Here is a 144,179-nt window from a genome sequence, read left to right as displayed (position 1 = left end):
GACAGAGGCCGCAGTCTTTGAAGATGCTTTTCAAGGAGTTTAGTGAGTTGCTGCAGTGCACATAGCTCTCCCTGTTTATTGGTGAAGGGAGTGAATGTATAGGTTGGTGAATGGGGGTGCTGATCAAGCAGGTTGCTACATCCTATCTGGTGTTATGTTTCGTGGGCATGTACTGGGAGACTGGAAGTGAGTTACTTAGTGAAGAATTTTCAGACTCTGACCTGTCTTTGTTGACATAACGTTGTATAGCTGATCCGGTTCAGTTTCAGGTCGAGGTTAACTCCATTGCTTTAATCGTGAGGGAATCAGTAATGATAATACCACTTAATATCAAAAAGATTGCAAGAGATTGTCATTGCTTGGTATGTATGGTGTGCATACCAATCATACTGCCATGATACTGGAGTCACATATGCTACACTACTTGTGGGCAGAAGATTTCGTTCTTCAAAGACCATCCATGAATTAGTTGAGCTTTTATGGCTGCTTAACATCTTTGTGGACACTTTTACTGACACCAACTCTTTATTTCCAGACTTTTTTTTAAAGTAGCCTTTAAAATTTTGAGCATAAACAATGTCCAGTTGAAATAAATACTCTCCAAATTGAAAATGACAAGCATGTAGGGGCATTAAAGTTATAAAATATCAAGAAGAATTTGCTGTTTAACAAAATCATAAATCCTGATCATTCTCTTTGTGGTTTAGTTGCTAATTCAGCAGTGGTGAAAATGTGTGATCCCCTTGGGCAGATTTACCCAAGTTTGTCTGTAAATTAGAGCATCATTACACCATGTGTAGGGAGCCGTGGTTTAACAAATAATTTGAAACTCTTGTCAAGAGGAAGAAAAGGCTTATGTTAGGAAGGGATGTGAAACTCAGTTAGGACACTTTGAGTTACAAGTTAACCAAGAAAGACCTAAAGAGAGAGCTAAGAAGAGCCAGGAGGAGACTTGAGATGTCTTTGCCAGATAGGATCAAGGAAAACCATAAAGCTTTCTACAGATATATCAGGACTAACAGAATGACTAGATAAAGTTTAGGGCCAATCAAGGATAGTTTTGGGAAGTTGATTGTGGAATCGGAGGAGACGGGGAAGCACCAATTTTTTTTTGTCAGCATTTACACTGGAAAAAAAGCAGTGAGACAGGATTGAGGTTCATGAGGATGTGTTAGCAATTCTGGAAAGAGTGAAATTATATAAGACCTCACAGCCAGATGGGATTAATCTTGGGATTCTCTGGGAAGCCAGGGAGGACATTGCAGAACCTTTGGCTTTGATCTGTATATCGTCATTGTCTACAGGAACAGTAGCAGAAGTATTGAGGAGAGCAAATGTTGATTCGTTGTTCAACAAGGGGAGTAGAGACAACCCTGTTCATTATAGACCAGTGAGCCTTACATGGTTTGTGGGAAAAGTGTTTGAAAAGCTTATAAGAGATAGGATTTATAATCATCCAGAAAGGAATAAGTTGATGAGTAATAGTCAACACAGTTTTGTGAAGGTTAGGTCATGCCTCACAAACCTTATTGAGTGTTTTTGAGAAAGTGACCAAACAGATGGATGAAGTTAAAGCATTTGATGTAGTTACTGTGGATTTCAGTAAGGCATTTGATAAGCAGACCCACGGGAGAATATTCCACAAAATCCGGAGGCATAGGATTCTGGGGGATTTAGTGGTTTGGATCGGTAATTGGCTAGCTGAAAGAAGACACAGGCTGGTGGCTGATGAGAAATGTTCATGTAACGAGTGAGGTACCGGAAGGGTCTGGTTTGGGTCCACTGCTGTTTAACATTTTTATAAATGACCCAAATTAGGGCATCGAAGGGTGAGTAAATTTACAGGTGACATTAAAGTTGATGAAGTCGTGGAGAGTAGTGAAAGACGTTGTAGGTTACAGAGGGATCTAGATAAGCTGCAGAGCTGGGCTGAGATGTGGCAAACAGAGCTTAATGCAGAAAGGCGAGAGGTAATTCACTTAGGAAGGAGAAACATGAATAAAGAATGCTGGGAAAATGGTAAGATCCTTGGCAATATAGATGAGCAGAGAGATCTCGGTGTCCATGTACATAGAGCTCTTAATGTTGCCACCTAGGTTGCGAGGGTTATTAAGAAGGTATACGGTGTGTTGTCTTTTTTATTGGTAGAGGGATTGAGTTTCGGAGCCATGGGGTCATGTTGCATCTGTAGAAAAGTTTCGTGGGGCCGTACCTGGGGTATTGGGTACAGTTCTGGTTACTGCATTATACAAAGGATGTAGAAGCTTTAGAAATGGTGCAGAGGAGATTTTCTAGGATGTAAACTGGTATGGAGAGAAGGTCTTACGAGGAAAGGCTGAGGGACTTGAGGCTGCTTTCATTGGAGAGAAGAAGGTTGAGAGGTGACTTAATTGAGACGTATAAAAAAGTCGGGTTAGATTGGGTGGACAGAGAGAGCATTTCTGCTCAGATGAAGATGGCTGGCATGAGGACACATAGCTTTAAATTGAGGGTTGATAGATATAGGACAGATGTCAGAGGTAGTTTCTTTACACGGAGTTGAAGAGGTATGGAATGCACTGCCTGTAACAGTAGTGGACTCACCAATTCTAAGGGCATTTAAATGGTCATTGGATAAACATATGGTTGATAATGGAATAATGGAGGTTAGATGGGCTTTTTATTATTTTCACAGGTCGGCGCAACATCGAGGGCCTAAGGGCCTGTGCAGGGCTTAATGTTCTATGTAAGTAGAGTTAATGTTCAAAGGAGATTGAGCTTACATTATATATTTAATTAGATTTCCTTATACTTCAAAAGCGTTCTGTTAAAGTTCTGTTAATCCATGCTTGCTATCGGCAAAGCTTTCAGTCTCCATTGTCATTAAAATATACATTTTTTTTAGTATTTTACAAAAAAATACGGGTTTTATAATGATCTGATGTTAACACATTCCAAGCGTATATTTTACTCCTCAATTTCTGTGTTATCCATTGTTTTTTTTTTCCTGAATACTGTAAGAGATTTAATTCTTCACTCTGGTTAGTTGTAGGTTAAATTAGTAGTTAGTTGAGTTTTGTTTTTTTCTCTCGGCGTTTCATTTTTCTGTTTGATAGATGTTGGTTATTATTTATTTAAGATTTAATTGTATATCAATGTTTATACATTTTTTTTAAACTTATAAAAACATGTTCAATTTTCAATAAAAATATCTATATAAGATTGGTTTGTCTGCTAATGAGAAACATCGACTTAAAACTCAATACTTTTATTAAGTTGATAATATGTGCACGTTTATTTATGGAGAGGTCAAATCTCTGTAACCTAAACCTGTATATTGAGGAATAACTGCTGCTGCTGAAAATACCATCATTTGTATTCATAGTTATTGCGTTTTATTCTGCATTCTGTAGAAATGACAGCACAAGACATTGAGCTGAATGTATCTGTTCTTCTGTTTTTTCGCTGCCTGTATTCTGGCTCCTACCTGTTATCAGCATATCCTACAAAGGAGTCAAAACATCTTTGCACTTGATCATGTGCATAGGAATGGGACTCGGTTGTTGACCCACTCATCTGTTTGCCTTTAGCAATAATACTTATTTTATAGTAATAATAATAATTTTATAATTGATCGACATCTCCCTGCTTGGTCTGTTTCCCTGAATAATCATTCCCAAAAAAACAAAAAATAATCAGTCTCAAATTTGAACTTTTCAATTTATTCAAAGCCTAATTTTTTTAAATGGGCCAAAGCAGGGAGGGATAAGAAAGGGTAAATATTAGGATTCGCACAGCCCTACGTATGAAAGACCTTTCCTGAATGGTTTGGAATTGGTTTTAAAATTATGACCCCTTGTTTTGGTCTCCCACACCAGAAAACCTCTCACTGCGACTGCTCTCCAAATAGTGCAGTGTGTTTCTTATCCAAATCAGTTTTGATTTACCCCCATTGCCCCGGTATAACAGTCTCAGAATTGAAATGCAATGTAAAAATGTTCAAGAGTGCTAATCTTGATTTGCATTTCAGTGGTTATGATACGAAAATTGAGTTCCATGCAAATGCTGCAGCAATTGTTGTTCCTGGTGGGACTATCAGCGTTACATCATTCTGTAAGCTTTTTTTATCCTCCGAAGAGGATTGTATAAACAATAGAGGATGCAAACAGGCCTTATTAATGCAGCACCATGCTCAATGGTCTCAAAGTGCAAAGAACCCGACACCCTGCCTCACAGTGCCAGGAACCCAGGTTCGATTCCACCTTCAGGCGCCTGTCTGTGTGGGGTTTGTACATACTCTTCATGTCTGCATTGGGTTCCTGCCTCAGTCTACAAATGTGCAGGTTAGTTTAATAGGCAATGCTAAATTGCCCATAGTGCCTAGGGATGTGCAGTCTACGTGAAATAGCCATGGGAAATGCAGGGTTACAGGAAAAGCGTAGGGGAGTCAGTCTGGTTGGGATGCTGTACGAAGGCTTATTGTAGACTCAATGGGCTAAATGGCCTGTTCAAACACTGTAGGGATTCTTTGATTTGTTCCAATCAGTTCACATCAGTGTTACTGCACCACTCGTGTCTCCTGTCACCTTTGCTCATCTATTACTTTAACCCTCTATTCCTCTATGCCTCTTATCTTGTCTATCTTCCCCTTAAACGTATGAGATTGGACTCAAACATTCCCTGTGCTTCATTTTTGTAATCCTATTCTGCAGAACTTCCATATCTCCCGAAATAAAAACAAATTACTGAAGATGTTGGAATCTGAAAACAATAAAGAGAAAATGCTGGAAAATCTCAGCAAGTCTGGCAGTATCTACAAGGAGAGAAAACAGCTAGGGTTTCGAGTCTAACTGACCGCGTTGACAAAGGGTCAGTTAGATTCGAAACGTCTACTCTTTTCTCTCCTTACAGATGCTGCCAGACTTGCTGAGATTTTCCGGCATTTTCTCTTTTTTGGTTCCATATCTCCCTGTTGGACTTCTTGGTGACGACTTTGTGACCACAAGGTATGCTGTTCCATTTGAAAAGAAACATTCTGCTGTATCCAGTCTGTTAAATCCTCTCATCATTTTAAAGAACTCTATCACGTCTCTTTTTGGCGTCCTTTCAGAGAAGAGCGACGCAGCCTGTCAACCCTTTGCTGACATGTAAACTCACACATTTCTGTGACCACCTTGTCAATCTTTTCTTTGTGCCCGTTTCTGTTCCTTTTTTCTATTGACTGTATGGTGATCTGCCAGCACACAGTATCCAAGTGTGGTTTAAGCAAGGTTTGATTCAGGTTTAGCATATTTAATACATAATTAGATGGGGATTATGTGCTACACTACTGGTGCTTTTTTTCTGATCTAATTAATTTAGATAAATGTGAGGTACTGCATTTTGGTAAGGCAGCTTAGGCAAGACTCAATGGTAAGGTCCTGGTCAGTGTTGCCGAAGAAAGAGACCTTGGGGTTCAGGTTCGTAGTTCCTTGAAAGTGGAGTTTCAATCAGACAGGGTGGTGAGGAAGCCGTTTGGTATGCTTGCCTTTATTGGTCAGTGCATTGAGTGTAGGAGTTGGGATGTCATGTAGTGGCTGTGCAGGATATTGTTCAGGTCACTTTTGGAAGAATGCATTCAGTGCTGGTTTGTTGTGAAACTTGAAAGGGTTCGGAAAAGTTTTACAAAAAATTTACTAGAGTTGAAGGCTTTGAGCTATTGAGAGAGGCTGAAAGATATTCTTCAAAGTCTATAAAATAGTAAGGGGCATGGATAGGGTGAATAGCCAAGGTCTTTTCCGCAGAATAGGGGAGTCGAAAACTAGATAGCATAGGTGAGAGTGGAAAGATTTAAAAGAGACCTAAGAGGCAACTTTTTCACGCAAGTATGGAATGAGCTTATTCCATGCCAAGTATGGAGGCATGTAGAATTACAACATTACAACATTACAACATTAAACGAGCATCTGGATGGGAATATAAATAGGAAGGTTTGAAAGGGATATGGGCCAAATGCTGGCAAATGAGACTAGATTAGTTTAGAATATCTGGTCAGCATTGATATATTGGACCAAAGGGCCTGTCTCCAATTTGTATATCTGAGTCTAAATGACCATCTGTGTTTTGAGAATCACCATTTTGTTTCATTGTTGGTTGATGCTCCGAACCCTTGCTTGGTGAAACCCCTTTTTTCTCTCCCATGTTGTTGCACGTGCTGTAATAAAGGTTAGTTAGCTAGGTTGGCTGGATTGCAAGTTAGCAATGCTGTGATGTCAACAGCGCAGGCTCAAATTTCTGCATCGGCTAAGGTTATCCTGAAAGCTCCACCTTTTCAAACTTGTCCCTCACCTGAGGTGCGGTGACCCTCAGGTTAAACCATCACTTTTTCTGTTATGACAGAGCAGCCCTACTGCCTTCCAGGGCAATGGTGACTTTACTTTTACTCAGTAATAAGTGATTAGAAATTTTATATTCTTTATTGTTTGGTGTATTTCCTTTTGGTGACTTTTGATATGAGACCTAAGGGCAGGGAAGGAAAATGTCTGATCATTAAAAGTGGGGATAAAGTAGGCTTACAGGGAGGAGAAACTAAGGACTGCACATGCTGGAGATCAGAGTCAAGAGTGTAATGCTGGAAAACACAGCAGGTCAGGCAGAATCCAAGGAGCAGGAGAATTGACGTTTCGGGCATTAGCCCTTCACCAGGAATGAGGCTTGTGTGTCGGGGCTGAGACATAAATGGGAGGGGGTGAGGTTTGGGGGAAGGTAGCTGGGAAAGCAACAGGTCGATGAAAGTAAGGGAGAAGGTGATCAGTCAGAGTGGGGAGTGAGGGACGGGTCTGAAGGGCGGTGCCGAGTTGCCAGGGCAGGAAGTGCAAAACATGCACCCACACCACTCCCCTCACCGCTGTCCAAGGCCCCAGTGAATCCTTCCACTTCCGTCAGAAATTTACCTGCACCTCTATCAATGTCATTTATTGCATCTGTTGCACCCGGTGTGGTCTCCTCTACATCGGATAGACGGGACGCCTTCTTGCGAATCGTTTCAGAGAACGTCTCTGAGTCACCCGCACCCAGCAACCCCACCGCCCCGTGGGTGAACACTTCAACACCCCCATCTAATCCTTCCAGGACATGCAGGTTCCTGCGCCTCATCCACCTCCAAACCGTTGCCAACCGACGCCTGTAGGAGGAACACCTTATATTTTCTGCCTTGAGATCCTGCCACCACAGGGGATAAATGTAGATTTCAACAGCTTCCTTATTTCCCCTTACCCCACATTATCCCAGTCCCAAGCCTCCAACTTGGCTCTTCCCTCCAGACCTGTCCATCACTCCCCCTCTGACTGATCACCTTCTCCCCAACTTTCAACCACCTATCGCATTCCCAGCTACCTTACTCCAACCCCACCTCTCCCATTTATCTCTCAGCCCCCCGACCCACAAGCTCCATTCCTGATGAAGGGCTTATACCTAAAACATCAATTCTCCTGCTCCTTGGATGCTGCCTGACCTGCTGTGCTTTTCCAGCATTACACTCTCGACACTTGCCTTCACTTGCCTTAACCTGTTTTAAATATTATTTTTGCTAGAACGCTGCACTTAACTTAACACTTATTCATTAATTAATCATGAGGGGGAAACAGCTTTGTCATTTTGCAGCAATGTAATGGAATTTCATGACAATCCAATTTAATTGAAGACCTCTTTGTCTTATACAACGTGATGTGAAAGTTTCGATATAATGGCCTTGATTATATGGTAGACTGTAAAACATTTCTGAATAAAATTTAGCCGAATTACTGGAATTATTGAAAAATCATGCAGAATTTTAAATATAAATTATATTTGTTGTGTGAATGTTGTAATACTGGAAAACTAATAGAAACTAGCACCCTCTCCCAGGGTGAATTAAATATCACTGGAACTTTGTAATAATTGTGTTCATGTAAAACTTTAAAGAGGCTGTTCAAAATTCCTTTGTGATCTAGATAAGCAATTGACAGGTTTTAGAAATATTTGACTTTTTTTCCTGTTAGAAGCATAAAAAGCAAGTGTTGTAGTAAGCCACTTGAGCCTGCTTTGTCATTCAATATGATCATGGCTGATCATCCAAATGCAAACCTTGTTCAAAGTTTCTCCACATATCATTTGATCTCTTTAGCCCTAAGAACCCTAAGAAGCCCTAAGAGTGCGAGCAGCAGCTAAGGTAGGACTGTTTGTTTTAAAAGTACTTACCGGTAGCGGGCAGCGGTGTTTTTTTTCACTCTCTCTTCACAGAAAGAGTGGGAGCAGCAGGGGGAAGTGACGACGACCAGAGAGGCAGCCGAGACCCGGAAGCAGGTAGAGCGTAAGCTTACCTGGGTAGGTTTGTTTCCCCTTTAAAAGCGCGCAGCTGAAGAACCCGAGGCACAACGGAGGGAGTGCCTCCCACCCGCCCTCCTCCTCTAACCTAATAATAAGATCCGTTGTGGTAAGTAGGTAAGTGCTGAATTTTGCTTGTTGTATTCTTTAGACCCAGTTTTGTTTTAAAATAAAAGTTAGCTTTAGAGGGATGGCAGTGAAGGCAATGCAATGTTCCTCCTGCAACATGTATGAGGTGAGGGATGCCATGGACGTCCCTGCTGATTACACTTGCAGGAAGTGCACCCATCTCCAGCTCCTCCAAGACCGTGTTAGGGAACTGGAGCTGGAGTTGGATGAACTTCGGATCATTCGGGAGGCAGAGGGGGTCATAGATCGGAGCTATAGGGAAGTAGTAACTCCAAAGATGGCAGATAGATGGGTGACAGTGAGGGGGACTGGGAGGAAGCAGCCAGTGCAGGGACCCCCTGTGGTCGTTCCCCTCAAGAACAAGTATACCGTTTTGGATACTTGTGGGGGGGACGACTTACCAGGGGTAAGTAACGGGGCTCAAGCCTCTGGCACGTAGCCTGTCCCCGCTACTCAGAAGGGAAGGGTGGAGAAGAGCAGAGCAATAATAATTGGGGACTCGATAGTTCGGGGCACAGATAGGCGGTTTTGTGGGAACGAGAGAGACTCACGTTTGGTATGTTGCCTCCCAGGTGGAAGGGTACGTGATGTCTCTGATCGTGTTTTCCGGGTCCTGAAAGGGGAGGGGGAGCAGCCTGAAGTCGTGGTCCATATTGGCACCAATGACATAGGTAGGAGGAGGGCTGAGGATGTTAGACAGGCTTTTAGGGAGCTAGGTTGGAAGCTCAGAGTTAGAACGAACAGAGTTGTTGTCTCTGGTTTGTTACGCGTGCCACGTGATAGAGGGTCGAGGAATAGGGAGAGAGAACAGTTAAATGCGTGGCTACAGGGATGGTGCAGGAGGGAGGGATTTCGGTACTTGGATAACTGGGGTTCTTTCTGGGGAAGGTGGGACCTCTATAAACAGGATGGTCTGCACCTGAACCTGAGGGGCACCAGTATCCTTGGGGGGAGGTTTGCTAGTGCTCTTGGGGGGGGGGTGGTTAAACTAACTCTGCAGGGGCATGGGAACCGAGACTGTAGCTTTAGGGTGCAGGACCTGGAGTGTAGGGAGGATAGGAATATGGCATCAATCTTAAAGGAGGGTGCCTGTAAACAGAAGAGTGGCTTGAAGTGTGTATACTTTAATGCCAGAAGTATACGAAATAAGGTAGGTGAACTCGCAGCGTGGGTTGGTACCTGGGACTTCGATGTTGTGGCTATTACGGAGACGTGGCTAGATCAGGGACAGGATTGGCTGTTGCAGGTTCCAGGGTTTAAATGTTTTAGTAGGGTCAGAGGTGGGGGTAAAAGAGGGGGTGTGTGTGGCTTTGCTTGTCAAAGATAGTATTACAGCGGTGGAAAGGAAGATGGACGAAGATTTGCCATCTGAGGTAGTTTGGGTTGAGGTTAGGAATAGAAGAGGTGAGGTCACCCTGTTAGGAGTCTTTTACAGGCCTCCTAATAGTCTTCGAATCGTTGAAGAAAGGATTGCGAAGATGATTCAGGAGAAGAGTGACAGTAATAGGGTGATTGTTATGGGAGACTTTAACTTTCCTGATATTGATTGGGAAAGCTATAGCTCAAGTTCGTTAGATGGGTCAGTGTTTGTGCAATGTGTGCAGGAGAGTTTCCTGACACAATATGTAGATAAGCCAACAAGAGGTGAGGCCATACTGGATTTGGTTCTGGGTAACGAACCAGGCCAGGTATTAGAACTAGAGGGAGGTGAGCACTTTGGGGACAGTGACCACAATTCGGTGATTTTTACTCTAGTGATGGAGAGGGATAAGTGTGTACTACAGGGAAAGAGTTATAGCTGGGGGCAGGGAAATTATGATGCGTTGAGGCATGACTTAGGATGTGTGGATTGGAAAAGTAGATTCCAAGGCAAGAACGTAATTGAAATGTGGAACTTGTTCAAGGAGCAACTATTGAGTGTCCTTGATAAGTACGTACCTATCACGCAGGGAGGAAAGGGTCGTGTGAGGGAGACGTGGTTTAATAAGGAGTTGGAATCCCTTGTTAAATGGAAGAGGGCGGCCTTTGTAAAGATGAGGCGTGAAGGTTCAATAGGGGCGATTGAGAGGTATAAGGTAGCCCGGAAGGACCTGAAGAGAGAGCTAAGAGCAGCAAGGAGGGGACATGAAAGGTCCTTAGTTGGTAGGATTAGGGAAAACCATAAGGCTTTCTATAGGTATGTTAGGAATAAAAGAATGACTAGGGTAGGAATAGGTCCAATCAAGGATAGTAATGGGAAGTTGCGTGTGGAGGCTGAAGAGATTGGGGAGGCACTGAATGAATACTTTTCGTCAGTATTCACTCAGGAACAGGACATTGTTGTCGATATGAATACTGAGGCACGAATAAGTAGAATGGATGGCTTTGAGGTATGTAGAGAAGAGGTGTTGGAAATTCTGGCAAGGGTGAAAATAGATAAGTCCCCTGGGCCTGATGGCATTTATTCTAGGATTCTCTGGGAAGCAAGGGAGGAGATTGCAGAGCCATTGGCCTTGATTTTTGTGTCCTCTGTGTCTACAGGAGTAGTGCCAGAGGACTGGAGGCTAGCAAACGTGGTTCCCTTGTTCAAGAAGGGGAGTAGGGATAATCATAGTAACTATAGGCCAGTGAGTCTCACTTCTGTTGTGGGCAAAGTCTTGGAGAGAATTGTAAGGGATAGGATTTATGCACATCTGGATAAGAATGATGTGATCAAGGATAGTCAGCATGGTTTTGTGAAGGGCAGGTCGTGCCTCACAAACCTTATTGAATTCTTTGAGAAGGTGACTAAGGAGGTAGATGAGGGGAAAGCGGTAGATGTGGTATATATGGATTTTAGTAAGGCGTTTGATAAGGTCCCCCATGGTAGGCTACTGCAGAAAATACAGAGATATGGCATTGAGGGTGAGTTGGAGGTTTGGATTAGGAATTGGCTGGCTGGAAGAAGACAGAGGGTAGTAGTTGATGGCAAAGGTTCATCTTGGAGTGCCGTCACTAGCAGTGTTCCGCAAGGATCTGTTTTGGGACCATTGCTGTTTGTCATTTTTATAAATGACCTGGAGGATGGGTCAAAGGTTGGGTGAGCAAGTTTGCGGATGATACGAAAGTCGGAGGAGTTGTAGACAGTGAGGAAGGATATGGCAGGTTACAGCGGGATATAGAGAAGCTGCAGAGCTGGGCAGAAAGGTGGCAAATGGAGTTCAATGTAGCTAAGTGTGAGGTGATTCACTTTGGTAAGAGTAATAAAAAGATGGATTACTGGGCTAATGGCAGACTACTTGGTAGTGTGGAAGAGCAGAGGGATCTTGGTGTCCATGTACACAGATCTCTGAAAGTTGCCACCCAGGTAAATAGTGCAGTGAAGAAGGCATATGGCGTACTGGCTTTTATTGGTAGAGGAATTGAGTTCCGGAGTCCTGAGGTCATGCTGCAGTTGTATAAGACTCTGGTGCGGCCGCATCTGGAATATTGTGTGCAGTTTTGGTCGCCATACTATAGGAAGGATGTGGAGGCACTGGAACGGGTGCAGAGGAGGTTTAGCAGGATGTTGCCTGGTATGGTAGGAAGATCCTATGAGGAAAGGCTGCGGCACTTGGGGTTGTTTTCATTGGAGAAAAGAAGGTTTAGGGGTGACTTGATAGAGGTGTACAAGATGATTGGGGGTTAGATAGGGTTGACAGTGAGAACCTTTTTCCACGTATGGAGTCAGCTATTACAAGAGGGCATAGCTTTAAATTAAGGGGGGGGTAGATATAGGACTGACGTTAGGGGTAGGTTCTTCACTCAGCGAGTCGTAAGTTCATGGAATGCCCTGCCAGTAGCAGTAGTGGACTCTCCCTCTTTATGGGTATTTAAGCGGGCATTGGATAGGTATATGGAGGATAGTGGGTTATTGTAGGTTAGGTGGGCTTTGATCGGCGCAACATCGAGGGCCGAAGGGCCTGTACTGCGCTGTATTCTTCTATGTTCTATGTTCTATGTTCTAACTATACCTATCTCTTAAAAATATTCAATATTTTTTCCGGAAATACGTTTTATGGCAGACAGTTTTGTTAGTTCACCACTATTTGGATGAAAAAAATATTTCCTCATTTCACTTCTGAATAGCCGAATCCTATGTCCTTTCGACTATGATCACTGGTTCTGGCCTATCCCACTATGAAGGCCAACATACCATTTACCTTCATTGCCTGCTGCACTTGCATGCTTACTCTCAGTGACTGGTGGTCAAAGACACCTTTAGTTGCACCTCCAACGTTCCCATTCTATTCAGATAATTTCTCTTTCTGTTTTTGCAAACAAATATATGACATGTATCCAAATATTATTTCATCTGTCATGCATTTTCCCTATCACTCAACTTATTCAAATCACACTGAAGCATCCCTGTATAGTCCTCACAGTCCATCCTTCTCTCAGTTCACCCTTCCACTCAGCTTTGTGTCACCCACAAACCTAGAAATAGTAATAGATCCTTCATAAAAATCATCTATATATATTGTGAATAACTGGTCTCTGTAGTACCTCACTGGTCACTGGCTGCCACTCAGAAAATTACCTGTTTGTTCCAGCTCTTTGTTTTCTGTCTGTCAACTGGCTGTCTGTCTATGCAAATACACAACTCCCAATCTCACATGTTATTTGCTAATTTCTTCTGTGGGACCTTATCAAAAACCTTCTGAAGTCATCGGAACACTCACTGGTTTCACTTTATAAATGCTACTAGTTATATCCTCAAACTTTCAGTAGATTTGCTCAGTATTATTCCCTCTCTTAAACACATGCGGCTCTGTCCAATCCATCCTCATGACACAAGAGGCCCAGCAATCACTTCCCGAGCTTCCCACAGGGTTTTAGGGTACACCTGATCGGGCCCTGGGGATTTACAAAGCTTTATGTGTTTCAAGACACCAGTATCACCACCTCGTCAGGATGGACATGTTCAAGATGTCACCATCTATTTCTCCACATTCTATGTCTAAAATGCTCCTTACATAAAACACTGCAGCATACATACACAATTCGACTTTTATGGGCCTTGAGCAGTGATACAGAACAAAGCGACCTAGGGGTTCAGATTTCTGAGATTTGCTGCAAATTTCGACAGGGTGGTTAAAAAGGTGTTTAGCATGCTTGCCTTGATTGCTCAGACCTTTGGGTACGGGAGTTGGGACGTTATGTTGAGGTTGTACAGGATGTTGGAGAGGCCTCCTCTGGAATACTGTGCTCAGTTCTGCTTGTGCTGTCATAGGTTAGCACTGCTGTCTCACAGCGCCAGAGACCTGGGTTCATTTCCCGCCTCAGGCGACTGACTGTGTGGAGTTTGCACGTTCTCCCCGTGTCTGCGTGGGTTTCCTCCGGGTGCTCCGGTTTCCTCCCACAGTCCAAAAATGTGCAGGTTAGGTGAATTGGCCATGCTAAATTGCCCGTAGTGTTAGATGTACGGGTAAATGTAGGGGAATGGGTATGGGTGGGTGCGCTTCGGCGGGTCGGTGTGGACTTGTTGGGCCGAAGGGCCTGTTTCCACACTGTAAGTAATCTAAAAAGTAATCTAATCTAAAGGAAAGATATCATTAAATTGGAGTGGATTCAGAAGGTATTTACGAGGATGTTGATGGGAATGTATGGTTTCAATTATAAGTAGAGGCTGGATAGAGAGGGACATTTTTCACTGGAATGTCGGAGTTTGAGGGGTGACCTTGGTAGAGCAATATAAAACCTCAAGAGAAAAGATAATGTGAATGGCAGGTGCCCTTGCCAGGAAGGCGGTGTATTTTAAGACTAAAGGTGTTGTGGTGTGGGTGGGGGAAGTTGACAGGGAAAGTTCTGGGGTGGGGAGGGGAATGGTGAAAGGGAAGGCGCTTTGGTGGGGAAGGGGGATGTTGAGAGGGAAGGCGGTGGGGTGGGAAGGGAGTTGTTGAGAGGAAAGGTGCTTGGGTGAGGAGCGAGCTATTGCGAGGGAAACGTCTGAGGTGGGGAGGGGGATGATGAGAGGGAAGGTTCTGGGTTGGGGAGGGGCATGATGAGAGGGAAGGTGCTGGGGTGGGGGAGGGGTATAGTGAGAGGGAAGGCGATGGGGTGGGAAAGCAGGATATTGCGAGGGAAGTTGCTGGGGTTGGGAAGGGGGATGTGGAGAGAGAAGATGCTGGGGTGGGGATCGGATTGTTGAGAGGGAAGGTTCTGGGGTGGGGAAGGTGTATGTTGTGAGGGAAGGCGGTGGGTGGTTAGCAGATTGTTGAGGGAAAATGCTGGGGTGGTGGAAGGGGATTCTGCGAGGGAAGGTTCTGTGGTGCGGAGGGGAATGGTGAGAGGGAAGGCGCTGGGGTGGGGAAGGGGAATGTTGAGAGGGAAGGTGCTGGGGTGGGAGATGGGGATGTGGAGAGAGAAGGCGTTGGGGTGGGGGAGGGGTGTGTGGAGAGAGAAAGTGTTGGGGTGGGCGAGGGGGACGTGGAGAGAAAAGGTGTTGGGGTGAGGGAGGGGGTGTTGAGAGGGAAGATGGTGTTGGGAGGAGGTGGATGTGGAGAGGGAATGTGCTGGGGTCAGGGAGGGGGATGTGGAGAGATAAGATGCTGGTGTGGGGAGGGGGTTGTTGAGAGGGAAGGTGCTGGTGTTTGCTGGGGAATGTTGAGAGGGATGGGGCAGTGGTGGGGAGGGGGATGTTGAGAGGGAAGGTCCTGGTGTGGGGAGTGGGCCAGTGTGACCAAGAAAGTGGACAATGGAGGTGAGTGGAATATGGCTGATGGTGGCATTTTGGAGTCGACTGAAATGCCGGCCGATGATCTATATTCTCCATCTAAACAGAGATCCTGAGCTTCCAGTTACCTGCCACTTTAACACAACACCCTGTTCGCTGACCAACATCTGTCTCACGCTTTCTGCAGTCTTCCAGCAAAGAACAGCATCAATTGGGAGAACAACGCCTCATTTTCCATTTGGAACCGTGCTACCCTCCAGATTCATTACCAAGTTCAGTAGTTTTACAGCCTGAACTCGCCCACGCCCTAGCCCACACTACCTATGGTTAACTATCAAGTCTCCATTAACAGCGATTCACCCTCGTAACAACATTCTTTATACAACTCTTTTTCTCACTCTATCCCTACCTATCCTTTACTTCTTACTTCCTCCCGCAACCTTTCCTTCAGCATATAAACCAACATTTTCTGACTATCAGCTCTGAGGAAGGGTGACCAGATCCGAAATGCTAACTCTGAAATCACTTTGCAGATGGTGCCAGACCTGCTGAACTTGTCCAACACCTTCTGGTTGTTGTTTCTGATTTACATCATCCGCCGTTCTTTTGATTTTACTTCACTGGGAGTTTCTAATTCAGGTCTAGCAGCCTACACTGTTTATAAACCCTGCCAGTCCACACTAACTCCATTTCTCTCTCAGTCTCAGCTGTCTCTCCCACTCCCTTCACACTCACTGACCACACCCCCATGGCTTCACAGTGACACTGCGCCACAGCTCATGGACAGGTGACACCTTGCTGGCCATGCCGTCATTCAGTCCCATTGGATGCAGAACCGTCCAAGTCTCCTCCTATTGGTGCGAACCTGGAGTCAACAGTTCATGGTCACATGTAATTCTGCTGGATCCACCCCGATTTTCTCTCCAATTGGCTGCAGCACCACACTCCTATTGGTCTGCAGCTGCCATCAATCATCCAGGCCCAATTGTGAGGTGAGTGCTGGGATCCTTCCTCTGTCTGCCCTGGGATGAGCTTCATCATTCACAGTGAATGGTGCAGTATCACGGAGCACAGGGGCTGAGAGCTATCCAGCCCATTGCGACTGTGCTCTCTCCCTCTGGAGTTGTTGCAAATCTGTCCCAACCCCCCTCTCATTTGTACACAACTCTCCAAATCTTCCCTCAAAAAGTTGTACCAAATCTGTTTGAAAATAACAACTGAATCAGCATCCACCTGGCATTCCGACTGTTCCAGATGCTCAGAAATTACTGAGTAAAACAATCTTCACACTTTCACCTGCATTATTTGCCAATGAAAGAAGTTACTAAAAATTGTGATAAAGTTTATAATTTCTCTCTGTCTCTCTGTAAATTAAATGTTCCTGAAAATTACCTGCTTCTGGTCGAAATTACTGCTTAACATTCTCAGCTCCAAGGAGAATTATCTGAAATTGTTCTACATCTCCATAAAAGAGAAAACTATCTTAGTTTTAATTTATTAGTGTCTTAGAGATGTACAACACAGAAACAAACCCTACGCTCCAATACATGCATGCCAACCAGGAATCCAGGATTCCCATTTGCCTGGAGCTGGCTCATATCCCTCGAAGCCCTTCCCCTTCATGTACCCAATCAGATGCCTTTTAAATGTTGTAATTGTACTACTGTCCACCCCTTCCTCAGGCTGCTCATTCCATACAAGCACCACCCTCGACGTGAAGAAGTTGCCCCTCAGATCCCTTTTAATCTTTTCCCTCTCACCTTAAGCATGTGCCCTCCAGTTTTGGACCAACCACACATGGGAAAATGATTCTACCTCTTCACCTTATGCTCATCATGATTTTATAAATCTTGAGAAGATCACCTCTCAGTCTGTAACTGTAAGAAACGGGGAAGTGTGTTGTTTTTTACAGAAATAGAAAAGGAAGGGAGTGTATGCGTAGAAATGGGGTCTAAGCAAGTATTAGGGAAATGTATCTTTACTTTCAATACATAATTATGGATAATTAAGTACTAACTTTAATGTAGAATTATTAAAGAAAATAATTCCTTTCATCATAACGTTTAAAACAACAGTCTCAGCAAAAAAAGCTAAGATTGCTGAAACACATAAACGAGGCAAGAAAAGATACATTGTCAATACGTATGTTCAGGAATGGAATGTACCTATGAACAATGGAAGATGTTGCAAGCAAAGTAAAACAACACCAAGATACAAGTTTAACGTTATGTCAGCACTGACAGAGGGAAAGGTTGCCAACTTGGACAGGGGGAAAAACAATAAAGGCGGAACACAGAGGGGTCGTGGTAGAAAATAATAAGAAAGATTGGGTAATATAGGAACCGGGAGAGATGACCTCACGCAACTCAAAGGTATAATTGTGTAGTAATTTGAATTTTCATCGCTTCAATTGCTCTCTGCAATTGGGGTCCTTTCTTGCAAGATCGTAGAATAAATTGTCTTGTTTCCAATTTTGGTGGTCCCGTCTGAATTTTATTGATTTTGTTTCTAACAGATTTGGGTGCTCGTCCTGGGAACCCAAGCTCTGGTCGCACGATAATTGTTGGGAAAATGAAGAAGGTGCACCTCGCTGATTTCGGCAGTCTTTAGTTTCCCTCTTTGCCGCAGTGGCTCGGGCAAGCGAGATCCGGACTGAGAGACTGTGGAAACAAGACGGGTGAGACCCGGGGGGTTCGGTAGGGTAACTCTTGTGCACAGGACCCGGGTAAGAAAAAGGTATTAAATAAGTATTATCCGGGTGACCGGGGTAGGCATCGGTATTTGCTGCCATCACCACGGGCCAGAGCGCGCTGACACGCGGCAGGTTTGCTCGGGTAAATCTTTTATACACAAAACCCGGGTAAGATATTGATCTGTATATCATCGAGCGGCCGGGGCAGGCAACGGTTGATACTGCCATTGCCGTGGGACAGAGCACGCTGACACACCGGGGCTTTGGTCAGGACAATCTTATGTATACAAGACATGTGTATCCGGGCGGCCGGGATAGGTAGCGATTATTGTCTGGGTAAGTAACGGGATGGTTGCTGCCAGGTATTGCCGCGAGACGAGGCGCATTCGACCAGGCAACTCTGACGCACAGACCAAGGTATGAAAATGGACCATTAAGTATTGCCTTGGTGGTCGGGCATGTACAAGAAGTACTTTGAATTCGCAACACATTAATTAAGGTAGTTAATTGGCTAAATTAATCGGATGAGTGAGGTGCCTACCTGATTCGACCACCCAGCCATTGAGCGGTTGTTAAGAGTGAAAATCCCCCACGTGAAGGTCAGGACTCTAAAGTGGGTGCTGAAGAAGGTGACACTGAACCTCAGTAAGGTTAATTAAGTTACATCAAGAAACGGCCGAGTATTGAAATGGGAAATAATACTAGTGATTTAAGTGTAGAAGGACAGCCCTTCAGGAAAAATGTTATGAGAGAGGTATAACCATCGGATGCGAGGAAAGGATTAAAAAAATTTTTAAAGTTTTGTTATTTTGTCTGGACAAAGGAAAGCATTAAAACCCCAAGTATATTTTGGCCGAAATATGGTTCATACGAAGATTGGCTATGTCAAGAATTAAATGTCTATGTAAATAAAAAATGGTACTCCCGTAAATAATCTGACTATGCCACTTGTTGGATAGGGAGCCCGAGAATCTTTGTTTTGAAAAATTCAGAAAAAAGATGATGAGGAATCAAATATTTCCCATTGGGATCCTTTGCCAAATCTAACCCCCCACCTTACAACAACGACAATAATGGTCTGTCGACGTCTTTCTCCTCTCCCACAGCGCCCTCTCCAGTGAAAGAATGTGAAAATGGTCCAGGGGAAGAACCTCCCCTGAGTCCGATTAAAACTGGATCAGCAATGAAAAAGAGGGAAAAGGGCGACATAGGTGGCGCAACGGCACAACTATAGACCGTTAGAGAAGTACCCATAGGTAATGGTGAAATTGGATATGTCAATGCACCACTGACTAGCAGCGAAGTCAGATCTTTTAAAAAGGAAATGAAAAGTTTAATTGAGGACTCTACAGGATTGGCAGAACAGTTGGATCAGTTCTTGGGGCCGAATTATATACATGGGCTGAATTGATAAGCAGTCTGGGGACATTATTTTCAGGAGACGAAAGGGGTCTGATTAGAAGAACTGCCCTGAAGGAATGGGAAAAGAGACATCCGGTTGCTGAAAGAGTACTGCCGGCTGAAAATAAATTCCCCACTGTGGACCCTCATTGGGAGGGCATGGATGAACATGGTAGTGGAGAAATGAGGGACTTTCGAGAAATTGTTATTTTGGGTATGAGAGAAGCAGCACCCAGATCTCAGAATTTCTTTAAAGCATTTGAAGTGAGGCAGGAGAAAGATGAAGCCCCGTCAGCCTTTTTGCAAAGACTAAGAAAGGCCACTGGAAAATATTCGGGAATGGATCCCGATGATCCAGTATCTCAGGGACTCTTAAAGGTCCAGTTTGTTACTAACTCACGGCCAGACTTATAAAAAAAATTTACAGAAATTAGAGGGATGGAGTGAAAAACAGATGGAAGAATTGTTGCATGAAGCACATAAAGTATATGTGAAAAGAGAAGACAAAAAGCAAAAACAGAAGGTTAGGATATTGGTTGCAGTGGTCGAGAAAAATATGAATAGAAAATTAGGACAAGAAAGAAAAGCAATGGATAGTAAGGGGAGAAGGCAGCAGGCAGGATATTATTATGGTGGAAAACAGGAAATTTTAGAAGGGAATGTGCAAAGTTAGGACAACAAATTGAAGCTATTTCATTGATGACTTTTGATGAAGAATAGGGGAGTCAGGGATTCCTTCCTCCCGAGACCCACCGGCAACCCCTAATAAATTTGAAAGTGGGACCTAAAGGGGAGGAGGCAGTGTTTTTGGTGGATACAGGAGCGACACGGTCATCTCTAAGTTTTAGACCTCGCGGTGTTAAATTAACTAATAATACTTTCAGAGTTTCTGGTGTAAAGGGCAAAGGATTCTTAGTACCCATTTTCCAGCCGACCCTTATAAAGGAAATAATGAAGAAGTGACAGGGCAACTATTATATATTCCTGATGTTGGAAGCACTGTTTTGGGTAGAGATTTAATAATTTTGTTAAACTTAAAGATTGGAGTAGAGAATAGTTCAATAACTGTAACAATAAATAAACTGAAAGTTAGTGATGAAGAACAGATAAATCCTAACGTGTGGGCGAGACCCGGCAACATGGGTCGTTTAAACATCAATCCCAACGTAATTAGACTGTCCCAAGAGAATAAAGCAGTCAGGCTTAAAAAATATCCGGTTTCATTAGAGGGGCGCAAGTGTTTACAACCAGTAATAGATTCTCTAGTAAAAGAACTACTACTGGAAACATGCATTTCTCCTTTAATACCCGAATACTACCAGTCCAGAAGCGAGATGGGACTTACCGACTGGCACAAGATCTCAGATCAGTGAACCGTCTGGTCCGGACATGGTACCCAGTGGTGCCCAAACCATACACCCATTTTAGTAGAATACCGTGTAACCACCGCTGGTTTTGTGTAATAGATTTAAAGGATGCATTCTGGGCTTGTCCTTTAGCCCCAGAGAGCCGCAACATGTTCACTTTTGAATGGGAAAACCTATACACTGGCAGAAAACAATAATTCCGATGGACTGTACTCCCCCAGAATCACCTAACTTATTCGGGCAAGTGCTAGAGGAAGTCCTGGAACAATAAAAAATGCCTCGGCAAACGTCACTGTTACAATATGTGGATGATCTACTAGTGTCAGGACAAAAGAGAAACGATGTAAGTTCAGCCACCAATGGATTGTTGAATTTCATACAGCAATAATGTTTAAGGTTATCCAAAAATAAATTGCAATATGTAAAACAAGAAGTAAAATACTTAGGACACCTTATTAGTGAGGGAATTAGACGCATTAACCCCGAAAGAATTCAAGGGATAGTAGAACTGCCCCTTCCAAACACCAACGAGAATTAACAAAGTTCCTGGGGCTGATGGGTTATTGCAGATTATTGATAGAAACCTATGCCCAGTAAGCGAAAGTGTTATATTACAAAGTGACAGAATCAGAACACGAAAAACTGTACTGGACAGAAGAGGAAAAGGAAGGGTTACTTTAATTGAAGAGTAGTTTAACACAAGCTCCAGTATTGGCCCTCCTTTCACTAGAGAAACTATTTCACCTTTTTGTGACAGTAATCGATGGACCAGCTTTAGGTGTGTTCACCCAGATGGGGGGAGGGAAGAAACAGCCCATAGCCTTCCTGTCCAAAATCCTGGAACCTGATTCAAGGGGATAGCCTAATGTCTGCAGGCAGTTGTAGCAACTGCCACATTGGTAGAAGAAGGCTGGAAACTCACTTGTGGAGGAGCGCTAGTAGTTAGTGCCCCCCATCAATTCAGAAATGTGATAAACCAAAAGGCAGGGAAATGGTTAACAGATTCGCCATTTTTTTAAATATGAGAACATCCTGATGGAAATAGATGACCTGGTGTTAGCAACAGACACCTGTCTAAGCCCAGCTACCTTCTTATGGGAGGAAAACCCCGAGACAAACGAGAACTAGAACATGACTGTTTAGATATCATAGAGTATCAAACCAAAATTAGACAGGACCTGAGAGATCTACGTTTATATGACGGGGATAGATTGTTTATAGATGTATCATCGAGAGTAGTGGAATGAAAAATACACAATGGATAGCCCAAACCTGTGGATTGTACGCATTAAATCAAGCTTTAAAACACTTAGTGAATCGGGATGGAACAATTTACATTGACTCTAAATATGCTTACGGAGTAGTCCATAAGTTTGGAAAGATATGGCAAGAACGGAAACTAATCAATAGTCGGGGAAAGGAGTTAGTAAATGAAGAATTATTAGGAAAAGTATTAAAAAGATGGAATTACTCCGATAAATAGCTATAGTCCCTATACCTGGACATCAGAAGGGGAGTACTGTAGAAGCAAAGGGAAACAGACTCGCAGACGAAATAGCCAGACAGGCAGCTATGAACCGTCCAGTAACAAGGATACAGGTTCTTATACCCCTAATTGAATCTTTTGCCGTGAACTCCGTATACACGGAAGAGGAGGAGAAAGAGTTCCAAGAAATAGGGGCAACGAAGGCAACTGAAGGGAAATGGATTCTCCCTGATGGGAGGGAATTGCTGAGTAAATCAGTCATGAGAAATATTTTGGCCACCTTACACCAAGGCAGCCATTGAGGCTCACAAGCCATGTGTGACAGAGTATTGAGGAAATATGGATGTAAGGAAATATATACGTTGGTAAAACAGATATGTACAGGATGCATAACTTGTTAAAAGATCAATAAGAAAATAATAAAGGAAGGGATCAAAGGAGGAAGGAGCCCAGGAGTGAGACCTTTCCAAAGTATGCAGGTGGATTACACGACACTACCCCCAGTGGGAAAACAGAAGTCCCTGCTGACTTTAGTAGACCGCTTAACCGGGTGGGCGGAGGCTTTCCCAATGTCATCAGCCACCTCAAAAGGAGTGGTAAAAACCCTCCTTGAACATATCATCCCACAATATAGAATAGTGGGAAGTATATATTCAGATCAAGGTAGCCATTTTACTCCCAAGATTCTACAAGAAGTAATGGCAAGATTATAGATATGTTGGGAATTTCACACCCCGTGGCACCCACCCTCCTCTGGACGGGTGGAACGAATGAATCAGACCTTAAAGAAACAATTATCTAAGCTAGTGCTAGAAAATCGATTACCATGGACCAAACGTTTGCCTATTGTGCTATTACGTGTTCGGACTGCCCCAAGACATGATATCTGGCTTTCTCCTTATGAAATGATGTTTGGATTACAATTTCTAGGAGGGAAAGGAGAGGTGCCTAAAGCTGAGCTTAATGACAAGTTTATGAAAAACTATATTGTGGCACTTGGCTCTTCATTATCTTATCTTAGGAACAAAGGCCTGCTGGTGCAGACACCGCCACTCGAGTTTGCAGCACATCAGATAAGACCGGGTGATTGGGTCCGGATCAAGACCTGGAAAAATACCAAACTACACCCGAGCTTGGAGAGAGCATTCCTAACCCTCCTGACTACTGAGATAGCCATCCAAACTGCTGAGAAAGGGTGGAATCATCACACTCGCTTCAAAGGTCCTGTGAAAGCCCCATTGGCGGAGTGGCATGCTCATCCTGCAGACAACCCTCTGAACGTTAAGCTGAGAAAGAAGGAATGAACTAAGATAAAATACTCTTTTAATATTTGATGATATATATTGTATTGATTGTAAGGGTTGTGTGGACTCACCTCTCCCTGGCACCTAAAAGATTAAGATAGGGTAATAGTCAGGGTTCAGAGTTGGGTGGGAACTGGTACAGTAGTATAACGTTAGTAGCACTAACTGTTCAAGGAAACGGGAAAAATCACTTTAATCCTCTGTGCCAAAATTATGCCAAACAAGAGGGACATGCCGACTATTGGGTCTGTGCAGAAATTTCACACCATGGTGAATCAGGAATCCCCACCTGGGGTAATACCATTCACTAAAGAGGAATTGTACGATGTACAACAATTTGACTCGGGCTCAAAAAATACAAAGTGGGAATCTAAAAAGAGCATCTCTAAGTTGGCGGGATGGTTCCCACGACCGGCCCCAAAAACTCAGGGTGATATCAATAGCTTCAGAATTTTCCCACTGAAAGGAGCGGTGAACACAAACTGTTTCTGTAATCAAAATGACATCGCACCCTTCCAATTAGGAAAATCATCTTGCGTCTACACCAACCAAGCCACTGCCACGAACACTCCCAAGTATTGAACGGGACAGATTGGGTATGTGGTCTGAAGGCCTATCCATTTATTCCCGGGGAAAAATACGTTCCTGTGACCGAATGTGTGGAAATAAATGCATGTTATTAAATTGATGAAGCGTTGCCTCAAAACAAGAAACGCTGGAGTGGTTGCTGTTACCTTGCTTATATAGTCCCTCACCTCTGAATAGAAAACATGAGCCCAACCTGAGAAAGGAGAGGGAGATAAGGCGTAAGACCCGAGAAGTCCCTGAAGGAGACCGTTTGCTGTGGACACTACTCCCAAACTACGACACTACAAGGGCAGGGGTGGAAATACAGAAACTGGCGGCTGCCCTTGAAAATTTAAATAATTTTCAATGGGAGAAACTCAATCCCAGATATCAGCCATAGGCACTGAAATGATCGCAACAAGATGAACAGCTTTACAGAATCGAATGGCTTTAGACTATCTCTTGGCTGAAAAAAGGGCAACCTGTGCGCTGATTGATAAGGAATGCTGCATCTTCATCCCAGACATCTTTTCCATAGTGGAAGAAAAGGCAGAAACAGTAAAGATGAAGATAATCAATATAAGAGAAATTGCGGATGAACTCCGAAAAGATGAAAGATGGGAATGGGGTGACTGGGGAAAATAGTTTGCTAATTTATGTTTTCATGTATTACTAATAATTGTAAGTTTACCTATAGGATTTAATGTGTTAAAATGGATAATGACTAAGCTGGTAATGTCTTTGGGAGGACAACAATCAATGATGGTCATGACCATAGCTCAAGCACAAGAAAGAGAGTGTGGTAGATTTCTCCTCGAGTTTGAGAAAAGTCAAACTTAGAAGGGCAGAAATGACGAGATTGTGAACCTCTACATCCTAGGGTTAAAAGAGGGCAGAAAATAAAAATTGCAAAAACAACAAATGATAAAAGAAAAGAAATGGGATGGTTGTTAGAAATGGGGAAAAGTGTTGTTTTTGCAGATATAGAAAAAGCATACAGAAAAGGGGTACAGGAAAGAAATTATTAACTCTGTCGGTATTGAGGGAAACTAATCTAAAATAATGGTCAATTAAATACTAACTTTGGTGTGAAATTATTGAAGGTTTCAAATAAGTTCAATAAGTTCTGTTTAAAAATTATGTTTTCAGCAAAAAGCTGAGATAACCGAAATGCTTGGTCAAGACAAAACGATAAAAGTTAATGAAATGTCCGAGGATGGAATGGACCAGCAGAATTGATACAACATGTTAGAACAGATCTTCATGCCCCTATGGATAATGGAAAAGTGAAAAAGGAACATCAAGATACAAGTTTAGCCTTGTGTCAGCATTTACAGAGGGGAAAATTGCCAACTTGGAAAGAAGAGGGCAATGGGCATGGAGCATAGATGAGAAGAGGCGAAATTAATTGGAAAGATTGGGTAATATAGGAGTCGGGAGAGATGACCTCACGCAACCCAAAGTTATAACTGTTGTAATTTGAATTTTTCTTCACTTCAATTGCTCCCTGCAATTGGGGTCATTTCTTGCAATATCGTAGAATAAATTGTCTTGTTTCCAGCTTTGGTGGTCTCGTCTAAATTTTATTGAAACTTGTTTTTAACACCTGTGTGAGAAATAGAAAAGTATGTTGGTTTTGCAGAAAATTAACAGTGCTGGCAGGCTAAGTATTGCAATAATTAAAGCTCAATTATTAAGCTACTAGACATATAAGAATATGTGCCGTGGGAAAAGAGGAATAAAAAGCCCAGGCATAGAGACATCTACAAGGAGATGGTAAGGGTAGCGAACCCTTATCCCGTGGGAAAAGAGGAACAAGGTGAAACCACAAACGTAACATGTAATAGGGGTTTTTGCAAGATGGTCAAAGAAGTATGTCGTATGCCCAAGAAATTGGAAATCAAGTTTAATTTATATATAAGGGAAGTCATGTAGCGACAGGTAAAAGATGATTGGATGTTAAGGGGGTGGGAGAGGTGACCTCATGCAGCTCAAAGGTATAATTGTACAAGTATCCAAATGCTAATTTGCTCATTCGCTTGACAAGCTCATTTGCTTGGCAAAGCTTATGCAGCCCGTACTTGCATGTTCGTAAATAAATTCTCTTGTTTCCTGACTTTTTGGTGATCTCGGTTAATTTTGATAATTGTGTTTCTCACAGATTTGGGGGCTCGTCCGACATCCTAAGCTCCTGTCGCTCGGAATTCTTGGAGTGACAGAGAAGGTGCACCTCGCAGATTTCAGCGATCTCTGTTTTCCCCTTGTTGCCGCAGCGGCTTTGGGCGAGCGTGATCGGGACGGAGAGACCCTGGAAACAAGACGAGAAGGGAGACTCGGCTGTTTCTGTCGGGTGACTCTTGTGTGCACAAGACCCGGGTCTTAAAAAGTCTTAAGGTCTGAAACGAAGACGTATCCGGGCGACTAAGAGGTTTCCAGCGACCTTTAAGGCTGAGGGTTTCCAGCGACCTTTGAGGCTGAGGGTTTCCAGCGACCTTTGAGGCTGAGAGTTGGCCCCGCAGGTTTCCAGCGACCTTGAGGGCCGGAGCCGTCACAACCAGGTAACTCTATGCACAGACCAACGGTAAGAAGAGAGGCCTTTAAGTACTACCTTGGTGGTCGAGGACTACTTTAAGTGGTCGGGGACGCACTTACGTGGACGGGAATTGGCAAAGTAAAATTAAGAGTGAATAATTGGGCAAGTTGATCAGACGAGTAAGGTATCTACCTGATTCGAGCACCCAGCCTTAGACTGGTTGTTAAGAGGGAAAGCCCCCCCCCCCCCCCCGACCCCACGCGAAGGTCAGGACCCTGATGTGGGTGTGGGAGAAGGTGACACTAGACCTCTGAAAGATCAATTTTAAATTAGTAGAAATGGGAGGCAAAGGAAGTTGACTGAGTAAGAATCGATCAATAAAAAGCGCTCAACTCGAGTATATACCACCAGACACTCCCCTGGGGAGAACGTTGCTAAATTGTGAAAATAATCCCCAGAGGCCGGGAAAGGATAGAACTGTGATGACAAATTATTGTTGTTTTGTTTGGACCCGTGAGAGTATAAATTTACCAAATGATTTTTGGCCTAAATAAGGGTCTGATGAAAATTGACTGTGTCAAGACTTAAATATATATGTTCATAGAAAACAAAATCAAGGCCAGGGGAAGTCTGATGATGCGGCCTGTCCTGGTAGCGGCAGTAGAAGAGATAACAAAGAGATGGCAGAAATATGAGAATGACAGGAAGGAAGGGGAGAAGTACGGACAATAAGAGCCAGCCATTAGGAAAAGGCAGCAACAGGCAGGATGCTATTATTGCGGTAAAAATGGGGCATTTCAAACGAGAGTGCCCGAATTACCGAAGAGAAAAGAAAATTGTTTCCCTGAAGACCTTTGAGGGAAATAAGGAGGGTTTGGAAGTAAGTTTGAGGCAAATGAGATCAATGGTGAAACAGAAAGAGTAGGGCTGTGATAAGACCACCGTCCAACTAGTTCCCTCGAGGGAAGTCTCTGTAGGTGACGGTAAAATTGAATTTGTTAATACACCACGAATTAGTAGTGAAGTAAGAACTTTTAAGAAAGAGATGAAAAGTTCGATAGCGGATCTGGCGGGACTGGCTGAGCAGTTAGATCAATTTCTAGAACCTAACTTATATACAGCAAGAGAACTGATGGCAATTTTCGGAACGTTATTCTCAGGAAAGGAAAGAGGTATGTTTAGGCGGACACTCTTAAAGGTCCGGTTTGAAACCAAATCGTGGCCAGTCATGCAAAAGAAACGACAAAAATTAGAAGGATGGGAACAGACTCAAGAATTCTAAGTTATGAAATCATCCTTATGGAGAGAGACGACCTGGTGTTAACAACAGACACCTGTTTGAACCCATTTACCTTTATGTGGAGGCGAGAGCCCCTAGACACAAGAGAAGTAGAATATTAGACCAGAACAAGAGCCGACATACAGGATATTCCTTTACATGAAGGAAATCAGCCGTTTATAGACAGGTCGTCTAGAGTAGTACAATGAAAGAAAAGTCCAGAAAAATGTTGAAAAGCTAGAGGACTTGTTGCGGGAAACTCAAAGTGTTTGTGAAACATGGTGTGTGTGTGTGTGTGTGTGTGTGTGTGTGTGTGTGTGTGTGTGTGTGTGTGTGTGTGTGTGTGTGAGAGAGAGGGGGGGCGACAGAAAGAGAGAGAAGCTGTACAGCTAGGAGAATGCTTTGTGATTCGGTTTGAATGTACATTTGTTTGCTGGTTATTAAATGTTTGTGCTTTGTTCACTGGAGTTTCAGATCCGGGACTGTTTTGAATCTGATTTCTATTGTGGAAATTTTAACATGATTTCTTTTAAGTTTAAGTATTTTACAGATTATGAAGTAAAAGTGAACACCTCTTCTTTTTACAGGACATGACTACCTTACTTTCAGTTTCTAACTAACCTCTTTTATCCTTACATAGAAGCGATTTATGGAGGACGGGGCTGCCTTGAAAGGGATTTGGCTATTCGAGTTGAAACTTTGGCTTGTATGGGCGGGCCTCTTTGTAAGGCAGCCCTGGTTATTTCACGACGTATAGCATTGTGATCGAGCAATAATTGACCGGGAATACTTGGGAGGACTATATTTGGATTTGAATCGGGAGACATAGTAAAAATAAAAGAAGAGATGGGGAGGAGATGTTAAGGGATCTGGTAGACAGGAACAAGGATAAAAGTGGAAAAAAAGACAGGTGGGATGTTATTTCTGTGGAAATAACAGTTACTTTAAGAGAAAGTGTCCAGATTTGAAAAAGGAAGTAAAGGCAATGCCGTGTATGAACCTAGATGAAAATAGGAGTGTCAGGAGTTCCTGCCCCCAGGTACCCACCAGGAACCCTTAATAAAATTAAAGGGGGGACCTTACAAAGAAAAGGTAGTTTTCCTAGTCGATAAGAGTACAGCAAGATCATCCTTCAATTTTAAGCCCAAGGGAGTGGGAACAAAAAGGTTAATTGGATTATGACAGCAGTTTTGTGATGAGAGGTACGAATATCAGTTTTGCACTCATGACAAGATGTTGTAACTAAATTGGGGATCAAATTAACTACAAATAGTGCTATGGAATCTGTTGGGGTTTTTAAAATGAATGTGCTCTAGCAAAACAAATACAGAAACAGAATGAGAAGTCACAGGTGACTGGTAAACAAACAGAACTGCGCGATTACAGCTGTTGGAATGTTTTGGTCACTTGTTGCGTTTTCCAACAGGAATTATACAATAATTAATAACTGGTGTCGGTTCGGGCTGGCACAATTGATTCTTTATAGATTTAATCATTTGGTATTTGTGGTTGATCGATTGTGTTGACCTGAATTAGTATTGTCAGGATGCCTTCACACATTTTGGGTGATCTGTCATATTGATTCATGATTAATTTAAAACCTGACTGCGTGCATTACTGGCCAGAATGTATGCGGGCAGTGACAGTAACAGTCTGATGGTGGAGGAGAGTAGGAAACTACTTATGGGGAGCTTTACTAGTTAGCACCTCACATCAGGTATGGACCATATTAAATTAGAAAGCAGGACGATGGCTCACAGACTAAAGGATTTTGAAATATGAGACAATCCTAATAAAGCAGAATGACATTGTGTTAGTCACGGACATTTGCTTGAATCCAGCTGCATTTCTGTGACGGGGAGAGGGGAAGTACCTACAGCCAAATTTATTGATATGTTTCTGAAAAACTATATTGTACCTCTTGGTTCTTCATTGTCTTTTCTTAGGAATAAAGGTCTATTGGCATAGGCACCACCTTTAGAGTTCGCAGCACACCAGATAAAGCAAGGAGACTGGGTTCTGATAAAGACTTGGAAAGATACCAAACTACATCCAAATTGGGAAGGGTCGTTCCTCACTCTCCTGACTACCGAGACAGCAGTACGGGTACAGAAAAAGGGTGTAGCCATCAAACCCGCGTTAAGGGTCCGGTAGACGCACCTACTCCCTCAGCAGAGTGGCAAGTTCATCCTACAGAGGACCCTCTGAGAATCAAGTTTAGCAGAAAGATTGAATTGAAATAAGAGACTTTTAAAATTTGCTGCTATTGATTTAAAACTGCTGTTATTAATTGTAAGAGCTGTGTGGACTCATTTCTCCCAGACACCTGAAAAAGACGATAAATAAGAGAAGTAAACAGAATAACGGGATGAGTATGGATAAGAGGACTATCATAAAATGGGTAGCATGTCTAGAATTGCTAACTTCATCCTCTTAATATTGAGACTTTACGAAATAAGGTTGACATGTTTAGTACTATTAAAAGTTCCTGAATCTGAATACCCGCAAGTAATAAAAAGTGATGTTTGCAGCCTAGTAGATTGCGGAGATGTAAAGAAACAGACAAAATACAGTTCCTTTGCAATTAATCTCCAGAACCAAATGCAGTCAAAATTTGGTATGACAGGGCCACCACCCGGCATCACAAGTCATAGAGATCCCTTTCGTCCATCCCTAGAATGCACTGATAAGAAATGCAACCCGATATATCTCACTATTAAAAATACCTCCTCTGAAGAATCCTTTCCTACTAGTTAAAATGCGAATTGGCCCCTTAGTAACAACCTTAGGATTTTAATGGAAGACCCAGGGGACGCTCTGAGGATATGCAAGAGTACGATGATTAGAAGGTACCCTGGGAAGTGTTTTATTGGATGCTGTCTCCGAATAATGGTAGAGAAGGGAAAACAAAAAGAACAAAAACCTTTTATCCCTAATGGTGACCCGAAATTAGTAAAAGGTATAGAAGTTAAAGACTTAAGACAAACCATTGAAATAGAAACTGGATACAGGGAGACAAATGTCAAGGTAGAATGGGTGTTGATATACGGCAAAAAAAGTCTAAATAAAAGCAATTGCTATGCATGTGCTTCGGGAAGATCGATGACTCGAGTAGGTCCCTTTCCGCTCGGGTGGAAGCGAGATAAGACTGGTAAGTTATGCATGATAGCCCTGTACCAGAATGAGACGGCATGGGGAAACTCTACTTGTCGAACATTGATGTCGATGTTTCCTCTCTTAAAGAAGGGGGAATTGAGAAAATCTCCAACATTTGCGAATGTGGTTTGGAATGATACCTCTTCTGTAAAGAGGAATGGGACTGGTCAGTCACGATTTCTAGGAGACTTAAAGCTATGCGTGGAAGTTGAATCAGTCTCCGAGACAGAGTGGGGAAGTAATCATTCAGCCTAAAATATTCCCCGAGCGGATTTGTGGTGGTACTGGGGTGGAAAGGACCCACCATGCCCTCTAACTGGCGAGGCACTTGTGCAATTGTACAATTGGCAATTCCATTTACCTTGGCATTTGAGAAAAAGGAGGAGGCAGCAAAGAAGGATGAACGAAGTGAGAAATCGTTATTGGGTACTTCCTTTGATGACAGGATTTATCTAGTCACCATAGGGGTTCCCAGAAGGGTGCCTGACGAGCTTTAGGCTCGCAACCAGAGTGCAGCAGGTTTTGAATCATCCCTATTTTGTTGAATAACGATGAATAAAAATTTGGAATGGATATACTACATTTTTATAACCAACAAAGATTTATTAAATATGCTAGAGATGCAGTCAAGGGAGTTGCAGAACAGCTTAATGCCATTAGCTGTATGTCTTGAGAAACCAGACTGGCCCTAGACATGATCCTAATCGAAAAAGGTGGTGTATGTGCAATGTTAAAAGAAAGCTGGTGTACCTTTATTCCGAATAATACAGCACCTGATGGGACAATCACTCGTGCATTGCAATGATCAACCATCCTATCAGAAGAATTCATTAAAACTTCGGTCACGGGTGGGCCAGAATCAGGGTACAAGGAGTGGAAGGAGGTGATAGCTACTGTTCTCACCACCTTGAGGGTTGCAGCACAGTTGGCTGTTGTATTATACCTTGCATACAAGGCTTAACCCAACGAATAAGGAACTCCATCTCTGGAATAACAAAGAGAGGGACAATCTGGAGGAGATAGCTGTAATAAATGAGGATTTAGAAAACAGACAGCGAAGGGAAAGTCAGAGGCTGCTAAATGAATTTGAAACCAGACTGTGAACCTCCGCTCCTTAACGGGAAAAAAAGAGGACAGAAAAATGCAAAAACAACAAATTGTGAAAGAAAAGAAATGGGGGAGTTGTGAGAAATAGAAAGGTATGTTGTTTTTGCAGAAAATTAATAATGCTGGCAAGCTAAGTATTGCAATAATTAAAGAATTAAAGCTCAATTGTTAAGCTACAAGACATATAAGAATATGTGCCACGGGAAAAGAGGAGCGATAAGCCCAGGCATAGAGCCAGCTGCAAGGAGGTGGGAAGTGTAGCGATCCCTTATCCCTTGGGAAAAAAAGGAATAAGGTGAAACCACAAGCGTAACATGTGATGGGGTTTTGCAAGATGGTCAAAGAAGTATGCCGTTTGCCCAAGAAAATAGAAATCAAGTTTAATTTAGATAAAAGGGAAGGCACGTAGCGACAGCTAAAAGATGATTGGATGTTACCGGGTTGGGAGAGGTGACCTCATGCAGCTGAAAGGTATAATTGTACATGTATCCAAATGCTAATTTGCTCATTCGCTTGACAATCTCACTTGATTGGCAAAGCTTATGCAGCCCGTACTTGCAAGTTCGTAAATAAATCGTCTTGCTTCCAGACTTTTTGGTAGTCTCAGTAAATTTTGATAATTGTGTTTCTAACAACCTGTAACCCCCTGTGGGATAAGGATGGACAAACCAGCGCTACCCTCAGTCTGTTAGCATAGCGACAGGCTGCTCCATCACTGAAACACTGAACTGAAATGAGAAAATCTCGGATGGATTGATTAATGAAGGAATTTGATTGATGGATGAAATTGGGTGAAGGGATATTTCAGCACATTCTTCAGCTGCTGCCTGAACTTAGTCTGGGTCACAACATAAATTGCGGTGTTTGTGCAGCAACTGAGGAGCTGCAGCATGAAGCCCAATTTCTGCACAAAGTAATGGAGATACACAGACCGATACCCAATCCACCACATCCGGTACCATATAGAATACAGCATTAATGTTGACCATAACAGGATGAAATTGGCCGAGATCACAAACAGTAAAATGATGGATTTTGTTCGGTTTCTCATTTCTGTGTCCGATTGAGCGTTCCCATTGGTGTGAGCGCGGAGTCTCCTGCGGGCTCTGCTGGTCACTAAAATGTGTCTGACGGTGAGAACATTGAGCAGCAGAATCAGGAGAAATGGGACACACGGAGTTAGAATGTGGTGGAGGAACTCGATTGTGACCCAGACAATGGAGTCATAAACAGCGAATGTTACATCACAAAACCAGGGCTCATTCCCCAGCCCATACCAAGCCGTGAGCATAAAATACCAGAAAATGTTCTTTAAACAGCTCAGCACAGTCACTGCTCCCAGAACCACAGCCGCCGTTTTCTCACTGCAATATTTACTTTTCAACTTCTGGCAACAAATGGCCACAAACCGATCAAAGGTGAAAGTGACGGTGAACCAGACAGAGCAGTCAGTGGCTGCATAAAGCAGGACGGCGTGGATATTACACACGGGGACGGAGTCCATCAGGAAATAAAACTGTTCCTCATAAACAATGGGAATGTGTCTCAGGATCAGGTCGAGGATAATGACCAGGAGATCCGCCGCTGCCATGGCCCCCAGGTAACGTCTGACACATGGAGACAATCCACAATCTTTATAAAGCAGGACGTAGATGGCCACTATGTTAACTGTGAGGAAGGAAAACAAACCCATTATCCATCAGCCTGGAGGCAAAGGGATCCGTTTGATCGGGGACCCAGTGAGAGTTTCAAATGTGTCCATGTATTCAGCGATTTATTAAATTAATTGGAGCTGGAATGACAATTGGGAAGGTCTGAATTACTAACAAAAATGTGACATAAACCACAAGAAATCCTCCCTCCCCAAACACACAGTGACGTATCCATAAGGACAGATGGTTTCTAGAACATTCCCACACACTCGATCACTCGACAGCAGACACAGGTCACTCCTTCCCAGTTCCTAATACGGAGAGTGGAAACGCTGCTGTCCTGAAGAATTCTCTCCCAGTTTCCTGAAGACAAACGGAGTTTGGGAATTTCTGATTTTTGGTCTAAATTGTGGTCGATCCTGTGTCGGGAATAAATGTAAACTCAGGGAAAACGTATTCACCCCTTTAACTGCCTGAGGGGCCTTCGGAACAGTGTCTCCTTCTCCCTGGAATGGAATCTCTTCCCTCGGGATCTTATCGTTTGTTCAATTCACTGCCGTCCGGCCGTTCACAAACAATGTCAGGGACAGAACGTTCCGTGAAATGTCAGTTATAGAATGTTGGGGACAGAACGTTCCATTGAATGGCAGTTATCGAATGTTGGCGACAGAACGTTCCGGGGAATATCAGTTATAGAATGTTGGCGACAGAACGTTCCGGGTAACCCCTTGACCTGTCCATCACATTTCCCCCCTACCCACCCCACCAACATGATGTACTGTGCCTGGACACACTGTAACATTAATGGGGTGAGAGACGCAGGGTCCAATCACAGCAATGGTACCTAAAGGCATTGCAGATCAGCTGAAATGGTTAGATATACCACATTCTCAATCCACCTCACGGAACCAGCCCAGACACCATAAACCCAGAGGGAGATATCTGTTCACCGTGGAACACTGTGCAGACCAGGCCAGTGTACTGCTCAGGACAACCAAGCAATTTGTCCAGAGTAGAGCACTGCACAGATCAGATCAGGGCATTGATCTACAAACACGGACCATATATCTGTCCAGCACTGGGAGCAGTGCAGACCACAGCACGGCACTAATGTGTGAAACTGAAATAAGTATACATCCAGCATAAGGAGCTACACAAACCATTATCTATAAACCTCAACCGTACAGTCTGACCAGCACAGCGACCTGTGCAGTGATCACAAGTGAATTAATCTGTAAACCAGGAGCAGTTACCCTCCCAGCATGTAGGCATGTGTACAACACCCCAGTGCATTGATCTGTAACCCAGGAGCAGTTACCCTCCCAGCATGTACAGCTATGTGCACCACTCCAGTGCATCGATCTGTAAAGCTGGTGCAGTTACCCTCCCAACATTTCGAACTGCGTACACCACCCCAGTGCATTAATCAGTAACACTGTGTTATATCCCTGCCCAGCATGGGGAAATTTGCACCCCATGCTGGAAGTGACGGAATGTGCAGCTCCCATCCATTTCCAGCTCCATATCTCCATTGTGCCATGACAAGGGGGTGCTGTGGGTGTGAACATCACTGCCAGAGAGAGAGATTGCGGGGGAAGCTGTTTAAATATCACCACATGTTAGGGGTTTGGGGTATAGGCAGAGACGGGTAGACTCAGAGATAGTGTCATGGAAGAATGTGTTCCCAGCTTTCAGGAAGCTGAACTGTAAACACTTCGATAGCATCCTGTAACATGAGCCCGTCTTCCCAGGAAAGATGGGAAAAAGGGATATTTTTGTGACATCAGAGGAGCATTTGTTCTGCACGTTGTAACTGGAATTGGTTTCAACAGAATCTATGACTCATTGGGCAGACGCTAACAATAATTTATCTTTGTATGAATTTCCTTGAGTGCGACAGAGGGATTACCTGCACGAGGCTGAGCTAAGTTGCTGGTGCTATCATATCGAACCCACCTCATTAACTACCCACCTTACCCCATGATGTTCGTCTCATTCAATGCCAGCCCAATCCTCCTGCCCATCATGGCTGGAGGGACTCACAGTTGCCCAGGTGCCCCTGAATATTCTGTGATCCCTGACATTGGTGTCATCTTTAAGAAGCCAATGGGCACATATTTGAGCTTTCTATGTTAGGAGCTGCCCTGCACATTTTACCCCGAGCATGACAGATAAGGGGCAATTACATGATGATTTGTCAACAGGGGAACGGAGGTCCTGGTGGATGGGCTAGAACAGAGGGTGTCCATTCTCTTCCCAGAAGTGGCCACACCACCAGACCCACCGAGCATAGTCTGAGCTCACCACCCAGCTCAGTGCAGTATCTGCGGTCTGAAGAAATGTCCAGCAATACAGGACAAGCATCAGTCACCTTCCTCGCTCTGTCAGGATAATGGTCAACACATTCTCTCTGCTCCATCACACTCACGGTATATCTGTTATAGCACCAACCCCGAACAAGTCTCCTGTTCCACCACTGTCACTGCTGCATGCAGTACCTTCTGTCTCTGTCTCTGTCTCTCTCTCTCTCTCAGTCTCTCCCCCTCCCCCTCCCTCCCTCTCTCCCTCCACTTTGCCCCTCTACACTAATAACGCTGCATGGATACAACACTGTGGATTGACTCCCTCCGGACACATCACCATGAACCTGTCCCCCACCTACACCAGAACTAACAGCAGGGCCAACCATTCCCACCCTCACTCCCACCCTCCGTTCCTCCAATTCCAGGAGAAACAACCCGGAATAGGACAGAAAGGGCCAAGCCGGGTAGTGGAGTGCCCGATATCCGTTCCCTCACCTCCCCTCCCCCCGCCATGTGGGGAGGACCCTGGTAGGAGCCGGAGAGGACCGGGACACCTCGTGTGGAGATTCTGAAACATCCACGAGTAAGGAGCAATGTTCAGTGAAGCACAATTCTCACTTTGAACCCACTGGCAGCTCCGTTTCCCCCCGACACAACTTAGAAGGCGTGTCCCTGATACCATCTCCCTTTTGTGTTCAGCTGGTCCAAATGGATTCCCCACGATCTCATCACCACCAGCTCCCAGGAAGCGAGAACGGAGAGTCTCTACTACACCTCCTCCTGTAAATAGCTCAGATAATGCAACTAATCTGTGATAGTTACTGCTCTCCTCACTTGTCCTGACATCTTCAACAATCTATGCTCATATACTGGCAGCGCTCTCTGTTCCTGCAGCCCCTTTATAATGGTACAGCCTGTTTTAAACTGTCTTTCTTTATCTTTCCTACAAAAGTGCTTCACCTCACAATGCTCTCCATTGATCCCCATCTGCCATAAACCTGAACAGTACACCAATGTGTGACGGTCCTCTGTCCATAGACTTCAGAGTTCTTCCAGGTTCGGTGCCATCCAGAAACATTGAGATTGTCATAGCGTCACGGTATCCATGAAAAATTTAAATCCTGCCCCACGTACACGAGCGTGAGCAAGTGAAATACTGATATATTCCCAAGGACAGAGTCGAATAATGACATGATGTTAATGGAGCAACAAAAGTCCTGACACATACGAGACAGAGTAGATGACAGATTGACAAATCACAGAGCAAGAGAAATCGGATAGGTTCCACTTATCTATATTCATCAGGGTATAATGTGACGTATTTGAAAGCGTGTACCATACCTTTAAGAGAGGGTGAATGTTGTTCTGAACTGAGAGCTTACAAGCGCCTGTGGTATGAGAGGATGTCAGACCCAGAAACAATATATCGTTGGAGAGTTGGAGTCGGGTAATAAGAAGTTAAGAGAAAGGGGATCTCAGAGTTGTGAATAGTTGATGTAAAATGTTCACTTTCAGAATGTAAAAATAAACTGATGTTTTCATTTAAACTGTGGAATTTGGCAGATCTGTCACTCATATTTTAACAGTATACGAGGTCAATTGAGCAATCTGTATGTTTCATTTAAGTTACCAGATGAGCTTTACGCAGTGCCCTTACAATTGCTGTGTGTGTATCTGTGTGTCTCTGTGTGGGGCAGGTCTGGCAGTCGCTGTGGTTCTAAAGAGATGCAATGCCACCCTCTGCTGGCCTCCACACGCCACTGCACAGGCATTGGCAGAGGGTGAAAACCAACACGGATTCATTCAAAGAGCGGGAGGGGGAAGGCAGCTGCTCACAGCACCATCCAAACTGATGTCTTATCCATGTACTGATCTAAATGTCCTTTAAACGCTGTAACTGTCCCTGCTTTCACCACTTCCTCTGGAAGTTCATTCCACACGCAAGCCAGATTCTGTCTAAAATAATTACCTCTCATGACTTTTGTAAATCATTTTTCCTCGCACCTTAAAACATCCCTCAGTTTTGAATCCCCACCTCTAGGAAATAGACATTATCCCTTCAGCTTATCTGTACCCCTCATTATTTTATAATCCTCTGTAAAGTTACTCCTTAATCTCATGGTCTCCAGCAAAAAATGTTCCAGCCTTCTCAGCCTCTCCTTATACCTCAATCCGTCCTTTCAAAGCAACATCGAGGTTAATCTATTCTGAACCCTTTCCAGCTTAATAATATCAAGGTCAATAATATCAAAGTAAATAGTCAAGGTATTTTCTAATGGTACAGGGAGTTCCATAACTAGAGAACATAGGTTTAAGGTGAGAGGGGAAACATTTAAAAATGACCTGAAGGGCAGCTTTTTCACCCACAGAGTGTTGTGCCTATGGAATGAGCGGGCAGGATGACCAGACTGGACACAGTATTCCAGAAGGGTTCTCACCAATGTACTGTACGACAACAACATCACAACCCAATTCCGATACTCAACGGTCTGACCAATGAAGACACGTGTGTTAAACACCTTCTTAACGGCACTATCTATATGAGATGCAATTTTTTAAGAATTATACCTGACGGCCTAGGTCTCTGTTCTACAACACTGCCAAAGGCCCTACATTTAATTGTATAGGTCCTGCTGTTGTTTGATTTACCAAATCGAATAACTTGCATTGATCCAAACTAAACTCTACCTGCCATCCCTCAGCCTAGTGTGTGATATTACAGCCACCTCACACTCCGCCTTCAATTTTAAAATACCCCACCCATCTCCAGGATGCCTGAACACTCCAGCCTTGATTTTCACAAAGACCCTGAGCTTGGTTTGCCTTGTGTGGTTAGGGGGAAGAGGGACAGATTGCAGAGACAGGCATTGGGGAGGAGAGGCTGGACAGTAAGCAGCGGCATGGTTTTAGTAAGAGGGCAGTCGCACGTTAGAGATGGGTAATAGTGATTGGTGTTTTGGGACCAGAAATGAATCTCTTCCTTCCTCTCTGGTGTTCAGTAATAAATATCCATTTGAGACCCTTCATTGTGCAGAGTGTGTCTGCAGGCTTTCTTTCCCTAAAATTACAGATAATAGCCATTAAAGACGTTCATAGTTAATTTCAATAGCATAGCATGTACACTCAATATCCTACAATTGAGACAAATATCTTGTATTTGTTAACAATACAACGTGTTTTGTGTAGTTCAGTAATGGTAACCTGATTATAATAAATCCACACCAATCTGAAAGTGGGCACTAAGATATGACTCAAAATCTGGGTATGGTGGTGTAGTGGGTAGTGTCCCTGTCTCTGAGCCAGAGCTCTGCATTTGATTTCAATTCCTGAACTTGTGTAGTAGTGTTCCTTGCTCTGGACTGGAAGGCCTGGATTCAAGTCCTGCCTGTTGCAGAGGTATGTCACAGCATGTCAGAACAGGCTGATGAACAAACACACAGGCAAATACTGTTACAGCTTTATGGGTATTGCTGAGTGACGCTAGTGTCCCTACCTCTGGGTACAAAGGTCTAGGTGTAAAGCCCACAGAGGTGTCTCATGATACATCTGAACAAACTGATTAAAATTGATTTAGAATTGTGACTTGATGGAGAAGGAAGAGGTGTCAGTATTGCATTTCAGAATTTAGACCCGGGATGACTGAAAGTACAGCTATTCGTGTTGATTGGAGTCACATTTCGCAGCAGTAGCGGTTTATAAAATCAGAATGGTCATAGATAGGGTGAGCAATCAGGGTTTTTCCCCAGGTTAGGGGCGTCCACAACTAGAGGGCATTGGTGGAAAGTGAGAGGGGAAAGGTTTTGAAGAGGCCTCAGGGGCACCTTTTCACACAGAGGGTGGTGTGAGTAAGGAATGAGCTGCCGGAGGAAGTGGTGGAGGCTGGTACAACTATAATATATAAAAGGCATCTTGATGCTGACAGACTTGGGGAGCTTTTCCGTCCCTTTCTGTATTTGTTAAAAAGAACATTCATTTTAACACAAGTATTCTGAATACATTAAACATTTTATTTTTTCATGGTGCAGGGCCGTATAAACATATCTCCAAATCGACCGAGACCGTTTTCTGCTAAGGGTATGGCTCTGAGTATGACAGCAGCAATAATGCACCTACATGGAACACGGAATATGATGGAGATATAGTTTGGACAATGTACAAGGAGACCTCACATTGTCCAGTTTATGAGAGGATAACATTATTGTGTGATTCAACTCAGAGAGGGAGAAAATGTCATCTGCCCGAGAAGAAACAGCCTATTGCACTCTCTCTCCTTCATTATTCCTCATCACAGCAATGTGTACAAGCTAAAACAGAACTCTACTGTCATCGTTACCATTCTTATTTTTCTGGAATCCCTGCAGTGTGGAAACAAACCCTTCGGTCTAACAAGTCCATACCATCCTTCCAAAGAATAACCTTCCGCGGCCCGTTCCCTTACTGTTAACCCTGACTAGTGCACCTAAACTAGAAATCACTGAAGACTATAGACTATTTGACCAATCTACCTGAATTATATAGCTTTGGACTGTGGGAGGAAACTGGAGCATCCATCAGAAGCTCAAACAGAGAAGGAGAGAAGGTATAAACTCCACACAGATAGTCGCCCAAGGCTGGAATTGAACCCAAGCCCCTGATGCTGTGAGGCTGCTGAGCTACTGTGCTACCCTGGAACCTCCTGACTGCCTAATGCAAAGGTAATTCAGTCAAAGCCAACTCTCCCAGGATGAAATCCCATTGCTCGCTATTTGTGAGTAGGATATATTCAGAAACAGAATAACACTTTGGACAATCTTTCAATTTTTCCTTTTGTCATGAGTTACACTAATATTTGGACAACGTTCTTTCAACGTGAAATTGCAGAGATTTTGTTTATTGTGTGTGCGTGTATGTGTGTGAGTGTGTGTGTGTGTCAGTGTTTTTAGAAAGGGAAATATCGATTCTTTATTTGCAATATCCAAACAGATTGCCACCATAGTTTGAGTAACATTGCTCTGGATCATAAACGTGTTATTTTATCAGATTAAAGAATCTAGCCTGACTTGTTGCGAAAACTGACCCTGACCCAGTCTGAAATATCATCGGCCATGTCACCAATCTGGTTACATTTAACATTTGTTGTGAGCAGTGGAGCAGTGGGACTATAAAAGGAAACAGTGACTCCAAAATCCGGGGAACTATAGACCGGTGAGCCTGAAGTCAGTGGTGGCTAGGTTTTTGGAAGGGATTCTCAGGGGCAGGATTTAAATACATTTGGGAAGGCAAGGGCTGGGCGGGGTAGACAACGTGGCTTTCTGCATGGGAAATCATGTCTCATTAATTTGGTTGAGCTTTTTGAAGAGGTGACAAAGAAGATTGATGAAGGCAGTTTCGTAGACAATGTTTATATGGACCTCAGCAAGCTGTTCATAATATTCTGATTGGTAGGCAGATTGGGAAGTTTCGGTCACATGGGATACAGAGGAAGCTAGTCACAATTGTCTTGACGGAAGAGGGGTATTTTTCAGACTGGAGGCTTGTGAGCAGCAGTGTGTTGTAAGAATCAGTACTGAGTTCACTGCATTTAATCACTTATGTAAAGGATTTGGATGTGAATATCGGGGCCATAGTTAGTAAGGTTACAGATGACATCAGAAAGGTGGTGTAGTAGATTATCTCAGAGTACGACGAGACCACAATTAGATGGGACAAAGGAGCAAGGCATGCCAGATGAAGTTTAATTTAGATAAATACGAGGTTTTGCATTTTGGGAAGGCAAACCAGGGCAGAAATAATACACTTAATGGTAAGGTCCTGGGGAGTGTTGTGGAACAAAGGAACCTAGGGCTGCAGGTGCATTGTTTCTTGAAAGTGGAGTCGCAGGCAGACAGAGTGGTGCTGAACACATTTGGCGCATTTGCCTTAATCAGTCGGAGCATTGAGTATAGGTGTTGTGGTGCTATGTTGTATCTGTACAGGATCCGTGAGGACATTTTAAGAAAACTGCATACAACTCGATTGTCTGCAGAAAAGATTTACACAGATTTTTCAGCAATGTAGGTTTGAGCGTCAGGGAAAGGTTGATTATGTTGAGGTGTTTCTCCCTGGAGTGTCAGAGGCTGAAGGGTGACATGATACAGGTTTATAAAACCATCAGGGTCATGGATATTCTGAACAGCCACGTTCTGCTTCCCAGGATAGGGGAGTTCAGAACAAGAGGGCATAGGTTGAAGGCGAGGGGGGATTGATTTAGAAGGGACCTGAAGATAAATGTTTCACACAGAAAGGGGTGTGTGTACAGAAAGTGCTGTCAGAGGAAGTGCTGAAGGCGGTTACAATCACAGGTTTTAAAAAAATAACTGAAAGAGGAGGGATATTGGCCAAAGGCTGGCAAATTGGACTAGATCAGATTTGATATCTGATCGGAGTGAACAGATTGGAATAACGGGTCTGTTTCCACGCTCTCTGAGTCTCTAAGAGGGATGACGAAAAATTATGAAGGTACCTTTCAATTCAGAGTTCTCTTCACTGGAAATTTATCGTGCCTTTATGTTCACATTGATTCAAGGCTGCATTAATTAAATATTTGGCAAAGACGTGATTCACGGATGATGGGATGCAGACACGAAAGTGGGGCTGAGATAACAACGTGATCAGCCCCAATATTAATGCCTGGTGGGGAAGGCTCAAATTCTCTAATGGCCCTCTTCTGCTCCTCAGTCCCATTTTTCTGATTCTATTCAGCCCCTAAAACCAGCAGGTGGAGACTACTTGCTGCTATAACCTGGTGCACAGAAACAGAGGAGACCATTCAGCCCTTCAAGACTGACACACACGCTTTGAGGTGATTTGGGAAATGTAATTGGCAATCCCAGGCTGGGTATGAAAGACAACGCTCATCTCTCTTTACAGAGCTTCCCCTCTCTGGAACTTGTGCTTAATTTGTTGGTCATGCTGTACACTCAGATTCACTGAATACAGCCCCCATACCTCACCCAGCGATGGCTCACAAAATGCTCTTGTCTCCCTGACTGCAATATACAATAACAAAACATCCATGAAAATAACACCCACTAACTTTCCAACAACAGACTGTGAGAACATCAGAAACAGGGGCAGGTCGTTCACTCCCCAAGCCTGCCTTGTCCTTCACTAAGATCGTGGCTGGTCTGCTCTATGTCTCAAATCCTCTTTCATACCCAATTCGTCATAGCCGTCAACTCTCTGACAGGTCAGTATCCATCGACATTCTCTTCAAATACTTTCAGTCATCTAGCTCCACGAACACTCTTGAGAAGAGAAACCCTGACATTCAATACCACATGTTTGAAGAAAAAAAACTTGTTGCTCCGATATCATGGCTTATTGATATGAACCAAAGCGGTTGACACAGACGTTCAGGTAAAAATTCAGATTGGCCCTGATCTGAAGGCAGTGGTTATCTTCTGTTGACATCAAGGACCTTAACAAAACTGGACTTAATGGGAATCAGAGTAACCTCTCCAGTGTTTAGAGGCAAATATGGCACAAAGGAAGATGTTCATCATCTCAGTCCTGGGTCACCTCGGTGGGAGTTCGTCTTCACAAACATCTTCAGCTGCTCCATCAATGTCTTCCCATCCCCACCCCTGTCCACATAAGATCAGAAGTGCGGATGCTCACTGAAGATTCCACAATGATCAGAGTAATTTGACCTCCATCAGCTCCTGAACTGGTCTGTGTCCATGCGCAGCAAGACCCAGACTCCATTGAGACTTGTGCTGTTAAAGTATCAGTAACATTCATCTACCAGCACTGCCTACCACTACACTGCACATTGCCACAGTAAAATAGGAGTTCATTCAGCACCTCACGCTGGTTTCACAGGAATATGAGGAAGCCATTCAGCCCATTGACACTATTGGAGAAGAACACGGGCTGTCCATTCAGTGCCTTCTGCCTATTACTCAGGAAGAGAAGGATTCCAGTGTGATGGACCATACCAGAGCCCGTCGAAAATATTTAAAGGCGTTAGCCTAGATTCTAATGTTTTCTTATTTTAAAGGAAATGTAAAGTATCTGTTCCAAATGCAATGTGACTGGTCAAACTACTCGGTGTGAAGCAAAACACCACTTACTTAAACACAAAAGATAAAATAAAACCAAAGAAAGAGCAATTTAGAATAATGTAATTATATTGGACAAGTTAACAGAATAATAGATCTGGGAACTGTTAATAATGAACTATCCCACTATAGGACACTCCCATAATCACAGCCTCTGGCAGAAAGGAACATTCAGACACAGAATGTCACAAATATTTCTCCAATTCAGGATTTAAAAACAGCATCAAGAGAAAATTCAGAGAGAGTAGCAATAAGGAGACATCCACTGAGGCTTCCAACTCTGTGGAGACCCCTACAGTTTTTGATGTTACTGAGAAACCAAAACCCTGAGATCCTAATCTGTGAGAGCTGGCCACACCCATTCAAGCTGCATTAAAATAAACCTAAGACCTCGCTAGCTGTTTACTCCAGTGGTCTTAATTAGTCAGCTTGGTAAAAATCGTTCAATCTCTCTCTGAAAAGAAACCAGGACAAAAATAACCTCTAAAAGCTGCAGCATCATCGCACTTGTCAGCACATCGATCACTCAAAGAGGAACTAGGGGTAACCCAATCAGGCCCTTAACCCTGTCCAATCGGACGAGAAAGAAGCCATTCAGTTCCTTGAGTCACTTACACAAGAACAGAATGAGGCCATTTAGCCCCTTGAGTCACTTACACAGGAACAGGAGGAGGCCATTCAGCCCCTTAAGTTACTTATATAGGAACAGGAGGAGGCCATTCCCCCCCCCCCAACGCACTTACAAAGGGACAGAATGAGGTAATTGATGCTGATTCCTAATGAATCGCTTATGCTCAAAACTTGGATTCTCCTGCTCCTCGGGTGCTGCCTGACCTGCTGTGCTTTTCCAGCAATCGATTCTCTTCTCTGATCTCCAGCATCAGCAGTCCTCACTTTCTCCTAACTGACGCTCTAACATGATGAACAACTGGAGCAGAGACTGCACAGACTGCCCCACGTTGTTCCTCGTGGCTACATTGCGCATGATACACACGTGGGACGTTAACGTGGTTTTCTAGTGTCGAGGAGGGAAACCATATGTCTTGTGTGAAGTCTCAAGAACGCATCTTCTATCTCCGAGAAGACAGCCTGGTGTTCTCTATGTAGGGCGGAAGTGGGTGGGAATGGCTACCTGTTTCTGATGGAAGGTATTGTGGCTGCTGTTGGAGATTGTAAGCAACCTGACCTTCAGTACGGGTTCACACGCCGACTGCCCAATAACATGGGGAGAGTTAATTCCGGCATATAAACTATTAGGAAAGTCACGTTAGATTGAGGAATGGACTCTCTAAGTTCAAATAATGCTGATCTTATTCATGTTGATCTTGTCTAGTGCACGTCCTGTTCAGTGTAACCTGTATGCCTTACTCGTTCCAAGTCTATTCCCACCCTATAATCTGTCTGGCCATGCTTACTATGATCTGTCTCCACTGCTCATAAATAAAGTGTTCCCCTGTACTGAGGTACATGTGGCAATAAATCAAACCAATGAATCCTGGTTAAAGTATGTCATTTCTCACCCTATTAATGTCTGCTTGGGAAATAAGTGATCGCTGCCACTCCTCATGTTTAGCGTCTCCATTTCTTCGTCGTTCACAGCTCTACAGATTAAACACTCAGCCTATTCACTGTGTCTCCTCATGGAACCATCACCCGTGTCTGTGGTAAGGAGATTATTCCTTACAAAGGAGATGAAATCTGTCGAGAGTGACCCAAATGATCTCTCAGCAAGGATCTACAACTACAGGAAGATGGCATTACTTATGAACGTGAATCATCTTACAATGACAGAAAGCATACCATTGACTGCACCCATTACTTACACAGGGTTGGATTCAGAGCGGTCAGCATAGACTTACGAGTGGGAGAGCATGCTTCCCAAGTTTGTTAGCGTTCTTTGATGAAGTGACCAAGAAGGTTGACGATGGCAGATCGGTCGACGTAGTCTCTATGGATTTCAGTAAGGCCTTTGATATGGTTCCACATGGCAGGATGCTCAGGAAGGTTACATCACGTGGAATGCTGGGAGAACCGGCCAATTGGATACACATTTGGCTTGATGGAAGGAAGCAGAGGGTTTACTGGAAGGATGTTTGTCAGACTGGAAGCTGTGTCTATACCTACTTTTTATCGATGATTTGGTTCAGAATGTACAAGGCATAATTAGTAAGTTTGCAGATAACACTAAAATAAGCGGTAGCGTGATCAGTGAGGAAGTTTATCAGAAATTGCAGCAGGACCTTAATCAGGTAGAGAAGTGGCCCGAGAAATGGCAAATGAAATTTAATATAGAAGCGTGAGGTCTTGCATTTTGGAAAATCTAACCAAGGTAGGAGTTTCATGGTGAATAGGAGGGCCTTAATGGTTATAGTGGGCGGAGACACCTTGATGTTCAGTTGCACGGTTCTCTGGAGTGGAGACACATGTAGACAGGGCAGTGAAGAAGGTTTTTGGCACACTGGCCTTCATCAGGCAGGGCATTGAGTATAGAACTTGGGAAATTATGTTGCAGTTACCCAGGACTTTGCTAAGGTTGCACTTGGAACATTGTGTTCAGTTATTGTCACCTTGTTACAGGGAGGGTGTTCTGAAATTAGAAGGAGTGCAGAAGAAATTTACAAGGACGTTGCCAGGACCCAATGGTCTGAATTATAGGGAGAGGTTGGACAAGCTCGGTCCTTTATGTAGAGTGTAGGAGACTGAGTGTGGACCTTATAGAGCTGTATAAGATCATGAGGAGTATGGATAGGGCGAATTCTGTCAGTCTTTCTCCCAGGTTTAGAGATTAGAGGACTAGAGGGGATTCATTTAAGTTTAAGGGGAATGAATAAATGGAACCTGAGGGGTCTCTTCTTCACACAGAGGGTTGGTACTTGGATGAGCTGCCAGCAGATGTTTCAAAAGCATTTGGATAAATATGTGGTTAGGAACGGACTAGAAGGATATCGGCCAACTGCAGGGAAATGGGGTTAGCGTGGATGGTAAATTTACAAAGAGGAGTCGAACCGCTCTGTTAATTAAAACCAAACACCCAGAAAAGCTCGCCTCACCTCGTAATCTGTTAAAATATGAGTGGCACAGGTCTCCTAAATTCCAATATTTAAACAAAAATAGCAAATTAGTTTCTTTAACTTAAATAGTGGACACTAAACAACAACTATTCAAAAATACGAGCCCGTCTTTTCTTCACTACTTACTACCTGACTCCAACTGTATAAAAATATGCTGTTTCAACAACCCACATATTAAACGTTACAACCTCAAGACCACACAGACTCTATCTTCCCCACTGTGTTCACACTTCCAGCTGCTGATCTCCCTTGGTCTTGTTCTTTTTACTGCAAGGAGGTTTTAAATGAACATATGTCTTTGATAGAGAGTGTTTGAGATGGCCAGTTAGCACTCCTGCTCTACAGCAGTTACTCTGCTGTTGGATGGCAGTGGTTCACCCTCTAGTGTTCAAAATGCTCGGTTTATATACTCCCCATGATACAATAATTCTCAAAATTTGATTGCTTTCCAGGTATCCAAACAATAATATTCAAATCCCGTTGGTTTCTCGTATCCTGAGAGTTATTTAAACTCTTTGGTTATATTTGAATTGCTGTCAAAACAGCAACCAAAACTCAGGTACCTATTTCCCAGCTAATGGTGACACGTGGAATAGTCTGAACTTTAGCTGGTGGGTCTATGTACCCTGGTCAGCGTGCAAATGCCATTCCCAGTATTGACTTCTGGGTTCAGGACTGACTGCGCTGCAGGGACGTCGGAGGGCTGCGCAGAAGGAAACAACAAAAAGGAACATGCGTCTCTTTGTAGATCAACATGTTTCAAACACTCCCTTTTCAAAGAATAGGTTTCCAGTCTATTCTTCCCACCAAAGGTCAGACTGTCCACTCTACCCACATTGCTCTCCAACTGAAAAGTATTTGCCCATTCACACCACTTGTCTTCGTCACCTTGAAGCTTTTTTGCAACGTCCTCATCCACTCATAATCCAACATCCTTTAGCCCTGTCAGCAGGTTGGGATATATTGTATTTTATTTCAACAGCCAAATGTTTAATGGGTATTGTGAACACCTGGGGCCTGAGCATAGATCACTATGATAACTAAGCAACCATCCTCTGATAAGTTTTTTTTTAAAATCCTGAATCTGGATGTGACTGGTTGGGCCAGCATTTATTGTCTGTCCCCAGTTTCCCCTTGAGCAGGTGGTGGTGAGCTGCCTTTTTGAACCGCTGTGGTTCAGTGATGGTAATACCATTGAATGCCAAGGGGCAGTGGTTAGATTGTATTTTAGTGATGATGATCAGGGTCTCGCATTTGTGTGGCCTGAATATTACTTGCTACTTGTCAGCCTGGATACTGTCCAGAACTTGTCGTAATTGGACATGGCCTGCTTCAGTGTCTGAGGACCCACAAATGTTGCTGAACATTGTGCAATCATTGGCGAACATTACCCACTTCTGACCTTTTAGTAGAGGGAAGGTCATTGATCCATCAGCCCTTAAGATATTTGGGCTGAGGCCTCGCCCAAGGGACTCCTACAGACTTGTTCTGGACCTGAGTTGGCTGACCTTTATCAACCATGACCATCTTCCTACGTGTCAGGTATGATTCGAATCAAGCTAAGGTGCCTTGATGCCACACTTGGTCAGAGGCAGCCTTGTTTTCAAGGGCTATCACTCTCAGCCCACCTCTGGAATTCAGCTCTTTTGTCTATATTTGAAGTACGGTAATGAGGTCAGGAGCTGAGTGACCCTGGGGGAGCCCTAACTGAGCATCATTGACCAGGTTATTACTGAGCAGGTGCTGCTTGAAAGCACAGACACCTTCCATCACTTTACTGACTGGGTTGGTAATTGGCCGGATTTTTTTCTTTTTTTTCCGGTATAGGAGATACTTGGGTAATTTTCCACGTAATCGGTGAAATGTCGTTCTTCAAACGAAATTGGAACAGCTCAGTTAGGGCAGTGACAAGTTCTGCAGCACAAGTTTTCAGTACTATTTCCAGAATATTGTCAGGGTATGTACCCTTTGGTGTATCCAGTGTCTCCAACTGAATCTGGATATCGCGTGGACTGAATCAAATTGGCTGATGACTGGTAACTGAATTGCTGAGGACCACTGGAGGAGTCTGAGATGGATCATCCACTCAGCACTTCTGACTGAGGATTGTTGCGAATGTATTATCCTTATCTTATACACTGAATTGCTGGGCTCTTCCATCATTAAGAATGGAGATACTTGTGGAATCTCCTCATCCAATGACTTGTTTAATTGTCCATAACTTCTCAACTTGAAGTGGAAGGATTGCAGAGCTTAGAACTGAACCGTTGCTTGTGGGAATCACATAGCGCTGTCCATCACTTACTGCTTATGCTGTTTGGCACACACGTTGTCCTGGTTGGTGGCTTCACCAGGCTGACACCTCATTTTCAGGTCTGCCCGATGCTGCTCCTGCCCTCCTGCACTCTCTATTGATCCAAGGTTGATCCTCTGGATTGATGGGAATTGTTGTGGGGGGATATGCCAGGTAGTGAGGTTGCACTAGAGTGCAATTTTGCTGCTTTTGCTGACGCACAGCACCTTATGGAAACCCAGACTTGAGCTGCTAGATCTGCTTGAAGTCTGTTCCATTTAGCACGGTGATAGTACCACGCAAAATTATGAAGGTTATTCTCAATGTGAAGGTGTGACTTTGTCTCCACAATGACTATGCGGTGGTCACTCTTACCAATATTGTCATGGGCAGATATTTCTGTAACTGACAGATTAGTCAGGATGTGGTTAAGTAGGTATTTTCCTCTAGTTGGTTCCTTCACCACCTGCCGTAGACCCAGTCTAGCAGTTATATCCTTTTGGGCCCGACTAGCTTAATCTGTAATGTTGCTGCAGAGCTACTCTTGGTGGTGGACATTAAAACCCCCAAACAGAGTACGTTCTGCGCCTTTGCCACCCTCAGTGCTTCCTCCAAGTGTTGGTCAGCATGGAGGAGTACTGATTCATCAAATTGAGATAGGCTGGTACATGGTAATCAGCAGGAGGTTTCCGTTCCCATGTGTAAACTAACGCCATGAGACATCATGGCATACGGAGTCACTGTTGAGGACGTCCAGAGCAATTCCCTTCCAACTGTACTCCACTGTTCCGCCACTTCTGCCGTGTCTGTCCTGCTTTTGAGACAGGAGATATCTGAGGAAGTTGTTGGGGTGACTGGGACATGGTCATACGCACAGAACCTTTCATATAATGTCAGGCTGCTGCTTGACGAGTCTGCTTATTTCTATTCACTGCTTCCTGCCAGCTGTTCCATTCTAGAAACATGGCCATATATTCGCCCCAATCCACTCAGATTTAATTTTGTAAACTGGGCTTGGAGCTTTATGATTTTTTTCTGAAAATGCAAATGTTTTACATCCATTGCTTCTCTTTCATTTGTCTCCTAGTCTGCTTCTCAAACATAATTCCATTCCATAAATATATATTAGTGTTGTCTATGACCATTACTTTCACTCCCAATATCTTCTCCAAAATCATGTACTTACTTTGTTCTATGTTCCATGTACTATATCATTTTCCACACCAGACTTCGTTTTCCTAGTATTGATAGAAAGTTCAGTGAAGACAGAACTGGTGAAGAGGCTTCATAGGTCTGCCATTTCCCTGTTCCCCATTGTCCATTCTCTGGTTTCAGATTGTAAGGAAGCTGCAAATGTTTTCTCATCCTTCTCACATTGGCATAATTTGACAAACTATTAACGTTCATTCTTGGTGATTTATAGATTAGATTACTTACAATGTGGAAACAGGCCCTTCGGCCCAACAAGTCCATACTGACCCACCGAAGCGCAACCCAACCAAACCCATTCCCCTACACTTACCCCTTCACCTAACGCTACGGGCAATGTAGCCTGGCCAATTCACCTGACCTGCACATTTTTGGACTGTGGGAGGAAACTGGAGCACCCGGAGGAAACCCACGCAGACACGGGGAGAATGTGCAAACTCCACACAGACAGTCGCCTGAGGTAGGAATTGAACCCAGGTCTCTGGCGCTGTGAGGCAGCAGTGCTAACCTCTTGTGAATATACTATTCAGAAACACATCAATTCCTGCCTTAGGCTGCGCAATAACCGACCTTGCACAACCATACACTCACAGGAGTATTTATTCTGTACTGTCAGAAATACAGCATAATCTACAGTAGTACCACTTACCTAAACCAGGCCCATAGCCTGGAATGTTATGACACTTTCAATTGCTCGTCCAAGCACTTTTTAATGGCTGTGAGGATACCCGTGATAACTCTCCGCTCAGGAATTAGATTCCTGACCCCAACACCCTCTGGGTGAAAGAAAACTCTCTTTTCTTCCTCACTAAACCTCAAACCCTTCAGTTTAAAAGTGGGCTCCCTTGTTCTTGCCCCGTGACTAAAATGAACAGCTGCTATCTATCCACCCTCTCCATGCCCCTCATCATCCTGTCCTTCTGAATCACAGCCCCCTCAGCCTCTCTGTCCGAACTAAACAACCTGAGCATACACACCCTCTCTCCATAGCTGCAATTCTACATCCCAGGGAACATACTGGTGAATCTTCTCTGCACACCCTCCAGTACTATCATGTCCTTGCTGTAATGTGGCTCCCAGAATTACCTAAGTCACTCTATCGTGTATAACTCTTATAATCTAGGCCCCGATTAATAATGGCTACACCCAAGGTCCACTTGTTAACTAACATATCACCCTGTCCAGTCACATTCAGGGGTGTGTGCAGACGCACACTCTGAGCTTCCGAGTGTGCTACCATTCATTGAGTCCTCCCCGTCTGGTTTCTTCTTCCAAAGTATATCACATCATATTTATTACTTTACGTTCCGTCTGCCATTGATATGACCAGCTGACTAATCTATGTGTATCTTTCTGTAACATGAGACCTTCCTCCTCACTATTAACCAACCCGGCAAACACAAAGTTACTTATCACAGTCCCCAGCCCCTTCGCCCACCCCCCTCCATTCACATTTGCACCATTTTTGAATACCACAAACAATAAGGGACACAGCACTGATCCCTGTGGTACACCAGGGGACACTGGTCTCCAGTCACACAACCAGCCTTCTCCCACCACCCTCTGACTCCTGCCACTGAGACAATTTTCGTTGTAACTTGTCAGGTTATCCTTGATTCCATGACATTTTACTTTATTTTTCATTTTCCGATGTGGAGCTTTGTCAAAGACCTTGCTGCAAAACTAATTAAGCGATCTCTTGATAGTAATTCACATTCGTTAGGAGTGACTTCCCTCTGATAAAGTTATGATTATTATCCCTGATCAAGCCTTGTCATTCTGATTGGGATTCAATTTTCTCCTTCCCTATTTTCTCCAAGAGTTTCCCTAACAGTGATCTAATATTTGCTTGTCTATAATTCCCGGTCTATCTCTTCCATCCTTCCTGTAAAATGAAATCGCATTAGCTGTTCTCCAGTCCTCTGACACCTCCCCTATGTTCAGATTCTAATTACATTTTTCAGTCAGTGTCTTTCTTCCCCTGTCTCCCACAACAGCCTGCGATGCAATTCATTCAGACCTGGCAGTCAGTCCAATTTTATATCAGCAAAGCCTCAGATTCCTGCTCGCATTTTACATCAATCTGCTCAAGAGCTTCCCCATCCATCTTCTCGAATTCTGTACCTGTCTCCTCCTTCTCCCTAGTAAAACAGTTGTGAAACTCTCATGTCACAATCTCTCAATGTTCTCCAACTTCACACACAGATTGCCCTCTAGGTTTCTAATGGACACGAACTGTTCACTGATTATTCTGTGCTACTTGTTGTCCGTGTAGAATATCATGGGATTCTCCCTAATCGCACCTGCTTGCAGTTCTCCAGGCCCCTGCCTTATTCAGTAACCTGTATGTCTCTAAGTTTCTAAGATTCACTGCGATCACGTCTCATTATTTGAAGTTTGAGATCACAGGCTGAGTTTCCCAATCAGAGAATCTTGCCATTTTAGGTATTAATCTGGAGAATGCCTTTTGCAGTTCTTCTGTAGTCAGTATATTTTTTCTTAGATGGAGTCTGCACAACAGTACACATTACTCTCATTTTTGTCTCAGCAACACCCCATGCCACGGGGGCATGACATCTTCTATATTCCAATTAAATTCACATGAATGAAAACCTAATTTTTACTGTTACATCTGCACAATACATTTTGCTTTAACTTTTCTTATGATATTAGTGTGTGAGTTCTTAACAAAGTGCTCCTGAATATCCAACTATACGTTATCCATTGGTTCCTCATTGCTAATGTCGACAAGAATTATCTTCAAACCATTCCAAATGAATGTTTTCCACTTATGGTTTTCCTTTCGTCTAAGCATTATCATGCTCCCCAGTTTGTCCATTACCTTCTATCTATCTAGTCGCATGTTCTTTGTAATCGAGTCCAACAGACACCCGACTGCGGATGACAAGTTACTGGTCTGTAGTTCACCACTCTCCATCTTCATCCTTACTTACACCGACGGATAATATTGATAACCGCCCCTTATCCCGATTGGCCACCTGCCTTTCGGGAATGTGTTGGAAAATAATGAAAAAATCCGTAATGCAACCAATATGACTATTGCTGCTTCCACTGAAATTTTTGTATGAAGTAAATCTGGTCTGTCAGATTTATCAACACTCAATCCAGTTGTCTTTTCAAATATTACCTCATCCCAGATATGAATGATCTTATACTTCATTTACACAAGTCCATTGGTCACTTGGTATTTCTCGGAGAATTTCTGTATATAATTGTTCCATGAAGACAGGTACAAAGAAACTGCTTATTTTCTCTGTAATGTCTCTGTTCTCAACAATAAATTATCCTGTCCACACACTCACTGTTCCACATTTGACCTTGTTTTTATTGTTGTTTCATACATCGATAGAAGCTTTTTAGCAGTTTTGGCGTTGTTATTGTGTTGGCATGCTTTTTCTCTTTTTGATTTTTATCACTGTTTCTTTGTCCTCCTTTGCTGGGTCCTACATTACTATGAATCAACTGGCTTACTAAAATACTTGGCATTTTTCTAAGCTGCTTCCTTTGATCTAATAGGTAAATGAGGAGGGGGGAGGGGATTGTGAAAGTGATAGGTCGGAGAGGAGGGTCGAGTGGATAGTTGGAAAGGAAGATGGACAGACAAGAACATTCAAGAGGGCGGTGCACAGTTGGAAGATTGGACTGGGATAAAGTGGGAGGAGTGGAAATGGGGAAACTGGTGAAATCCACATTGATCCCCTATGGTTGGAGGGTCCCATGGTGGACGATGAGGCCTACTTCCTCCATGCATCAGTTGGTTAGGGTCTGGCGATGGAGGAGGCCCAAGACCTGCATTTCCTTGGTGGAGTGGTAGGGGGAGTTAAAGTGTTCAGCCACAAGGTGGTGAAGTTGGTCTGTGTGACTGTACCAGAGTTGGTCCCTGAAACGATCCACAAGTTGATGCCCTCTCTCGCCGATGTTGAGTAGACCACTCCTAACTGACTGAAATAACTCCCTGTTATTTCAGTCAGTTTACTCCGACCACAGAACGCCTCTGTGTTTCTTCATCCAAGTCTCGATAACTTGTCCGCAAGTACAGCTTCTTGTCCAGTCACCTGTATAACTTTTAAATTGAATTGGAACAATAATAACCTCTATCTGAATAGCCCGGAAGTTGTTTCCCTAAATATCTCCAAAACGTTTACGAGTTATGATCGTATGTAGATTTGTCTCGGGCACGTTATTTTCAAGTTAAATGCTGAAAGGTTGTAACGCCAACACCAAGCTCAAGGCCTCCTTCCCAATTGTGAAATATTGCTGTTGATGGTTTCACCGGACACTCCACCCACACATTACATAATGGAGGAAATCTCATCTCTCCAATGGTCCTTCTCAATGACATGTCTCCTCATGTCTCAGCTTCCAAGATTTACATGCTTCTGTACCGCTCAATGCTGCATCTTCTTTACCTGGCCCTCCTGGCCTATGCCAGTAAACATTACTCTCACATGTATATATTTTAAGATCTCGCAAATTCTTCTCCAGCCCTCACAGAAGCCAAACTTTGATTTATGGGCCAACTGCGAATCATCAGCCATTTCAGCTTCTAAGCTTTTAAGTTTCTGCTCTTCCACACGAGTTCTCACGACTGCAGAAAGTGAATTTTTGAACTCCTCCCAAGTAAGAATCTCTCTAAGAGTGTCACTGGTTACTTTGTTTTTAATACCCTTATCCACCGTTCAAAATTACTTTGTTCGATTCTTTCAAACTCAATTTACATTTAACCAGGGACGCTTTATTTACATTCCCCAATTGCTGTCATTAGGCTTCTGGACAAGCTCATATGCACTTATGATGGCTTTCTTCCCCCCCCCCCCCCCCTACTTGTCAGATACCTCCTCCAGTAGGGATGCAAATACCTCACTCCAAGCTTTGTTTGGCTGAACTAAATCCACATGGTGAATGGCCACTGTATCTGTTTAGCCACTTTCTCAAATGAAATTAAAAAGACATCTGCATCCTGCTCATCAAATTTACACAATGCCTGGGTGTACTGAAACAGATCCACATTAGGCTTATTGTACCATAGAGGTACTCATCCTCTCACTCCTCCTCATCCAGCCCACAGCCTACCTTCATCTCCACCCTTCTAAGTCAACTTTTCTCTCAAATTGATCACTTTTGAAGTTGAAACTCTCTCTCTTCCTGTTTTTCTTCTTTCTTCTTCTGTCTTTCTTCTTCCTCTCCTTTTCTTTTAATTCTACGTAAAATCATATTTCAAACTGTTTTAATTCACTTTCGTGTTCAACCTGCCTCATCTGCAATTGCATTCCAGCCATTTCCAAAGATTCTGATGGTGTTTCCACAAAAATTTAAATGCCAAGCTATAGCTGTAATTATCTCCTTTTCTCACAAACAAACACAAACTCAAATCCAGCTTGTCTGCCAATTCTAAAAACTTTACCTTGCTCACCTTTTGCAAAATCTCCAACATCTCTTCTTCCACACCCAGAGAACGCTTAGAAACAGAAAGAACCATTACTTCACAAAGCACTGTTAAAACCAACCGAATTCAACGCGCGGAACAAATGACACTAACAAATACCAAACGCAGCTTTTGAGCCCAACAATCTCCCTGTGCACATTTTCCCCCTCCCCACGTGGGTGCTCAGTTTTCCTCCCACAGCTCAAAGATGTGCAGGTTAGGTGAATTGGCTATGGTAAATTGTCCATACTGTTCAGGGATGTGTAGGTTAGGTGCATTAGTCAGCGGTAAATATGGAATATTAGGATGGGGAATGGGTCTTGGTGGGTTACTGTTTGGTGGTTTGGTGTGGATTTGTTGGGCCAAATGGCCTGTTTCCACACTGTAGGGATTCTGAACCTGAACCCAATTTGGAATTATCGAATTCGAAACGGACATGCGTCCCCACTTTACTATGGACCAGAGTAGACTGCCTTAAAATGCTTTAATATGGCAGCCTGGACGCCAACTTTGTCTTATAGTAAAGGTAGATGTGAAGGATTTTTGATAAGGTGCCACACGGGAGGCTGCTGAGTAAGGTGAGGGCCCATGGTGTTCGAGGTGAGCTACTGGCATGGAGTGAGGATTGGTTGTCTGAGAAAAGGCAGAGATTTGGGATAAGATGTTCTTTTTCGGAATGGCAGCTGGTGCCAAACGGTGTCCCACAGGGGACAGTGTTGGGCCGCAGCTGTTCACGTTATGTATTAATGATCTGGATGAAGGGACTGGGGGCATTCTAGCGATGTTTGCCGATGATATGAAGATAGGGGGACAGGCAGGTAGTACTGAGGAAGTTGGGAGGCTACAGAAGGATCTCGACAGTTTGGGAGAGTGGTCCAGGAAATGGATGATGAAGTTCAATGTGAGCAAATGCGAGATCTTGCACTTTGGAAAAAAGAATCCAAGCATGGACTACTTTCTAAATTCTGAAACAATTCATAAAGCTAAAGTACAAAGGGATCTGGGAGTGCTAGTCGAGGATTATCTAAAGGTAATCATGCAGGTTGAGTCCGTGATTAAGAAAGCGAATGCAATGTTGTCATTTATCTCAAGAGGGTTGGAATACAAAAGCAGCGATGTGCTACCTAGAAATATAAAGCTCTGGTTAGGCCCCATTTGGAGTAATGTGTCCAGGTTTGGGCCCCACACCTCAGGAGGGACATACTGGCACTGGAGCGTGTCACGCAGAGATTCACATGGATGATCCCTGGAATGGTAGGTCTAACATACGAAGAACGGCTGAGGATCCTGGGATTGTACCCATTGGAGTTAAGAAGGGTAAGGGGGGATCTACTAGAAACTTACAAGATAATATATGCTTGGAAAGGGTGGACGCTGAGAAATTGTTTCCGTTAGGCGAGGAGACTAGGACCCGTGGGCACAGACTTAGAATTAGAGGGAGTCAATTCCGAACATTTCTTCAGACAAAGAGTGGTGGGCCTGTGGAGTTAATTGTTGGGGATTGCAGTGGAGGCCGGGACGCTAAATGTCTTCAAGGCAGAGATTGATAAATTCTTGATGTCTCAAGGAATTAACGGCTACGGGAGAATGCGGGTATGTGGATTTGAACTGCCCATCAGCCATGATTTTATGACGGAGTGGACTCGATGGGCTGAATGGCCTTACTTCCACTCCTATGTCTTATGATCTTATGGTCTTATGAATGGGTGATCCAGATGAGATGCAGCTGTTGAAAAAAATAAACTTAAACAAAAACACAATTTATTTAAACACTCTAATAAAAACACACTCAAAAAAGGACACGAATGTGGAATAACTTAACTACTGGAAATCTTTTGACAATCTATAGACGAAGTACCTTCCACTAATGAACTATGCTAATGTACGATTTCCCATAAACTCATCCCTTGGCAAAAAGGCACACCTCAGGCCAGTCAGTCATGCATTCAGTTCTCCAATCCAGGAGGAAACAGCATCAAGACAGATGTCAGAGACAACAGCAGCTTGAGGTCATTTTCTGAAGCATGCAATCGTGCTCCCACCCCAGGCACCCTTGATTGTTACAGCTCAGAAAAACTGGAAAGCCTGGTCTGTGCGAACTGACCATTGTCATCACTATTTATTTTTAAAAACCCTAAAAGCATCCTAAGTTATTGACTTGAGCCGTTTGCAGTAGGCAGTTCGGCCTTTAAGACCCCTTTGTAAAGAGAAGGAGCAAATAACCTTTTTTAAAGTGACACCATTGTCAGAGATGTTAGGTACCTGGTCCTTTACAATAATACTCAAGGAGCTTCCTTGTGTTACTGACTATATTATCAACTCAAAGGGACAAACACAGAAGTCAGACATTCAGTGGACAGGCACAGATCAAGCTTAAAATCAGCGAGTCAAAGCTGCTGAAACCCCTATCCAACATGGAGCACCACATGCGACACCGTGAAGTGAACAACAGCCTGACACACACCAATTCATTGTTTCTGAGCTTCACAATGCCAGCACTCGATACACTCGGGAACCAAACACCAAGGCCAGAGAAAGATACAGAGAGATAGACAGATTCACATTAAAGACAGAAACAGACAGTTAATTAACTGAGAACGTGTGGTGGAAATATATAGAAAAAGACTGGGTAGCGGGACTAACTGGAGGATTGAACCCTTAGAGAGCAAAATTACAAGCATGAGAACGTTAAATAAGGGTATCTTCAGATCAGCTGAAATGGTTTGCTTCAACAAATTCTGAATCGGCTCCACAGAACATTTCAAGTACCATAAACTGGGACAAGGTGTCAGACCAACATGGAGAGTTGTGCCGACTATGCCAGTGCATTGCTCAGTAAACTGGATTATCTGCCCAGCATGAGGTGTGTGTGTGTGTGGTGTGTGTGTGTGTGTGTGGGGGGGTGCATTTGGGGTGGTTTAGTGTGAAAATCATTGCTTGAGAGAAAATGCACTTGAAAAAAAAACAGGTTAAATATGATTTGGGGATGCCAGTGTTGGACTGGGGTGTACAAAGTTAAAAATCATGCCAGGACATTCAGCCTCGGACCTTCGGGTGACCATCCTCCAAGGTGGACTTCGGGACTGGCAGCAGAAGAAAGTGGCCGAGCAGAGGCTGATAGCTATGTTCGGTACCCATAGGGAGGGCCTCAACCGGGACCTTGGGTGCATGCCACATTACAGGTAATCACCATTGCACTACACACACACACACACAGATATTCCTACACACACACAATCTCACATACACACGGACACAAGTACATACAGACGCGCACACAGATACCCACACACACCCTTATAGACACACACACTCCCACACATGCACCCCCTCACAGACTTAAAACACTCTGCATTCACAACACACACACTTTCTCACACGCACAACCCCCACCCCAGACACGCACACACTCAGACAGACAAAGACCCACATGCACATATATATATTGTGTGGGGAATTTGTACTTGCAGAGTCACATTGCACTTTGCTCAAAAAACTGCATACATTCATGTAGAACTCTGAGCTCCAAACTGCATGAATTTATGTAAAACTCTGCTATCTCAATTTTTTTAGATTAGAATCAATCTAGATATCAGGGCATTGACAGAGAACACAGGGGACTAACACCTTCAACATATTGTCTAGCTATCACCATTGTTAAAAGCTAACCCGAGAATGCAACTTAAAAAAAAAAGGGTTTTGTGATTTAGACATGAAAGAAGTGAAACTATCACTGTATTCTAAAACATGAAAGGCTGAGCAGATTTTCAATTTTTCAATGTATAATTTCAGTTACATCAAACTGCAAATTTTTGCTATAAATTCTGTGTTACGATCGAGCCCTCCACAATCACCTGATGAAGGAGCGTCGCTCCGAAAACTAGTGTGTTTCCAATGAAACCTGTTGGACTATAACCTGGTGTTGTGTGATTTTAAACAGGTTAAATATGAACAACTGACAGGAATTTGGATAATCGACACAGAGAGATTGAGGGAAGATTCATGGACAGATGAGTTAAAGTGCTCAAGAATATTAAAATAAAGGCATTGCCAGACAGAACAGCGATATAGATCAGCGTGAACAGAAATGTCAGACGGATGGGATTTTGGTCTGAGATCGAATCAGACTGGTCTATGCAGGTTTCAACTCGAGAGTTTCAACAGCAGATTGTTGTCATCATTAAGTCTGTATTTTACAGCTTAAGGTTCAAACAACAGATAGGTTAAGCCAGTGAAGTATATCAGATAGTTTGGGGGTGGTGGTGGTGGAGGCCCAGGACCATGGTGTAGTGGGAGGGTGTGTTGAAAAGTTCGGTCATGGGGCAATGCGGTTGGTGGGTGCGGGTGTCCTGGATATGTTCTCTAAAGTGTGCCACAAGTTCGCGTCCTGTCTCCCCAAAGGGGAGGAGACAACATCGGAAGCAACGGATACAGTAGGTGGTGTGTCTGGAAGTGCAGGTAAAACTCCGATGAATGTGGAAGGATCGTTTGGGGCCTTGGGAGGAAGTTAGGGTGGAGGTGAGGACGCAGGGTTGCAATTCCTGCGGTGGCAGGGGAAGGAGTTGCGAGGGGAGAGTGCTTTGGTGGGCGGTATTGACCAATTGAGGTAGTCACGGAGGGAATGGTCCATATCGAATCAGAATAGGGGTGGGGAGGGAAATATATCACTGCTGGTGCGGTCCGATTTCAGATGGCGCAAATGGGGGAGGAAAATGCATTATATCTGGAAGTTTGGTGGGTTGGAAGGTGAGGAACGGGGATTTTATTTTCATGTTGCATTTGGAGGGGTGAGATTCGAAGGCAGAGGTGTGGGAAGTGGATAAGATATCTTGCAGGGCATCATCGTCCATGTGAGAGGGGAAATTGCGTTTTTTTTTAAGATGGAAGCCATCTGGGATATACACTGGGATCAGAGTGTGGTTCTGGAAAAGCAGGCTAGATCAGACAGCATCCGAGGAGCAGGAAAATCGATGCTTTGAGCAAAAGCCCGTCAACAGAAATTGGGCTTTTGCCCAAAACATTGACTTTCCTGCTCATCGGATGCTGCCTGACATGCTGTGCTTTTCCAGACACACTCTGGACTATAATCTCAAGCATCAGCAGTGCTCACTTCCGCCTACACACTAGGTTCAGACACTTCCGTAATACTGCCTTGAATTCTAATCACCCTGCTATAGAAAAGATGTTGTTAAACTTGAAAGGATGCAGTAAAATTTTACAAGTATGTTACTGATGTTGGGGGAGCGGGTGATGTTGACCTACACAGAGGGCATGAATAGGTTGTGGTTATATTCCCTAGAGCGTTGAGTCTGAGGAATGACCTTCCTGAGGTTTAAAGCGCTGGATCCCGATGCTCCAAAGTGAGCAACGTCAAAGATCAGGGAAATAGACAGGACAGTTATTCACATTAGAAGTGAACAATTACTCATGGGACAAATTGCCGAAATATGCAAGTAGACTGAAGAATGGGACTGGCCAGAGGATTCAGAATATGGAGGATCCAATCACAAGAATGAGAACAACAATCAAGGCATTGCCATATCAACTGAAAGGATTAGTTATATCACATTCTCAATCCACCTCAAAAAACCAGCCCCGGCACCATAAATCCGGAGGAGATATCTGTTCAGCATGAAGCACTGTGCAGACCAGGCTCGTGTACTGTTGAACACAACCCTGCAATCGTTTCAGCATGAAACACTGGGCAGACCATAGCAGTGCATTGATCTATAAACCCAGAACAGAAATGTTTTCAGCATGGAGCACTGTGCAGACCGGGCTGATGTACAGTACAATAAAATCCACAATCTACCCAGAGTGGAAAGGTATGCATACCACAGCAGTGCATTGATCCATAAACCCAGATACGATATGGGGCCAGGGTGTGGAACAGTGTCCACCATCCCAGTACATTGCTCAGTAACACTGTTTTAGATCACTGGCCAGCGTGGGGAAACTTGCAGCCCATGCTGGGAGTGACAGAATGTGCAGCTCCCATCCATTTACAGCTCCATATCTACACTGTGCCATGATAAGGGGAGCTGTTGGTATGAACATGACAGAGAGAGAGAGCGATCGCCTGGGAATCAGTTTAAATACCAACAAATGGGAGGAGTTTGGGGTATATACAGCGAGGGCGAAATTGAGAGGCAATGCCATGGATGGATGTGTTCCAGAATGTTGAAATGTAAACTTTTCAAGAGTATCCTGCAACATAAGCCAGTGTTTCCAGGAATGATGAGTGAACGGGATATTGCTGTGAGTTCAGATGATGGAGAGTATTGGATGAGCATTTGTCCTGCAGCTTTGTAACTTGGAGAAGGGTCAGTACATAATTCGATTCATTGGGCTGAATCTAACAATGACTTGTCTCAGTGACATTTTCATTGAGTGTGACAGAGGGACTGTCTGCACGAGGTTTTGTTACTTTCTTGTTGCTATCTTATTGAACTCACCTCATTAACTACTCACCCACCCCATGGTAACCCTCTCATTCAATGCCAGCCTGTTTCTCCCACCCACTATGGCTGGAGGTACTCACCATTGCCCGGATGGCCCTGGATAATACGTGATCCCAAGCCCTGGGGCCATGTTTAAAAGGCCAAAGGGCACACAGTACAGCTTTCTCAGTTCAGAGCTGTCCAGCACAGTTTACCCCGGCCATGGCAGATGAGGGGCAAATATGAGACGGTTTGTCGACAAGGGCAAGGAGGTCCTGGTGGATGGGCTAGTACAGGGGAGGAGCATTTTTCTTCCCAGAGAGGGCCACACCACCAGACCCACTGAATATGGTCTGAGATCACCATCCAGCTCAGTGCAGTACCTGTGGTCTGAGAAAATGTCCAGCAATACAGGACAAGCATCAATAACCTTCCCCACTCTGTCAGGATAAGGGTCACTGTATTTTCTCTGTTCCCTCTCAGTTACTGTATAACTGTTATAGCACCAACTCCCGATCAAGGCTCATACTCCACCATTCTCACTGCATCACCTTCTCTGCTCCCCTCTCTCTCTCTCTCTCTCTATCTAACTTTTTTTCTCTCTCTCTCCCTCCAATACATCCCTTACACTAACAGCATTGTATGGACACATCACTGTGAACTGGCTTGCTGCGGACACCTCACCATGACAACCCTCACCACTTGCACCAGCACTAACAGCTAGGTCATCCAATCCCACCTTCCCTCCATTCCGCCCTTCCTCCCATTCCAGGAGAAACAGCCTGGAATAGGACCGAAAATTCCAACCTGGTTGGTGGAGTGCCGGATATCCGTTCCGTCATGCACCCCCCCACCAACCCCCACTCACTGCGCCATGCAGGGAGGATCCTGGTACGAGCCAGAGAGGACCGGGACGCCTCGTGTGGAGATTCTGAAACATCCACGTCCCACCAACCGAATAAGGAGCAATGTCTCACTTTAAACCCACTGGCAGTTCCATTCCCCCAAGCACAACATAGTTGCCGTGGCCCTGATTTCATCTCCATTTTGTGCCGAGCTGGTACAAATGGAATCCCCACGATGTCGGGGGGCAGGAGGGTAGGCTCACAACACATCATTACCACCACCTCCCAGGAAGGGAGCACAGAGGATCCGTCCGAAACCTCCCCCTACAAACAGCTCAGATACTGAAACTAATCTGTGATAGTTACTGCTGTCCCCACTTGTCCTGACATCTTCAATAATCTGTGTTCATATACACCCAGGGCCTTCTATTCCTGCACCCCTTTTATAACCGTACAGTCTGTATTATATTGTATTTCAATCTTCTTGCTACCGAAGTGCATCGCCTCACACTGTTCCGCATTGATCCTCATCTTCCATTATCCTAAAAACGACACCAACATGTCACTGTCCTGTTGGATTTCCACATTATCCAACATAAACTTTATAATTATCCCAGGTTTGGTATCTGCAAACATTGAAATTATCCTACAGTGACACGCCACAAAGAAATACTGACTCACTCACTATTGTGAGCAAGTGCAATACTAACACACTCCCTGAGGACAGAATTAAATACTGACACACACCAGTCAGTACAGATTAGATTAGATTACAGTGTTGGAACAGGCCCTTCGGCCCAACAAGTCCACACCGACCCGCCGAAGTGCAACCCACCCATGCTCCTACATTTACCCCTTACCTAACACTAGCCAATTCATATCTTTGGACTGTGGGAGGAAACCCACACAGACACGGGGAGAACGTCCAAACTCCACACAGTCAGTCGCCTGAGGCGGGAATTGAACGTGGGTCTCTGTCATTGCGAGGCAGCAGTGCTCACCACTCTGCCACCGTGTAAGTGAAACATTGACAGGGAAAACGTGGAGCAAGAGAAATACTGACTGAAACTCTTTGTCTGTATTAGTTTCCACGTATTTGTGAGTGTCTCTATGACTCTGTATTAGTGTTTGTATGTATCTGTGTGTATCCGTGTGGGGAGAGTCTGGCAGTCTCTATGGTGCTGAAAGTGATGTAATATACCCTTGACATGAGTTCTGAGGAAAGGCCATTCTCCCTGAAACGTTAACTTGCATTTCTGTCCAGAGATGCTGCCAGGCTTGCTGAGCTTTCTGTTGTCAGCCTCTGCTGGCCTTCCTTCATCACTGTACAGGTGGGAATGGAGGGTGAAAATTATCAGGGATTCTGCTTAAGAGGGACAAAAGGTGGGAAGCAGCTTACAACACCGTCGACACACAGACACACGCACACAGACACACACCCACGCACACATGCACACAGATAACACAGACGCACACAACATATAGAAACAGGCACATAACATGCACAGAGAGATGGATACACACAGGGGGCACACAGAGATACATATAAACACACACAAATAGGCAAGCACGGACAGAAATATGCAGGTACATGCTTGGACATACAAACACACATGGAGTCCTTGAGTTACACTGGGTGTTTCGAAACAGACCTATCGGGTCATACAGTCCATGCTGATGATAATGTCAAACTAACCCAGTACAACCTGCATGTGCTTGAAACATATTTTCCCAAACCTTCTCTTATACTTGTGCTTAATCAAACGTTTTTTTAAGCGTTGTACCGTCACCCACATCCATCACTTCTCAGGACGTTCATTCCATATACGAACCAAATGATGTGTAATTAAAATGCCCTTCATGGGTCCTGATCAGGTATAAATGAGAACTCTGTGGGAAGCTCGGGACGTGATTGCTGGGAATCTTAATAACCTGCTCTTATCATCAATAGCCAAACCTGAGGTGCTGGAAGACACGAGGCTGACTAACGTGGTGCTATCATTAAACAATCTGGGAAGGAAAACTATAGACCAATGATCCTGACATCGGTGGTGGGCAAGTTATTGAAGAGAATCCTAAGGGATAGGATGTGCATGTATTTGGAAAGGCAAGGACTGATTACGGATAGTAACATGGCTTTTTGCATGGGAAATCATTTCTCACAAACATGATTATTTTTGCTTGACGAAGTAATGAAAAGGATTCATGAGGACAGAGCAGTGCACGTGATCTATATGGACTTCAGTAAGGCGTTTGACAAAGTTCATCATGGTAGACTTGTTAGCAAGGTTAGAGCTCATGGGATATATGGAGAACTAGCCATTTGAATACAGAGCTGGCTCAAAGGTAGAAGACAGATGGTGGTGGTGGTAGTAGGTTACTTTTCATATTGGAGACCTGGGATCAGTGGAGTGTCACAAAGTTCCGTCCTGGGTCCACTGCTGTTTGTCATTTACATAAATGATTTGGATATGAATATAGGAGGCATGATTAGTACGTTTATAGATGACACCAACGTTGGAGGTGCAGTGGACAGAGAAAAAGGTTACCTCAAAGTAGAACAGGGTCTTAATCCGATGGACCAATGGGCTGTGGAGTGGCAGAAGGCGTTTAATTGAGGTGCATGTGAAGTACTGCATTTTGGAAAGGAAAAATAAGGCTTCCCTTAAGCATTTAAGTTCCTGGGGAGTGTTGCACAACAAAGAGACCTTGGGGTGCAGGTTCATAGTATTTTGAAAGTGGAATTGCAGGTATATAGGATAGCGAAGAAGGTGTTTGATATGCTTGTCGCTGGTGGTCAGTGCATTGAATATAAGAGTTGGCAGGTCATATTGGGCTGTACATAACATTGGTTAGGCCACTTTTGAATACTTCGTGCAATTACGATTTCGATCACAGTGGAAGGATGGGTGAAAGCTGATAGTATTCAGAAAAGATTTGCAAAGATATAACCAGGGTTGCAGGTTCTGAGATTTATGGAGAGGCTGTGTCGGCCGGGGTTATTTTCCCTGGAGCACCAGACTGTGATAAGTGATCTGAGAAGTTCCAAAATCATAAGTGGAATGGATAGCGTGAATAGCCAAGGTCTTTTTCCCAAGGTAGCACGTTCCACAGCTAGAGGGCATAGGTTGAAGGTGAGAGGGGAATGGCTTAAAACGGATCTAAGGGGCAACGATTTCAAAGAGAGGGTACTGTGCATGTAACGAGCTGCCAGAAGACGTTGTGGAGGCTGGTACAATTACAGCATTTAAAAGGCATTTGTATGGGCACATGAATAGGAAGCGTTTAGGGGATATCGGCCAAATGCTAGCAAATGGAATTACATTAATTAAGGACAGCTTGTCGGCAGGGACGAGTTGGATGGAAAGGTCTGTTTCCATGCTGGACTACCTCGTCTGTAAATCTTTCTCCTGTCATCTTAAAATTTCCCCCAGTCTTGAAATCCACCACCCTAAGGAAAGGACACCTGACTTTCAACATTTTTTATACTCCTCATTGTTTTATAAACCTCTATAAGGTCGAAAAGATCTCAACCTTCTACACTGCACTAGAAACGGTCGCAGTCTATCGAGGCTCTCCTAATAACTTAAGCGTTCCATTCCCAGCAACATCCTGGTAAATCTTTTCTGAACCGTCTCCAGTTTTATAATATCCTCAATGTGACTGGGTGTCCAGACCTGCAAACAGTACTCCAGGAGCGACCTCACGAATCTCCAGCAGAGCCTGAAGATAATGTTCCACCTCCTGTACACTGAGCAATGAAGGCCAGCAAGCCAAACACCTTCATACCCACCCTGCCTACACATGATGAAAACTTCAAAGAAATATACCAAAACCCCGAGATCTCTCTTTTCTACAACGCTACTAATGGCCTGACATTGAATTGTATATGTCCTCTTGATGTTTGTTTTACCAAAATGTGATACCTTGCATTTATCTAAACTAAACTCCATCTGGCACTCCTCAGCCAAGTGAGTGATAGTACTGGGGAAGAAAGGCTTGAAAGTAGTCCGCTCCCTTGGTTGATTTAGTGGTTTTAAAAAGAGGGCAGTCACACGTTACGGACGGGAAAGAGAGATTGGTGTTTTTGATCCAGAAAGTATGCTCTTTCTTCATCTCTGGTGTTCGGTGATCAGTATCAATTCCAGATCCTTTATAATGCGGAGTGTGTCTGCAGGATGTCTTTCCCGCGTATTGCAGATGTTAGATAATAGCTAATTAAGATAGAAATCATTGCCAAACAATTAAAGATCTTCCTAGATTATGTCGAAGGCAGAGCACATAAAATCAACATCCTATATTTGTGGTGAGTACCTTTCATCTGTTAAACAATGTAATTCTTTTAACTGTGTAATTCAGTAAAAGTGAACGAAATTTTAATAAATCCACACCGAGTTGAACGCTGACATTTAAAATGTGACCCAAAATCTGAGCATGGTTTAAATCTTGTGTAGTGGGTATCGCCCATGCCTCTGAGCCAGAGCTGTGGGTTAGTTTCCGATACCTGAACTTGTGTCTCTCACTCTGGACCAGAAGGTCTGGATTCAAGTCCTGCCTATCATGGAGCTATGTCACAGTATTTCAAAACAGGCTGATGAACAAACATACAGGAGAGTAATGTTGCAGCTTTAAGGATTGTTGCCAAGTGTTGTAGTGTCCCTACCTCTGAGCCCAAAAGCCTAAATTCAAATCCTAGAGCGGTGTTTCATAATGTGGTTGAACACGTTGATTAAAATGGTTTTAGAATTGTGACCTGATGGAGAAGGAAGAGGTGTTAGCATTGAATTTCAAAATGTAGGCCTGAGATGACTGAAAACACAGCAATTCGTGTTTATTGAAATCACATTTGAAAATGCTATTGCTTGATAAATTCATGAAGACCATGGATAGTGTGAATAGTCAGTGTCTTTATCCCAGGGTAGGGAAGTCCATAATTAGAGGACATAGAATTAAGATAAGATGGACAGTTGGTGGTGCATGTGTGCAATGAGCTGCCAGAGGAAGTGGTGGAATCCGGTACAATTACAACATTTAAAAGGCATCTGGATAGGGACAAGAATTAGAAGGGTTTAGCGGGATATGGAGCAAATGCTGGAAAATGAAACAAAGGTAAGTTACAATATCTGGTTGGCACGAATGAGTTGAACGAAAGGGTGTGCTGTTCTACCCTGTAATTCATTGATCCTATTAATTATGATCTCTTCATAATCTTATGCAACCTTTTTCCCCTTCTAACGTGTAACTCATCTTGGTGTCATCCATAAACTTGCTCACCATGTCTTCTATTATTTACATTTATGTTATTGACACAAAAGACAACCAAAAGTGGATCCAGCAGCAATCCCTGTGGAGCGCCGCTGGTAACAAGCCTCCTGTCCAAACGACAACCCTCCTCCACTGCCCTCCGTCTGCTGCCAATGTGCAGAGGCTCACACACACACACACACATACAGAATATAGAGACACAGAACAGTACTGACTTTAAGGTAGAGATAGATATGTGTTGATTAATAAGGGAATCAAGCATTACAGTGAGAAGGCGGGAGGACTTTCTTGCAAAAAATGTCAGCCATGATCGAACAGCTGATCAGACTCGATGGACCAAACAGTCTAGTTCTACACCAATTTAGTACGCTCTATGATTTATGCTTTCGGAAATATCTACCCAAAAAAGCAGTGAGACTGAGTTTGATAAATACTTTACTGAATAGAGTCAATGGGAATGTGGGATACGTTTGAGGGTCTGAATGGTCAATTTCTTTTCTATTTGTTGTGGCTGCATATCTAACAAAAACGAGGCGACTTGCTGTGAAGTTCATAATTTTTTAAATGTAGATGTTCCCCCATTGAAGATTGAGATAAGAATGTTCTTATCTCCTTAGGGCTGTGCTGTCTGTGGTATTCTCTTCCCTAGGAAACAGTGAGGACTGGGTCATTGAAGATATTCAAGGCTGATCTTGACTGACCTTTGGTGTACAGGGGACCCCGTGTTTATTGGGAATAGACAGGAAAAGAGTTTTCAGCCGCAAACAGTCCAGTCATCATCTTTATAAACCGAGCAGACGGCTGGAGCTCCTATCTCATATGTTGTTTCTCACTTCACCCCTTGAGCCTATTACAGAGGGATTGGAAGACCCCATTATGCCAGTCAGTATCACTGCAATGAGGCAGGAGGAGGTCATTCTGCCCCTCTAAGGAGATTCACAGGAATAGAATGAAGGATTCAGTCATAGTGTAACATAGATATACATCAGGGAAACAGACTCTTTGATCCAATTGATTCGTGCTAACCAGATGTCCGACAGTAATTTTGTCTCATTTGCCAGCATTTCGCCCATATCCCTCTGAATCATTATTTTCCATATACCCATCTGTATGACTTTAAATATTGTAATCACACCAGCCTCTATCACTTCATCTGGCAGCTCATTCCATACACACACCATATTCTGTGTGAACAATTTTCCCCTTAGCTCTCTTTGATGTCTTTCCCCTCTCACCTTAAAACTATGTCCCCTAGTTTTGCACTCACTTACCCAAGGAAGAAGACCTTGTCTATTTACCCTGTCCATGCCCCTCGTGGTTTTATAAACATCTATAAGGTCACCTCCCAAAGACAATAGTTTATTTTAATGTGTAGTGACTGAGACAATTTTTCAACACAGCACCAACAGCCAAAAACGAAATAAGTGATTAAGATTATTAGTTGTGTTGTTAAGGGGACACATGTTATTAATAGACTAATAGGAAATCTTCACTCTTGCTCAGTGTCTGTCTGGTGAAAATTGAGCACATGACTGATATTGCAGAATGGTTCTATTACTGCATCTGAGAGACCGCATTTATGACCGAGTAGTGATCCCCCCAAATCTCTGTGCTCATTTTTAAACTCTCAGGGATCAGGATCATTGATGGTACGAACTATACCTGATCATCTGACAACAAATGGCTGGAAAGAGGATCACTGAGATCAGAAACAAATCGATACTCAGCTTCACAGCATAGCAGGAGGCCATGCAACCTTTCTGGGCAGGTACACAGGAACAGGGGAGCCCTGGTTAGCGACCAGGAAATACAGAGTAGAGATTATGTTACCTAGCCACTGAAAATGTTACCTAGCCAGGTAATGAAACGTCTCGACATCAAACCGACAGCCCATAAAACAACAATAAACTATGTAACTGGAGGCAGAATGCAGAACTCGGTGGTACAAAGGTTTCCTGTGTCCTGGTACGTAAATCATATCATGTTAGTCTGTAGATGCCGCACGTGATTTGGAAAATAAATGCAATGATACTTTTTTCTTGCAAAGAGTATTGGGTCTCATCTTAAGGATGTTTTACTGCATCTGTACAGGCCGTTGCTGAGACCACATCTGATGTACTGTGTGTGATCGTAATTCCACAGAAGTGAAAAACAAAGTGTTTTTGAAACTTTTCAAAGATGTTTCTCTTTACACATTCTTGGGATGAGGGCATTACGTTAATGTCGATTAGATCTTCAGGCCTGAGAATGAGAAATGTTCTTATTGACCATATAAGAGTTTAAGCTAGTGAAAACCTGATGAATATTTCATCTTGTATGAAAGTATAGACTGGGGAAGTAATTTAAGACGAAGATCTATTCATTTAAATACGGATATTTTGAAGATATTAGAAGTTGTATTTTAAAAGTATACTGGAACATGTAAAAACATCTTCAAATCTAATGGGGCTATTTGTTAGAAAAGTATTGGTTCTGCATACGACAGCAGCAATGATGTAACTACATGGAGAAGGGAATGCAATGGAGTCGGACAGTTCAAACACTGTCCAAAGGGACCTCATTTGGTTCAGTTTGTCATTCAACTCAGAGAGGCAGGTAATGTATTCTTCCTGAGAAGGAACAGCCTGTTGCTCCCTCCCTCTCCGTGTTCCTCTTCCCAGCAATGTGTGTGAACTGAAAACTCCTCAGTCATCTTTGCTACTCATGGAGGATTCCTGTTGAGGATTCAGTGGAATCGCCCCACTGCCTGAAGTAAAGGTAATTCAGCAAAATCACCTATTCCAGGAAGTAATCCCATTCCCAGTAGCTTGTAAGAACAGAATAGCTCCATAAGCTGAATGATATTTGGAACAATCACTAATGTTCCCTTTCATCATGAGTTCAATTAATATTTGGGCAACGTTCTTCCAAATTAACGCTGTGCCGAGATGTTGTTGTTCTGTTGTTCATCAAACGTGTGCACGTGTCAGTACTTTTACAAAGAGAAACATTGGTGCTCAGAGTTGTAATATCCAAACTGTTTGTCATGTATCTTTCCAACGTTATTTGAGTAATTTTTTTGGGTGATAAATTTGTTAATTTTAGCTGATTAAAGAACCTTGCCTAATTTGTTCCTAACCCTGACCCAGTCTGCGACCTATATTGTTGGTCAAATCACCAACCCGTTTGCATTAGCATTTCCAGTGAGCAGTGGAAGGATGGGACGAGGAATGGGAATTATGACCTGAACTATAGATTGGTGAGCCTTATGTAATCAGTGGGCACGTTTTCGGAGAGGATTGTGAGGGATAGGACTTACAGACAATACCAGATGCAAATACAGATTAGGGATAGTCAACATGGTGTTTTGCACGGGAAATCATTTCTAATCCAATGATTGCGTTTTTTGAAGAGATGACAAGCACGTTTAATGAAGGTAGTGTGGTAGACGCAGTCCATACAATCTTCAGCAAGGCATTCGACAGGATTCCGTATGACAGGCAAGTTATAAAGTTTGGATCATAAATGGATCCAAGATAAGCTCTCCACTCCACTACAAAATTAGAGTGAATGTAGGAGGCAGAGGGTGGTAGATGACTGCTTTTTCGACTGGAACCCTGTGACCAATGGTGTAACACAAGGTGCTGAGTCCACTGCTTTTGTCATTTATATAAATGATTTGGATGTGAATATTTGCCTGTTTACTAGGTTTACAGATGACATCAAAATTGGAGGTGCAGCGGCCAGCAAGATTTACCTTGAAGTACAATTGGACCTTGATCAGATGGAGAAATGCGCCAAGGAGTGACAGATGAAGTTAAATTTAGATAAATGTGATGTGCGCATTTTGGAAAAGTAAAATACGGCAGGACATATTAATGCTGAGGTCCCGAGGAGTGTTGTTGAACAAAATGGTGCAGGATCATTGTTCTTTAAAAGTGGAGTGGTGGGTAGTCAGTGTGGTGAAGAAGGGGTTTGGTATGCTTGCCTTGACTGGCCAATATGTTGAGTATGCAAATTGGGAGATCTTATTGCAACTGGGAAGAATGTTGGTGAGGTGACCTTTAGAATATTGTGTCTATTTGGTTCTCATTGCTATTGGATGTTTGTTGTTAAACCTAAGAGGGTGCAGAAAAGATTTACAAAGATATTGCCAGGCATTGGAGGGATTGAGCTACAGGGAAAGGCTTGACAGACTTGGGATTGTTTACTCTGGAGCATCGGAGGCTGAGGTGTAACATTATAGACGTTCATAAAATCATGAGGAACATGGTCAAGCTGAATACCCAAGGTCTTTTTCCCAGGATCGGTGAGCCCAAAACTATCGGACAAAGGCTTAAGGTTCGAGGAGAAAGACATTAATGAGACAAAATGTTCATGCAGATTGTGGTGTGTGTATGAATTGAGCGGTCAGAAAAAGTGATGCAAGCTGCTAAAGTTACAACATTTCAAATGTATCTGGATGTGCATATTAATAGGAAGGATTTAGAAGGATATGGGCCTAATGTTGGCAAATGAGTTGAGATCGGATTGAGATGTCATGTTTATGTGGACAGGGTTCCCTGCTGTACGACACTGTTAGAGAGTTGAGTAATAATTCTAAAATGGCCAATTGAGTGGGAATTATCTTCCCGAGAGGTACGTGGTAGCTTTTTGTTCACATTTGTTCAAACTGAGTTCATTAAATATTTGACAGAAATTGAGTCATGGATAATGGGATACAGACAGGAAAGTGGGGCTGAGACCACAACCTTTTCAGCCACAATTTTAGTGCCTGGTGGAAACGGTTCATGATGTCGAACAAGCAAATCCTACTCTTGAATGTGTTGTTCTGTTGTTCCATTCAGTCCCTCCAACCTGCTAGACAGGAGCAATTGGAGGCCACTTACTGCTATAACTAGGTCACAGAAACAGGGAAGACCATTCAGAGATCTTTCATTGATCTAGCTCCCCTGACTCTCCTGAATAGAGAATTCCTAACATTCACTACCCTCTGGTTGAAGAAACAATTGTCTGCTCATATACCATGACCTATTGATATGAGCGATCGAGGTGAATACAAGGACTTAGATAAGAGCGACTGGCCCTGATATCAAGGCGGTTTTAAACCAAGGATGACATCAAGGAGCCTGAGCAATATCGTACTTCATAAGAATCCATTGCAAACTCTCCGCTGTTTGGAGTCATTCACAGCACAAGGGAAGATGTTCATCATCAGTGGGCATTAATAATCTCGACTGTGGGACGTCACTGCAGGAGATCCTCAGTGGAGCTCCCCCAGTTCAGGCATCTCTAGTTTGTCAGCGGGGAATCCATGCAGTGTGGAAGCAAGCCATTCAGCCCATTGAAATCTCATCAAACAGAAGTGTGGATATTCACTGTAGGTTACACAATGTTAAGAACACTTCCCTCAGGTGCTAAAGTAGCCTGTGTCCATGCGCAACAAGACCTGGACAGCAATCAAGTTAAGGTGTCGGCAACATTCATGGAAAAGCGCTGCCAGACACTGTACATTTCCACAGGAAACGAAGGCGTTCATTCTGCACGTAAATCTGGCTTCACAAGAATGTGGGAAAGTCATTCATCCCATCAAAACTATTGTGCAAGGGAGGGACAGCCCATTCAGTCTCTCCTGCCTGTCACACAGGAAGACAAGCAGTCTCTCCAACACCACATGTCACTTACACAGGATCAGAAAGAGACCATTTCACACCTGGAGTCATTAAAAAGGAACAGGAAGAGACCATTCATTCTCAAGTCACTAACTAGGCACAGGAAGATGACAGAGATGCTCCAACATCACAAACAAATGGAGCAGGATCTGCACAGATAAGACACCTTATTCTTCGTGGCGCCATTACTCATAGTACATACGTTCTACTTTAACATGGTAATCTGGGAGGAGGAATGAAGACAAATTTTAACCAGTTTCAAAGGCATCTTCCATCGCTGAGAAAGCAGACCCATGTTCTCTCTGGAAGTAAGCAGCTAATGGGGAATGGCTAACTGTTTCAGAATGAAGGTATTATGGCTTCTGACATGATTGTGTACAATCTAACATTGAGTGCAGGGTCACACAGTAAGTGTGCATAAAACTGTTCAGAGTTCATTCAGCACATGTACCCCTCTGTCAATCAAATTGAGTTCTATGCACAGGCACGTAAAATACCAGGAGACGAGCATCCTATGGAAAATATGGAATTTCGCACCTTATCAATGGCTGCTTGAAATATAATGAGGGTCCATCCATAAACATCAAATTTCAATTTCTTATTCTCTTACAACGCTGCAGATTAAACACATAGTTACACACTCTCTCCTTATGTATACACCATACCAGGATTCAGTCTGGTGAAACTCCTTTACACTGTCTCGGTGACATGGAGATCATTATTTATAAAATATACTCTGTCTGCACACAATACCCAAAATACTGGCTCAACAAAACATTACCATTGAGTAAGATATATTTTCTCTGGTTCTTCAATAATTTTCCATGATGGACCACATATCCTTTACAGTTACTACTACTTCCTGCCCCATACGAATTCTGTTAGTTAATTATAACCAAGGACATCCAAATCCTTTTCACGAACAGCCCTTCCCAACCTCTCACCATTTAATAAACTTAAATGTGAATGATAGTATTTGTTGTTCACATCAGAATCATTTTTATACCTTGTGTAGAGCTATTGCACAAGATCTGAGCCTTCTAAAACCCCACAAGACTTTCGTCCAGAGAAAAAAAATACGTTACTCTGTTAATTTCGCCAATTATCCAATTTTTAATCCATTCGGTGTATTCCACCATTAGCTAACAATGGACTCTAACATTCTCCACCCAACTGCATTCAAAAATGTCAAACTTCTTCTGAAAATTCAAATACGTCACTCCCGCTGGTTCTCAATTGTCAATGATACAACGGATACAGTCCACAAACTCCAGCAGATTTAGCAAAGATCATTTCATTTTACTGAATCTCGGCCAAATCCTTCAAAATATTTCATTGTTCTCCAGATGTCTAGTTGTTAAACTTATTATAAAAGACTATATAATGTTTTACTCACAGCTGACATCAAGCTATTTAGTTTTCTGTTTTCCCTCTCTGTTCTGTTTTAAATACTTATGTTGACAATATTTATGTTTTCCAGGCTACAGGATCCTTTCCAGAATCAAACCAGCTCTGAAGAATAATTAGTAATGCTTTTGCTGGTTCTCTTGCCACCTCCTCAATACTCTGGGATGGATCTCATCAGATGCAGCACCTTACCAACCTTTAATTCGACTGGATCTTCAAAAAACATACTCTTCATTAGTTCCAGTTTCATGCAGTTCCGTATGTTCACCAGTCCCCCTGTCCCCTAGTATATCTGGAAGTTTGCTTCTGTACCTTCCTCAGGGAGATGGACTCAATATCTTCCTTTCAGCTGGCAGATGGCTTCTGACAGCCAGTGAATATTTCTGAGGACTGCACTTCGGAGATGATGAATATGTTAACAACTCCTGTCTGGAAAGTTCCAGAGTTAATCCAGTTCACTTCATGGTGAGTGGCAGCACAGTCCTGTTTCTGGTGTGAGTTTATAGATTATACTGATGGAGGGGACACAGCTCAGTGACATTCTCATTTTTGAAATAAGAACATTTTATATTTGGAATTGGTTCAGCTTCGAAAAATATTGCTGGAAATCGCATGGAGGACAGTACAATGCCCAGCCCTTCCCCGTGTATAGAGCTCCCCTTCTGTACAGTTGCGGCTCTATTTTTTTCCCAAACACTTCATAAATGCAGTGTCCAGAGTGGGGTCACCAGGCCCTCGGGTCTCTCTGAATGGATGCAGCATCTGATGATACACAAACTCGAGGAAGGCATCCACCGAACCTCCCCTTCCTGTCTAGTGACAGGCGCAAGTCAAAACCTCTCACACACACACAGTGCACCCATTCCGTATTGAAAATATTTGTCTTCCTGGCTGAAAAAGTCGTTACATCTTTGCGCAGTCCCACAGTAACAGTCCCTTTTTCTGCAGAAGCAGTTGACAATGTCACATTACGTTTTCCTGTATCCTAGCAACTATAAGGACAGCATCAGCATTGCCAATGGAGTTGATCATCACACTCAGAGAAGAGCAATAGAGGCAATATAACTCACTTTAAACAGGGGCATATCTAGATTGACGTGATAGTCAGTAATAAGGGAAAAAGGAGATATGTTGAAAGACGCTCCATTTTTATTTTCCTTCTACTTCACATCAACAGCCTTTTTTTTTGCTTTTCATTTCTTGGCCTCCCTCTCTCTTTCTTTCTCTCTCTCTTGCTGGACATTTCTCCATCCATTCAACTAACCTCCCCTTCACTCACCCAGCCATCCCTGATAGAAATAGTATTATTTCTCAGTTGCTCTCAGTGTTGATGTAGGGTCACTCGACTTATAAATTTATCTGTGTTTCTCCTGACAGAGGCTGCCATACTTGCAGAGATTCTCCAATATTTTCAGACGCTGGAGAATTTTATTTCAAATCTCCAGCATCCATATTTCTTTGGTTTACTTCACCTTTAATGTTGTTGTTTCACAGGATGTCAGCATCACCAGCGATGACAGTATTTGTTGTCCATCAAAAACTGTCCTTGACTGTGAGGTCATTTGTCAAGACAATATGGAGCCACCATGTGGCCGTGGGTCTGATGTCACACTTAGTTTTTTACCAAAGGCTATAAGTGAAGTAATGAAAGCAATCCTGATGTTTTATGGTTGCTGTTAGTAAAATGAGAGTTCATTCAAACTTTTGTCATTCGAATTTAAGTTCTGTCATTGGCTCAGATAGGATTTGGAACAATGCCTATAAGGTTATATCCTGTGCCTCTCAATTACCCGTCCAGTGACATCATTACTTTGATATGGGGTCCCTATTTTGAAATAACTGGAGAGGCAAGAACAAGTATGTATTCAAAATATTTGCAATTGGAGGAGAGGTTAGAAGAGAACTGAACCCGTAAATCTGAAGTTACGAAGGGGACAATGATGGCTAATTCAACAACAGCACTGAGGCAGAGCTGGAGACTGGGGATATTACAGAGCCGGGTGTAGGCAGGTTTGATGGTAGAGAAAATGTAGAAAAACAGTTGAAGGTAAAACGAAGACTCAAGCGTCTGAACAATTCTGTTCCTTCTTAGATGTTGATGAGTAAGGAGTCTGAGATTGATGGAAATGAAGTGGAGTTTGTGATTGAACTGCAAATATATTTGTTAAATATTAATAACTGAAATAGCAATAACCGTCACTACAGTTTATAGAATTGACAAAGTTAGGTTTACCAGGAACACCATTAATAGCGAGGATGGGATAGTAACCTGCTTGAATAATCAACAGTACGGCTTGTATCCCCAACTTTAACTGTGCCTAATCCAGTGAAAGATAGTAAAGACCCAACGATAAACTCCTGTCCATTGTTGGAACATTCCAGTCTAATGTTCTCAGATTCTGATCCATTGTTGGAACATTCCAGTCGAATGTTTTCAGATTCTGATCCATTGTTAGAACATTCCAGTCTATTGTTCTAAGACTCTCTTCGTCGCCCTCTCTCTGTCGCTCCTGATCCCAATCATCTTGAGGATGACGCTGTCGCTGATACTATGAGATAACAGGTTGAAGGAAGCCCCTTATTAATAGAAGAGAAAACCCTCCAGTGACACAGTTAAGATCCAAAGAGACTGACATCAACCAAAGACACTGTACAAACAGCCCCAGTTAACCCCTTTTACAACAACCCTGACATATGACAATAAAACTTTGTATTCCTGAGATGTTGACATCGCTGACTATTGGGCTAATGGCGCATCTCCAATTGCAAAGTTAGAGGCGAGGCAGAGAGATGGTGCTTTCGCTTCACAATCTCAATCACTCTCCTGCATTTTGGCAGGGTAGGAGTTGCTGTGCTCCCGAGGCCATCTCTGTCTGATCACCCGGTCTGTTGCATCAGTTGGCATGACTTATTTATGGTTAACTTTGACATTTATCTTATCAACATTTCACGGCTTAGATGGGGTTAGGCATTTTTGAATGGCTCCTACAGTGGCATAAGCGGTGTAGATACAGTCTTGTCGTCCTTCCAGCTGCAGCCTGGTCAAGTGGACTGATGGACAAACTCTCCCAGCACCAGGATTTTCAGTTTTGCCTTTTGCCAGTTTTTGCTGGGGTCTCAGCAGAGTTGGAAAACAGTAAATCTCTCCTGGCTGCTGCACACTCTGATGTATCTCTCAGAATTGGCTTCTGATGTTCATTCCTCCTGTATTGGAGAACTGCATGTAAGACAATATGTTTCTGAATTTGTTTTGTGACGTGTGTATTTCAATTATATTACCATGTTGGAGCAGTTAATCTTTAGTAATTAAATAATCTGTGTATCCATTAAGTTTTCCAAAAAAATAAGTTATTCCAAGATCTTCTTGTTTTTATTGAATTTTGTCGACTGTGTTTAACTAAATTGTGTGTTGCTTAATGTCGAATGTTTTGATCAAACGTCTTGCATCTGAAATACAGCACCCGACAATTAACTTTAAAATAAGAAAATGTTTGGGTCGAGACTACCTTCTTCATATATTTTGAGGAACCTTTGCTAGGCTCCACAGCAAGAAGGACAGGTATTCATGTTGTAATTGGATAATTACTTAATGGACAATAAGTTGAAGAAACACGGAGTTTGACATTTGAATGCACCGAGCTGGACCAGTGATAACGCTGTCAGGAATTATATCAGATGCACAATCCACTTCACAGATCCAGGCCAGACACGTATAAGACCAGATGAGATATCTGTTCAGCACGGAACACTGTGCAGACCAGGTTTATTTCAACTCAGCAATCTGTCCAGGATGGAATACTGTGCAGCGCTCACTAATCCATCTGTCCAACATAGGGAAGAGTACAGACGACATCAGTGCATTGCTTCAGAAAGCTGTACGAAACGGTTTGTCCAGCATGGGGCGATATGCAGCCCACACCAGTGTCTTGCTCGATAAACTTTGACAAGTTATCTGTTCAGTATGGGGAGCAGTAAAGTGAATAGCAGTGCTTTGATCTGTAAACCAGGAGCAGTTACCGTCCCAGCATGTAAGAATGTGTACACCACCCCAGTACATTGCTCAGTAACACGGTGTTAGATCGCGGGCCAGCGTTGGGAAACTTGCAGCCCATGGTGAAGTGATAAGATGTGCAGCCCCCATCCATTTACAGTTCCGTTGAAACATGGCAAGGGGTGCTGTGGGTGTGAAACTCATTGCCAGAGAGAGATGTTAGGGAAATCAGTTTAAATACTAAAAATCAAAAGCATTTTGGGAAAAGCAGAAAGAGAGATTGAGAGACAATTTCATGGAAGATGACATGTTTCAGAATGCTGAAGTGAAGATATTTCAACGGCATCTTTCAACGTGAGCCAATATTCCCAGGAATGATGTGTGAACGGGATAGTGATGTGAGTTCAGATGATGGAGAGCTTTGTATGAGGATTTGTTCTGCAGCTTTGTAACTGGGAGTGGGGTCAGAAGAGTCTCCGACTCATTGGGCTGAATCGAACAATAATTTGTCTCAGTTCCTTTTTCCTTGAGTATGGCAGAGGGATTGTCTGCATGAATCCGAGCTAGTTTCCTGGTGCAATCTTATCGAACGCACCTCATTAACTATCCTTACATTCAATGTCAGCCCGATTGTCCCACCCATCATGGCTGAAGGTACTCACCATCGCATGGATACCCCTGGATACACCGTGATCCCTGTCACTGGTGCCATCTTTAAAAGGCCAGTAGGCAGACGTTTGAGCTTTCCCAATCGGAGCTGTTCTGCACAGTTTACTCATAGCTAGCAGATAAGGGGCAATTATACCACGGTTAGTCGACAGCAGCACGAAGGTCTTGGTGGATGGGCGAGTTCAGAGGCGAGTTCTCTTCCCAGAGAGGGGGCACACCAGCAGACCCACCGACCATGGCCTGAGCTCGCCACCAAGCTCAGTGCAGCTTTGGTCTGAACAAGTGCCCATCAATACGGAATAAGGATCAATAAGCTTCCCCACTCTGTTAGGATAAGGGTCACCGTATTCTCTCTACTCCCTCACACTCATTGCGTATCTGTTGTAGCACCGACCCCAAAACAAGGCTCATGCTCCACCCCTCTCACTGCCGCATGCAGCAACTTCCCTCTCTGCCTCTCCCTCTCTCTCGCCTTTTCAATACTTCCACAACGCAATAGAATACTCCGGAAAGTGCTGATTATGGGATGTTCCAGCTAATGCTCCAAATAATTCCAAATTTCAGTAAAATCTCAGTGCCCTCGTATGAAACTCATAAGGGGGAGGAGTAGAGATGTATGCTTTTTTTTTAAATCACCCACTATGCAAATCCATCATGAGGCCATTCAGCTCTAGCATTTAATAAGATCGCGGTTGTTCTGATGCTTTCCACAACTCCATGTTACAGGAACTTTCAGTCATCCAACCCCCTAGGTTCCTGTCACTGACCAGACGACCCTCAGGAACTTTTACCCCAGTTTTCTTCAAGCATCTGTTCGAGGGTATTTCTCATGAAGATGGACTCTGCAAACAATATATTCCATCAGCTTTATACGTTTATGTAATTGTAAGCACATTTTACTTAGACCAATCAAAAATATGCACTTACTTGTGGAGATCGATATCAAATTGCAATTGATAATTCTGATTATTTCACTTGTCTCACCGTATTGTGTTCAGCCTAAGACAGCTTCCAAACACTTGTCTTGTTATAAAGTACTATTTTTAGCAGCGAACGATTTTATCCTCAGCTGTTATCTTGACCATTATCTAAATTGTACCCTTTTCCTTGTTAAAAAAAAGTTTATCTTGCCCTTTTTCTGTGCCTGTTTCTCTCTGTAACAGTTACACAGTCTCCCACTCAGTTGGATGGACGGTTGGTTTGTGATGCATGGGTAGGTCAACAGCGCTGGTTCAATTCCCCAAACTGGCAGAGATTACCGTGAACAGGACGCTTTCTCAACCTCACCCCAACACCCGAGGTCTGGTGACCCTCAGGTTAAACGTGCTCGAGTGGTCTCTCTCTCATGACAGAGCAGTCCCATGGCCCTTTCGAACTGTACTCTATCCCTCTATTTTTTTTTCTATGTTATAATTTTGTTTTGCATTATATTCCTGTATGTTTTGAATCTGTGTCATTTGGTACCACTGTCAGCATTTCCCCCACACTGCATATTCCTGCCTAATAATCCTTGACTCCACTGCTATTTATGAAGCTTCCATCCGTGCCTCATAAAGAAGAATTCAATATCTCTGTCTGCAATACTCTGCGGGGAAGATAGTTACAAAGACTCACAACACTGAGAAAACAAAGATAAAAATCATCTGAGATTATTTTCTCTGTCCTTACTTAAGTAACGATATAATGACATTGGAAGTAAATCAGATATGTTCGGCTTCACATATTCCAACGGTGAAAAAGCTTATATTATGAAGTCTTTAACAGGTTACTCTTGAAACGAGAGCTGTTCTTATTGATATATACAAATCCTTGCGGAGAGCGGATCAAGAAGATGCCCACTGGGTGTTTGTATAATCAAAACTTGTCATTGTCATAGAATTTCTACAGTGTGGATGCAGGACAGTCTGCCCATCGAATCCAAATCAACTAACCAAGCAGCATCGCACACAGACCTTCCTCCATCTAACCCTATATTTCTCATGACTAACCCACCTAACCGACACATCCCTGGGCACTATGGGCAATCTAACATGGTCAATCCACTCTAAGCTGCATATCTTGGGTCTGTGGGAGGAAACTGGGGCTCTGGCAGGAAACCCCCACAGACAGGTGGAGAATGTTCAAACTCCACATAGAGGTTCACTCGACGTTGCATTAAATAAAAACCTGCGTTTTGATTCTCGGTGTCATCCCTAAACTCGGATGTGTGTTGCACTCAACTCCCGCCATTAGGCTATCAGTGTAGGTTGTAAATAACACAAACTACCGGACTGATATTTGTGGTACTCCAGTAGATACGTCTTTGTCAGAAAGATTGATTAATCCTGACTCTCCAGTTTCTATGGGGAAGTCTTTCAGCCCATCAAAACTACTCTGCAAGACATATGATAGCTCATTCAGTCCCTCCTCGAGTTCCACAGGAAGAGACGGAATATACTCACTCCCACACGTCACTGACATGGGATCACAACGAAACCATTTCACACTTGGAGAATCATTTGTAAAGGAACAGGAAGAGGTCATTCAGCTTCTCAAGGCACTAACACAGGAACAGGAAGATCTGATAGATGCTCCAACATCACAAACAAATAGTGCAGGAAATGAACAGATAGACTGCACCAAATTGAATTACGTGGCTTAATTACTCATTGTACTAAAATGGTACTTTATCATGATTTTCTGGCAGTAGGAATGAAACCGATATTTTCAGCCATTTTCCAAGTTGTCTTTCATCGCCAAGAACGCAGACACATGGTCTCCATGGAGGTCTGAAGATGCTGGGGAATGGCTAACTGTTCCAGAATGAGGTTATTTTAGCTGCTGACAGGATTGTGTACAAATGACAATGCAGTGTCACGCAGTAACCGTGCATTAAAGTGTTCAGAGTTCATTCAGAGCCTGCACCTCTCTGTCAATCGACATGGGAGCTCTGCAGATGCATATAAACAATCGGGAATAAAACATTCAATGAAAAGTATGGAATTTTCACCCTATTCAGGTGATTGAGACATAATGAGTGTCCATCCATACTCATCAAGTTTCAACCTCTTATTCTCTCACAGCGCTACAGATTAAACACACAGTTACTGCACTCTCTCCTGATATTACTATCATGCCAGGGTTCTGTCTGGTGAAACTCCTTTGCACTGTCTCGGTGACAAAGATCATTATTTATAAAGCAGAACAAATCTGTACACAATACACCAAATATTCCTCCACAAAACACTACCATTGTGAAAGATATACTAACTCTGGTACTTCAATCATGTCACATGAAGAGCCACATACCATCTACATCCTGTGCCGTAAGAATTCTGTTTGTGACTTACGACCAAGGACATCCTGGTCCTTTTCAACAACAGCACTACCCAATCTCTCACCATTTAATAAATATAAATGTTGAATAATAATATTTGCTGTTCCTATCAGAATCATTTTTGTACCAAGTGAACCGCTATTGTTCAAACAGTGATCCAGCTGATACCCAACAAGACTTCAGTCCAGAGAAAAGCACTACTCTTCTCGTATCTCCATTACACAATTTTTAATCCATATGGCATATATTCCACCCCTACCTACCCATGGACTCTAACATTCCCTACACACCTGTATTCACCCATGTCAAACCTCTGCTGAAAACTCGAATACTCCACTCCCATTGATTCTCAATTGTTGATGTCACAACGGACAATCTCCGCAAACCCCAGCAGGTTTATCAAAGATCATATCCCTTTCTTGAATCTCGGCCGACTCTACCAAATCAAGTAATTATTCTGCAAGTGTTAAGTAGTCACATTCTTATAACAGGCTACAATTGTCTTTTTTTTTCCCTCACAGCTGACATCAAACTATCCAGTATCGAGTTTTCTGGGTTTTTTTTCACTCAGATCTGTTTTAAATATTTAGTTTCACTATAGCTGCTTTCCAGTCTGCAGGATCATTTTCAGAATCCAAGCAGCTTTGAAAAATAATCAATAATTCGTTTACTAGCTCGATTGTTACCTCCTCAATTATCGTGGAAGTAGCTCATCAGATGCATCACCTTACAAATCTTCAGTTCAATGAGACTTTCAAAGACATGCTTTTTATTAATTCTAATTTCGTTTTGTTCACCTTTTACTCCAGCCACTCTGTTTTCTAGTTTGATTCTATAACTTCCACTGTGGAAACAGAGCCAATATATTCCTCTCAGCGAGATAGATGGATTATATCAGCGAGTGATACATCAGAGGACTACTTTCCGGAGATAATGGATATGCCACCCACCCCTGCGCGGGAAAGTTCCACAATCAATACAGTTCACTTCATGGTGTGTGCCAGCACCGTCCTAACCCTGGTATGAGGCTACAGGTTATACTGAAGAAGGGGACACAACTCAGTGACCACCTCATATATTAATCAAACTGGTTTCACACTTTATACTTGGAATGAGACCAGCTTAGACAAATGGTCCTGGAAATCCCCGGGAGGATAGTGCAGTGCCTACCTCCTCCTATTTACAGAACTTCACTTCTGTGTAGTCTCAGCTTCATTTGTTTACCATGGACCCAGACACTCTGTAAATGTAGCGTCCAGAGTGCGGTCGCCAGACCCTCGGGTCTCCCTGAATGAACCCAGCAGCTAACAAAACAAACCCGGTAACACCAACCACAAACGCTCCGCTGAGTTTCCAATGACAGGAGCAAGTCAAATGCACCATGGTGCACACATTCAGTGTTGAAAATGCCTCTCTCTCCTCAGTTTCTCTTTCTTGCTGAGAAAGCGGTTGCATTTCTGCAAGTCCCACAGTAACAGTTCCTCTGTCGAAAGCAGTTGAGAATGGAACATTATGTTCTCTGTACATCAGCAACTATAAGGGCAGCACCAGTATTGCCGATGGAGTTGATCATCACAATCAGAGAAGGGAGTCAGTTGGAACATGACTCACTTCAAACAGGGAGATATTTAAATGTACGTGATATTCAGGAATTTGCGAAAAGGGACATGTGAGAATAACTTGCCATTTTATTTTCCTTTCAGTTCATCATCAGCAATGCCTTTGCTCGCTTTTACTTCCACTCTCTTTCTGGCCATTTCTGCATCCATTCAATTCAAACCTTACTCCTACCTCTCCCTCCAACTCAACCATCCTGGAAAAATAATATTATCTCTCAGATGATTTCCATTGTGAAGCATGGTCACTGGACTCGAAACGTTATCTGTGTTTCTCCTCACAGAACATGCCATACCTGTTGAGATTCTCCAACAGTTTCAGACGCTGGAGAATTTTATTTCAGATCTCCAGCATCCACAGTTCCTTGGTTTATTTTAAAGCTGTTGTTTCACGGGATGTCAGCATCAATGGCAAGTGCAGCATTTGTTGCCCATCAATAATTTCCCTTGACTGTGAGATAATTTGTCAAGACAATATGGACCCAACCATTTTGCTGTTGATCTGAAGACACTCTTAGTCCAGACTGGGCAATAATGTTAAGTTTCTTTACCAAAGGCTATCAGTGAAACATTAAAATAAACCAAGATGGTTTCTGTTTTCCATGAATGAAATTAGGTTTCATTCCAAATTTTGCCATTCGAATTTAAGCTCTGTTATCGGCTGTGTGAGGATTTTAAACACTGACTTTGGAGTCATAGCCTGTGCCTCTGAATTACCCGTCCAGTTACATTATCAATCTGATACATCTTCCTTATTCCATAGTCCATAGTCCCTATTCCTTATTCACTGCCAGAGAGTTTACATACCAACAAACAAAAGGATTTTAGGAAAAAGGGAAAGGAAGACTTACAGAAAACAATCACGTAAGATCACAGGTTTCAGAATGCTGAAATGAAGATATTTCGACATTATCCTGCAACATGAGACAGTATTCCCAGGAATGATGGATGAAGGGGATGCTGGTGTCTTTCAGATGTTAGAAAGTATTGGATGAGCATTTGTTCTGCAGCTTTGTAAGTGGGAGTGGGGTCAGCAAAGTCTTCGACTCATTGGGCTGAATCTAACAATAATTTGTCTCAGTGACATTTTCATTGAGTCTGACAGTGGGTTTGTCTGCACGAAGTTGAACTAGTTTCCTGGTGCTACCTTATCGAACTCACCATATTAACTAACCACCCCACCCCATGATATCCCCTTCATTCAATACCAGCACGATTCTTCTACCCATCATAGGTGGAGGTACTCACCATCGCCCAGATGCCCCCGATACTCCATGACCACGGGGACTAGTGCCATCTTTAAGAGGCCAATGGACACACAGTTGAACTTTATCAGTTCGGAGCTACTGCGAGCAGGACAGAAAATGGGCAATTACACCATGATTCTTCAACAGGAGTACGGAGCTCCTGTTGGATAGGCGAGTCCAGAGAAGGACCATTCTATTCCCAGAGGAGGCTGCACCACCAGGCCCAACGAGCGTGTTTTGAGCTCACCATCCAGCTCAGTGCAGTATCTGTGGTCTGAAGAAATGTCCAGCAATACAGGACAAGCATCAGTAACCTTCCCCGCTCTGTCAGGCTAAGGGTTACCGTATTCTCTATGCTCCCTCACACTCACTGTATATCTGTTATAGCACCGACCCCCGAACAAGGCTCATACTCCAACTCTCTCACTAATGCATGCAGCGCCTTCCCTCTCGCTCTCTCTCTCTCTCTCTCCCTGTTGCCTTTGCAATACCGCCACATGTTGGCAGAGTGCCAGATATGGAATACTCCAGATAATGTTCCAAATAATTCCCATTTTCAGGAAAACGTCGATGCCCCTGTAGGTAACATAGGATTCAAAGGAGTAGAGATGTACACTTCTCAAATCACATACAGTTCAAATCCATCATGAGGCCATTCAGCCCTGCAAGCGTGCTCTAGATGAACTTATGGTTTTCTCAGTTCCATGTTAGAGGACAATTTCTGTCAATCAAACCTCTGGGTTCCTGTCACTGAGCAGACCACACTCAGGCACTTTTACCCCAGTTTTCTTCAAGCGCCAGTTCGAGGTTTTTTTCAATGTGGACGGACACTCCAAATAATATATCCATCAGCTTTATACTTCTACGTAATGATAAGTACATTTATACAGAACAATCAATATATACTCTTATTTTATGGTCATTGATATCCAATCACATTTAGTAATTCTGGTTATTTCACTTGTCTCACCTTATTGTATTCAGGCAAAGACACCTTCCAAACACTTGTCTCGTTATAAAATACAATTTCCAGCAGAGAACATTTTTATCCTCAGCCGTTATCATGACGTTTAACTGAATTATACCCTTTTACCATGTTCTGAAAGTTTCTCTTGCTCTTTCTCTATGACTGCTTCTGTCTGTAACAGTTACACAGTCTCCCACTCAGTTGGCTGGACAGCAGGTTTGTGATGCAGAGGAAGGCCAACAGCGCAGGTTCAATTCCCCACACTGACAGAGGTTACCATGAAGGGGTGGTTCTCTCACCCTCACCCCATCATCCGAGGTGTAGTGACCCTCAGGGTAAACCACCACGTGTGCTCTCCCTCTAACGACAGAGCAGCCCATGGTTTTTGCCACTCTATTCTATCATGGTTGGCACATTAATCTTTTTATCTTTGTTATAATTCTGTTTTGCATTATATACCTGGATGTTCTGGACCAGCGTGGTTTTGTACCACAGTCAGCGTTTCCCTGCACTGCACATTCCTGCCCATTCCCGATAATCCTTGACTCCATTGTTATTTATGAATCTTCTGCCAGTGCCTCAGAAATATTCAATATCTCTGCATCCAATACTTTGTGGGGAAGAGAGTTACAAAGACTCACAACACTGAGAAAACAAACATAAAAGTCATCTGTGTGTGAGATATCTTTTTGTCTCCTTACCTGAAAAACAATATCATTTCATAGGAAGCAGTTCAGAGATGTTTCACTTCAAGTATTCCCGGGATGAAGGGCTTATATTATGGAGGCTTTAACAGTTTACTCTTGGAATGAGAGGCGGTCTGATTAAACCATACAAGACCTTGAGGAGAGTGAATTAGGAAGATACCCACTGGGAGTTTGTATAGTCCAAACTTGTTATCATTGTCATAGAACCTCTACAGTGTGGAAGCAGGACAGTCTGCCCATCGAGTCACACCGAGCAACCAAGCAACGTCGAACCCCATGTTACGCTGCATTTCCCATGACTAACCCCCCGAACCTATATATCCCTGGGTACTATGATAATCTAGCATGACCAATCCACTCTAAGCTGTACATCTTTGGACTGTGGGAGGGAACTGGGGCACTGGGAGGAAACCCACACAGACATAGAGAGAGTGTTCAAACTCCACATAGAGTTTCGTCCAAGGTTGGAATTGAACCCAGCTCCTTGGTGATGTAAGGAAAAAGCACTAACCACAAACCCATTATTTTCCTCCGTTAGTTCTATTAGTTACTTTCATGACTAAGGAAATCAGCCTGACTTGTTCCTATCACTGAATCTGGCCCAGTCTGAGACCGTTATTATCTGCCATATCACAAACCTGGTTGCATTTAACATTTGTTGTGAGCAGTGGGACTAGAAAATGAAACAGTAACAGTCTCCAACCTCAAGCAGAACAGGAATGAGAAGAAATTCACAAAGTGGAAATTTATTCACGTGGGAATTCTCCTTCCCAGAAGTTTAAGATGGCTGAACCTTTATATTATATCAAGGCTGGCTTCAACTGATTGTCCAAAGACAGGTGTATCAGGGATAATGTTGCATGGAGAGAAAGGTCCAGCTGGGACCACCATGAGATGAGCCAAGACCATATTCAGTGGTCGAGTAGTGTCAAAATGCCTAATGGCCATCTCGTGTCCCTCAGCCCTGTGTTCTGATGTTCCATTCAGCCCTTCAGACCTGCTAGACAGCGGCAGATCGAGGCCACTGCGATGGTAAGGTGCAGCTTTGGAAATGTACATGCAAAATCAAGGTTGGGTCAGGAAATGACTTCCACCCACAATCCCTCTTTCCAGGCTTCCCCTTTCTGTAACTTCTGCTCCAGATACGGGTCATTTTACAGACCCAGATACGCGGTGAATGCAGCCCCCTACCCTACCCAGGGTTAACTCAAACAAGTCCTCTGCTTTCCCTAGATATAACATTGTACAACATGACGTTCCAAAAGTATAAGAACGTAAGAAATGGGAACAGGAGTAGGCCATTCGGCCCCTCAAACCTGCACTGTTATTCAAGAAGAAAATACTGATCTGCTCCACGGTTCAACTCCACCTTCTTGCTAACCCCTTGTATCCCTCAACTCGTCAAAACCCATCCACCCCTTCGGTAAATACATTCCGTGACCCAGCCCCCACAATTCTCTGTGTTTGGGACTTCCTGACATTCAGTACTTTCGGAGAGGAGACATTTATTTACACCCCAGTTTGAAATCGATATCCCTTATTCTATTTCCCCGAGTTGGATACTCTGCCCAGGTGTGAAGCCACATTCTCAGCATCTACTTCGTCAAACCTCCTCTGTATCTTGTACGTTTCAGTAACATCACCTTCATTCATTTCAACCACAATGTATATTCGCCTCACCATTTTAGATGCACTCAACAATTCAACCCTTCAACCCCAGGAAACCGTCTAATGAACCAACCTAGTTACTTGCTGCATCAGCATGCTGACGTTATGTTTCATACACAGGAACATGCCAATTCTTTTGTACAGCTCTTTAGTTTGGGAATCCTCCTCATTAAGTTAAAAACCTGCGTTTTGGCTCTCAGTGTCATCCTCAAACTCGGATGTATGGTGCACTGAGTTCCCGCCATCAGACAATCAGCGTAGTTTGTAAATAGCTGGAGTTATCGGAAGATATTTGTGGTACTCCAGTAGGTACATCTTTATCATAAAGATTGATGAATCCTGACCCTCCGATTTCTATGTGTTCACCAATCGTCATTCTATGGTAATACATTATCCGTCATTCTAAGACCCTCTGTTTTGTGTAAGAACCTTTATTTTGTAATATCTTCTGGAAAATCTGTGGAAAGCCTCGTGTCTACCAATTCCCCTTTCTCAAGTCCGATTGTGACATTCTCAGGGATCTCCAAAAATCTTTGTATGGTTTTACAGGGAAAAATACAGCTTCCCTTTCACAAAACCCGACAGACTGCGTGAATTTTTCTAATGCCCTTCAATTCCTTCCTTAATAACAGACTCCATCAGATTCTCAACATTAATGGTTAAGCTAATTAGTTCCTGCTTTCTGTCTCGCTCCATTCTGGAAGACAGGCGCCACATTGCAGGTTCTCCAGTTTCGCTGAAACATTCTGCTAATCCAGAGAGTAATGAAATATTTCAGACAGAGCCACCAGTCACTCTGCAACCACATCTTTTAATCCAACTATGAATTACTGCTGACCTGTCTACCCTTAGTCTTACCTGTTTGTTAAAATTCTTGTTTCTTTTGAATAAACAGCTCATGAACTTACCTCCTAGTACCATTTTGATTACGTCATTGAAATACTTACAGTACCTTCCCTGTGAGGAATGATGTCAGATACTGGTGAAAAATATCTGCCTATTCCCTCTAGCCAATTCCCCAATCACATCTTCCAAATGTCCTCAATGTACTTTCCTCCTTTCATTTCTACCTAAGGTCACACACTCATCTTGAACTTTTTTTATATGCACCGAAAAACTCGAGATGCTTGTTTTTATATTTCTTGACAATTTGCTTACATCATATCTTTCATTCGTTTTCCCTCGCTTTCTAGATTCATACAGTCATATAGCGCATAAACAGACCCTTTGATCCAATTTGCCCATACCGGCCAGGTTTTCCAAACTAAATTAGTCCCATCTGCTTGCATTTGGTCCATATGCCGCAAAACATTCCCATTCTTACGTTTGTTCAAATGTCTTTGAAATGTTGTAACTGTGCATGCATCGACCACTCTCCGCCTGGCAGCTGATTCCATACACGCATCCACCCTCTCCGTGAAAAGGTTGCCCCTTTGACCCTTTTATATCTTCCACCTTTTCACCTTAAAGCTATGTCCTCTATGTTCAACTCCCCTACCCTGTGGAAAAGCCCTTGGCTATTCACCTTATCCATGCCTGTCATGATTTCATACACTTCTGTAATGTCACCCCTCAACCTCCTACAGTCCATCTGTTACTAGCTTCAAGAACAAGCATTTAAAGATAAACACTGCAAATTTGACACAGTATTAAAAACGACAGGTAAACAACACGCAGCCCAAACATTATACATTGATTTGTTTTTCTCTATGTTACAATATTAAGGCAGCATGAAACTCTTACTGCTACCAATAAGAATGTAAACACCTTAAATTCTTTGCCTGAAGGGGTGATGATCTCGCCAGTGAAAACGTATTTGTTGTCATGCCTGTGTAATACCATATGGTCCACATTCTCCCTCCTGGTCTCCCTGTGCCCTTGTGCAGCTGTGTCTTCTTTATCTTGCTCTCAATAGAGAGAACCACTTTCGCCTACTCAGACCTTAATTTAAGTCCAATTTACATAATTTTCTAGTTCACCACAGCTAAATTTCCATTCACCTTTTGCCACACTGTCTTTTCCCTGTCATCCATCCCCCACCTCTGTCAATGGATTAAAAAGCCCAGTTTCAAATCCTTTTCATATGTGAACAAGAGTCACATTGGACTTGAAACGTTAACTCTGTTTCTCTGTCTCTGCGGATGTTTTCACACATGTTGAGTTTCTTCAGAAATGAATAGGCACAACACAAATTTTCAATTAAACAAATAACAATGGATACTGGAAATAAAAAGGCCGACGTTGCTTGAGAAAATGGGAGCTTTGTAAAAGGGTGACAGGACCCGAAAGATTAACTCTGCTTTCACTCCACAGGATGCTGCCAGACCTGCTTAGCTCTTCAGCAATTTCTGTTTTGAACAAGTTCCAAAGCCATGGGTCAAAGCTGCTCAAACGTCTTGTCCAGCATGGAGCGTCTTACAACAGGAAGTGAACTATAATGCAAGGTGCACAAATGCATTGGTTCTGAAACTGCATATGGCTTGCATCACTGACACTTCTGAGCTCTTAATCATTGGCAGGGAGAAAACAGAGGGAATCACATTCACATCAAACACAGAAGATGGTTGTACAGGAAAGGAAAAGATTCAGATGCATATGTTAAAGGTTTGAGTATTGTAACAAAGTGGAGGTGTAACGCTCGGGAAAACACATCAGCAGGATGAGAATATGAAAATGTGACCACATCAGAAACCAGGTTAGGTCACTGTGTACGGAGCTGATAGGTGAATGGGTCTCTGAGTGAAGTGGGGGACAGTCAGTAGAATTGAATTGAAGATTTTGTAGCTCAAACTGGGTTAAGATGTGATGCTGTAGACCACAGCAGAAGTGCAAGCAGAGCCGTATTCAACCATAATCTGTCATTTTTCCCCCAAATAATCCGTCAGTCTACCATTGTCATCACGCTGATCCATGTTTCAGTGAAGAATGTGAGTGAACATTGTACAGTCAGAACCATGTGTACCTAAACCTGATGACAACGCACTTGACTGCTAACATTCCAAGCAGCAGGACTAACATCGGATGGAGACGGGGAAATTAGCTCGAGACTAACAAGTCAGATCTAAGCTCTGCAGTTCTGCCCCATCCAAGCATAAATGTCGATGGACGTTAAAGAACTCATTGGTGGAGAGGTCTCCATAAATATCCCCATTCTAAGTAAGGGAACAGCACTGTACACCAGTGTAAAAGACAAGTTTGTGATATCTGTACCAACCTCAGTCAGAAGTGTCGAGTCGATGATCTGACTCACCCTCGCCATGATGCCCACAGAATCACAGATGCAAGTTTTTAATCAACTCTATTCGCCGCACGTGACAAGAAGAAACAGCGAAACACAGTAAATATGCCAAAGGCATTGAGCCCTGACACAATTCATGCAATAGGACTGAAGGTTTATGTTGGTTATGAAGCCGCGTCCTTTGGGGAAGCTGTTTCATTCCAGCTCCAACTCTGACATCTCCCTGGCAATATGAAAAATTAGTCAACTATATCTAGTCCTCTAAGAGGAGAATAATTGCACTCTGACCAATTCCCACGTCCTCAGTTCCATCACGATAGTCACATTGGTGGGAGTTCTTGTTGACAGAGCTGTCAAGCAGCACTTGCTCAGTTTGGTTTCCGATGGGTCCCCATGTGGAAATGGTGCTATTGTGGAAATGTCACTGGATTATTCATCCAGACCAGGTTACTGGTCTAGCCACTCGTGGAAGTTAAAAAACAATTAATAAAATATCGAGAAATGAAACCTGGTGTCAGTAGCAGTGACCCGGAATCCAATGTCGATTATAAACGTCAATCTCCTTCCCCAGTGTACTTTCAGGGAGTGTGTCTCCTGTGCTTTCCTGGTCTGGCATAAAAGTGACTCCAGACACACAGACATGTGATAAAATTCTTCAACGGTCTCTGAAATGATCAAGCAAGACACTCAGTTGTATCAAACTGTTCCGAGATCGTAAAGGATAAACGCAGACAGAACACCAGCATCAAGCTTGGTTTCAGAAAAGGAAATGGAAAACACAGTGCTGTCTACTGGACAGATGCTGCCTTCTTAATGTTTGAAAGCTTGTGACAACAGTTACAGAGCTTTTCCACAGACTGTACAGAAACATCAGGAAAAGTGAATTCCATTCGATGCATTGAACCTTCCCCATTATAGCTCATGGAGAAATCTTGTCAATGCAGTTTTCCCCACACAGTGTTCATATCCCTTAGTAGGTTTGAACATTGGTCCATCAATTTTGCTCCTCCATTCAATATACAAGGAGTTCTCTGAAAACGCATGTTTATTAGACATGATTTGGCTGCAATGCGTTTTGTGAATTGCACACCTTTCCTTTGAAAGCGAGCTCCCGTTTACTGTGACACGATTCCATCCCCAGCACTAGCTGAACAGCAAAACCCAGCCGCAGGATCCTCTGTCGGCAAAATACACCCTCAGTGTGTTCAGCTACAGCAGGAATGTAATCCGCTCTGCAAGCCTTGATCCTTAATCTGAAACTGAAAATTGTAGTCAACACATAGAAGGAATTTTATTTCAAACCAGTGCGAGAATCTTGAGGAGAACTGGAATTCCGTGCCAGAATCACGTGGTCAGTCCGCTTGCGTGCTTTCTGGTCAAGAGCTTGGTGAAAGGTATAGGGTTGTAGTCAGTGACTATAGTGCGAAAGTGTTACATTTAATGCACTCTTTCATTACAATGCATGATTTAACGATTTACTTAGACTGTACTAGTGTATGCGTTATACTAACTCTTTTGTTTGGTTTTTACTCATATCTGGGGGGTTCACCCTTTACACTCTTTTTCCTATAGGCCTTATTATTAATATTGCACGATTTTCTACAACACAGTGTTGCACAGGATCACAAACACCGCGTTATTGGAAAACAACCTGTATTGGTATTTTATCCTCTATCTTCACTCCATATTCTTGCTCTCTCCCTATCCCTTTAGAGTTGAGAAAGCCTTATTAATATTCAGTGCTTTGGCTTCCACAGCTTGGTGTGGGAGAGAATTCCCCAGGTTCATCAGTCTCTGAGTGCAGACATTTAATCCCATCTCAATGCAGAGTGAGAGTTTTAGACGTCCTGATCAGGGCAATTATCATCTCCGCTTCCAATCTGTCTCACCCTGTCAGAATTTTAAATATTTAACGGTGATTGCCACTCATTTCCTAAACCCCATGGAATACAGACCTAGTCGCCCCAAACTCTGCTTCCACAACAAGCCTATCATCCCAAGGATCAGTCTGGTCATACTTCGCTGCACTCCTTCCATGTCAGGTTAGTCCTTTATTAGGTAAGGAGACCAAAACTGCACACAATACTGCACAATGTTCGAGATGGGGTCTCACCAAGGCTCTGTACAACTGCAGTAAGATGTACTCAAATCCCCCTACAATGAAGGTGAATACAGCATTTACCTTCCTAACTGCTTTCTGTGCCTTCAATATTGCTTTCAGTGACTGGTGTACAGGGAGATCCCAGATCCTTTTCAATGTTACAGCTACCCATTTGGTGGGTCTATGGACACTGGTCAGCCTTCCAATGCCATTGCCAGTTTTGACTTATGGCTTCAGAACTCACTGCCCTGCATGGACCTCAGAGGTCTGCTCGAAAGGAAACAAGAAAAGGGAGCATACGTCCTTTTATAGATCAACAATTTTCAGCCAATCCGTTTTGAAACGATCGGCTGCCAGTCTACTGTCCCCACCAAAATGTACAAAGTCACATCTACCCACGTTGCTCTCCATCTGCGATGTATTTGCCCATTCACTCCACTTGCTTCAATTACCGTTGAGCTTTTCTGCATCCTGCTCAACCAGTCAAAATCCGACATCGGTTCGTGCTGTCAACAGACGTGGGAATATTGTATTTGAACCCTCCAACCAATCATATGATGTAAATTGAGACCAGCTGTATCCCAAACCCCGACCCTTGGTATATCCTCCAAGCCTTCCTTTCTAAAATCAAATTTGTTTTATTCCTACTCACTGTTTCCTGACAGCTCTCCCATTCTAAAACCGTGACCATGCACTCAGTCCCAATACTTTCATTAAAAATGTTTAGTTTCTAATATCATTCTATTCCCTTTTCCTGGTATCAGACTGCAAGAAAGCTGAACCCTTTTTCCCTTAATTTTGCCATGAATTTTCTCATTGACATAAGTTTAGAAGCTATTACCAGTTCACTCTTTTAACCCCTGTTGAGATGCTTTTGAGAAACCCATCAATCTTGTCTTAAGCTGCTCAATGATTGACCTTCCACAGCCATACACTCACAGGAGCATATACACTGTACCATCAGAAATACAGCACAGTTTACATTAGCCCCACTTCCCGACACGAGGTACACAGTCGGGAATGTTATGGCACTTCAAATGATCGTCCATAGACATTTTAACAGTTGTGTGGTTACCTTGACAACTCCTCCCTCAGGAAGTGCTTTCCAGACCCCACACCCCCGGGTTAAAAAAAAATCCTCAGGTCCTCACTAAACTTCAATCCCTTCACTTTAAAAGTGTGCTGTCCTGTTCAAGACCCTCTGACTAAAAGGAACAGCTGTTGTCTATGCACCCTCTTCATGCCCCTCGTAATCTCATCCTTCTCAATCACATCCCCCTCAACCTTCACTCCTTCAAGGTAAACAACCTGAGCTTATCTAGCCTCATTTAATAGCTGATATGATCCTTCCCAGGGAACGTCCTGGTGAATCTTCCCTGTTTCCCCGCCAGTGCAATCAAATCCTTACTGAATTTTGTCGCTACTGGAACTACGCACAGTACTCAAACCTGGCCTAGCTCTTATAATCTATGCCTCGATGAACAAAGGCTATGTTTATGGTCACTATGCTTCGTCATCTTGTGTATTAACCTGTCCAGTCACATTCATTGATGTGTTGAGAAGCACCCTCTGAGCTTCCTAGTGTTGTGCCATTCATTGAGTCCTTCCCTGTCTGGTTCATGCTGCTAAAGTGTATCACCTCATATTTATCAGGGTTACATTCCATCTGCAAGTGATCTAGCCTTCTGACCATTCCTTCGAGATCTTCCTGCAATAAATGGCCTTCCTCCTCACTGCCAACTATCCGGCCAATATTTCTGTAAAACACAAACTTGCTTATCACACTCCTCACCACCCTCCTCCATATTCACATCTACATCATTTATGAATATCCCATATAATAAGGTTAAAAATCACGCAACGTATCAGCTTATAATCTAACAGGTTTATTCGGAGGCGCTAGATTTCGAAGCGCTGCTTCGACATCAGGTGATAGTGCGCTTTGAAAGTTCGTGCCTCCGAATAAACCTGCTGGACTATAACCTTTTGTAGTGTGATTTTTAACTTTGTCCACACCAGTCCAACACCAGCACCTCCGAATTACGAATAAGAAGGGACACAGCATTGAACCCGGTGGTATTTAAAGCAGAAATTCTGGGAGCTAAGATGGAAGCTAGGAGTTGAATACGTAGCTACAGGGATGGTTCAGGAGGGAGGACTTTGGATTCGTGGATAACTGGGACTCTTTCTGGGTAGGTGGGACCACTACAAGCAGGATGATCTTCATCTGAACAAGAATGGTACCAATATCGTGGAGGGGGGGGGGGGTGGTGGTGGGAGGAATCTCGCCCAATAGCCTTAGCTATTGTTCAGATGAAGACCATCCTGCTTGTCGAGGTCCCACCTACCCCAGAATAAGCCCCAATTATCCAAGAATCCAATGCCCTCCCTCCTTCACCACCCCTGTAGCTACGTGTTCAACTCCTCTCTCTCCCTATTCCTCGCCTCACTAGCACGTGGCACAGGCAACAAACTAGCTCTAAGCTTCCATTCTAGCTCCCTGACCTTCTGCCTTAAATCCCCATCTTTCTTCCTACCTATGTCGTTGATGCCTTTGTGGACCACGACTTGGGGCTACTCCCCCTCCCCCTTAAGGATCCCAGAAACACGATCAGAAACATCACGAACCCTGGCACCTGGGAGGCAACACACCAACCGTGAGTCTCTCTCATCCCCACAGAACCTCCTATCTGTCGCCCTAACTATGGACTTATGCTCTGCTCTTCTACCCCATTCGCTTCTAAACAGCAGGGACAGACTCTGTGCCAGAGCCCTGTGCCCCATTGCTTTTCCCTGGTAATTCGTTCCCCAAACAGTATCTAAAACGCTATACTTATTATTGAGGGGAATGGCTATAGGGGATCCCTGCACTGCCTGCCGGTTCCCTTTCCGTCCACTGACTGTAACCCATCTTTTTTTTTCTTGTACCTGAGGCGTTACTACCTCCCTGCAACTTCTCTGAATAAGCCCCTCTGCCTCCTGAATTATCTGAAGTTCATCCAGCTCTAGCTCCAGTTCCCTAACGCGGTTTTCGAGGAGCTGGAGTTGGGTGCACTTCCCGCAGATGTAGTCAGCAGGGACACTAGTCGTGACCCTTGCTTCCCACGTTTTTCATGAGGAACTTTCAACTTCCCTAACCTCCATTACCACTGTTCTAAATTCCTAAAGAGATTGTTAAAAAATATGGAATAAAAATTAAACACGTTACCTTACCAACCTGGTGCACAGAACATTTTTTTTTGGTTAGAGAAGGAGGAGAGGTGGGAGACACTACCCGAGTAGTGGTTCTAATAATGTTACCACGCAAATACCATCTGAACAAGAAGGGTACCAACATCCTGGGAGGGGGGGGGGGCGGGGGGGGGACCTGCTAAGGCTATTGGGGTGGGTTTAAACCTAATTCAGCATGGGAATGGAAATCAAAATTATAGTTCGAGTATAGAAAAGGTTGAGCGTAGGGAGACCGAAATCAAGTTTCAGGGACGCAAGATGGCACCGGCAAGCAAGAGGTTGGTTTGAAGTGTGTCTGCTTCAAAACCAGGAGCATCCGGAATAAGGTGGGTGAACTTGCAGCATGGGTTGGTCAACCTTGGACTTCAATGTTGTGGCTATTTCAGAGACATGCTTAGAGCAGGGACAGGAATGCTTCTTGCAGGTTCCAGGATTTAGATGTTCCAGTCAGAACAGAGAAGATGGAAAAGCCGGGGAGGTGTGGCATTGTTGGTCAAGGACAGTATTATAGTTGTCGAAAGAGTGTTTGAGGACTCGTCAACTGAGGTAGTATGAGCTGAGGTGAGAAACGGGAAAGGAGAGGTCACCCTGCTGGGAGCTTTCTACAGGCCTCCGAATAGTTCCAGAGATGTAGAGGAAAGGATCGCAAAAATGATTCTCGAAAGGAGTGAGAGACAGGGTAGTTGCCATGAGGGTCTTCAACTTTCCAAATTTTGACTGAGAACACTATTGTACGAGTACTATAGATGAGTCAGGTTTTGTCCAGGAGGGCTTCCTGACACAATAAAACAATATGTAGACAGGCCTACAAGGATCGAAGCCACATTAGATTTGGTACGGTTAATGAGACTTGGTGTTACACTTTGAAGTAGGTGAGCACTTTGGTGATAGCGATCACAATTCCGTTATCTTTACTTTAGTGATACAAAAGGATGGGTGTATACCACTGGGCAACAGTTACAGCTGGGGAAAGGCAATTACGAAACCATTAGGCAAGTTTTAGGAATCATAGGATGGGGAAGGAAACCGCAGGGGATGGGCATATTAGAACTGTGAGCTTATTCAAGGAAAAGCTCCTGTGTATTCGAGATAAGTATGTACCTGTCAGGCAGGGAGGAAGCTGGAGAGTGCGGGAGCTGTGGTTTACGAAGAAAGTGGAATCTGTGGTCAACAGGAAGAAGAAGGCTTATGTCAGGATGAGATGTGAAGGCTCAGTTAGGTCACTTGAGGGTTAAAAGATAGCCATGAACGGCCTAAAAAGAGAGCTCAGAAGAGCCAGGCGGAAACATGAGAAATTATTGGCGGATAGGATCAGGGTAAACCCTCATGCTTTCTATAGGTATTTAAGGAATAAAACAATGACGAGCATAGCATTAGGCCAATCGAGAATAGTAGTGGAAATTTGTGTGTGGAGTTAGAGGAGATAGGGGAAGCATTAAATGAATATTTTTCGAAAGGAATCACTCTAGAAAACGACAATGTTGCCGAGGAGAATACTGAGATACAGTCTACTAGACTAGGTGGGAATGAGGTTCACAAGGAAGAGGTATTAGAAATCCTGCAGAGTGTGAAAACAGATAAGTGCGCTGGGCACGGTGGGATTTATCCTAGGATCCTCTGGGAAGGCAGGGCGGAGATTTCTGAGCATTTGGCATTGATCTTTAAATCATCATTGTCAACAGTAATAGTGCCAGAAGACTGGATGATAGCAAATGTGGTCCCTCTGTTCAAGAAGGGGAGTAGAGACTGCCCTGGTAATTATAGACAGTGAGCCTTACTTCAGTTGTTGGTAAAGTGTTGGAAAAGGTTATAACAGACATGATTTATAATCATCTAGAAAAGAATAATTTGATTAGGGATAGTCAGTACGGTTTTGTGAAGGGTAGGTCGTGCCTCACAAAGCTTATTGAATTCTTTGAGAAGGTGACCAAACAGGTAGATGAGAATAAACCGGTTGATGTGGTGTATATGGATTTCAGCATGGCGTTCGATAAAGTTCCCCACAGTAGGCTATTGTACAAAATGCGGAGGAATGGGATTGTGGGAGATCTAGCAATTTGGATCAGTAATTGGCTTGCTGAAAGAAGACGGAGGGTGGTGATTGATGGAAAATGTTCATCCTGGAGTCCAGTTACCAGTCGTGTAACATAAGTGTCGTTGTTGGGTCCACTGCTATTCGTCACTTTTTATAAACGAACTGGATGTGGGCGGAGAAGGTTGGATAGTAAATTTGCAGATGAATCTAAGGTCGGTGGAGTTGTGGATGGTGATGAAAGATGCTGTAGGTTACAGAGAGAGAGACATAGATAAGCTGCAGAGCTGGGCTTAGAGATGGCAAATGGAGTTTAATGCGGACAAGTGTGAAGTGATTCATTTTGGTCGGAGTACCCGGAATGCAAAGCACTGGGCTAATGGTAAGATTCTTGGTAGTGTAGATGAGCAGAGAGATCTCGTGTCCATGTACACAGATCCTTGAATGTTGCCACCCAAGTTGACAGGGTTGTTAAGAAGGCATACAGTGTTTTAGCTTTTATCAATAGAGGGATCCAGTTCCGGAATGATCAGGTTAAGCTGCAAATGTACAAAACGCTGGTGTGGCTGCAATTGTGTATAGTTCTGGTCACGGCACTATAAGAAGGATGTGGAGCTTTGCAAAGGGTGCAGAGGAGATTTACTGCGATGTTTCCTGGTATGGAGGGAAGGTCTTATGAGGAAAGGCTGAGGGATTTGAGGCTGTTTTCGTTGGAGAGAAGAAGGTCGAGAGGTGACTTAAGACGATAATCGGAGGGTAAGATAGTGTGGACAGGGACAGCCTTTTTCCAAGTATGGCGACGTCATGAAGGAAGGACACTGACACAGGTTGGAAAGAACCGGGACGATTCATGTGAAGAATCTGAAACAACCACATCCCACCAACCACGGAAGGAGCAATGTTCAGTGAAGCGCAATTCTCACTTTAAACCCACTGCCAGTTCCAACGTCAGTTCTCTCACACCCAAAACAACATTGCACAGAGATGCAGGCAGAGAAATATACAGAAATATTTGTAAAAACACCAATATATTAACACACGGAATACATGCAGGGAGACAGGCATACACACAGAAACACACAGAGATATATACAGTCACACATAAATAGACACAAACACAGATAGAAACACAGAAGCTGATATACAGACAGACGTAGACATGAAAATACACAGATAATAAGATCATGGACGGACATATACACACACATACACACACACACGTGTCATTAAGACACATACAGATAAGTTTTTGATTTATAAGGAAATCATGAATTCTCAGGAGAAGGCAGGCGAATGATATTGAGGAACATATAAGAAATTATTGAATGGCAGATCAGACTCGATAGGCCCAATGGCCAAATTCTGTTCCTTTTTTAATGCTTGTATGGTGTTATGCTATCAGGCATTCTCTTTCTGAGACCGCAACAGAGGCTTGGTTTGATACGTATTTGATTGGAAAAGTCAGTGGGACACATTTGGAGGGCTGAGTATTTTATGTCTATTCCTAATTATTGTATCCTTATGTCTGAAAAGAGGTTGATGTGAGGTTAACACTGTATTAAAATGACGGGTCCTGCAATGAAATAACGTTGTCCTTTAACTTCAGTGTTGTACTATCTTTGGTTTTCTTATCCTCAGGGAGCAGTGAAGACTCGGTTATTGAAGATATTCAAGGCTTAGCTTGACTGATCTTTGCTGGACAGGAGAGTTAATGTTTACTGGGAACAGACAGGAGACGGATGGTCCAACACAGTCGGATCAGCCAGAAGCATTCTGAATGATGCCGCCGAATGGCCAACTGCTGCCCCTATTCCATGAATTGTTCTCTAAAACCACTCTCCAGGCTGTTCCAGCGATATGCTCTTGTCCCTATCCCATGTGTTGTTCCCTCAATCCACTCTCGATGCTGTTACAGTGTAGGTGATCCCCCATTCAGTCAGACAGGATCGTTACAATGAGACGGGAGGAGACCATTCTGCCCCTCGAAGAAGTTACACAGGAATATAGAATGAAGTAATTCAACTCGTTGAGTACATTACACAGCCCAGGAGAAGGTCATTCAACCCGCCTGAACTGCTACACAGGAACAGACAAACTGTCACTTACAGGAAACAGAGAGAAGAGATAAAGATTCATTTTCAGGCTGTAAAGCTGTAACTGGTGGAGTGTCTCAGAGATCACTATGGAGTCATCAATGATCAATAATCTGCATTAAAGATCTGGAGGAAGGGGAGGGAATGGTTTGAAGCTCAATTAGCTCGTACATTCAGTGTGTCGTCAAATTGAGGTAGTGAGTCTGCAATGTGATACAGACAGGGAAGTTCAGTGAGCAAACCTTCAGCAGAAATAACATAACGTGAGTTGACTATTTTGGCAGGAAGGATAAAACATTTGTAAACAATTTAAATGGAGAGAGATTGCAGAACTCTGTGATATAGGCGGTTTCCATGTTTCTGGGACATGAATCATTTGAAGTCAGTCTGCAGATATAGCAAGTGATTTGGAAGGTAAATGGAATTATGCTATTTCTGGCAAATGGTATCAGGTTTAGTGAGGAATGTTTTACTACATCTGTACAGGGCATAGTTGAGACCACACCTGACGCACTGTGTGCAGTTTTGATCCCCTAAATTTAAAACAGGGTGTAGTTCTTTGAGAAGATTTTCATAGACGTTTCCCTTCATTCATTCCTGGATTGAAGGCCTTTTGTTATAGGGGATTATCGGTTTAGATATTAGATGAGAAATCTTTTTGAACCATACATGATTCTCTGAAAAGTGTTTCAGGATGCATGTTTTCTAAAGTTAAGGAGACTAAAGGTAGAGAATAAATTTTAAGAATAAGATGTACTGATATTAACACATATTATAAAAGATATCGAACAATATTTACAAATTAGCAGACGCATAAAAAATGTCATCAGATGATAAAGCGGGGATTTTTTTTTGCTCATGAAAGGCACTGTGTACAACAACAGACATGACGCCCCAGCATATAGTCCATTATCATCCATTCCAGAGACTGTTCATGGAGAGTGCACATGGCCCAGTTTAGTGTTCAGTTGACATTATTGTATGTTCAAACACAAAGGGGGAGACAAATTTTCCCTGGCTGAGAAGCAGTACCCTCTCTCTTACTTTATTCAGACCGAGAGCAAAATGTGCGCCCATAAACTCCCTGAGTTATCGTTACCACATGAGAAGGATTCCTGATTAGTATTCATTGGGATCTCTCCACTGCCTGAAGCAAAGGGGATTACCTGAAGCAAATCCAATTGTTCCAGAAAGAAATCACATTACCAGCTGCTTGTCTGAGCAGAGTAACTTGAAACGCAGAATAACATGTGAGGCACTCCATCATTTTCATATTTGTTATGAGTTCAACTTTCTGTATCCCACGTTTTCCAGAAAATGACCCAGTCTGAGGCCTATACTATTGCTCATATCAAGAAGAGGGACAGCCCATTTAATCCTCCTATCTGTTTCACAGGAAGAGGAGGGGTCTGCTCAGTACATCAAGCTGTTAAACAGGAATAGGCAGAGCCCTATCAGACCCTTGAACCTGTTCTATGGGACCAGGAGGAGTCCATTCAGCCCCATCAATAAAGCCAGCACCAGACGTGCCGATGGAGATGAACATCATTCTCGAGGAGAGACTAAGAAAGAATGCACTTGAAATAAGGAATGGTCACTACCTGAATGGAAATAAGCTGAAGGAATAATGGAAACAGGCAGAAGAAGTGAGCTTTGTTCTTCTCTCACAGGATGTATGCAGCCCTGATCAGGGCAGCATGTTATGCTGATCTTGAACTGAGTGGCTGGTTCAGTTGTTCCACGGGATAGTAAAGAGTAAAACACGTTGTTGTGGGTTTGCAGTTACACAGAGACCTGACCAGGAAAGGTTGATCCATTGCCTTCTCTGAAGCAAGCAGGTGGGCTTTTTAAAACTAATGATCATGGTTTAATTTCAATGCCATCAATTTCCTTCATGAGATACCAACAGAGTGGCTCTAGGTTATGAGTCAATGACATGAGTACCATGTGCTGTCTTCCTATCTGACAGATTCTGTGCAGAGAACAAGTTAAACTTGTCAAGTGTTTTATTTTGTAATGGACACGTGGTTAGAAGGGACTTGAAACAGGTGAATCCGGATTTAACAAATACATAAATGATGGTTTTCATAGAACTTGCACTGAGGCTGCAGAAGAGACTGGGGTGTCATGACGTTTGTATTGGACAGGAATAGTGAGTGGAGAAGAGATGGAAATGTGGATCTGTGCAGGGCTGGAAGATTATGGCGTTTTAGAACAGTCTGGTTCGTCCTTGCATATTGGTGAGTAATTTGTAAATAGCAATTTGTTACTTATAAATAATAAGGAAAGATATATTTGATTGGAACTGAAAACTTTGACTTCCATCTTTCCAAATGTTAAATAATATGTGCAGCAATTCAATTTAACCTGGTTTAACAGAAAGATACAATCACTTACCAGGAACACCAACTTTCGCTAGGATGGGATAATACCCAGCTTGAATAACCAGCAGTACATCATAAATCTGCAATTCTAATGATATCCAAGGCTGGGAAAGCCAGTAAAGACCCTCGGATGAACTCCTGTCAATTGTTGGACCATTTCAGTTTTAATGTTGTCAGATTCTGATCTCTCATCCCCCCTTTCTCTGGAGCTGCTGATCCCTGTTAGTCCAGTCGGTGATGTTCCAGCCCATACTATAGAATAACACATTGAATCGAGTCCCTAATTAATAGAAAAGACAAACCCTACCTGAGACACATTTAGAATCCACAGAGACTGACATAAATAACATTAGCTGAACAAATAGCTCCTGCCACACATTTCAATTCAATACTGTCTTATTAAAATTCAAAACCTTAATTAAAATGTACACATTCTGGATGGGATATGTGAGGGTGACTGAGGGAACAAATGTTGGGGCTGGTAGGTCAATTGCCTTCGATAGGAGAATAATACCAGAGGTTTATCGGACAATCAACATGCTTCACTGTTTACAAATGGGAACATGCATCCTGTAATTGCTGCTCAGAAATTACAATATCAGTAAGATATTGAGAGAACTTTTATAGTAAATGATTTGAAAAGAAAATGTGTCTAAGCTAATGTGAGGTTTTTACAGGCAGACAGCATGGATATGTTAACAGAGAATTGTACCGAAGAAACAATAGATACTGCAGATGCTGGATAATTCAGTGTGGATAAATCATGGCGGTAGAAAAGGCGCAGCAGGTCAGGCAGCATCCGAGGAACAAGAGAGTCAAAGTTTCAGGTTCAACACCTCTTCAGGACTGGCAAGAGAAAGGGACTGCGAGTAAATGGGTTGTGGGGATGAGGTTGGGCGAAAGGTAGGCAATACGTTAACGAAGGAGGAGGGTGATAGTGATAGGTCAGTGAGGTGCGTGGAGCAGATAGGTATGAAGGAAGATGGACAGTTCGATTTCCTTGAGAGGGCGGATCTGAATCGGAGGGCTGGATCTGGAATTTGGGTGATGGACGGGAGATTTGTAAATCAGTGAATCCAATGTTCATGCAGCGTGCTTGTAGGCTACTGAGGCAGAATATGAGATGTTCCTGGCAACATCCTGATAAATCTCTTCTGAACTATCTCCAGCTTAATAAACTCCTTCCTATAACAGAACTGCACACATTACTACAGAAAAGGCTTAGTCAATGTCCTGCACAATCGCAGAATGCCTTCCTAACTTGTAACCTCAAAGGTCTGAGCAATGAAACCACCTTCAACACCCTGTCCATATTTGCCGCAAATTTCAAAGAATTGGGCCTGCTCCTGCGGATCCCTCTATTTTACAACACTACCAATGCACTACGATTATTTGTATAAGCCCTCCCCTTGTTAATTTTACCAAAATGTCATACCTCTCATTTCTCCAAGTTAAACTCAATCTACCACACCTCAGCCCAGTGAGTGATATTACTGCCCCTCACCCTCCTCCTTCAGGTTTAATAGACCCTCACCTCTCTAGAAGGCCTACAAACACAACCTTGAGTTTCCCAAAGACCTAGAGCTTGGTTTACCTACGCAGGCAGAGGGAGGAGTGGGTAAGGAGAGACTGCAATGAAAACAGTTGCCTTGTACCAATGAATGATTTTCGGAAGAGGGAAGCCACGTCTTAGAAGTTGGGAATATTGACCGGTATTTTTTGGCCAGAAATTGTGCCATTTCCTCATCTCTGCTGTTCAGTATTGATATCATTTCGAGATCCTTCATAGGGCAGAGTGTGTCTGCAGGATCACTTTCTGGAATATTGTTGATTACAGATAATAGCCATTTAAGCTGGAAATCAGAGCCAAGTATTTGCAAATATTCATAGTTTATCTCGATGCAGAGCACATAAACTCAACATCCTACAGTTGAAGCCAACACCTTTCATTTGTTTTACAGTGAGAACTGTTGCCTGTGTCTTTTAGTCATGTTAATCAGAATTTAATAAATGCATACATAGCTGAAACCTGACACTTAAAATATGATCTGGATTCAAGTCCTGCCTATTGTGGAAGTGTGTCACAGCATGTCAGAAGAGGCTGATGAACAAACACACAGGAGAATCATGTTGCAGCTTTAGGGGCTATTGCTGATTGGTGTTAGTGTCCCTACCTCCGAGCCTGAAGGTCGAATTTCAAATCACACAGAGATGTTTCTCTATATATCAGAATTTAGATTAGATTCCCGATAGTGTGGAAACAGGTCATTCAGCCCAACAAATCCACACCGCCCCTTCGAAGTGCAACCCACCCAGATCCATCTCCCTCTAATTAATATACCTAATTCTGAACGACAATTTAGCATGGTCAATCCACCTGACCTGCTCATTTTTGGATTGTGGGAGGAAACCAGGGCACCTGGACGAAGCCCTCGTAGACAAGGGAAGATTGTGGAAACTCCACACGGACAGTCACCCGAGTCTGGAGCATGTTGATTTAAATGATTTTGGAATTGTAATTAGATGGAGAAGGAAGGGATGACAGTATTCAATTTCAGAATTTTGGCTTGGGATGACTGAAAACACAGATTCCTTTTGACTGGAGTCATATCTGCACTTCCAAGACGTTTGTAAAATAATGTGAAGGATGAATAGTCAAGGTCCATTTCCCAGGATATGGGAGTTCAAAATTCCAAGGCACAGGTTTAAGGTGAGAAGAGAAAGATTATGAGGGACCTAAAGTTCAAATTTACCACGCAGAGGGTGGTACGAGTAGGGAACGTACTGTCAGAGGAAGTACTGAATGCTGGTACAAGCGCAACATTTAAAAGGCATGAGTATATTAATAGGAATGGTTTAGAGGGATATCGGACAAATGCTGGCAAATGGGAGGAGATTAATTTAGAATATTTGGTCAGCTTGGATGAGAAAAAAGGTCTGTTTCTCTGATGTACACCTCGATGATCCACTGCTTCAACAGATCAAGGTTTCTTTGTAATCATAGAGTGTTAACCATTATACAAACCCTGTCCAATGTCCAACCAATCTTAATGTAATTTGCAAATTTACAAATCATGCCTTCTGTAATTCTCACCTAAATCATTTATAGAAATGACAAAAAAACGTGGATCCAACACATTTTCCTGTGGATTACGGCTTGCTCCAGTATTCCACTTTGAAAAGCAACCCGCCACCCCTACCCTGTCTCCTTCCATTAAGCCGATATACACAGAAACACACACACCCAACACTCCACCACCACCCTGTCTCCTGCCATAAGCAGATATACACTGACACACACACACAACCCTCCACCACCACCCTGCCTCCTGCAATTAAACAGTAATACACAGAAACACACGCACAACCCTCCACACCTACCCTGTCTCCTGCCATTAAACAGATATATACAGAAACACACACACAATCATCCATTACCACCCTGCCTTCGGTCATTAACCAGATATATACAGATACACACACACACACACACACACACAACACTCCACCACCACCCTGCCTCGGGTCATTAATCAGATAAACACAGACACACACACCCAACACTCCACCACCAACCTGTCTCCTGCCATTAATCAGAGATACACAGAAACACCCACATACAACCCTCCAGCACCACCATGACTCCTGCAATTTAGTAAATATACACCGACACGCACGCACACACGACCCACCACCACCACCCGGTCTTCTGCCATTAAACAGATATGCATCGAAACGCACACACATACAACCCTCGAGCACCACCCTGTCTCCTGCCGTTAAACAGTTATACACAGAAACACACACACACCACCGTCCGCAACCACCCTGTCTTCTGCTCTTAAGTAGATATATACAGAAACATACACACACATAACACTCTCCAGCACACCCTGTTCCCAGACATTAAACAGATATACACAAAAACACACACATGCAATGTTCCACCACCACCCTGGCTCCTGCCTTTAGGCAAATGTACATAGAAAAGCATGCGCACAGCGTTGCACCACCAATCTGTCCCTTTCCATTAAACAGATATACGCAGAAATACAGACACTTTCCTCCACGACCACCCTATCTCCGGCATTTAAGCAAATGTACAAAGAAAAGCACACACACAACCCTTCAAGCCTCACCCTGACTCCTGCTATGAAACTGATATACACAGAAACAGATACACCCAACTCTCCACCAGCACCCTGTCTCCAACCATTAAACAGATATACACAGAAACACACACACATCCATGCACCACCACCGTGTTTCCAGCCACTCAGCCTTTATGCACAGAAACACACACACAACCTTCCACCATCACCCTGTCTCCTGCCATTAAAAAGATATGCACCGAAACACATACGCACAACCCTCCAGAACCACACTGTCTCCTGCCATTAAACAGTTATACACAGACACATGCATAACCCTCCACATCTAGCCTGTCTCCTGCCATTAAACAGATAGAACATAGAACTATACAGCACAGAACAGGCCCTTCGGCCCTCGATGTTGCGCCAACCTGTGAACTATTCTCAGCTCGTCCCACTACACCATCCCAAATCATCCATGTGTTTATCCAATGATTGTTTAAATCTCCCTAATGTGGCTGAGTTGACTACATTAACAGGTAGGGCATTCCACGCCCTTATCACTCTCTGCGTAAAGAGCTTTCCTCTGACATCTGTCTGAAATCTATCACCCTTCAATTTGTAGTTATGCCCTCTCGTACAAGCTGACGTCATCAGCCCAGCAAAAAGCATTTCACTATCTACCCTATCTAACCCTCTGATCATCTTGTATATCTCTATCAAATCCCCTCTTAGCCTTCTTTCTTCCAATGAGAACAGACACAAGTCACTCAGCCTTTCCTCATAAGACCTTCCCTCCTGACCAGGCAATATCCTGGTAAATCTCCTCTGCAGCTTTTCCAATGCTTCCACAGCCTTCCTGTAATGGGGCGATCAGAACTGTACACAATATTCCAAGTGTGGCCACATCAGCATTTTGTATAGTTGCAGCATGATATTGCGGTTCCGGAACTCAATCTGTCGACCAATGAAACCTAACATACCATATACCTTCTTCACAGCACTATCCACCTGGGTGGCAACTTTCAGGGATCTATGCACATGGACTCCAAGATCCATCTGCACATCCACACTACCAAGAATCTTTCGATTAACCCAATATTCTGCCATCGTTTTATTCTTCGCAATGTGCATCACCTCACATTTAGCTACATTGAACTCCATTTGCCATCTCTTAGCCCAATTCTGCAGTTTATCCAAGTCCCCGTACAAACTGTAACATTCTTCCAAACTGCCCACCACACCACCGACTTTATTGTCCTTGGCAAATTTACTAATCCATCCACCTATGCCTGGGTCTAAGTCATTTATAAAAACAACAAACAACAGCGGTCCCAAAACAGATCTTTGTGGCACACCACTAGTAACTGTACTCCAGACTGAATACTTTCCATCAACCACCACTCGGTGCCTTCTTCAAGAAACCCAGTTACTAATCCCAACTGCTAATTCACCCTCAATTCCATGCCTCTGCATTTTCTCCATCAGCCTACCATGTGGAACCTTATCAAATGCTTTACTGAAGTCTATGTATACCACATCAACTGCCCTACCCTCATCCACATGCTTGATCACCATCTCAAAACACTCAATGAGGTTTGTGGGACATGACATGACATGACCTTGACGAAACCATGGATAAGGTGAGGACTGCTAATGCTGGAGACCAGAGTTGAAAAATGTCGTGCTGGCCTGCTGTGTTTTTCCAGCACACATTTTTCAACCCTTGACGAAACCATGTTGACTATCTGAAATCAAGTTGTTTCTTGCTCAATTATTATGAATCTTATCTCTTATAATCCTTTCCATGATCTTTCCTATAACAGAAGTAAGGCTCACTGGTCTATAATTACCTGGATCATCTCTCCTGCCCTTCTTGAACAATTTCACAACATTTGCAACCCTCCAGTCTTCAGTTACTAAACCTATAGTAAATGCCGACTCAAATATCAAATCCAAAGGCTCTGCTATCTCCTCTCGAGCTTCCCAGAGAATCCTCAAATAAATCTCATCTGGTGCAGGGGACGTCTCTACTTTCACTCTTTCTTGAATTGATAACACCTGTGCGTAAGTAACCTCGATCCTTTCTAGACTAATATCTCATACCTCATTCTTCTCTTCTACAATATTGTTTTCCTGAGTGAATACCGATGTGAAATCTTTATTTAGCACCTCTCCAAGAAATACAGAAACACACACGCAACCTTCCACCAACACCCTGTCTCCTTCCATCAAGCAGGTATGCACAGAAACACACACACAATAATCCCCCACAACCCTGCCTCCTGCCATTCAGCAGCTATACACTGACACACACATAGGCAACCCTCCATCACCACCTGTCACATGCCATAAACAGATATACACAGAAAATCACAGATACATCTCTCCACCCTCCAACATGTCTCCTTACATTAAACAGATACACACAGAAACACATACACATAACCCCCAACAACCACCCTGTCTCCTGTCGTTAAACAGTAATACATAGAAACACACGCAAACCCTCCACATCTACCCTGTCTCCTGCCATTAAACATAAAACCCCAGAAACATATACACATCCCTCCATCACCAAGCTGTCTCCTGCCATTAAACAGATATACAAAGAAACGCAGACACACACAATCCTCCAACACCACCCCGTACCCTGCCATTAAACTGATATACACAGAAACGGACACACACAAGTTTCTACCATCACAGCATCGCCAGTCATCAAATAGATATGCACAGAAACACACACATATCTCTCCACCCTCCACCACGTCTCCTGCCATGAAACAGAGAGACACTGAAACACACACACAACACCCCAAAGCCACCTTGTCCCATGTCGTTAAACAGCAATACATAGAAACACACGCACAACCCTCCACATCGACCCTGTCTCCTGCCATTCAACAGATATATACAGAAATACACACACAACACTCCACCACCATCCTGCCTCCGGTCGTTAACCAGATATACACAGAAACACACACACCTGCACACACACAACCCTCCACCACCACCCTGTCTCCTGCCATTAGTCAGATATACACAGAAACACACGCACACAACCCTCCACCACCACCCTGTCTCCTGACATTAAACAGGTATACACAGAAACACACACACACGTATCTCTCCACCATCCACTGCATCTCCTGTCATGAAACAGAGAGACACAGAAACACACACACACAAATACAACCGTCCACCACCAACTCGTCTCCTGTCTTTAAACAGTTATACACAGGAACACACACTCACAACCCTCCACCACAACCCTGTCTACTTCCATTAAACAGATATATACAGAAACACAAACACCCATCCCTCCATCACCATCCTGTTTCCTGCCATTATGCAAATATGCACAGGAACGCACACATACAACCCTCCACCACCATCCTGTCTCCTGCCATGAAACAGATCTTCATAGAAATATACATAGACAATCCTTTACCACCACCATCCTGTCTCCTGCCATTAAACAGATATACACAGAAAAACACATACAACTCAGCCCACCACCCTGTCTCTTGCCATTAAACAGATATACACAGAAACGCACACACAGCTCTCCACGATCACCCTATCCTCTTCCATTATGGAGATATACACTGAAACACACATGCACAATCCTCCACGACTACCCTGTGTCCTGCCATTAAGCAAATATACACACAAACACGCACACGCACATATATCTCCATATCGAGACACAGGCACAGTCATGTTTTTAATGCAGAGATATATAATTTTTGAATAAAACATGTATCAAGAATTAAAGTGAGAAGGCGGGAGAATTGTTTTAAGAAACATGTTAGGCAGGACACAACCGCAAAGTATATCTGATGGGTCAAATATCTTTATTTTGATTTCCTATGCTGTATGTCCTTAAGATGGTAGGAATATTTTCCCAAGGGTGCAATGGAGGCTGAGTTTGGTAAATACTTTATTGAACAGTCAATGAGACTGTGGGATACGTTTTAGGGGCTGAATGGTGTGCTTCTGTTCATATTTGTTGTGCCCTTATTTCTGAAAAGAGGAGGTGGCTTGCTGTGAGGTTAGGACAGTTTAAAATTAAAACGTCTCCCATTTCCATTTGAGGTAAGGTGGCTTCTTTCTCCGTTGGACTGTGCGATCAGTGGTGCTGTCATCCCCAGGAACAGTAAAGACTGGGTCATTTAAGATATTCAAGGCTGTCCTTAACTGATCTTTGATGGACAGTAGAGTCAATATTTATTGGGAACAAACAGGAAGGGGTTGGTCAGCTGAAATCAAACCATCCTGTCTTTAAACAGTTATACACAGGAACACACACTCACAACCCTCCATCACCACCCTGGCTCCTGCCATGAAGCAGATATGCACAGAAACACAAACACATCCCTCCGCGATCACCCTGTCTCCGACCATGAAGCAGGACTGTGCGATCTGTGGTGCTGTCATCCCCAGGAACAGTGAAGACTGGGTCATTTCAGATATTCAAGGTTGATCTTAACTGATCTTTGATGGAAAAGAGATCAATATTTATTGGGAACAAACAGGAAGGGGTTGGTCAGCTACAATCAAACCATCCATGATGTTTATAAACTGAGTAGCAGGCTGGAGTGGCTGAAAGAATAACTGCTACTGCTATCCCACATGTTGTTCTCCCAATTTACCCCTCGAAGCTGTTGCAGAGAGAGAGAGAGAGAGGAAGACCTCATTCAGCCAGTCAGAATCGTTGTAATGAGACAGGACGAGGCCATTCTGCCTGTCTATTGAGTTGCACAGGAATAGAATGCAATCATTCAACCTATTGACTACACCGAAAAGGAGGAGGCCATTCAAACTTTCTGGGCAGTTACACAGTGGCAGGGGAGCCCTGGTTATCTAGCCGGAAATAAAAAGTAGAGAGAATTACTTGTTTTCAGGTTGGAAAGATGTAACTAGTGGATTTCCTCAGGGATCAGTGTGAATCTATCAACAGTTTACAATCTAGGTTAATGCCTTGGATGAAGGAGCTGAATGGATTGGAACTCAATTTGCTCATACAGGATAGTCATTCAATAAGATGTCAAGTGGAGGCAGAGCATCTGCAATGGCATACAGACGGGGAGGGCAGTGAGTAAACCTGCGACAAAAGAAAATCAGTACAATGTGGGTGAATGGAACTGCGTGATTTGGGGAAATGACAAAACAGCAGTAAATAATTTAAATGGAGAGAGAATGCAGAACTCGGTGGTGCAAATGTATGTGTGTGCTTCAGAACATGAATCACATCAAGTTACTCTGAAGATGCAGCAAGTGATTTAACGGTAAACGGAATGATGCTGTTTCATGCCAGGTGTATTGGCTTTGATCTTATCGATGTTTTTCTACATTGGTACAAGGCATTGCTGAGAATACATCTGATGTACTGTTTGAAGCTTTGATCCCCAAAAGTGAAAACCAAAAGCTTTTAAACTTTTCAAACATGTTTCTCTTTACTTGGACTTGTTACGAAGACATTATGTTATGAAGGTTAACTGTTTCGGCCTGAAAATGAGAGATGTTCTTATTGATCATAGAATATTATGAGGAGAGTGCAGCTGGTGAATACCTGATGAATATTTCCTCTTGTGTGGGAGAATAAAACTGGGGAAGTAATTTAAGAATAAGACAGGTTCTGAGGCAATGCCACTGGACCAGAAAAGTTAACTCTCATTTCTCTTCATTCATGCTGAAAGACCTGCTGATCTTTTCTAACAATTTCCGTATTTCTTTAAGAGTAAGACACATTCTTTTTAACGCAGATATTGTGAAGACATTAAAAGTTTTATTTTTAGATTATGCAGGCATATATAAAGATATCTTCAAATCAAGTCGGGCCATTTTTTGTTAATGAAATGATTCTGTGTACGACAGCAGCAACGATGCACCGACATGGAGCAGAGTATGTGATGGAGTCATATAGTTCAGTCAATGTTCAAGGAGAGCTTACATGGTCCAGGCTGGGGTCTGATAACATTACTGATTCAACTTAGTAGTGGAAAAAATATAACCTCTCTCGGAAGGCACATTCTATTGTTCCCTTTCTCTTTCCCTGTCCCTCGTCACAGCAATATGTGCGAGCTAAAAAGAAAATGTGCAGTCTATTTTATCACTCATGGAGGATTCATGATGAGGATTCATTGGAATGTCTGAAGCACAGGAATTCTCTGCCTGAAGCACAGGGAATTCAGCCAAATCGAATTGTTCCAGGTAGGATTCACATTGTCAGAAGGTTGTGCGAGCAGAATAACTTCAGAAGTAATTATTCAGACTCGATAGTGATAGAGAAAGACGGGAGATTCTGTGGCTGCAAATGGGAATCTAGGATGTGTAGCCTTCCACGTGCCAGGATCAAGATGTCTCCGAGTGTCTGCAGTACGTTCTCAAGTGGGAGGGGGAGCAGCCAGAAGTCATTGTGCACATTGGTATCAATAACACAGGTAGAAATAGGGATGACGTCTTGCAAAGTTATTATGGAGAGCTGGGAGAAAAGGACCTAAGCCAGGACCATGTGCGGGTATCCAGTGGTACGTGCTAGTGAGGTTAAGAACCGGAGGACATGACAGATGAATGCATGGTTAAAGAATTGGTGCAGTGGGCAGAGATTCAGAGTTTTAGATCATTGGATCTTTTCTGGGGCAGTGATGACCTGTTCCAGAGAGACAGGTTGTACCTGAACTGTTGGGGGTCCAATATCCTGGCGGACATGTTTACAAGTGTTACAAGGGAGGATTTCAACTATATTGGCTGGAGTGGGGTACGGTGTGGGATTCACAACAACAGGGAGACAAGTGTAAGGCTGGAGGAAAAACAGTAATCAGAAAGAGTAAAGTGAAGAGACAGGTCAGGCTGGAACACGACAGGGAGCAAGGAATGCCTGTCGGATTAAACTGCATCTGTTTCAATGCAAGAGACCTGACAGGTAAGGCCGAGGAACTCAGGTCGTGGATAGGTAGGTGGGACTGAAGCATTATAGCCATTACAGAAACATGGCTAAGGCTGGGACAAGATTGTACCCGGGTGCAGGTTATTTAGGTGGGACAGAGGCGGTGGAAGGTGGGGATGGGGACTTTCATTTTTGATTAAGGCGAGTATCACAGCAGTTATCAGAAATGAAATAACTGATGGATCATTTAGTGAGGCTTTGTGAGTGGAGCTAATAAATAAGAAGTGGGTGGTGACATTATTGGGGTTGTACTACAGAGCCCCAAATGGGGAATTAGAAAAACAAAAATATGTAGAGTGATTTGGGGAGACTTGCGGGGGCAACAGTATAGTCATAGTAGGAGATTTTAATCTTCCTAACATAGACTAGGACTGAAAAAGGATTAAAGGCTTAGATTTGGTCAACCGATTAAGTGTGTCCTGAAAATTTTCCTCAAGCAGTATAGAGAGGGACCTACTTGGGAAAGGGCAAAACTCAACATACTCTTGTGAAATAGAGCATGGCAGGTGACTGAGGTGGCAGTGGGTGAGCACTTTGGGGCCAATAACCATCGTTGTATTAAATTTAGACTAGTTATAGAGAGGGAAAAATCGGTCCACAGGTGCAAGTTCAAACTTGGGGAAGGTGAATTTTGATGGAATTAGATAGGAGTTTGCAGGGGTTGATTGGAGTAGTTGTTTGCAGGCAAAGGGACCTCTGGCAAGTGGGAGGCATTTCAAAGTAAGATGGCTAGAATTCAGAGTCTGTATGTTCCAGTGAGGGTGAAGGGCAAGTTTGGCAGGAAGAGTAACCCCGGGATGACAAGAGCTATTGAGGCTTTGACCAGGAAAACGGAGGCATGGCTCACTTACAGGCAACTGGGATCAAGGGAATCCCTGGACATATACAGGGGAATATCGAAGTTTCCTGAGGAAAGAAATCAGGAGGGCAAAAAAAGGGGTAAAAGAGAGCTTTGGCTGACAAGGTTAGGGTGAGTCCAAAGAGGTTAAATATATTAAAGCGAAGAGAATGACTACCGTGAGTTTATGACCACTCAAGGTCCAAATTGGACATGTAGAACCACAGATGATAGGCAAAGTTCTCAATTAACATTTCTCCTCTGTGTTTATTGTGGAGATGGACATGACGACTTGGGGGCTTAGGGATGTTCGTGGTGATATCTTGGCGATATCACAGTTGAGGAGGTATTAGATGTATTAGAATGCATGAAAGTTGATAAATCACCTGGTTCTGAATATAGCAGGAGGCTAAAGAAGAAACCACGGGGAGCGTGGTCGATATTTTTGCATCATCGTTAGCTACAGGTGGGGACCCATAAGACTGGAGGGTTGTTCCCTTATTCAAGGAGAGAAGCAAAGAAAAACCTGGGAACTATAGAGCAGTACGCCTAACATCTGTGGTAGGTAGGTTACTTTAGATGATTCTGAGGGTATATATGCAATTTGAAAGACAGGATTTGATTAGGAATCATTATTATTTATTTTAATAACAAGTATTAATGATTGTTATTAAACTGGAAAGATTGCATTGTTTTGTGAGCGGGAGATCATGCCTCACAAATGTGTTTGAGTTCTTCGATGAAGTGACCAGGAAGGTTGATGAGGGCACGGTGGTTGACGTAGTCTATAATGATTTCAGTAAGGACTTTGATAAGGTTTCCTATGGTAGGCTGTTCTTGAAGTTCCGATCGCATGTAATTCAAGGGGAGCTAGCAAATTGGATACACACTTAGCTTGATGGTAAGAAGCAGAAGAAAATAGTGGAAGGATGCTTGTCAGATTGGATGCCTGTGAATAGAGGAGTACCTCAGGGGTTGGTGCTGGGACTATTGCTGTTTGTTATCTATATTACTAGTATTGTTAGGAATATACAAGGCATGATTAGAAAGTTTGTTGATGACACTAAAATAGGTGGTATTGTGGAGAGTGAGGGAAGATTTCCGAAATTTCAGCAGGTCCTTGATTAGCTGGGGATGTGGGCCAGAAAATAGAAACTGAGTTTAAGATAGGTAAGAATGAATTTTGCATTTTGGAAAGTTAAATTAAGGTAGGAATTTCATGGTGAATGGCAGGACCTTCAATGGTGTAGTGGAACAGATAGACTTTGGAATTCAGGTGAATGATTCTCCGAAAATTGAGTCACAGGAATACAGGGCATTCATTGACCACGGCATGGAGTATAGAATTTGGGAAGTTATGTTGCAGTTATACAGGACGTTGGTGAGGCCGCACTTATAGTGTTGTATTCCGTTTTAGTCACATTGGTAAAGGAAGGATGTTATGAAACTGTAAAGATTGTAGAAGAAGTTTACAAGCATGATGCCAGGACCCAATGGTCTACATTACAGGGAGAGGTTGGGCAAGCTAGGACATTTTTCTTTGGAGCATAGGAGAATGAGGGAATTGGGGGTGTGGTTGTTGGGGGTTCTTTAAAAAATTACAAGATCATGAGACGCATGGATACAGTAACTGTTTTTGTCATTTTTCCCAGAGATGGAGAATCGAGGACTTGAAGGCATCAGTTTAAGTTTAGAGGGGAAACAATAAAAGGGAAAAAAAATAAAAGGAGAAAACAACAGAGTATGGTACACTTATGGAATGAGCTACTAGTGGAAGTGGTTAAGACATTTACATTAAAATATTTAAAAGGGATTTGGACAAATACATGGATAGGGAAGATTTAGAAGGACGTGGAACAAGTGCAGGGAAATGGGGTTACCATGGATGGAAATTTGGGTCAGCATGGATCAGTTTGGGCCAAAGAGTCTGTCTCTGTGCTGCATGACTCTATGAGTGGAATAACATTTGTGCCAAACATTCATTTTTTTTCTGCTTTTGTCATGAGTTCGAATAATATTTGGATAAAGTTACTTCAAAACAACATTGCAGAGATTTTGCTTTTCAGTTTGTTGTCAAACATGTGTCTGTGTTGGGAAATATGTACAAGGCCTGATTAGTAATTTCTCTGATGACACTAAAATAGTCGGTATAGTAGAGAGTGAGGTAAGTTATCAGAAATTGCAGCAGGACCTAGATCAGCTGGTGAAGTGGGTAGAGAAATGGCAAATGTAGTTGCATTTCCAAAAATCAAATCAAGGTTGGAGTTTCATGGTTTCATGGTGAATGGTAGGGTCTTTAGGAGTGTAGTTGACCAGAGGGTACTTGGAATTCAGGTGGACGCTTCTCTCAAAATAGAATCACAGGTAGACGGCAACAAGGCTTTTAGCACGCTGGCCTTCATCAGTCAGGGAATTGAACATCGAAGTTGGTGAGTTATGTGCAGTTATACAGGACGCTGGTGAGGCTACACTTGGTTACTGTGTTCGGTTTTGTTCAATTTGCTCCACGAAGATGTGATTGAATTGGAAATAATGCAGAAGAAATTGCCAGTACTGAATGGCCTGATTTATAGGGAGAGTTTGGACAGGCTTGATCATCTTCTTTTTTGCACTGTAAGAGACTGAGGGGAAATCCTACGGAAATGTATAAGATCATGAGAGGCACGGAAAAGTGCATATCCAATCAGTTTTTTTTTTCCCCAGGGTTGGGCATCAAGGACGAGAGGGCATCAGTTTAAAATTAGAAGGGATAGAGCAAAGGGAACCCGAGGGCCAACTAATTTTGACACAGAGGCTTGTACATATATGTAATGAGCAGCGAGCAGAAATTGTTGAGGCGGGTAAATCAAGAACATTTACAAGGCATTTGGACAAATCCATGGATTGGAACAGATTAGAAGGATACGGGCAATGGCAGGGAAATGAGGTTCATGTCAATGCACATTTTGGTCGGAATGGACCAGTTTGGACTAGCGGGTCTGTCACTCTGCTTTAAGACTCTATGATTCTAATAACCATTGCTTGTTTCCCACTGAATGTTATATTGTACTTCCCCAATTCACTGGAGCAAACTTGACTCTCCAGCCTCCGGGCTTCCATGATGTTTGACCAGAATGTTCGAACATTCGATATTGTATTCAGACACCGTGTAAAAATGTAACATATCAATGTCACTATTCCTCCAAAGCTGCTTCAGAACAAGGTTATCAATTAGTCCTTCTGACCAGACAGCACCAAATCCAAACTAACCTGCTCTCTCGTTTGGATCACAACATATTCTTCAATCTACTTGATACACTACTGGAATTTATTTTTCACAGCATGAGCAGTCACTTAGTTACCGCAGTTTAGAGGCAACTTGAGATAATTCATAGTTACTGTGGCACCTACAATATCAAATTTCCAGAGCATAAGATACACAAAACGTGCACGAAACTTTTGCACGACATAACACACCAATGTTTATTTCTCCTTGCTAAGATTCTCCCAAACTGATTCTGTGGGATCTGAGGGACAGGTGGCGTTATTAGTGACAGAATTGGACAAGATGTTCAGGGAGGCGCACCTCGATGCTGAGATTATCTGAAGGAATGTCCAGCAATAAGGACATTCTGTATCCCCGTCCTGCCAGGATAAGTGTCACTGCATTCTCTGCACTCCCTCACACAAATGTATACACTCAAAAACACAGACACGCAAACACATGAACAAACACAGGCACACACATACAGACACAGAGACATGGACAGTTGCGTCCATAAGACAGAGATAGGTTTTTGATGAACAAGGACATCAAAGGTTGCGGGGAGAAATCAGGAGAATGACGTTGAGAAACCTCAAATTCGTTATTAAATGGCATTCATTCTCGATGGCTGAATGGCCTGATTCTGTTCCTTTCTTAAATGCTTGTGTTGTGTTATACTACCTGGTATTCTTTTCCTGGGACAGGAGTGGAGAATGAGTTTAATACATATTTGATTGGAAAAAGTCAGTGGTAATATTGGACATGTTTAGAGGGCTGAATGGTTTACGTCTATTCCTAATTATTCTGTCCTTATCTTTCAAGAAAGGTGGCGATTTGATGTTAGGTTAACACAGTTTTAAACTAACGGGCCCTGCAATGGAATGAGGATGTCACTTTCCCTTTAGTTTTGTGCTGTCTTTGGTGTCCTCATGCTCACGGAGCAGTGAAGACTTGGTTATTGAAGATATTCACGGCTGAGCTTGACTGATCTTTGCTGGACAGGAGAATCAATGTTTATTGGGAACAGACAGGAGACGGATAGCCAGACACACTGGGATCAGCCATGAGCATTCTCACTGGTGCAGCTGAATGGCCTCCTGCTTCCCCTACCCCATGAAGGTAGTCTGCAGATGTAGCAAGTGGTTTGGATTGATGTTGTTTCTGGGAAATGGTATCGGGTTTAATTGTGGGAATGTTTTACTGCATCTCAGCAGGGAGATTGTAGATACTGGAGGTCAGAGGCGAAAAGTGTGGCATTGGAAATGCAGAGCAGGTCAGGCAGCATCCGAGGAGCAGGAAGGTAATGTTTCAGGCATAAGCCCTCCATCAGGGATGCGCCAGAAACACAATTCTCCTGCTCCCTGTACACACGTTCCCGGAAGGCCTTTTGATAAGAAGCATTATCGGTTTCAGTATTGGATCAGAAGTTTTATAGAACGATTCCCGAGTTTGGGAAAAATCAGCTGGATACTTATTTTCTCTTGCCAGCCTGTTTAAAACTGAGGAATAAATTTGAAATATAATATGTATTGATTATTATGAATGCATAGGCGTGCACTGTAACTTTTGAAGAGAGTGAAATCTGGCAAGTGCTTAACAAGCACAGAGTGTGCTGAAACATTATTTAACAAGTAACATTTGGCTGAAACAAATAGCTGAGCTGAGTGCTATGGTACACAACAAAGACGAATTTAGCCAATCAGTTTAACTTACGCCCCATGATACCAAAATCCAAATGAATTTGAATTTTAATGTTATCAAACCAATGCGACAATCCGATGTTTTGGAGTATAAAGTCGGGCATTTTGAACGGTTAGCTGGAGTAGCAAAGAGCACTAACAAATGCAGACTGCCTGCAGAATCCCTCACTGAAAGGTACCTGTTTCTATGAAATCAGTGCAGCAGAAGACTAAGAAAAGACTCAGGAAAACCTACCGAAGAAGATTCACAAGAAAATCGACGTAACTCGCTGGTTTTGACATTCATTTTTTTTTGTAAATCTGAATCCAGTCGTTTTAACAGATCAGTATGTTGTTGTAGAGTGTGAGTAAGATCCATTGATCAGACAAGGATGATTACAGTGTAGAAAGTTGTTGTTTAATATACTCTTTTTTCTTGGAATTAAAGAATAAACTGCTATTGCTTTCTATAAATAGTGGAACTTGGTAGTTCTTTGTCACTCATTATTTTACAGATTACGAGATAAGGTGAGTTTTTCTTTGTGTCTGGTTTAAATTAGCAGAAAGGTTTCACCCCATATCGTGACATTGATTTTAACACAGATATAATAAAAACATCAACCGATTTTCTAAAATTATGCAGACACATACAAACATGTCATCGAATTATAAAGCTTTTTTTGCTAATGAAAGGTACTGTGTGCAACAGCAGTAATGAGTGGGGCTGCAAAAGGGATAAGGGATTCTACAACATTGGTTGGAACACAAATGAGAAATTCTGAAAGGGCTGTACAAGTAGGAATTCCATTCCCCAGAAGTTTGTGATGCTTGGGTGTTTGCAATTATTCAAAGTTGTTTCTGTTAAATATTTGACAGACAAGTTAGAGAAGGAAAACCTATAAAATATAGAAAAGTGCTGCTTGGACCACAGCCTGATCAGGCACGATCTTAGTGCCTGGTACAGCAGTGACAAAGTGGCTAATGACCCACTCCTGCTCCTCACTCATGTGTTCCAATGTGCTATTCAGCCCCTGCACAGCAGCAGATGGTAGGCAGTTGCTCCAATTACCTGTTCCACGGTAACACAGGATATCATTCAGTCCAGTTAGACTGACACACACGGTTTGCTGTGGGTTGGAATATGTTATTTGGAAATCCAGGCTGGGTTAGAAAGACTCCTCTGTTCTCTTTACAGAGTGTCTCCTCTCTGCAACTTGTGCTTCATTTGTTGGTCATGTTTTCGACCCAGATTCACCGTGAATACAGCTTACAGACATCACTCAGAGATGATACACAAAATACTTTGCTCTCTCTCTGATTTCAACATTCAATAACAGAACATTCAGGAAAATTACAACCAAATGCTTTCCAGTTACAGAACATGAGAACATAAGGAACAGGATCAGGAAATTCGGCCAGTCAATCCTGCCATACCATTGTATACCATCACGGCTGAACCACTGTTAGCATCAACTCCATTCAATTCCCAATTCTTCACACCACTCAACTCAATGATAGAGGGCAAAGAACAATCTACCTCCTCTGTAAGTACTTTCAGTTATCTAGATCCTGATAGTTCCTGACATTCATTAGCCTTTGTGAGAATAAAACACTCCCCACACAGACACAATGACCTATTGGCATGATCAAAAGAGGTGAACGCAGGAGCCCAGCCAAGAGTGGCAGACCCTGATATCAAGGCAAGAGTTGACTCAGTATGGTATCAAGGAACGCTGACTAAACTAAATTTAATGAGAATCAGCCACAATATCTCCTCTGGTTTGGATCATCCGTAACACAAAGGAAAATGTTCGTGGTTTGTGGACATCAATCCATTCAGTCGCAGGGCATCCCTTCAGGAGATCCTCAGGGGAGCTTCCTTAGCACAAATATCTCCAGCTCCTGTATCAATGTGTTTCCTCCACCATAAGATTAGAAGTTGTGATGGTCCCTGACGTTTAGACAATGTTCAGAACCTTTTGTCCCCTGTCAGCTCCTGAGCGTGTCTGTGCAGCAAGACCCAGACAACATTCAGGCTTGTGCTGTTAAAGAGCTCGTAACATTCATGTGACAGTTCTGCCAGACAATACACATTTCCACAGTTAAAAGAGGAGCTCGTTTAGCATCGCAAGCAAGTTACACACGGATATGTGGAAGCCATTCAGCCCATCGAAACTAATAAACAAGAAGAGGGACAACCCATTCAATCCTTCTGCCTGTTACGCAGGAAAAGAAGCAGTCTGGTTAGTGCATCTAACTGTTAAACAGAAACATGCAATCAGACATTTGAACATGTTCAATGGGACCAGAGAGAGGCCATTCATTCAATTAAGGGCTTATGCAGGAACAAGAGTTTATCATTGATGTTCCAACATAACAAACCAATGGAGCAGAGACTGCACTCAGAGACGGCTCCATGATGTTCTTCGTGTCCCCATTGCATGTGGAACGTGTGCTCTTATAATATGGTTTGCTGGCAGTGAGGAGGGAAGCCAAATACTTTGTGCCAAGTCCCAAGGAGGCATCTTCCATCTCCGAGAAGGCACACTCATGTTCTCCATCGAGGACAAAAGCTGGTGGGAAGAGTTAACTGTTTTAGTGTGATGGTATTGTGGCTACTGTGGGCTTGTGGATAATGTGACGTTCAGTGCAGTATCACACGCACCAAATGCACTTTATTAATGTGGAGAGAGTTTAGGCAAAGCCTGCACTTCTCTCTGTCAATCGAAATGGAGAGCGGGGTGAAGCAGGGGAAACGTTCTCAGAGGTACTTAAACTGTCTAGAATCATAATCCGAGTTTTTAAAAATGGAATTTATCACGTTCTTGGTGTCTGTTTAGAACATAATGACTGATTGTCCATTCCCCTCAAGTTTAAATATATTCACCTCCTAATCTCTCACAGTGCTAAAGATGAATCTTCACTCACTCCTCATGGTACCATCATTCCAGTAATTAGTCTGTTGATACTCCTCACACTCTCCCTGTGACAAGGAGATCATTCCTTATAAAGGAAAGAAAGCCTGTCCACAATACCCTAAATGCTGCCTCAGTAACACTCTCAGGGTTGATAGCAATAATTCCATTCCCTCACTTTGCCATCTCTGTTTCTTTTCTGTGTTGTGAAATCCTCATACCTTCTCTATGCCCTGAGACTGACGTGGAATTTACAAGTTCCTTACATCTGTACATCAGCATCAATAAAGCCAGCACCAGAGATGGAGAAGAACCACACTCTTGTGAAGAATCTCAAAAAGATATACACCTAAAGCAAGGAATGGACACCTACCTGAATGGAAATGAGCTGTAGGAATACGGGACACAGACAGAGGAAGGGAGCTCTCTTTCCTTTTGTTCTTTTTCTCACAGCATGTATGCAGTCCTGGTCAGGCCAGCATGTTATGCGAAACTTGAACTGAGTGGCTGGTTCAGCTGTTCCACAGGACAGTAAAGAGTAAAACATGTTGCTGTGAGTTTGCAGTCACACCAGAGACCTGACCTGGAAAGGATCACCCATTGCCTTCTCTAAAGGACAAGGGGCAAGAAAATGGGCTTTTTCCTCACAAATGATAATGTTTTCAATTTAATTATATCAATTTTTTTCATGTGATATCAATGGATTATTATTCGATGGCTGTAGGTTATGAGTCAATGACTTGAGCACAACACACTGTTTTACATCTTACAGATTATGTGCAGAGAACAATTTAAACATCTAAAGTGCAATTATTTTGTAATGGACACGTGATTTGAAGAGACTTGAAACAGATGTATCGGATTTACCAAAATCACAAACGATGGCTCATTCAGAAGTTGCACTGAGGCTGAGGAGGAGACTGGGATATCACAATGGTGGAATTGGACAGGATTGGTATGTGGGGAGGATATGGAGATGTAAATCTGTGCAGGACAACAAAGATTATGGAGTTTGAGAACAGTCTGGTTCCTACTCACATATCAGCGAGTAATTTGTAAATAGTAATTTGCTTTCTACAATTTATATGAAAAGGAATTTTTGATTGGAACTGAAAACATCGATTACTACTTTACTAAAATATACACGTCATGAGCCGAAATTCAGTTCAATTCAGTTTAACAGTCAAAGAGAATGACTTACTAGGAACACTAACTACAGCGAAGATGGGATAGTAACCATCTTGAATGATCTAAAGGATATCTTCGATCTGTGATGCTAATGAGAAAGATAATAAAGACCCGAGGATAAACTCCTGTCCATTGTTGGAACATTCCACTTGAAGGTTCTCAGATTCTAATCCATTGTTGGAACATTCGAGTCGAATGTATTTAGATTCTGATCCATTGTTGGAACATTCCAGTCTAATGTTCTCAGATTCTGATCTCTCCTCTCCACTCTCTGGTGTTGCTGATCCCTGTTAGTGCTGTCGGTGATACACCCTCTCACACTATGAGATAACACATTGACAGAGCCCATTCATTATTTAACATTGGAAACCCTCCACTGGGATAATTAGAATCCACAGAGATTGACATTACTCACAGTCGCTGAACAGATAGCTCCAGTTAACCCCCTTTAATTCAATATTGATTTTATTAAAATTCAAAATAACGTTTAAAATCTACAAATTCAGCATGGGATATGTGGGAGTGAATGTTGGAGATGGTAGATTGATTGTGTGTAACCATTCAATCTACCTTGGATATGGGAGTAATAAGATTAGATTAGATTACTTAGAATCTGGAAACAGGCCCTTCAGCCCAACAAGTCCACACCGACTCTCCGAAGAGCAACCCACCCAGACCCATTCCTCTACATTTACCCCTTCACCTAAAACTACGGGCAATTTAACGTGGCCAATTCCCCTAACATGCGCATCTTTGGATTCTGGGAGAAAACCGGACCACCCAGAGGAAACCTTTGCAGACACAGGGAAAATGTGGAAACTTCACACAGACAGTTAGACTGAAGTGGGAATTAAATGCGGATCTTTGGCGCTGTAAGGCTGCCGTTCTAACCACTGTGTCACCTACATATATCAGCTTCTCCCTGTATGAATTGAAACACACAGCCTGTAATTACTGATCAGTGATTATAAAGTTGAGAGAACTTTTATAGTCCATAATCTGGAAAATATAATCTGGACAATATTGATTATAACAGGCAAACTGCAGGGATATGTTAAGAGAATTGTACTTGACAATTGCACGTGACAGATACCTTCCTAATTACTGACAACCGGCAAGTTGACCTTGAGAGACTCCTGTACCAAAACTCCCAAGTTTTTTTGCACTTCAGATTGCCAATTTTACACCTACTATCGAAAATAATCCACGCCTCTCGTCTTTCTGGCAAAGCGCACGACCTCACACTTTCGCACAATCTTCTTCATCGACCAATTCTTTACCCACTACCCTCACCTGTCCACATCCTTCTGCAGGAAAGAGTGAGGACTGCGGATGTTAGAGATCACAGTCAAATAGTGTGGTGCTGAAAAAGCACAGCCAGTCACGCACCATCTGAGGAGCAGGAGGTGCAACATTTCAGTAATGAGTGGGGTGGGTGGAAGGGGGCTGAAAAATAAATGGGAGGGGTGAGCCTGGGGGAATGGTAACTTGTCAGGCGATAGGTACATGAAGGTGGGTGGTGATATTGAAGGTCAGAGCAGAAGGTGGAGCGCACACATGGGAAGGAAAATGGACAGGTTGGACAGTTCAAGGGGGCGGTGCCAAGTTGGAGTGTTACACCCGAGATCACGTGAGGGGAAGGTGAGATGAGTAAACTGGTGAAATTGATATTGATACCGTTTTATGTGGGTGTCCCAAGGTGGAAGATGAGATGTTCCTCCAGGTTTTGAGTGGCTTGAGTGTGGCGGTGGAGCTGCCCTAGGACTGGCATGTCCATGGTCCAATGTGAGGGAGAATTGAAGTGGTCAGCCACAGGGCAGTGGGATTGTTAGCTGTGTGTGTCCCAGAGATGTTCCCTGAAACGTTCCATCAGTTGACATCCTGTCTCCCCAATGTAGAGGAGAGAGGGAGCAATGGACGCAGTAGATGAGATGTTTGGATGCACAGAAAATTGTCTGCAGGGTATCGAAGGATTCTTTGGGGCCTTGAATGGAGGTGAGGTCGAGGTGTGGGCGCAGATTTTACACAACTTGCGCTGGAAACAGAAGTTTCCGTGAGTGGATGTTGGCTTGGTGTGGGTGGGGATGGGGCTGGTGTGGTTTGGGCCTAATGAGGGAGTAGTGGAGGGAATGGTCTCTGCAGAATGCTGATAGGGGTGGCGAGGGAAATTTACCTGTGGTAGTGGGGTCTGATTTTAGGCGGCGGAAATGGTGGAAGATGATGAGTTGTATCTGGAGGTTGTTGGGGTGGACGTTGAGGACCATGAGGGTCTATCCTTGCTGCGGTAGGAATAGTAGGGATCAGGTACATAAGTGTGGGAAGTTGAGGAGATTCGGTGGAGCACATTTCTGCAAGCTCTCCAACTCTTCAATGTTATCTGTCCCTCTACATGTCTTTGTATTGTCTAACCATCTGGCTGCGTTTGGCACGGTGGCTTAGAGGTTAACGCTGCTGCCTTACCGTGTGAGAGACGCAGGTTCAATTCCCACTCTGGGTGATTGTCAGTTTGGAGCCTGTACGTTCTTCCCGTGCCCGCATGGGTTCCATCCAGGTGCTCTGTTTTTCTCCCAGAGTCCACCGGATTCTGTGAAATGGACATGCTAAATTGTCTATGCAATAAGCTATTAGTCAGCGGGGAATGGATCTGGGTAGGTTACTCTTCGGAGAGTTGGTCTGGACTTATTTTGCCAAAGGGCCTGTTTCCACACTGTAGTGGTTCTAACTCTAAAAATTCGCCAGAGTGCCCTCAGTTCCTTCATCTAGATCTTTAACTGTATAAAGTGAAAATTTGTTATTCCATCACCGAATCTTGCAGGACAATACTTGTCAATGACTGCCATCCTGAGAAGGCACATTTTAGCCTTACTGTCTGCTTTCTGGAAGACAGCCAAGCTTCTATCGACGTTAGCACCTTGTCTCTGATAATAGGAGATTTCAAAAGACTTTCGGTAAAACAGAAGATATTGCAAACAGACAATTCCAGTTTCCTACCTTGTCCCTTCAATCCGTGCATTGCGTCACACACTCTGTCCAATTCCAGTAAAGGGCTGGATAAGTATTTTAGATTAATCAACTGTCTCCAACACTCACTGTTTATTATACAACTCTCTCTGTACCCACTGGATTGACATCTGTCTTGTCCCTCTCTCTCAACCAAATCTCTGTAATATTAACATCGCAGTAATATTAACACACCCAAGCTCCAAGTTCATTGGTCTCGACTGTCATACTCCTCACATTATAATCAGCGCACATCTGACTGGCAGGCCCATTGTGTTCTGTACCCTCTACCTGTTTGTTGTTGGTCTTAGTTGTACTGAGATTAGTCGCAAATCCTCCTCAGTCACTGTACTTGTGGACCGACAGCTCTGGTTCCCACTATCCTCCTCCAACTCCGCCCCCTCCCCCGGCCGGCCACACAAGTTTAAACACTCCTGAGTGACAATAACAAACCTTCCTGCCAAGAGATTGCTGTCAGTTCAGGTCCATCCCGTCCTTATTGTTTATATCCTACAGACCTGGGAATCTCAATGACCCAGATATCTGAAATTGCTGCCAATTAAGGTCTATCCTGTCCGTCTCGTGTATATCCTAATGAACCGGGTATCGCAATGATACACATATCAGAAGTACTGCCTCCTCTACCAGCTCTTTGCCCATATATTTAACTGTGCTACCTTCCTATTCCTGACCTCACTGCCACATGGCAGAGTCCTGTCTCTCTAAATTTAAATATCATTTCAGCACAACTCCGCCAAGACTTTTTCTTTAAAATGGACAGACTTGAAAATAAATACTTAAGTGTGAGTTCATTAACTGAGAAAGAGGAATCCACTGAATCAGTCCAGTAACCACAGGATCTGATATCTATCACCTCTACCAAAGCTGTTTGGCCAAGTATAACATATGGACCATCGATTTGCACGTGGACAAGGATAAACAAAAATGGTCAAAAAAACCAGAAAGAGAGAGAGCAGATGGATGTCATTCAGCATGTTTACTCTGCTTTGCTATCCATTTGGATTTTAGCTTTTCTGTTCCTTCCAATGGTAAGGCCTTTTCCCAGCACACCTAGTGAATCAGAAAGTGCCCACAGTCTTTGTGTCAACAGCCCTGCATGGGGAGCATCCATTGCCAAGTGATGAGTTCTGGGGAGTTTCAGGAGTGGCTTGAGGAAAGGCTGCATACAGTGACTGATGGACTGAGGGACTGAGAGAGATATAGTGGGAGCCAGTGACACTAGGGTCAGATGGTGGAGAATCTGTGTGGGTAGAATTGAGGCATGGAAAAGGAGAAAAAAACAAACATAGTTGGAGTCTTGTACAGGCCTCCAAACAGTAATCAGGAGGTGGGGCACAAGATACACCAGAAGAGTGAAAAGATGTAAAGAAAAGGCAAAGTTAGAATGATCATGGGAATGATAAAAACAGTTGTTGAGGAAGAGGACGGGCTCAGCCAGTTGGTGGAGGGTCGTGGGGGTTGGATGCAGTTCATGTCTTTGTTCCAGGAAGAAGCAGAGAGCCCTTATACCATCCTCGTAGGGGTGGGGGTGGGGGTATTGGGGGGGGGGAGATTTGTATTGGGATTTTACATTCATGGGAAAGAGGAGGTCGATGGAGACTGCAAAATGGAAATTCTGAAATTGGTGTAGAGTGTCAGAGGAATCACGGATGTACATGGGCAGGGACTGGACCAGGGTAAAAGATTGATTCAATGTAGGAAGAGATGAATAGTTCGTAGCAGGTGCAGGCTGAAGTAGTGAGTCTGCCTGGGTCGTCCTGTTTGTGGATTTTGTGTAGGAGATGGAAGCGATCTCTGCTATCAGAGGGCCATCAGCTTGGGGTGCATTGGGTGTGGGTTGGCAGGGCAGTGTGTGTATGTGTGTGGGTTGGGGGATTGGGGATCACCAGGAGAAATTAGGTGAATTATCGTAGTTGATACTTTGGCCTGATGTGCCATGATGGGGTCATGGTCTGAGAAAAGACTTGTTATATATTTTTCTATTGCTAGTTTCTTGTTCAGATTGTACAATTATTCTGAATGTTTGTGTCTCCATCAAGTGCAGACGACATGTTTTTGCCCCCCGAGTGTGATGCCTCAACATTTTTTAAACGTTTGTATCTACAGTATGTGCAACAATGGGCGTTTGTTCCAATAATTTGCTTCCAATTCAAGGAAGATGTGAGAATACGATTTGATCTCCCGCAGTGTGTCCACTAGGTGCAATTTTATTAAGTCTTTATCCTCACACATTCGCTCTTTCAAACAAAAAAGAATGAGTCCAGAAATGCTGCAGATTTTCTTTTCAGGTCTGACTATTGCTGGGAATGTTACACAGGGCATACTCCAGTGTCACGGAAAATCCAAATGTTCCAGTGCAAGGTGCAAAACCCTAGTCTATCATAAATTATTTATAAGCTTTATAAATAAAAGATGCAGAGGTGGCAGAGTGTAAAAGTAGGTTCAGCTGTGTTCAAAATGTTATTTCTGGCCCCGTCATAAAAGAACTGAACTACATCACTCTATAAATTCCCCAAAATAAGAACAGCAAGAGACTGGAATTCTTCATTCTTCCTCTGTGAATAACATCGGGAGACCTGGAAGAAAATCAAGGTTTGTCTGTGATATTCATAAATGATGATGGTGAGAATGTGGAAGATGGGGGCAGCGTAAGTTCGTCCACAGGTATTCGCTTTGACAAATAACAAGTTTTCCAGTGATTTCCTGCCTGTTGTTCATCACAGCATTCACATCTCCACCCCAACCCAACATGCAACGCCCAATGATATTGCTAAATATTTCCTTGATTCAATTCCATGTTTCTGTGACTTGAACGTGTGATTCCAAATAAAATGTTGAGTGGGTAGGAAAACACCAGTGTCCCAAGTAAACTCAAACCCATTCTTCAGCACCATTTTACAATCCTCTGGTACTAGAGCAGGCTGTGTCCCTTTCTGAAATATGTAAACACTATTGAAGTTTATCTGATAAGTGGCAAACAAGAATAATTCTTTAATATGACCAGACAGTAAATATCTCAAATTGGAGAGAATCTAAAAAGCCTTCTATTGATACCTGTGACATAATCAATGCCCAATGACAAATATCCAAAGTATAAACATCTGTCAAAAGTTCAACTGGACTAGCCATGCAAAAAAACAGCATTTCAGATGTTGTTAATTCTGTGGTGACTAACTCACCTCCTAAAGTTCACCAAATTCCAGTATTTACATGGCACCAGGCAGGGAGTGGCCCAGAGAAGACCCTCAGGTGCCCGGATGAATACAGATGCAATAGCTGTTATCGAGGAGAAAGCAGGGGCCTAATTATGGACTGCATCCATTTGTAGTCAGTAATACTGCCTCGCTGCAATACTGATACACAAATGCACTTCTCAGATTCAGTCCCACAGCACTGTGGATTACCAACACCAGCTGTACTGGGACTTCTCAGGGGCAATTAAACCGGTCTACCTCATTAAAATCCCATATGAATTAAAAAAAGACTCAATTTTCTAATAATTGTTGAGCAATGCAGATGTTTAATTGATCTGATGAGCCTGTCACTGTCTCTGAAATTGTGTGATCTATTGTAGAAACTATTTCACGCATAAATTATTAACCAACTGACAACTCAGGCACAGATAATACAAGATAACAGCATTTAAGAAGCAGCTGATTCAGCACTTCAAAGGCCAGGGCAGAATAGGCTATAATCTGGATGCAAGCGAGATTAATGCTGTTTGTTAGCTTTTGGTTGGCATATACCTCTTGGGCTGAAGGGCCTGTTTGTGTGCCCTACGACTTTATGCATTTAAGAACAGAAGATGTAGTCCCACTATTTTCATTGCTGTGAACATCATGTGGTGATGAATACAACCTCCAAGGTTACACAGCATCCTGACTTGAATCAATACCATTGGTCCCTTCACTGTCAGTTGTTCAGAATCCTGTGGCTCTCTTTGAAACATATCAGTTAGTGTACCTATAACACGAAGATCACTGGGGTTCACCACCATATTCTGAGTGGAAATTAGACACACGCAATAAATGGTGGTCTTGCCAACGGAATTCACATCACAAGAACAACTGAAAGGGATCTGCACCACTGACGGCAACCATTTTAACCGATCTGATTTCTAACGCAGTTTTAATGAGGCTTTTACTTTGGCTAAGCATCTGAACTTACTGTAACTCCATGAAACCTCTACGAGTGCTTTCGCGGTGCTGTTTAAAAATCACATTTGCAAGTTATGCTCATCATTCTGAAAGGGAGAACCTTTGTGCGCTTGAGAATGTTTTCATTATTTGTCAGTATCTAAAGGCAATAGCAACGTAGAAGCTAAGATCAGGAGTAAGTGATTGTACAACTTGAACCAAGTCCTCCATGTGATAACATCATGGATGATCTGATTGTGGCCTGAAACACACACATTTTGCTATGCATTAAAACATTCATGCATCATTATTAGTGATAAATGGTCTGCCGGTGTCTTAAGAATATCCAATGTCTTACTCTCTCTGAGGGGAGTTCCCACAGACGCAGAACCCCATGAGATGATTAAAACAATCACCAACTCCTTCACTGTGACATTCTCCAGTTTCCAGCAGTCCACCCATTTCTGGAAATCTCTCGCACAAATTGAAAATTGGTTTAGCATTCAATTTGAATAGACTACTCAGATTTATATGGGTTTTAAATGGATCATGTGTCATTTGCCTAAACTCCAACAGAGCCAAGGCCAGTCTGACAATGCTTCCTCCAGAGATAAATGCTCATCACAGGAATCAGTTGAGTGAATCTTCTCTGGACTGCTTTTCATGTCATTATGCCCTCAGTTCTCCTGATGTGGTCTAACCATTACCCTGCCAAGCTGTAGTAAATCTTCCCTACTTCTCCATGTATTCCCTTTCAAAATGTTTGAAAATTTATATTGCCTCGCCATGATGTGCAAGCAATGCGTTTTTTTTGTGATCCACGTGTCTGATTCCTCTGTACCTCAGCATTGCAATCTCTTCATTGGAATAATACACAATTTTTCGATTCACACCACCAATCTATTCAAACAGAGACACATGTTTCCTGCTATGCTCCAATATATCATTCACTTGACCCACCTCGAGTTCTCTATAATATTATGATGTGGAGATCAACATCCATCTGATAATTAAAACCAATGCACCCAGTGAAGATCTCCTCGCCTTATAATATGGTAAGGAAGTGTGACAAGTGATGTAGAACTTTGATACCCAGTATGTTATAAAGGAGTGGTTCAGTGAAATGGAATCCTTTCTCGCACTCTGTAGTTATCAAGTAACTATTTACCTGTTTAGAGGCGGCACGTTGGCTCAGGGGTTAACACTGTTGCCTCACACCGCCAGAGATCCGGGTTCAATACCAGCCACGGGCAACTGTCTTTGTGGAGTTAACACATTCTCAGCGTGTCTCCGTTAGCTTCTACCAGGCGCTCCTGTTTCGTCTCACAATCCAAAGATATGCAGGTTAGGTAAATTGGCCATGGTAAATTGCCAACAGTGTTCATGTATGTGTAGGTTGGTCAGAAGTTAATATGGTAGAGGAATGCATCTGAGTGGTTTACTCTTCAAAGCGTCAGCATGATCCTTGTTCGGCTAAAGGGCCTGTTTCCCCACGGTAGGAATTCTAACTCTAACAGTGAATGAAGCTCTGAAAAACTGAACTATCACTCTGTAAATAACTATCTATTCCGGATCTTCCTTATATGCTGTTTTAATAATGCAGATTCCACTCATAAATCCATTGTTAGTAAGAACAATAAATTAAAACTTAGCTTCTCAAAGGTTACACATAATGGGTTCACTTGAAATGTCTGTATCTTATTCCCTCATTTTTTTCTGTCCGAAATGCCTTCTCAGTTGTTTTCTGGTTTCAAGAATATTTGCTCAGCCTTTATTGACGGATAGAGCTTCTTAAACCGAGCATGGAGATTTCTTGCGAGACCGCAATATTTCTTTCCTGTCATCACATTTTCAGATGGCAGTTGACTCTCCCCCCTCTGTTCAATTGCCTCTGTTTTATGTAACTCCTTGACACACGAAATTCTTATAATATGATTATCTTCAGATTATTAACTCGAAAATGGACCCTTAGTCTCCAAGTGCCTTTTTAAATTAATTGGCAGAATTTGAATTGTTGCCTGGGTAAAAATGTTGCTTCGGTCTGATAACTGAACGGTTCTGCTCCATTCTGTCAACTGGGCACCTGCAAACCGCTTACCCACAGACATTCATGTTTCTGTTTAATCACCGAAAAGCACCTTACCTTTTCAAAGGTCATCGTGGTATTGCCCAAAATTTTACAAGTTCGCCATTTTTACGCACCAATAGACTGATATCCACTTTATATCTTCCCTTTTGTAGCTTTTCAATCATTATATTCTTCGATATTACAGTCAGACGTTTTTGCCAAAAATATAGATTGTGGCCACATTCCAATGGTGTTGACAATGCATTATTTTTTACAACATGTCCAAATTGTCAGTTTGCAGTATTGCAAACATGTTTTGCAGCTCTATCATAGACAGGCAGAAGGCTGGAAGAATACAAAAAGCCAAACAGCATCAGGCGGTATAGAAGGGTGTAAACACGAAACGTCGACTTCTCCACCTCATGATGTTGCCTTGTCTGTTGCGTTCTTCCAGCCTTCTGTCTGTCTTTTTTTGAATTCCAGCATCTGTAGTTTATTTCTGGTCTCTTGCAGCCCCGTTTCCCACTTTCCAGCCTTTGCATCTGCAGAAAAAAATATTAAATCGCAAAAGAATGATCAACGCTCTTAAATTCTAAACTAAATGGTCATTTTCAGTTCCATACACTTGCAATGTTGACTTCTCCACCTCCCAATTCTCTACCTTCTGTCAGTCAGCTAATCTCTATCCAAGCCAATACACTGCCGGGAACCTTCTGGGAACTAACCTTCTCGATCCGTCTTTTATGTAGCAACTTGCCAAATGCCTCAGAATGTATCGAGATACTACATCTATTGGATCCCGATTATACAACTTCCTGTTTACATTCTCAATTATCTCCAGCAGATTTGTCCAACATGACCTACCCTGCTTGAAACTGCTGAAACTGGTGACATGATCTCTGGTGACATGTTTTTCCAAGTGTTCAGTTATTTCCTTCTTTATGATTGATTCAAGCAACGTCGCAACACAGAGGTCAAACTCACTGGTATATAGTGTCCCATCTTTTGCCTATCTCCCTTGTGAATAACAATGTCATATTATTAATTTTCCAATACATTGGCACCTTTCTACAATCCAAGTAATTCTTCAATATCACAACCAATGCATCTACTATCTTTGCTGCTAGCTCCTTTGATACACTTGGGACTTATCTGCCTTTAATCCCATTAGTTTACTTAATACGTTTTTCCCTGGTCATAGTAATCATAGAAGATAGAATATAATAGCACAGTTCTGGCCCTGCGGCCCTCGATGTTGTGCCAACCTGTGGAACCAATCTGAAGTCTATGTATTCTGCACGACGGCATTTTCATCCATATGTTTATCAAATTAACATTTCAATGCCTTTGAAGCTGGTGAGTGCACTACTGTTGCACGGCGGGCGCTGTATGCCCCTACTACTCTCTGAGTAAAGAAACTACCTCTGACATCTGAGCTATAACTATCACCCCCTCCAATTTGAAACTATGTCTGTCGTGATAACCATCACCATCCGAGGAAAAAGGCTCTCACTGTTGTTACGACGCGGGGTACACCCCTCTGCTAATTTAAACTGGCAACACGTAAAGGATTCACTCCGTGCTGTAATTTGTTAAAATTCCAGACGCAAAGAACTATCCCGAAATTAATATTTAAAGTAAAAATTAGCAACTTAATTCCTTAAGTCTAACAGAGAATATTATCTAACAACTATTCGCAACTATTTTACCTTAAAACTATCTTTTACCTCCACCTCGATAATAATAGTCCTATCAAAAATTACTGATTAAGTTTTTTTTAAAAAAAGAATCATATTTCAAAACCAGGCAGCTGTCGATTTTTCTCCATATTCCTGTCTTCTTTTCTTGTTCTTGAGAATTCTGCTTCCCAGGTCTTTGTTTCATAAAGGTACCTGTCAGAGAGCAGATCTTTCTGCTGGACATATTGGCAGCTTGCTGGTCTTTGTCGCTCTGGCTAATTGTTGAAAATGTTTGATATTTATACACCAAAACATTGGATCATTTCATTGGCTTTAATATTGTCAAAGTACTAAATACAAACTTGATTGGCATTTGGTATGTTGGGCAGAATTTAAAATGAGTGGCTGAATTTGAATTTGTTTTTATCTCATAGTAACCCAGATACTGCTAGCTGTTTGACCAAATATTGCATTTTAATTTGCCCACTACTCTGTGTGCTTGCTTAGACCTTGGCCCTTGGCCCTTGGCTAACCTTTCAACTCTCTTAATGATATAGTACACTTGAAGCTTCATAAAACTCTCCACCCCATCTCACCTTCTGATTATCTTATATAGATCAATTCAATTACATCTCAACCTTCTTCACTCGAACGAAAACAGCCGAAACTATCTCAGACGTTTCTGATAAGATCTTCCATTCAGATCAGGCAACATCCTCGTAAATCTCTTTTGAACCCTTTCCAAACCTCTAAGTCCTTCCAATAATGCAGCCAGCAGAACTATGTGTCGTACTCCAAGTGCAGCCACAATGGAGTTTTGTGCATCTGCAGTATGATCGTGTGGTTCCAAAATTCAAACCCTCCACCAATAAAAGCTAACATGCAGTACACCTTTTTAACAAGTCTATTAAAGAGGGTGGCAAATTTCAGCGATCTATGTACATTAACACTGAGATCTCTCTGCTCATCGACACTGCCAAGAATCTTACCATTAGTCCAGTATTGTTCATTCCTGTCGATCCTTCCAAAGCGAACAACCTCACACTCTTCACAGTAAACTCAGGCTGCCACCTCCCAGCTTATCTATGCCCTTCTGTAACTTGCAACATCCTTCAGCACTATCCACACTTCAACCACCTTAATATTACCCATAACTTTGCTAACACATCATTCTATGCCGTCATCTAGGTCATTTATAAAAATGACAAACAGCAGTAATCCCAACAAGATCTTCTGTAGGAGCTACAGTTTTTTGGTAGTCTGTGAAAAGAGAAAGCATTGCTTTTGTGCCTCTGTCATTTTTGAGTTTCTCTTTGTTACCATGTCAGTATCATCCTGAAAAAAGCCAGCACTTAGTTTTACTACGTATTTCCTTTTTATTTACTAGCGACGCCCTCTGGTATCAGTGTTTATGTTTCTGTTCTTTAGCTGTCTTAGCTTCTTTTAATGTTGTGTGTTAACCCTTTGATGAAACTCTTTTTTTGTTTCCATTCCTTCACAGGAAGAGGGCATTGCTGCGTTGGCCAGCATTTATTGTCCAACCGTGATTGCCCAGAGGGCAGTTAGGAGTTATCTACATTACTGTGGGTCAGGAGTCACATGTACGTCAGACCAGGTGATTTGGTAGTTTCCGTCCAATAGAACATTGGTGAAACAAGTGAGCTTCTCCTGACAATCTATTCATGTTCACCATCAGTCTGTTAATCACAAATTTGAATTCAAATTCCACCATCTGCCATAACAGGATTCGAACTCAGCTCCCCAGAACATTATCTGTCTCTCTCGATGAACAGTTCAGCTGTAACGCATTAGGCCACTGCCTTACCCAATCCCTCCGAGCGTGACTAAAATGTGCAGAATGATTTGCCCTAGTTTTTGCCCTCATGCTGTCATTCACTACCTCACCTCGACATGGATATTGTTTCTCTGTAATGCAATTCCTCTTCTCTCACGAACATACTTTAATTGAGAGGTACTTAGTATCCCCTTAAGTATTTGGTAATTTCTTCATCTGCCCTGCCTTTGACTGTTGGCATCCACCCCCCACACCACACCAATCCTTTCCTTAGGCCACTGCAAATATCATTGCCCAACACTAAGGCTCTCGTATGTGACTCTGTCCTCACTCCTTCAATCTGAATCTGAAACTGCATCATGTTGTGTTCATCCTTCCAAGAGGATCCTGAACTGCAAGATCGTTTTTCATTCCTTCCTAATATCAAATCTAAAGTAGCCTGCTCTCTGGTTGGTTCCATGATATGTGCTCTCACAAACAATCCTTCATATACTCTACGATTTGTACTTGGAGCCTATCCCTTGCCTAGTTGATTAATTGATTAATTGATTCAATATGCACGTTTATCCCACTGTTGTTACCTTGTCACGAGCCCTCATTATTTCCGATCTCAGAAGTACTTTGGGGAGAAGGTGGCTGAAAATTACTCTTCCAAAGAGGTTTCTTCCCTTGCTTTTTATTTGCATCTGGACTGATTTTCATGTTGTGCCCTCGTGCCAATGCCATTTCTTAATATAGACTTGATATCGTTTATAATCAATACATCAATTCCACCTCCTTTGCTTTTATGTCTATCCATTCAGAACATTGAGTACCCATGGACAGTTCACTGTCGAATCCTGATCTTCCTGTACCCATGTTTCAGTCATCCTGACTGGGTCATACCCATTTGTCTCTGTACTTACTGACAAGTCATCAATTTTATTCCAAATACTGTGTGCTTTTATGCACAAAGTTTTTAAATAAGTTATTTTGATTTACCTTTCCCCTTTAATATTTTCTTGAGTACGAGCTTCCTGATTTCACACACCTCACTCGTTCACAACACGAACACGTTCCATCTTCATTTGTTAATTTATGTTCATGTCTCTATCATTTATTCCAAAATGCAACTCACATTTTGGACTTTTTTGATTCTTTCTCGCAGCATGGACATGGGACTGACCGTATCTGATGTCCTACTCACCTCTACCGTCTGCTTAGTTTCTCACATGCTGCTTTGTTTCCCAGCCTCCTGGTTTATTAGTTTCAATCCACCTAATTTGCACTAGCAAACTTCCCCACCAGGATGTTGATACTCTTCCAGTTAACATGCAATCTGTTCATTTATTAAAGCTCCCACCTGTCCTGGGATAGATCCCAATGATCCAAAAGTCTGAAACCTTCGAACCTTAACCACATTTTAATCTATACTGCCTTCCTAATCCTTACCTCTTTTACATGAGGCACTTGGTGTAATTCAGACATCACAGAGGAGTGCTCTCTCTCTCGCTCTCGCACACATACACAGAGACACACACACAGACACACAGACACACACAGACATACACACAGGCACGCACACACAAACGCTTACCCTTCATTATTTTGCAGAAGAATGCCAGTAACCTTATAAATAATCAGAATGATAACTGGAATGAAGGATGTAGTTAAAGATGCGAGAAATTAGACTTACTCTTCATTGATCAGAATAGAGAAAGATGTGAACTTATTGCAGTGCACAAAAGTTTGAAAGAAATACAGGGTAAAATAAGAATACTCACTTTCTTTTAGCTGGCATTACAGCATCTAAGAGTCCCAGTTTCAAGACCATCAGCACAAGACCTCGGAGTGAGATAAATACCATTCATTCTAAAAATGGCAAGATTTCAAATTATTGTTCACTTGAATTTAATAACAAAAATCATTTATTTAATCAATATTCCCAGTGCATGTTGAATTATTGTCATTTCTTATCTGTTGGTAAATAGCTGAAACTCACACGTTTTGGTGAGAAATTAAACTGATTGATTATATATAAATGTATAAGAAAGTTATTTCGATATGATGTTCAATCGTTTTCCCTCTCTGAAAACATAATCATTCAGAAGCCAACCACGTTCCAAATGTTGGAGCGAAGATGTATTCATTTGAATACTGACAATGCATATGTAATTGTGATCACCAATATAGTCCGATATCACGTTCTTTGTTCGATATTAAATAAAATATACATTCTTTATTTTTGTATCTTATAATTTTGACAGGATTTTGTACTTCAGTTCCATAAATATAACATCTACCTATTTCTTTCCAGAGATGATGCAATTATTGTTTGGTTGAACAATGAATAATCATATTTCACAGTTTTGCCCAATTCATGAACATAGCAAATATCTGATTATTTTTCAGATCAGTAAACCCATCAGCTTGCAATCATAACCTACGTTGAAAATGAATTTTGAAAGATTGGAATTCAGTCACAGCTACCTGTGATACTGAGTAAGACAATGGTCTGCTCTTAAATCTATCCAGAGAGCTTCGACCCGGGGTGTAGCTTTGCTCGCTGAGCTGTAGGTTTGATATCCAGATGTTTCATTACCTGGCGAGGTAACATCATCAGTGGCGACCTCCATGTGAAGCGAAGGTATTGTCTCCTGCTTTCTATTTATATGTTTGTCCTGGATGGGGTTCCTAGGGATTGTGGCGATGCCATTTCCTGTTCGTTTACTGAGGGGTTGTTAGATGGTATCTAGATCTGTGTTTGTTTATGGCGTTGTGGATGAAGTGCCACGCTTCGAGGAATTCTCTGGCATGTCTTTGCTTAGCCTGTCCCAGGAGAGATGTGTTGTCCCAGTCGAATTGGTGTTTTTTTTTTCCATGCGTGTGTAGGGCTACGAGGGAGAGAGGTTCGTGTCGTTTTGTGGCTAGCTGGTGTTCGTGTATCCTGGTGGCTAACTTTCTTCCTGATTGTCCTATGTAGTTTTTGTGGCAGTCCTCGCATGGAGTTTTGTAGATGACGTTGGTTTTGTCCATGGGTCGAACTGGGTCTTTTAAGTTTGTTAGTTTTTGTTTGAGAGCGTTGGTTTGTTTGTGTGCTACTAGGATTTCGAGGGGTCTCAGTACTCTGGCTGTCATTTCTCAAATTTCTTTGATGTATGGTAAGGTGGTTAGGGTTTCTGGCTGTGTTTGGTCTGCTTGTCTTGGTTTGTTCTTCACGAATCTGCGCACTTTATTTTTTGAGTATCCGTTCTTCTCGAATACGTTGTTAAGATGGCTTTCCTCTGTTTTCCAAAATTCGTCTGTGCTGCAGTGTGTGGTGACTCGTTGGAATAGTGTTGTGATACAGCTTCGTTTGTGTGTGTTGGGATGGTTGCTGGTGTAGTTAAGTATTTGGTCAGTGTTTGTTGGTTTTATGTATACGCAGGTTTGTAGATCTCTGTTGTCCTTTCTTTCGACGGTGACGTCCAGGTATGCGAGTTTGTTGTCAGTTTCTTCCTCCTTGGTGAACTTTATGCCTGTGACGGTGTTGTTGGTGATGCTAAATGTCTCTTCTATCTTGTTTCATTTTGTGATGACAAAGGTGTCATCTCCGTAGCGGACCCAGATTTTTGGTTTGATCGTTGGTCGGGCTGTTTGTTCTAGTCTTTGCATTACTGCTTCTGCTATGAATCCTAATAGCGGAGAACCCATGGGTGTGCCGTTGGTTTGTTTGTAGATTATCTTGTTGAAGGTGAAGTGGGCGGTGAGGCACAGGTCCACTAGCTTCATGATATTTTCTTTGGTAATGTGATTGATGGTGTTTGGGGTATTTGTGTTGTGCTCTTTTAAAAGTGTGGTAAGTGTTTGCTAGGTCGATGTTGATGGAGGTGAACTTTGCTGTTATGTCGAATGAGATCATTGTTTTGTCTTCCTCTATTTTGGTGTTTTTAATGATTTTTAGGAATTCCTGGGTGGAGTCGATGGAGTGCTGTCATTCATCTGGGTCTGGGCAGTGATTCAAACATTATTTCGCAACAACTTATTTGGACTCCACCTTGCGTCGGTGAGAAACTAGCCAACAGGCTATCACTAATCTCTGTGTAGGTCCAAATGCTGTCCAAATGAAATCAATGACGAGCCAGCAACCCTGCCTTACAAATCCATCTTCAGACTGAGCTTGGCCCAGGGGGCAGATGAATGGGTATGAAGTGTCAGAATCACATCGCGCAAGTCACTTGTGGTGATGATATCTGGCCTGTCTCCCAGACTCCATCCATCTGAAACCTGGACCAGACACCGGGTGAAGACGTTAACAAGTTTGCAGTCTTCTGCACCACATCGTGCTTCACAAAGAAACCTCTAAAACCATATCTAATAAATGCTACCTTCACATTCACCAGTATCAAACTAAAATTTTACATCTCTGTGGATGGCCGGAGATTAATACTTGGGTCACACAGCAGAACGTATCTAAGAAAACAGCAAGAGGTGTCAAGTCAAGAATCACGTTAATAACTGAACTTGATGGATTCTGTCTGGTATAGTTCGACACACACGTATTGAACTGTCTTTCAGGTGATTGTAACAATGCACACCATAACTGGTGATCTTGGCCTAACGTCCCTACAAAGCTTACTGTTCTCATACACACCACTCCGTGACACGTTCAAAAATTGATAAGAATCCACAAGCTGGGTGAAACAGAAACATAATACATTAGACGACAGTACTAACCTTTTGGCCCTTGACGTCCAACTAACATTTTATAGTACTCAATCCCCTGCTAATCAAAACATCATCTACCTTCCTAACAATCTTATCAACCTGGGTGGCAACTCTGATGGAGCTATGACATGGGCCACAAGATCCACCTGTTCCTCCACAAAGTAAGAATCCTGCCTTTATTCTGCATTCAAATTCGACGTTCCAAAATGAATCGCTTCACACATTTCCAGGTTAAACTCTATCTGCCACTTATCAGCCCAGTTCTGCATCATATCAATGTCCCATTGCAAACTACAAAAGCCCTCCAAATTATCCACAACTCCAACAACCTTTGTTGTATCGACACATTTACCAACCTGTCGGTAGCAGAGTAAGTAGTAAGGCTTTGGTTTGATAGGCTTCAGTGAGCAACAGGTCAGCAAAATGTACAAGCAAGCTCAAAGTACTTTTATCTTTAGACTTGCAGCAGTCCAGTCGGCAGTTAGGGGAGTCGCACGTTCCTCCTGCGGGATATGGGAGCTCATGGAGATTGCCAACGTCCCTGATGACTACACGTATGGGCAATGCAACCAGCATCAGCTCCTTGGTGATTGTCTTTGGGAGCTGGAGAAAGATAAGTGCTTTAGTGTGGTGGTCACACCCAAGACCTGCCCCTATCCATGTTTCTGTAATGACTATCTTATCCCAGTCCCACGTAAAAATCCACACCGAGAGTTCATCACGCTTACCTGTAAGGCCTGTTGCATTTAAATGAATACAATTTAATTAAACAGACGTTCCTTGCTCCCTGTCGTGTTCCAGGCAAAGTGTAGCTGGGTGACCATCACGAAAGATGAAGGCAGTAGGCAGAGAGTACAGGAATCACTTGAAAACAAGTATACCATTTTGGATAATGTTGGGGGCATTGACTGTTCAGGGGAAAGCAGCATTAGCGAGGTTAGT

Source organism: Chiloscyllium punctatum, chromosome 18 (genome assembly GCF_047496795.1).
Source record: "Chiloscyllium punctatum isolate Juve2018m chromosome 18, sChiPun1.3, whole genome shotgun sequence".
In the NCBI taxonomy this organism is placed as follows: Eukaryota; Metazoa; Chordata; class Chondrichthyes; order Orectolobiformes; family Hemiscylliidae; genus Chiloscyllium; species Chiloscyllium punctatum.
The sequence above is the reverse complement of the archived record's forward strand: the minus strand, read 5'-3'. Positions refer to the sequence as shown.